General features: G+C 36.9%; 2 protein-coding genes across 9 annotated transcripts; one reads left to right on the forward strand and one right to left on the reverse strand.

Annotated features, from left to right (window-relative positions):
- Window positions 1–44185: 44185 nt before the first annotated feature.
- On the reverse strand, window positions 44186–69747 carry LOC114031853 (methyltransferase-like protein 4). Of its 6 annotated transcripts, none has more exons than XM_027847019.1 (10): window positions 69525–69747; window positions 63400–63480; window positions 61711–62115; window positions 60282–60344; window positions 56769–57138; window positions 55175–55244; window positions 51825–51999; window positions 50852–50958; window positions 50056–50147; window positions 44190–44758 (listed from the first exon to the last, which is right to left on the reverse strand). In XM_027847019.1, exons 1-10 carry the CDS (start codon window positions 69525–69527, stop codon window positions 44613–44615), a joined length of 1512 nt encoding a protein of 503 aa, XP_027702820.1. In that variant the 5' UTR covers window positions 69528–69747; the 3' UTR covers window positions 44190–44612. The 6 variants fall into 6 exon arrangements, with proteins under 6 accessions (XP_027702825.1, XP_027702820.1, XP_027702823.1 ...); XM_027847022.1 differs by having other exon boundaries at window positions 44191–44758; window positions 61711–62169; window positions 63400–63476; window positions 69608–69747; XM_027847021.1 differs by having other exon boundaries at window positions 44191–44758; window positions 61711–62169; window positions 69608–69747.
- Window positions 69748–69956: 209 nt separating this feature from the next.
- On the forward strand, window positions 69957–116573 carry LOC114031846 (kinetochore protein NDC80 homolog). Of its 3 annotated transcripts, XM_027847010.1 has the most exons (18): window positions 69957–70068; window positions 70277–70472; window positions 72675–72784; window positions 77474–77566; window positions 81891–82014; window positions 82115–82287; window positions 84392–84494; window positions 88714–88803; window positions 90616–90709; window positions 91426–91532; window positions 92493–92637; window positions 98751–98956; window positions 102047–102199; window positions 103004–103093; window positions 104559–104651; window positions 106157–106287; window positions 112296–112398; window positions 114678–116573. In XM_027847010.1, the coding sequence occupies exons 3-18, from the start codon at window positions 72684–72686 to the stop codon at window positions 114810–114812; spliced, it is 1941 nt and encodes a 646-aa protein (XP_027702811.1). In that variant the 5' UTR covers window positions 69957–70068; window positions 70277–70472; window positions 72675–72683; the 3' UTR covers window positions 114813–116573. The 3 variants fall into 3 exon arrangements, with proteins under 3 accessions (XP_027702811.1, XP_027702810.1, XP_027702812.1); XM_027847009.1 differs by lacking the exon at window positions 70277–70472; XM_027847011.1 differs by lacking the exons at window positions 69957–70068; window positions 70277–70472; window positions 72675–72784; window positions 81891–82014 and having other exon boundaries at window positions 77478–77566.
- The last annotated feature ends 18441 nt before the right edge of the window (window positions 116574–135014 follow it).

A 135014-nucleotide genomic window follows, 5' to 3' on the forward strand; every position in this document is an offset into this window, starting at 1 on the left:
AGGAGAAAAGCAGAAAACTCTAAAGGTTAAAAAAAAATCTGCAAACCTGGAAATGATACAGAGAGGCAGCATACCATTTGCAATGCAAGGTGCTTTGGAAATGGCATTGGGCTAGATGGGTAGAGCTCAAGATCTGAGTTTAATCCTAGATTTGTAACTAACTAGGAATCCTAATAAAGCTGCCCCCAGCCCCAATATTTTAACTTCTTTATGGGTCCCACTGAACAGCAAGCATGACCTTATTTAACTACACAATCTAACTTTAACCATGCCACAGGTCCCCAACTCAATACAGCCACTGCCCCCAAATCCAATTCACATATTTGAACAAGTATATTCTTGTACTCAACCACAATCACATCATCCATTTAGTCCAAGACAGGACCACAATACCTAACTATCCATCTTGACCAGACATGACCACAATAGCTAGCCCATTGGAGGGCAGCACAACGAGGATGTTTGACCACTGAACCATAGAAGGGACCCTTCCCCTATTACCTAATCCCTTGACAAACCTCTCCTACCTTTTTAATATTCATAATTTCTGTTATGTAATTGCATCTTTACCCTATAAAAATCCATCTTGCTTTCTCTGAAGTTGTGGTTCTTCTTGAAAACTAGCCCGCCTCTGAGGGGTGTAAATGCCGGTAACTTGGAGTAGAGGTGGTCTGACTCTGAATTCTTTGAGATGGTGCCGCCACAACACACCATGAAACCACAGCATCAGGATCTTGTATTTATCATTTGTAAAATGACAGCATTGAACCAAATTATTTCTAAGGTCCCTCTCAGTTCTAGCATGTTTTGGTTCTAGGTATGTAAGTATATTATGCTGAGATATATGTAATGGGAAAATGGCCCAAGAGATTCCAGTTCTCAGGAGCATTCTTGGCCTGATACAATACCCTACATAAAGACTAGGTGTGCTTGCCTCTTCTACAAGTTCATGATGTTGTGGAGTGAAGGAGTCTGGCTATCCACTTCAAAGTATGTGTTGGTATTCAGTAACTGTTTCCTGTCTGCTTTCTACATGGTAAAAAAAAAAAAAAAGGCCTTTTGGTTAGCTGCTAATCCAGAACTGACTTTTTATAAAAAAAAGCTTCAACCAACCAAATTGGATCTCTTTCTGTCTCTCTATCTCTGTCTCTCTGTCTCTGTCTCTCTCTCTCTGTCTGTCTCTGTCTTTCTGTGCCTCTCTCTGTGTGTCTCTGTCTCTCTCTGTCTCTGTGTGTGTCTCTGTCTCTGTCTCTCTGTCTCTCTCTTTCTGTCTCTCTCCGTGTCTCTGTCTCTCTCTCTCTGTCTCTCTCTCTCTCTCTCTCCGTCTGTCTGTCTCTCTCTGTCTCTGTCTGCCTCTCTCTCTCTCTCTCTCCCCTCGGCTGTGTTCAGGTAAAGACATTATTCTCTGAGTTACACTGCTAACTCTCTGTACTTTCTCCACCATGCGAGAACAGCCTTCTCACACTGGAAGTTCACTCTGTCTCTGTGGTTTCCTTACCCTGGAAGTTCACTCCATCCCAGTAGCCCCTTCTTCTGATTAGTAGATCTGTCCCAGAATCTGTGTTTGAAGAAAAGCGCCCAAACTTTAGCGCTGTCTTCATTCCACTCTGGGCCTCATTCTGACTCTCCAAATTTTCTTCACCACTCCCTCTTTTCCCATTTCCCTGTCCTCCCCCCCTCTATGGGGGAGAAAGGGCTCTGATCTTGCAAGCCTCAAAAGGTCAGGAAAGCCACCAAGAACCCAGGAACAGGAGTCCGCCACACCCACTGAAGAACATCACATCCCCAGGAGCTTGTCAGCATGACAGCTGAGAGAGTTTATCCTGCAACAAGAAAATAACTTGTCCAACAGCTATCCCAAAAGGAGCTTGGTGGAGTGAATGCTTTGTAGCAATTTTTTCCATTTGAGTCTACTCTTCCCAGGAAATAAGGTGGTATAGGATTCAGAGTGCTCTTGGTTCAGGGGAGATGTTTTTGTGCTTTGATTCTTGACTTTTCTTCTTAGTAAATATTCTTTTGTAAAATCTAATTGACGTTAATTGGTTAAATTATATTGGGTGTTAATTACTGGGTCAATAATATAGGGGAGATACTAACTGTCACTAAAGATTGATATTGGGGCAAATAAATATGATTGGAAGCTTGAACCCATAAAATTAGAAAGACACCCCTCAGTACCTCTAGGACTCAGAGGAGAAGACATAGCAAGGAGCAATTTGGGGACCCAACCTACTTAAGCACAAGTAAAATTTGTCATAAGGACTCCTAGAATTTCAATAGGGTACATATAAATGGTGCGTAAAAAAACAAAAAAATCAACAGTATCTAATGATTAACTAGCTTTGGTCATTCACTTACTAGACTCTGTGCTCTGCAATTTGTGTGCAAGAATTCTTGCCCCTGCCATTAGTCATTAAGATAAGAATTCAGTGCTCTACACGCTCATCCATTCAGGGTCATAGGATATTGTGCTTGAATTCCCATGACATAAAATTACGTGTATTCATAAAAAAATAGTATTAGAATGTTCCCTTTGTTGGGCCTCCAATCATACTCCCCTTCTTCCTCCCCCAGCTATGCCCTTGGCAGATCCTTATTTGTTTAACCCTCCCAATTTCCAATTTTATTAGAAAAAGGAAAAGCATAAGATTCCTAACTTCCAGTCCAAAATCTAGACACTGGATGGTGATGTCAGAAATTTTCCATTACCTCTTCATTTAATTATTCAGTGAGTACTTGACTTTATAGCACCTCAGCCAAAAAATATACCAAATAATTGAGGGGGATAGAGGTGAGTGGATAAATTGCCTTTGGCTCTTGTGAGAACTCATAGCAAAGTTATGCTTGACTTTTCTACCGAACTAAGCCTATATACCTCTGGCAAACATTTACTCATGAGATTTATATGGTGCTTTTTCTTCAAAATTCAGGATGTTTTCACTTCTACACATTCATCATCCAGTGTTTTTACTTAATTACTTGTTATTCAGCCTTTTGAGATAGAAGTGTCTCCTTTTTCATGGATTCCTTATGCACACACATACACACACACACACACACACACACACACACACACACACAAATCTGTCCTAGAGCAAGGAATTAACTGAACCATCTGCTTTTGACAAACATAGATCTCCAGAAAAGTACTCTGCTCAGAAGGATTTAAAGTGCCTAACTACAGAAAATATTAAATTAATTTTGTACCAAACCATTGCCCCATGTAAAGCTGAAGGGAATTTTATTGTGTAATTCATGTTACTCATTTTTGAGCCAGCTTCTCTCAGGGTCTATTTTACTCATGGATCACAAGTCAGGCACCTTTGGAAACTGCAGTAACTATTTTAGGCATCTAAACAATACCTCAGTGCCCCAGAAGTACTTTGCCTTGGTTGAAAGATAGGCAGAGCATGGCCTTCCTGTGAGGGCTTTACTGCATCTCTACTGCCGCAAGTAGACCCAGGAAGCCATCTGAATTTTCATGTAGAGAGGTGGCGGTCCTCATTGCCATACTTGCATAATTTTTCCCCAAGAACAGCGCATTAAACTTGTTACTAAACTTTCCATTTTTAAGGATTATGTCAAGACACGCTGGAGAATTGAAAGAGAAGATGAAAAGAGGCATTTTTTTTCTCCCTTGTGTCCAAAACAATCCAAAGCCAGCCTACTCAGAACACTTGGTAAGATCAGTTAAAGAGCCATAACTGGTTCCATTTGCTCAAAATAAAATTGCTTTGTAACCATAAAGCATTATATGAATGCAAGTTATTGTTATGAAAGTACGCTGAAAGACAAAAAGCAACTCTTTCCACTGCTCTGATCAAGACTTCCAAGCAAAATATGTGAGAGTAACGTTTCTTCTGGGGTCCCCTGTTGCTTCAGGTTCACCATGTCACCAATAACACTGGGAGTTTTATAATGAATTTTTCCTCTTTTCCTCCAACATCTCCTGCCCCACCCAGCTGCTCCTCATTTCTGAATTAAAAGAAGAAGGGAGTGAAAGTGGTAGAATATGATAAAGGGGGTAGCAAGGTTTGCCTGAAAGGAATGGAGTAAATAGAGACAAAATAGACAATTGGGCTGAGTTAGGCTAATGGATGGCCCTAAAGGTAAAATTGGCAAGCTTGGCTTTATGTGGAGATTGATGTAGAAAACTGTAAGATTTCATAAATTCATAAGCCCAAACTTCTATCTCATTCAATTTGGGAAATAGCTTTAACTAGAATTACTTATCTATTCCTCTTTAGCCTCCAGAACTGAAAATTATATCAATCCAGCTATAGAATGCTCTCAAAAAGAGGCCCCCTAACACATTGTGGCAGGCAAAGTTCCACTTGAGGGGACAATATTAATCAGTAAATTGAAAAACACTCAAAGACTAAGATTCACATTAAATTTATGCTTGTTCCCATTAGACCCTAATTATGTAAATGCATTCATAGAGTTCAGTAATATTATTACTTAAATACATACAATTGCATAAAAGAAACATTAAAGGAAGACTAAACTAAGAATATGAATATATGAAACTAAGAAAAAGACAGGAACCTTGTCTCTTATATGCAATTGCAGCAGATGGGAGTCATGGGAGGTTGTTCTAGTAACTAGCATACCTGCTAGTTGACATTCACATCCTTTTGTATCCCTCCAGATCAGTGCTGCCTGACTTTTCTTTTCTTCAACCCTAAATTGGATGATAATAAGACTTTTAAGCCCTGTGGTCTTTGAGTCCTCAAACTAAAGGCACTTGAATAAGAGAAAAAAAATAGGAGTAAGTATTTTCTCAAAATAAAATTCCCCTATCGCCTTCATGATCATCATGGGCCCAGCACAGCATCAGTGGAACAGACGAAACACTGGACTTGGAGGCCAACACAGAATAAATAAGTCTGAGTTCTAATCCAACCCTACTCCTTACTGGCTATGGGACTTAGAGCGATTCATTTAATCTCTCTATCTCAGACTCCGCAACTATAAAATGGAGACAACAAGAGCACATTTGAAAGGATCAAGTGAGAAAATACAAGAAAGATAGTTTGTGCACTTCAAAGCACTATAAACATAAAGAATTATTTTTGTTGCTCTAATGTTATTATTACCAAAACTCACATTCCTGTATATAATGTTGATTTGGAAAGCACCTTTCCTCAACACAATCTTTTGAAGTTGTTAGTGTAAATATCCATAGGATCCAGATTAGAGCTATAAGGGACCTTAGAGGTCCCTGAGACCAACTGCTCATTTTGGAGATGAGGAAACTGAGATACGGTTAATTTCCCCTGGTCACAAAGTGTCAGAGGCATGATTTGAACCCAGATCTTCTTGATTCCAGGTCTAGTACCCTTTCCACTATTCCACACTGACTTTCCTCATAGAGGCAGTTAAGTTAGATAGTGGATAGAGTCTTGTACTTGGAGTCAGAAGACTTGAGTTTCAACAGACACTAACTAGCTCTGTGAACATGAGCACTTAGCTTCTCTCAGTCTCAGTATCCTCATCTTTAAAATGGGGATAGTAATAACCCTTATCTCCCAGAGTTGTTGTGAGGATCAAATGAGATGGAAGGAAGGAAAGAAGGAGAGAGGGAGAGAAGGAGGGAAGGAAGGAAAGAAGCACTTATTAATTGCCCACTATGTGTCACTGTCACTGTGCTAAGCTCTTTACAAATATTATCTTATTTGGTCCTCACAACAACCCTGAGAAGTAGGTGTTATTATTATCCCCACTGTACAGATGATGTAATTGAGGCAAACAGAGGTTAAATGATTTGCCCAGGGTCACACAGCTAGTAAGTGTCTGAATCCACATTTGAACTCAGGTCTTCCTGACTGCAGGCCTGGCACTCTATCTACTGTGCCATAGAGCTGTCTAGTGTGCTCCCTTTTGTAAGGGGGTGAGGGAGAGACAATCTTTCTTGTCACTTAACTTAATAAAGACTGATGCAAGTTCACCATACTAGGCCTCTTCCCACAGAAGGAAGTAAAGGACAGATCAACAAAAACATTACAATGACTGATGAAGCCACAAGTACATCCCCTGATACTAATGGGATTCTACTCCTATGTCTGTCCTTCTCTGACTTATTGGTATATTTAAAAGTACTTGGGATCTGCTAACCCTTTTTCTATTTATAAAACACTCCGGTCTCTGTCTACTTACTACTCACCTCTGTCCATTCTGATTTGGCCTATCATTCTGGACACAGCCAATTTACTGAGTTGCAGTTACATACGCCCCTTAATTTCCCCTGAACCAGAACAAAAGTAAGACCGAAGGATGGCAATAAATCAGAATCTCATGCCTCTTTGCATCCTTTTTAGGGAATGAGTATTCTTTTGGCAGTTTGCATACTATTAATAAACAATACAGTTATATTAGAAATGGGTATGGTTACATTTCTGTTCTTTGAATTTCAGAACCAAACTAGTGCAGCGACTATAAGTACTAAACTTGAGTTTAAAAAATTATTTTACAAGGAGAGGATGAGAAAGGTGTGTCCAGACGTTAGTTCCTATGAAAAAGATCAAGAGGTTTCAGTAGACTGCAAGCTCAGTATGAGTCAACATGATGTAAGGTACTGAATAGGAACTTTAGGTCCTTTTCATATGAAACAGTTTAGTGCTGGAAAAGGCAGAAAAAAGTACTTTTGTATACAAGAAAATCAATTGGAAAAAGATGTAAGATATTGTCACTGTGGAATATGAACATTTTGATTCCTGAAAGGAGTGGGAAAATAATTTTTTAAATTGTTAGAATATGTATATGAAAAAGTATAGATTTCAAGTGAATTTTGAACAGTTTGGGAAAGAAAATGAACTGTGGCATAAAAATAAAGACAAATCACTTTGTGCAAGATATAAGATGATGCCTTTTTGATGGGAAGAGAAAAAACTTTAATTTAATGAAGTTGGAAAACTTGAGTACAAAAAAATTTTGAAGACACAAAATGAATAATTAAATGTGCACTCTCAGTTTATTTGCATATAAGTATTTTAATATCAAAGAGGGTCACATAAAAACATGAGAAATCATATCTATTTGGAGACTGAATTATTATTTTAAAAGGACTATCATTTTATTAGGAAGAATTTGGTGATTTGTTACTTGTTCAGTAAAAGGTGAGTCACTGAGAGATAGGAGGTTCTGAGTTAAGCTGTTGAAAAATATATAGGAAGTATAGGAGACAAAGACTGAGGTTGGTGTGGTCAAGAGATTGAAGAACCTGATGGAAAAGAAAATAGATAGCAAGAGGTCATAAAAGCAGCTCTTTTGGATCTGTGTGTTTGAACAAAACAGTCATAAGAGCGATCAGTTGAAAGAAGGCTCCAATTCTGTGATACTTGGATGGTGAAGAAAGGCTTAATCTCATTGGACAAGAGATTCCATTTGATATATTACTCTTATGGGTCCCCTAGATGAAACCTCTCAAAAACCACATTGCTATTTACTACTCCCTGTGGTTTAAAAAGGAATTGCAGTGAGGGGAAAAGTTTTACAGCTGATTTACTAATGCTAGATGTTAATTGGTCAATACTCTGAATTCTGGTGAGTGAAGAGCTGACTGTGATTGTTTTCCTTTCTTGAAGACTCAGTCTGAACTATTTGTCATGAGCGCCTGGTAAGTGAAAAATTGGCAGGGCTGGGCTGGGCTAACAGAAGCATTCATTCTTTTAAGGGTGAATTAAATAAATTGAAAGAACTTGTAAATGCAACATCAGTTCAAGTATAGAAGAGAAGAGGATATGTTAAGCCAGAGGATGATGAGTATAAGGGACAAGAAGCTAGCAGAAAATGATTTTGTTTGGTGAAGATGTTCCTGGATGAATCAATGGCATCAAAACCTAAAGAACAGAGCTATAGGTTATTCCAAGCACATTAGTTTTTCTCTTTCATATGCCTTGCTGCCAGGTTCCTGCAAGTGTGCCCACATATGACTACCTGCCTTTTGCCTTATTACTAAGTAAATGATTATGTCTAAGATCTAAAATTGTCATTATTCTGAATGAGTAGTTTGTGTAGATAGAAACTCACCAGTGGGGGCTCAAAACCTAAGGTGCTGACTAGAGAGAGTGTATTCTACCTTAATAGGCTCATCCCCTAGAACCCTGAAAGAATTTTAATGTAACTGCATGGTAGTAGTCTATTTCTAGAAACCTAGATCTGCTAGTGTGAAAACAAGTTAAAGTAAGTGAGCAAACCTGAGAGTGAGTAGAGTGAGAAGCACTGCTATTGAGAGGGTGGCCATCACACACACCTTACTGTCACATTATTTGGGCTACTCATCTGAGACTTTTTTCCTCAACCCCTACCTGTTACATTTTGGAAGCTTCATTTGGAAGCAATTTATTTTTCCCACTACACAGTCGTTACAATGACATGGCAAACAACATAGCTACTAACATCCTAGACTGCATTAAGAGAGTCAGAGTGTCCAGAGTAAGGGATCTAATAGTTCCATTATATTCTGACCTGGTCAGACTTATCTAAATACTATGTTCAGAGCTGGGCATTTTAAAAAAGACATAGACTAGCTATAGCATGTCCAGAAGAGAGCAACCAAGTAATGAGAGGACAGAAGACATGACACTCAAAGACTGATTGAAGGAACTAGGGATATTTAACCTAGTGAAGAGAAAACTTGTGGTGTGGAGGGGCAAACGTAACAGCTGTCTTTAAGTATTTGAGAAGACATCATGAAGTACAGGGATTAAACCAGTTATTTGTGAGCCCAGAAGACAGACTAGAAACAATAACTGGAGATCACAGAGAGGCAGATTTAGACTTGATATAAGGCAAGACTTCCTAACAATGAGTGTTGTCCAAAAGTTGAATGGACTGCCACCAGAGATAAAGAGTTTTTCCTCGTTGAAGGTATTCAGAGGTTGGACAATCTCTTTCTGGGGGTACTACAGAGACAATTCTTGTTCAGATATAGGCTGGACTAGATGACCTCTAAAGTCCCTTCCATCTCTATGTGATTCTGGGATATACTAATAGATAACCACCTGTGTAAAGAGTTAGAGCTCTGCAAGAAACACTCTTAACCTTTTCCTAGGACAAAAAGATAAATCATGGCAAAGGCTTCCCCTTTAGTTATTGTTTAAAATGTTTTCATTGCTTCCCCGATGAGAAGTAACAGGCTGAGTCCTAATTAAAGAGCTTAGTGTTTGCCACTCAACAAGCTACTCAACCATAATTTGGCCTGTGTTTCCATTGTTTGAGGCCCTCTCCACTTATATCTCCCCTTTCAGGTTCCCTTGATATTCTCAGGAAAGTAAGTACATTTGTTTAGCTGCATATTGACTGATCCTTAAAAGCCTCCACCCACTAAATTCTATATCGGTTTCTGCTACAAACATACCACAAGTGTTGTTTATAACCATTTTTCCTGTCCTGGGAACACCTTAACCAAAAAAAGCTTTTAAAGGTCTGGATTTAAAAATAAAAAAAGGACGTCTTTAAAAGAAAATAATGTGAAAGGAAATTATTTTTTTCTTAAATCTCTTTTGATAGGTTGGGAAAATAGAAGGGCTTTTACATTTTTCCACTCTAAATTTATATTATATTTTCTGAATTTTTAATAAGCTCTCTTTTTCAAAAAGAAAGAAAAATGTTTCAATGTATATGCTTGTGTGGTGTTGTTTGCAACTCCAGATTTATAATAAGAAAAAAAGAATCACATTTCTTCTCACCTACTCTCTTTGTCTGTCCATCTCATTGTGTCACACATACACACACACACACACACACACGCACACACACTTACTGCACAGCCCCAAAATAATCAGTTATAAAGATTTTTTTAATTAATCATCACACATATATTTGGACCCTACAGCACCAAATATCCAAATATTTGACATCAATCTACAAATGTCATGAATCATAATCAAAGAAAACCTCATGAAACAATTCAGCTTTACCAGTATTACCCAAAAAGTATCTTCCTTGATCGATTAGAAACGTTTTCCCTTGATGCAAAGAGAAATTTTTAAAAGCAAATTTGTCTGGAGCTTTCAGGATCCAAAAAGGATTCTACAAGTTAGAACAAGAGGCCAAAAACAATAAGTTGATAGCAATATTCCACAAATATCATACACTATGACCAGGTGAGATTTATATGAGGAATACAGGGTTAGTTCAATATTAGGAAAACTATCAGTGTAATTGACCATATCAATAATAAAAACAACAAAATCATATGATTGTATCAATAGATGCAGGAAAAAGGCTTTTGACAAAATACAACACTCATTCCTACTAAAAAAAATTAGAAAGCATAGGAATAAATGGAGTTTTCCTTAAAATTATATGTACTATTTATCTAAAACCATCAGCAAGCAATATTTAAAATGGAGATAAGCAAGAAGCCTTACCAATAAGATCAGGCTTGAAGTAAAGATATCCATTATCACCACTATTATTCAATATTATACTTGAAATGTTGGCTATAACAATAAGAGAAGAAAAAGAAATTGAAGGAATAAAATAGGCAATAAGGAAATAAAACTATCACTCTTTGCAGATGATATGATGGTATATTTGGAGAATCCTAGAGAATCAACTAAAAAACTAGTTGAAGTAATTAACAACTTTAGCAAAGTTAGAGGATATGAAGTAAACCTACATAAATCATCAGCATTTCCATATATTACCAACAAAGTTTAATAGCAGAGATAGAAAGAGAAATTTCATTTACTGTAGATAATATACAATATTTGGGAACATACATGCCAAGATAAACCCAAGAACTATATGAACACAGTTACAAAACACTTTTCACACAAATAACATCAGATCTGAATAACTGGAAAAAATATTAATTTCTCATAGGTGGACCAAACCAATATGAAAAAAATGTCAATTCTACCTAAATTAATTTATTTATTCATTACCATACAAATCAAACTTCCAAAAAAGTATTTTATAGAGTTAGAAAAAATAATAACAAAACTTATTTAAAAGAACAAAAGGTCAAGAATATCAAGGGAATTAATGGGAAAAAAAAGTGAAGGAAAACGGCCTAGCAGTACCAGATCTCACACTGTATTACAAAGCAGTAATCATCAAAATAATCTGGTATTGGCTAAGAAATAGAGTGGTGGACCAGCAGACTAGATTAGGTGAACAATACACAGCAGGTAACGACCAGAGTAATCCAGTATTTAATAAAGACAAAGATCCCGACTTTTAGGACAAGAACTCACCATTTAACAAAAACTGCTGGGAAAATTGGAAAGCAGTTTGGCCAAAACTAAATATATGAGATAATAACATAATATGCCAAGATCAGGTCAAAATGATTACATAATTAAGACATAAAGGGTGATAACATAAGCAAATTAAGTGAGGATGGAATAGTTTCCTGTCAGATCTATTGACAAGAGAAGAATTTATGACCAAACAAGAGATAGAGAACTTTATAGGATATAAAATAGATAATTTTTATTTCATTAAATTAAAAAGGTCTTGTATAAACAAAACCAATGCAGCCAAGATTAGAAGAAAAATAGCAAACTGGGGAGAACTTTTTTACAGCAAGATTCTCTGTTAAAGGCCTCATTTCTCAAATATATAGAGAATTAATTCAAATTTATAAGAATATGTCATTCCCCAGTGGATAAATGATGAAAAGATATAAACAGGCAGGTTGTTCATGATTATATACTGTTTTCCCCCAATTACATGTAAAAACAATTTTCAACATTTGTTGAATTCCAAATTCTATCCATCCCTCTCTCTTCTCATCCTCTCTCTGAGATGGTAAGCAATCTGATATGTTATACATATGCAATCATGTAAAACATTTCTATATCAGTCATTTTGTGCAAGAAGACTAGTAAAGAAAGAGAGACAGAGAGAAAAAGAGAGAGAGGAAGGAAAGAAGGATGGAAGGAAGGAAGGAAAGAAGGAAGGACAGAAGGAAGGAAGCAAGGAAGGAAGGAAGGAAGGAAGGAAGGAAGGACAGATATGGTAGTGGTATTGTTGTATCAAAGGATATGCATGGTTTTAATGCCCTTTGGGTATAGCTCCAAATTGCTCTCCAGAATGGTTGGATCAGTTCACAACTCCATCAACAATGCATTAGTATCCCAGTTTTCCCACGTTAAATACCTATTTTTCACTTGAAGGGAACCTTCATTCCATTCACAACTGTGAGACACGCTTGGATAAGATGCGAAGAAATTATAGCATCAGGGGGATAAATGAGAAGGAATTCACTACCTCCTCCCTTTGGCATAGGAACCTACTATGATAGTTTTGATTGTCAAGAACTATAGTCACCTTTCTTTGAAATAACTATATAGCAAATGTTCAGCATTTCTATATAAGAGTACCACACTGGACACAGTCAGTACCTGACTTGAAATGAGCAGAACCAGAAATGAGCAGCACAGTCAGTACTTGACTTATGAATACCCAAAACAAAACACAAAGGTGGAGAAGTCCAAGTCATTGGCGTACAGTGCAAGCTCCAAACCTACACAAGAGCCTTCTCTTAAGGAGACTGAAAATAGATGAAGTGAATTTTTACAAGTTATTGATGACTAGAAGCAATCTGACATATCAATTGCTCCTGCCAAAATGTGGAGGAATATTCCTGGTGTCTGTAACTAGAATTCATTTTTTCCCATAGAAAATATCTTATACCATTCCCAATTGATAAATGGTCAAAAGATATGAATAGGCAGTTTATATGAGGAAGGAATCAAAGCTATCTATAGGCATATGAAGAAGTGCTCTAAATCACTTTTGATTAGAGAAATGCAAATTAAAACAATTCTGAGGTACCACCTCATACCTATCAGATTTGCTAATATGACAAAAAAAAGAAAATTATAAATGTTGGAGAAGATGTGGGAAAATTGGGACACTAATGCACTGTTGGTGGAGTTGTGAACTGATCCAACCATTCCGGAGAGCAATTTGGAACTATGCCCAAAAGCCAACCAAACTGTACATACCCTTTGATCTAGCAACACCACTACTAGATCTGTATCCCAAAGAGAGCATTAAAAAGGGGAAAGGACCTATATGTGCAAAAATATTTATAGCAGCACTTTTCATAGTGACGAAATATTGGAAACTGAGGGGATGCCCATCAACTGGGGAATGGCTGAACAAGCTGTAGTATATGAATGTAATAGAACACTATTGTGCAATAAGAAATGATGAATAGGCAGATTTCAGAAAAACCTGGAAAGACTTGTACAAACTGATGCAGTGAAATGAGCAGAACCAAGAAAACATTGAACACAGTATTAGCAACATTGTGTGATGATCAACTATAAATGACTCAACTCTTCTCAGCAACACAATGGTCTAAGACAAATACAAAGGATTCACCAAAGAAAATGCTATCCACATTCAGACAAAAAACTGAAGGACTCTGAATATAGATTGAAGAATACTCTTTTCACTTACTTTATTCTTTTTTTGTGGTTTTTTTCCTTTTGATCACATTAGTCACAAATGTGACTAAAATGGAAATATGTTTTACATGACAACACATGTATAATCTATATCAAATTTCATACCATTTTGTGATGATAGGAGGGGAAGGAGAAAAATTTGGAACTCATATATACATATATATATAAACATATATGTACATATACACATATATATACATATAATTATACATTTATATTTATATACATATTGCATGTGTATGTATATACATACACACACACACACACACACACACATACACACACCTTCCAGTCTCCCTTTTAATTTGGTTGCTTGGTTTGTCCCAATGAATAACTGACTGATTTCACTTCTCCTTCCTTTGCCTCTCTTTCCTTACATATACCCTCATCCTCATACCCTAAGTTATCAAGCTATAAAATTTCTTCTTGGTTCCTGACTCCCCCTACACCAAAAAAGGTGTCAATCCCTTTGCTCCAAAGAATCAGGGCCTAGAGTTGAGTCCTGAACTGAACCTCACTTCTATAGAAGTAGAATCTTTCCCTTTAAAGCTTCTATGGCCTTTGAGTAATTGAAGAGGTATTAGAGGTCAAAAGAGACTCCACAAGACTGAAAAATAGGATAGATTTTTATCATTATGTTGAGTACATAAAACCATAGTTATTTATAGGAGACATTGTTTATAAATTGTTGGAATGTTATGTTTCCCTTAATTGATCCCCATAAATATATGTCTAAGTATTTATTGTTTATCAATTTAGTTTGCTGCATTGGTTGGTGTGCCTGGCCATTAATCCCTGAAAACCAGCTGTTCAGAAAGAGAAATATCCAAGTTTTAATCTCTTATTTTCTGTCTAAATATCCTTTATAAGCATTATGCCCTGTAGATATTTAATAATGTAACTTCACCACTTTAAAATAATCTTATTAGAATATGCACTTACCCTCAGGATTTATTTTAATTACAAATATGCCATGCATAAAATATTCAAAATTATTTCAAAATATTTATCATACACTGCCTCAACCTGCAATTCAATTCACAAGGCAAGTTTAATTGCAGCATATTTCTCTCCCCTTCTTTAGGCCTCAGATTTCAACATGACATTATTTCAGATGAATTTTCTGGAAAGAAGACCTCTGACTGGTTGCCCTCGCTTAGGTTCCACTTGAAAGGGCAGTACTAATCAGTGTGCTGGAAAATACCTAAGCACCAGGGCCCATTATCAAATCCATGCTTGGTCCCCTAAGGTTCTAATTATGAAAATAAATTCATATCTTTCATTGATAATATTAACATTCACAGTGCTTTCTCAGATGAAACACTAAAGCAATGATGCACATTGGCACAGGCCTGGAAATGAAGAATGTAAACATATTAGAATACAACACAGGCAGAGATGGAAGGGATGGGGAGAGGAAGGCTGGCATCAAATTTCAGAAACCCAGATTTGCCATTTCCTGTGTGTGACACTAGGTTAGTCATTGCCTTTGTGGCCGCTCTTTGAAGGCAAGGGCAGTTTCCATTTTGTCTTAGTATCCCCAGACCTTAGAAAAGTGCCTTGTACATAGTAGATACTAAATAAATGCTAGTTGAATCGTCACGTTCCAGAATAGAAGCACAATTCCAATAATAATAACTAACATTTACGATTTTGTTATTCAGCTGTTTTGGTCATATCTGACTGTGACCCCATTTGGGGTTTTTTTGGTAAAGAAACTAGAATTATTTGCCATTTCCTTCCCCACTTTATTTTACAGATGAGGAAACTGAGGCAAACATGGTTAAGTGACTTGCCCAGGGTCACACAGCTAGTAAGTGCTGAGGCCAGATTTAAACTCAGGGAGATGAGTGTTCCTGTCTCCAAGTCTAGCACTCTAACCACTGTACCACCTAGTTGCCCCCAACAAAATAAATAAAATTTATTTTGGGGACAACAAAATAAATTAAAAATACAATAATACAAAGATAATATTATATGTAGTTTTCTAAGTCAATATGTGGCCATATGGATTGTTATGTAAAGATCAGTTTTACTAATTGATTAGTTCTATTTGAGTTTGACACTAGTTTTCTAGAACACTGAGTGGTTACATGATTTGACCAAGGTCAAAAAGTCAGTATGTGTCAGAAGTTGACCTTGAACTCAGGCCTTCTTAGATCTGAGGCCATTTCTCCATCTAGTATTACAGCACCTCACTAAAAACTAAGAAAACATAGTTTTAAGAAATGACAAATATGAAGAATACTGAAAAGCATGGGAAGTGATGAAAAGTGAAGGAAAGCTAGAAAATAACATATGCAGCAGCTACAACAATGTAAACAGCAAGAACAAGAACAAAAAAGAAATCAGAACTGAATGCTGTATAATCACGATGATGAAGCTCAGTGGGGAAGAGGAGACACGAGAATGCACTTTCATCATTGGTGGCACAGTGGATAGTGCTGCACTTGGAGTCAGGAATTTCAGAATTTGAATTTTTGCCTCAGATACTTAATAACCAGGTGATTCTAGACAAGTCACTCCAACTGTCTGGGCTCAATTTCCTCTTCTGTAAACAAAGCAGTTAGAATTGATGCCCTCCAAGGTCTGTTTCAGCTCTAAATCTATGAGCCTATGACCCTTCTTTACAGAGGTGAAAGACCAGGATTGTAGGTACTGTCTAAGTTGGTTAATGTGCTGGTTAGTTTAGCTGAATTGTTCCATTCCCCCCTCTTCTTTATTCTTTGTTATAAAGGATGGTACTCTGGATCACGAATGGAAAAGGGAAATGTAGGGAAATGAAGATAATGTAAAAACAAAATGTATTAATAACATTTTAAAACTTTTTCTTGGGCCAGTTTTATTCCTCATTGTCTGCTCTGAGTCTCTGAGAGAGGACAAAAGTCTTTATCTGGTATATGGTACTGTGAACTCCAGATCTTGCCACCTCTGTTTGTCACACTTCTGGAAAAGAAAGTAGAATATGAGGAGTAGAAGGCGTCTTCTGTCGTCTCATGCCTGAAAAGCACTTATCCCCTTGAGAAGAAAGCTGGCCAGTGAGTAACTATACCATAAGGGCTCATGACCAGGGAAGGCTTCTTCCACCATTTTGAAGAGAACTGCTGAAAGTCTGAATTACCTTTGTAATGTTGCAATAAATCTAAACTACTATGAGCAGTGTTCATCCTCTTTCCAGACAGTCCTTGAACTCACTGATGCCTATAAATCTGGTCTGAAGGTTAGAGCCACTGCTAAGAAAATCTATTACACAAAATTGTTGGAGGTGAATGTATTTGATACCTTTCCAAAGGTTATCAGAGGTTTAGGTGTCCCAAGATATTTTTCCCTGTTTTTCTATAGGTATGTTTCTCCTGTGTTCTTTGTGTTCCCTGGGGACAGCTTATGTCATCTGATAATGGTAATGAATCTGTCCCAAAATCAGCTACAACTGTGTTCTTGACAATATGCTCTGTGCCAGTCCCTGTATGTAAGTATCACAGATTATACGTCCATTACAGGCTGGTCCTTCCAGATGGAGACAGGGGGTACAAAACAGAGAACAGCTGGACAGCTACTCAAACCCCTCAACTAGGAGGAATATAAATGAGAGTGAGAAGACCAGAAGGTCAATGGGGAAGATGAGATTCAGTCCTAGGCCAGGTCATTCAGAAGGGAGTTGGGGGGAATGGAGAGACATGATGAACTCCAGCTGCTAGAGAGCTGAATCCAAATCCTCTGTCTTTTATAGACTAAATTAATTTTCAGAATATATTAATAATATATTAATGGACGCATATTTGGGAGAAAGAAAAAATAAACAAAGCTGAGGTTAAACTGTATAAGGCATGAGATGAAAGCTATTGACACTGACTCTTTTTAAGTACTGGAAAACTAACTGAGAAGACCTGAAAAAATTGTGATTTGCTGAGGCAAAATCTTTGGTCAATGGGGCAGCTAGGTGGCGCAGTGGATAGAGCACCAGCCCTGAAGTCAGGAGGACCTGAGTTCAGATTGGTCCTCAGACCAAACACTTGACACTTACTTGCTGTGTGACCTTGGGCAAGTCACTTAACCCCAACTGCCTCACTAAAAAAAAAAAAAATCCTCGGTCAAACATCCATTGACTTAGGTGGCCAGGGGTCATCCCTCCAACACTAAGATTTTATGAATATGGAAAGTAATATTAATTATAGTCATTTATGTGAACTGCATGTCATTTTTGCCTAATTGCCATGAAATATAAATATATTATCATTAGTATATGTCAAGTTCCCTTGATTATTGCAAGTTTGTTATCAATAACAATTTTTAGGTTTAAAAGTACTTTTTATGCTTAGTTGTATTTTATTTCAAAGAAAAGAAAAGAAACCCTCAGTGCCTGGTATGAGAAAAGAAATTCTGTCCAGTGTATTTTGTCTCCCGTTGCAATCTTACATAGATAGCTTTGAGTGCAAGACTTGAAAGAATAATAAAGAACATTTCCCAGAGAACTACTCCTTAACCAGTTCAGCTGTTGGGCACTTTAGGATACCTTCAACAAACTCACATTTCCAACACCAGGGGACCAAAACGCCTTCCCAGAGATCCACTGATCTCACAACCTTCTAATATAAAATAAGGAAATCAGGGTAAGGAAAAAAAACTTAGGTTTTAGAAAAAGTTGATCAATCTATAAAAATAAAATGTTGGCAGCTGCTGAGATTGATTTTTTTGATCTTGGTCTGGTTTCTTAGTAACCAAGAAAACTAAACAAAACTGTAGAGTATGATTTTTTTCTAATTTTCTCACTTCACATCTCAGAAATCTTGTTTCATAACAATTAACAAGCATTTATGAAGGGCCACTTATTGGACGAGACACTGCACTAGATGCTGAGAATACAAAGACAAAAATAAAAAAGTCTCTGACTTCAAGAAGTTTACAGTCTATTAGCTATTCCTGCAATACAAAAATCCAAGACAGTTCTGAAGGACCTATGATGAAAAATACTATCCTCCTCCAGAGAAAGAACTGATGGAATCTGAATGCAGAATGAAGCATACTGCTTTTTTACTTTCTTTATTTTTCTTGGATTTTTTTGTCTGTATTTTCTTTTACAACATGACTAACATAGAAATATGTTTTATATGACTATTCATGTATAACCTTTATCAAATTGCTTGCCTCTTCAATGAAGGGTCAGGGGAAGGAGGGTGGGAGAGAATTCGGAACTCAAAATTGTAAAAATCAAAGGTGAAAAAAGTATTTTTACATGTAATTGGAAAAAAATAAAATTTAAAAAAAATTTTAAAGTTACAGTCTATCTGTGACCTGGGGCAAGCCACTTAACATCCCTAGGCCTCCATCTCCTCATCTGTTGTACCAAATTGTTTCTGAGTTCCCCTGGAGCTCAATAGCTATGATCCTATGGTGCTAAGCACATACAGAATTTATACAAAATGCACACCAGAGAGTTTGAGAAGTCACTAGTAGCCTTCTGATCCCATCTGATGGGATCAAAAAAAAAAGCTTCATGTGGAGAGTGGTTTTTTTTTTAATCCAAGTCTTGAAGGAAATAAGGGATTCTAAGAGGTGGAGATGAGGAAGGAACATGTTCTAGGTACAAGGGACGACCAAAGCAAAGGCAGTAGTGCCACATATGAGGAACAGCAAAACACCCAATCTGTGATTATAGAATAATGGAAGGGGAGAAAGGGGAGTAAGATACTGTATCTTTTAAACCCCTTGTTAAGGTGTTTAAATGCCCAAAATATGAGTTTATATTTTATTCTTTGTGGCAATAGGAAGCCACTGAGGTTCATCAAGTAGTGGAGTGACGAGTCAGATGCATACTTAAGGAAAATCACTGACAGCTGGGTAGAATTAAGGTGGAAGAGGAAAAGGCTTGAAGCAATGAGAGCAATGAGGAGACGTTGGCAATAGTCCAGGTGAGAGGTGAGAAAGGCCTAAACTAGGTAGATCCGTGCTTTGTGAGTGGTAGGAAGAGGGTACATTCCAGTGATGAGGTAGAGGTAGAAACATCCCCTTCCCTGAGCTCCTATTGTGTTTTCTTTCTGTACTACTCATTTTAGCACTTAATCAGGTACTGAACTAAAGTCTTCTCTGGAACAAGGTCACCTCTCATTCACAGTTATGTTTGCATAACTGCTTTATGTATGTATTCTTATCTCTCCAACCAGGTAATAAATCCTGGAAATCAGGGGCCAGGTCTTACAGGAGGAGAACGCAATAACTAAAGTGAATTTTCATTTTTCATACTATGAGCCTCTACTATATTTCATAGACATTATAGACTAAAAATGTATGACTACATACCTTAATTACAGTATCTAAATTATATATAGTATTCATAGTTTATGAAATACATATAACCACAAGGTGGCATTGATGGTCACTCACCTAATCTCCTTCCAGCTCTGCCGATCAGGGTCTGGGGAATTCCTACTCTCAAACTGATAATTTGCATGGGCCTTGTTGAGTAGAAGTACTGAGTACAAGCTCTCTAAAGTTACTAGGATGGCAGTAAATGTTCTGTCCTTTGGCTCTGCCTCTTTCTGCAAAGTGATGCCAGAAAGAAGGGTGTGAATTTACCCAATTAGAATTCTGCTCTGTAGACCCACCTACTAATAAACTCCACCTCCTTTCTACATTTCAGTCTTGTGACCTTGAGCCAATGGAACCAGGATTCCCCAGAAGTAGTCAAACATACTTGGATACTATATAAAGCACTTATTCTTATCATGATATCAATCAGTATATAAATAGTACATGCTAATAAGAGAAAGTGCATAATAACCATCTACCAAGAAGCTTCAAGTTCACCATTCTTCAGAAGTCTCCAAAAGTTCCACAGTTGCTTGAAACCTAGGAGTTTGAGTTTGAGTTTTAGTTCACAGTTGCACCCTTCCTCCCTCCAGAAGCAGACAAAAAGAGTGTCCCCTTAACATCAATGTGTGTTTCTCATAGGGTTGGTCTTTAGATGAAGACACACAAATTCTGAATAAACTCCGAACCTGAGACTTATGACTTGGGGAATGGAACTTGGGATCCTTGTTGACTCATATTGACTCAGGAAAAGACAGATATTCCTATGGCCAGTGTTGCTCTCAATTCTAGCCATCCTATTACTGGAAGTAAACTCTACATATTCATAACTAGTTCTGGCCCTAAGCAAGGAGATGCTTGCTACCACAATTGCCCTTTATCTCTCTAACCTGATCATGGCCCCCTTTCTGCCCCTATAGCTGTCTCATTATTCCTCAACCAAATCCCAACCATGGAGTAAGGGAGAAATGGTACCCCTAATGGCAACATTTCTGTTTATATTTCTGTAATAGAATTCTGACATGGGTACAGAACATCTGTGATATTTGCCATGTGGAAGAGGGGAGGGACCTTGCTCCTGGAAAAGTCATGATAATGTATAATGGAAGTGCCTTGGAGAGACCAGAGCAGCATAGACATTTTGGTTCCAGTCTGCTAACCACATGGTTAGGGGAAGCCTTTTTGATTGGTACAATTCTATAACCAGGACTAAAGCTACCTTCAAAAGGTCTTAATTGACCTTTGCCTTTTTCTCTTAGTATAGCAGTTCTCAAAGTGTGGTCTGAGCATCCCTGGAGGTCCCCAAGTCCCCTTGAGGCATCTTTGAGGTCAAAGCCATTTTCATAATAATATTAAAACATTATTGACCTGTTAAAATATTGCTCCTTTTCTAACTACATATCTCTGTATGCATCAACCAAAATAACATATCTCAACAAATTGAATGCAGATATGAGAATCCAGCTATTAACCTATTAAGTTAGACATTAAAGACATTTGCTAAAATATATTAAACTTTGTCACTCTCCTCACCAAATTTTTATTGTGAAAAATAGTCATATTTAATGAAAAAATATAGTATGTTAACGTGAAATGGGTTTATTGTGGTTATTTTTAAATGAATTACTAAATATTTTTATAATTTATCAGTTTTAATTTCTAATATGACAAATATCAATAGATATAACCAACATAAACAAAAGCTCTCTGGAGTCCTCAATAATTTTTAAGAGCATAAAAGAGTCCAGAGGCCAAAAAGTTTTGAGAGCCACTGTCTTAAAATGCTTTCTCTTGATCTGATTTCTTCACTGACACTGTCTGGTGAGAAGCAATGCTATACAAGGAGAAGCCTTGGACCTTCTTGTCTCTGAGGCCTTGAGGCTCCAAGAAAACAGGCTTTGGTTCTTTATCTGTCTCAGCATTTGTTCTTCCATTTTAGATGAAAGAGATTAATCTGGAGGCTCTGGCTTCATGAGTTTCAAAAGGTCAAAAGAGTAGTTTTGAGTGATTCCTGGATTCCAAAAGTGCGAGTTCTGTAGCCTGTAGTTACATAGCATCAATGCCTCAAAGAGCAAAAAGTTACTTTCAGGAGTAAATTTCAGGACAGCCCACCATTATCTGAGACAAGTATTCATCCAGCAGCAATGCCCATTGGATATGAATTTTGGTGCAACCAGTGCTATGTAGGAAGCAAACTAAGTTTGAATCCATGCTCTCCAGAGACCAGTCTGGGATAAGGAGAATATACCTCTGAGGTGCTGGGTAGGGGAAATGTTCGTACTTTAGTTCTTATTAGATTTCAAAGGAAATATACATTTGTAAAAGCTAATTGATATTAAGTGGTCAGATGGAACTGAAGCGCTAATCTAATCCCTCCTGGGGGATAACAATAGTAGGGGTTCAAGGAATCAGAGAGAGAAGAGATACTTAAAGATATTTGAGAAGAGACACTTCCAAATCCCTTAGAATACCTAGAACTCCGAGAGGAAGGTATAGCTGGCCTGCATTGAGTGCAGCAAGAGCAAACTCATTCCATTTCTAAAATAAAATATTTTTAAAGATATGGTTCAATACACAGTGTAGTATAATGAATAGATTTGAATTTATACTAGGTGTTCCTTGATTCAAACTCCAAATCTGCTGCTTTACTACCTAAACAGTAAGATGCTTACCTTTCTGAACCTCAATGTCCTCCTCTGTAAAAGAAAGGGTTGGGCTAGATTGCCTCTAAATGCCTTCCCAGTCAATCTATGATCCTATAAAGACAGCTTTAGTTACAGATGTATCCTTATATTTCTGTCTGAATCCTCCTCAGCATTAGACACATCTAAGACACTCAATAAGTACCTGTTAGAAGAATGAACAAATGAATGAATGAATGAATTTTATGAGAGTTAAAAGACCACCAAGCAAATTATTCCTATACTACTACATTATTCTTCTCAATCCTGTACTATTTACCATGCATAGATTTCTTTTTAAGTGTTGTTATAATTAAAGGAAAACAATCAAATGCAAATGAAGGCCTAAAGATAAACATAAAAGTGAATTGAAGAAAACAAGTCAGCCATTAACCAGAAGCGTTCATTAAAAATTAAGGGTGTGTGTGCTTGGTCTTCAAGAAATAGCTGCTTTCAGCTTGTGAATACTACAGAGATCCTGAAATGGATAAGTGGACCACAACGTGTTGCTGGGTCTAGTCTAGACCACATTGTTGTTCTACAGACTTAAATGAGTTAAACAGATATCCATACAACATAATTCTCCTGATTGTCATTAGCATCCATTTTAATTATGCAAAGTAATTTATTTCATTTACTTATGTAGACATTATCACCTTGAGGGACACTCTTAGGCTGCAGATTTGGGAGCACGTAAATGTGGTCATGTCTCCACATACAGCAAGTTTACTCAGCCAGATTTCCACTTGCACCAATGTTATTATAGCACTTACAGTAGGCAGCACAAAGAAGAACATAAATCACCCAGCCAATCTTGAGAAAATGGAACACAACCTCACATGCGACAGAAGGACCAACAGCTGGACTTCTGCTTACCGTGGCTTGTTACAGGTGACTTTCAAGTGAGAAAAAGAGGGTAGCTGTCTGCATCCATTATAACTGCCTTCAAAGCCCAAACCACTGGGAAATAATTTAGCCCTAGGAGGAATTTATTTTCTCAGCAGACATTTACCAAACACCTACTTGTGTAAGGCACTCTATTAGACCCTGAGAAGGACATAGAGGGTAGTTCAATCTGATCCCTGCTCTCAAGAAGCTTGCAGACTAGTATGAAAGATGAGACACAAATTCCTATGTCTTCCTTATGTCTTATCAAGGTTAAATGTGACAAGTGCATGAGAGATTCAAAAAAAACAGTGAGAGGTCAGGGGACACAAAGGTAATTTCTAACTTGGGGGGAGCGGGTGTTGTTCAATTGCTTTCAGTTGTTCAGTTTGGTTCAGACCCTTCATGACCCCATTTGGGGTTTTCTCGGTAAAGACACTGGAGTGGTTTGCCATTCCTTCGCCAGCTCACTTTACAGATGAGGAAATTGAGGCAAACAGGGTTAAGTGACTTGCCCAGAGTCACACAGTAAGTATCTGGAGCCAGATTTGAACTCAGGAAGATGAGACTTCCTGTCTCCAGGCCTGGCACTCTATCCACTGCACCATCTAGTTACCTTCCTTTCCTTTTCCCCACCTGAAAAAAATTCACCATGTTACTAGACAGTCTTCACTAGTAGAAGACGAAGTATCCATTTGGGAATAGAAAGGGAAACATGCTAAGCACAAAGAAAAGGTCTCCCAAGAAAAGGCAATCAAATATCCAGAGACAGAATTGACCAGGTTATGACCTTGTGAACTTTGAAAAGTCAGAACACCCAAAGGTCCTTTTGTCCACCAGTGTCCACAAAACTAGTAGCAGTGTCCTTGGAGCAGCAGTGGCTGATGGCAACACTTGTCTCTCTTTCTCTTTTTTTTTTTGATGAGGCAACCGGGGTTAAGTGACTTGCCCAGGGTCACACAGCTAGTAAGTGTTAAATGTCTGAGGCCGGATTTGAACTCAGGTCCTCCTGACTCCAAGGCCAGAGCTCTATCCGCTGCACTACCTAGCTGCTCCTAACACTTGTCTCATGAGCTGAAAGACACACCAAAGACAAATGAGACACACCAAAGCAAGAAACTTCAGAATCTCACGATGGTAGCAGACTTCAGAGCCCATCAGAGAGCTATCCTTAGAGAAACTTCCTGATGATTCCACAAAAAGAAAAAAGTACTTCCAGTAACCAGGAGCTATGTACTAAAAACCCTAGCCCTTCAGGGTTAGAGGAGTAGTAATAAGCTACCCTTTAATGACCCCAAACCATAAGTTTGAGTGCAAGAACAGAGTAGCAGCAGAGGGCATGTTGCATTTATCTTGCATATATTTTTCTGTATGGCAGCCCAACATGGAATAATTACCTCTGAAAACAGCTGCACAAAAAACCTGAAGCTTGGGAGAGTGCACCCTCCACTTGGGAAGCAGAGGCCCACTCTAGCATAAAGTTAAAAGTCAAGAAATAGACTGGAAAATGAGTAAACAACAGAAAATAATTCTGATCATAGAAAGTTACTATGGTGACAAGGAAGATCAAAACCACACTCAGAAGAAGACAACGAAGCCAAAATTCCTGCATCCAAAGCCTCCAAGAAAAATTGAATTGATCTCAGGCCATGGGAGAGCTCAAAAGGGATTTTAAAAATCAAATAAGAGAGGCAGAGGAAAAATTAGGAAGAGAAATGACAGTGATTCAAGAAAATCAAGAAAAAAGAGTCAACATCTTGGTAAAGGAGACACATACAAAAAAAAAAATACTGAAGAAAATAACACCTTAAGAAAACAGAATAGAGTGGCAGCTAGGTGGCGCAGTGGATAGAGCACCAGCCTTGGACTCAGGAGAGCCTGAGTTCAAATTCAACCTCAGATACATAACACTCACTAGCTGTGTGACTCTGGGCAAGTCACTTAACCCCAATTGCCTCACACACACACACACACACACACACACAAACCAAAAAAAAAAAAAAAAACCAGAATAGGCCAAATGGTAAAAGAGACACAAAAATCCAATTAAGAGAATAATGCCTTGAAAAACAAAATTGACCAAATGGAAAAAAATATACAAAAATTCACTGAAAAGAACTTCTTAAAAAGTAGAATGACCATTTGGGAAAGGAGATACAAAAACTCACTGAAGAAACTAATTCCTTAAAAGTTTGAACTGGGGAAGTGGAGGCTAATGACTTTATGAGATATCAAGAAACAATCAAACAAACTCAAAAGTATGAAAAAAGAGAAGAAAAGGTGAAATATCTCATTGGAAAAGCAACTGACCTAGAAAATAGATCGTGGAGAGATAATTTAAGAATTGTTGGACTACTTGAAAGTAATGATCAAAAAAAGAGCCTCGACATCACCTTTCAAGAAATTATCAAGGAAAACTGCCCTGATATTCTAGAACCAGAGGGGAAAACACAAATTGAAAGAATCCACTGATTACCTCCTGAAAGAGATCTCAAAATGAAAACTCCCAGGAATATTATAGCCAAATTCCAGACCTCCCAGATCAAGGAGAAAATACTCAAAGCAGCCAAAAAGAAACAATTCAAGTATAGTGGAGCCATAGTCAGGATAACACAAGATTTAGCAGCTTCTACATTAAAGGATCAGAGGGCTTGGAGTATGATATTCCAGAGGGCAAAAGAGCTAGGATTACAACCAAGAATCACCTACCCAGCAAAACTCAGTATAATTCTTCGGTATAATGGACATTCAATGAAATAGAGGACGTTCAAGCATTCCTGATGAAAAGACCAAAGCTGAAAAGAAAATTTGACTTTCAAATGCAAGATACAAAAGAAGCACAAAAAGGTAAACAGGAAAAAGAAATCATAAGGGATTCAACAAGGTTAAACTGTTTGTATTCCTACAAGGGAAAATGTTATTTACAACTCCTAAAAACTTTCTCATTATTAGGGCAGTTAGAAGGAGTATACATAGAAAGAAAGCAAAAGTGTGAGATAAATGTGATGGTATGATTATCTAAAAAAAAGAAAATTAAGGGATAAGAAAAAAGAATGCACTGGGAGAAGGGGAAAAAGAGAGATAGAATGGGATAAATTATCTGTCATAAAAGAAGTCTGAAAGAGATTTTACATTGGAGGAGAAAATGGGGGAAGCAGGGAGTAATGCACATGAACCTTACTCTCACCAGAATTGGCTCAAAGAGGGAATGATATGCACCCTGTTGGATGTAGAAATCTATCTTACCATACAGGAAAGTGAGAAAGGAAAGGGATAACAGAATGTGGTGCGGGTGAGGGGAGCTGATGACTTTAGGGGAGGTAAAAGTCAGAAGCGAAATACTTTTGACAGAGTAAAAGGAGAGAAAGAGTAGGATAAACAGGGCAAACATAGGATGGAGGGAAATATATAGTTGGTAATCACTGCTGTGAAAAAAATTTACAAGGAGTTTCTCTGATAAAGATTTCATTTCTCAAACATATAGAAAACTGAGTCAAATTTAAAGAAATTACAGCCATTCCTCAATTGATAAATGGTCAAAGTATATGAATGGGGAGTTTCCAGATAAAGTAATCAAAGCTATCTATAGTCATGAAAAAAATGCTCTAAATTACTATTGATGAGAGAAATACACATTAAAACATCTCTGAGCTACTACCTCATACCTGTTAGATTGGCTAATATGACAGAAAATGAAAATGACAAATGTTGGAGGGGGTGTGGGAAAATTAAAACACTAATGTACTTTGATGAAGTTGTATACTGATTCAACCATGCTAGAGAGTAATTTGGAACTATACCCAAAGGGCTATAAAACCATGCATACCCTTTGACTAAGCAATACCACTACTAGGTCTATATCCAAAAGAAATTAAAAAAAAAAGGAAAAGGACCTATGAGTATAAAAATATTTAAAGCAGCTCTTTTAATGGTGGCAAAGAATTGGAAATCGAGGGGATGCCCATCAATTGGGGAATGGCTGAACAAGCTGTTGTATGTGATTATGATGGAATACTATTGTGCTTTAAGAAATTATGAGCTTGGGGAATAGAGCACAGGTCCTGGATTCAGGAGGACCTGAGTTCAAATCCGGCCTCAGACACATAACATTTACTAGATGTGTGACCCTGGGCAAGTCACTTAACCCCATTGCCTAGCCAAAAGAAGAAATTATGAGCTTGATTTCAGAAAACCATGAAAAGATAGTTTTACATGAACTGATTCGAAGTGAAATGAGCAGAACTAGGAGAATATTGTACACAGCAATAGCAATATTGTATGATGATCTACTATGAATAACTTAGCTAGTCTCAGCAATGATCCAAGACAATTCTGTAGGACTTATGATGGAAAATGCTGTCCATCTCCAGAGAAAGAACTGGTGGAATCCAAATGCAGATCAACGATATTTTTTCTTTATTTTCTTTAGTTTTCCTGGAGGGGGGGGGCGGTGTGGAGGGTTGTCTGTGTTTCCTTTCACAGAATGACTTACATGGAAATGTGTTTTGCATGACTACATATGTATAACCTATGTCAAATTGCTTAACTTATCAATGAGGAGCGAGGGGAGGGAGAGAGACAATTTGGAACTCAAAATTTGAAAAAAATGTTAAAATTGCTTTTACATGTACTGGGGAAAAATAAAATATTAAGATTTTTACAAATAAAATAAAATGTTGCTAAGGTAACTCCCTGTAACTATATCTAGTTGGAGACTGAAATTTTCTATAACATTGGTGCTAGTTAGCTGATTTTACAGATGCCCTAACTGTATTCTGCATCTTGCCATCTTATTGATTCTTAAATAAGAAAGCTTCAGACTGCTCCTTAAGAGGAAATTAATTAGATTGCTTCTTTATTCACATGTCTAGCATCAAGGCAGGAAATACACGTCTCACAGCTGAGTCTCAAGATAAATATCTTGTACCAAGATTCTAAATGAAAATAAGTCTATTTTCACTGGGTTAGCATTTCATAAATGGTTAGACAATGAAGGTAATAAATACAGTACATTCTCTCTCATATTTGTGAACTGCATAATTTTTTTATTTTTCAATTAAATCTAAAATTTTAGTCGACAAAAATTCACCTTCTCTGTTTCCCACCTCCACCCCAACCAAGAAAAAAAGAAAAACACAGTCCCCTTTACCAACATGTATAGTCAAACAAAACAAATTATCCATTCCCAAAAAATCATGTCTCAATCTATACTCTGAGTCTATCACCTCTCTATCAGGAGGCAGGTAACATGTTACTTTGAGTTCACTGGAATGGTGCTTGGTCATTTCACTGATCAAAGTTTCCAAGTTTTTCCAAGTTGTTTATTTTTACAATACTGTTGTCATTGTATAGACTGTCCTGGTTCTTCTCACTTTACTCTTCATTATTTAATACAAGTCTTCCCAGGTTCCTCTGAAACCATCCCCTTCACTATTTTTTACAGCAAAATAGTAGTCCATCACATTTACATACCATTTACATATCACCATCATTTATATACCATTTCCAAAACAAAAAGAGAACCATTAGAAATATTTTCATAAATCCTTAGTTTGTTTTGCATAAGACCAAACCTCCTTTAATCTACCTTCGCTTTTATTCTCCCTCTCCCTTCTCCCCTTTCCCTCCTGTTTCCCTGTGGAATCAGATGTATTTCTATAACCAAATGTGTATGTGTGTGTATTTTTCTCTCCTTCTACCAGTTCGGGTGAGAATGAGGTTCGTGTAACTTGTTCCCCCTCTTCCTACTTGCTTATGTGGATGCCTACTTGTGTACCTCGATTCTTTGAGATAATTTTCCCATCCTTCCTCTCCCTTTTCCTCACCTAGAATATTCCTATTTCCCTCCATTTCCATTCCTCTTTCATGAACACCAAAACATAACAGAACCACTCCCAGACTCCCTGTCTAATAAGACTTTCTCTAGGACCTACCTCTGAGATGGTTAAGAAGGGACATGTGGGGCAGCTAGGTGGCGAAGTGGATAAAGCACCGGCCCTGGAGTCGGGAAGACCTGAATTCATATCCAGCCTCAGACACATTACCAGCTGTGTGACTCTGGGCAAGTCACTGCCCCAATCACCTCAAAAAAAAGGGGGGGGGGGGACATGTGAATCATTTCCCTATAATACAATGTAAACAGTTTACCTTATTTAGTCCCTTATGATTGTTCATGTATGTTTACCTTTACCTTTTTATGTTTCTCTTAATTCCTGTGTTTGAACTTCAAAGTTCCTATGCAACTCTGGTCTTTTCATCAGGAATGCTTAGAGTACTCTTTCCCTCCATTTTTCCTCTGTAGGAATAGGAAGAGGGATTCATCCTAAATCTGTAAGCTTCTGTTCTCAAGATATTAAGGCACCTGGGGCAGGGGGAGTTGGCAAGGATCCACAGAAACAACTAATGGGGTATGATAGATAATGAAAAAGAAAAAGACAAATTCTAATTTAATAAAGAAATTCTACAATTAAAAAAAGTCAAGGAGCAAAACTAATACAAAATGCAAATTGAATGAGTACCAGATGTAATGGAAGAAATACCAAAAGATAAAGTAAATTAGATTAAAAAAAGATTCCAATGCAATAAAAAGAATAGAGAAGAAATTAAAAAAAACAACTTGCATAAATGCAAAGCAACATAAAAAAAATTAAACACATAAATGGAAGTAGCATAAAAGTAGTGAATTGAGGATCCACAAATAATGTGGGGAAAAACTGAAGAACAAGCCCAGAATGTCATCGAGGAAAAAAATAGTTGCAATGAAGGATAAAAGTAATACACTTGGAATACAGATACTGAAATTCAAATATAAGAGTAATTGGGGTTCAGAAGATGTAGAAAAAGAAAAAAAGACAACATTAGAAGGAATAGTTGGATAATTTCCCAGATGAACAAGAATAGGGTTAAGATTAATGTAAAAAGAATTTACAGGACCCTGGCATGAAGACATCTAAAATTTGAATCTCCAAGACACATAATTAACCAGCTTCAAAATGTTAAAGACAAAAAAAAAAAATTCTCAAGGCTTCAAGAAAAAGATAAGAAAGTATATGTCATAAAGTTCCAGTAAGAATGTCCTAAGATTTTTCACTGATAACATGAAAAAGATATCAAAGTTGATTAAAAGTGTATTTATTTTAAAAGGATTGGCTCTAAAAATTACACACCTTCTAAACTTGAACATTTTATTTGAAGGCAGAGAATGACATTTAAAAACCAAAAAGGCATCAAATCATTTATTGATAAAAGCCCGCAGTTAAAAGATTCCAAAACTCATGGGAAAAATCCAGATCAGTTCCCAATAAAAGTCACCTGTTATCTGTGATTAAAAATATAAAGAAAAGTGTATGATCTTTTTGCAAAATAAATAGTTAGGACATTAGATTAAAATACATTATGTGGATGAATGGAAAAAGAGAAAGAATATGTTTAGGCCATAAATTTTAAAAGGCATGTAAAATCTGTTTTAAATAATTAAAAGGGGGCAGCTAGGTGGCACAGTGGATAGAGCACCGGCCCTGGAGTCAGGACGACCTGAGTTCAAATCCGGCCTCAGACACATAATACTCACTAGCTGTGTGACCCTGGGCAAGTTACTTAACCCCAATTGCCTTGCAAAAAAGAAATATATTTCCACAGGGGCAGCTAGGTGGTACAGTGGATAGAGCACTGGCCCTGAAGTCAGGAGGACCTGAGTTCAAATCCAGCCTCAAACCAAACACTTGACACTTACTAGCTGTGTGACCCTGGGCAAGTCGCTTAACCCCAATTGCCAAAAATAATAATAATAAAAAGATAAAAGAAGAAAGGAAAATAAGAAAAGTGAGGTTTTTATGTTTAACACAGTTGAAGGAGCGGCTAGGTGGCTCAGTGGATAGGGCACTGGCCCTGGATTCAGGAGGACCTGAACTCAAATCCAGCCTCAGACACATTAACACTTAACTAGCTGTCTGACCCTGGGCAAGTCACCTAACCCCATTGCCTAGCCAAAAAAAAAACCACATAGTTAACAGTTTAAAAGACAAAAATTTGGTTCATGAAATAGTTTCACTAGTAAAAAATAGTCATAGAAAAATAAGATTGATTTCAATTCCTTTAGTAACATTAAGAACAAAAAAATTCATGAAATGCTAGAAGAAATGTAATATCTAAAATTAAATGAGTGACCTGAGTTCTATTAAAAAAAATTTAAAGTTAAAGAATAGACTAAAAAAAAATCTGTCAACATATTGTGTACTGGAAACATTTAAAGTGAAAGGATATGTACATGTGAAAATCAATAGGTTGTTCTAAAATATATCATGAAACTGAAAGTTCAAAATATCAGGAATCACATGATTTACATAGAGAAAGTCAAATTTAAGCAGAAAACATCAAAAGAAGCAAACAAGAATAATTTCATGAAAGGAATATTCAATAGCAATATTTCATTTATATACAACAAATTATATTTTAGCTTAATTTATGAATGAAAGGTGAGTAGCATTCCTAGAAGAAATAAAATATACAATAGTAGGAGAATTTAATATTCCATTATCAGAATATTATTAAACTAGTAAAAAAAAAAGATCAGCAACAAATAAACTATTGCTATGAACTCCCATTTTAATATGCTACAACTGATCTATGAAGAAAACTAGAAAATGCACCTTTTTTTTTCAACTACGCATAAAAATCACAAAAAATTTAGGCCAATCTTATTAGTGACATAGAGGAGAAGGAAAGCAAGTGTGGTCCAGAACTATGATTTCATCAGTCTAAGGAACTCCTGGTGAGCAAACTATCTTTAACTATGTAGATTGGCAACTCATCTCTAATACAATCTCAGAGAGTTGTCTATGGAGCCAAAAGATAAAGTTACTTTCCCAGGGTCACAAACCAGTGTGGTTAGAGTCAAGACTTAAATCAGGTCTTTCTGACACCAAGGTCAGCCCTGTATCCACTCTACCACTTTTCTACTCAGCAATCACAATTAGAAGGGGAAATTAAATAAAAATTATTAAAATACAAAAATAAAAAGACAGATGTTATTTGAGGACGACATGACCTGTTTACCAAGGTAATCTATTGCTCTGCACACAAAAAAATTTAATTGAAATAATAAAGGAGTTCAGCAAGGTTGCAAGATTTAAGGGTAACTCACAAAAATCATTCACATTATTAGAGGCAAGGAGAAAATGTAATGCATAGTGCTGGACTTAGAATCAAGAAGATTTGAGTTCAAATATGGCATCAAACACTTACTACCTGTGTGACCCTGGGACAAGTCATTTCACTTTTGGCCTCAGTTTCCTTATCTATAAAATGGGGTTAATAATAGCACCTGCCTCACAGAATTGTTGTAACGATCAAAAGATATAATACATATAAAGCACTTTGCTAACCTTAAAGTACTACATAAATGCTAGCTATCGTTTTTATTGATGTTATTATTATTATTATTATTATTATTACATACTACCAATACATAAAACATAACTTGGCAAAAAAGAGAAAAATTCACCAAGGAAATAGAATAAAGATCCCATAAGTAGAAGCAAATGTGTACCAAAAGTTATTATTTGACAAACCCATGGAAAGAATAAGTGTACAAGGTGACCCATTATTTAATACATGTTGAGAACTCTAGTTAGAAACATGATGAAAAATAAATGGATAGCCTTAACTGACATTATAATAAATTCTAACTGGATCACAGAACTAAAGTTAAAAATAAACTCATAAAAATTAAGAGAGAATGGAATAATATGTTTATCTCAGTTTTGGAGGGTAGAAAGAAGAAATTAGGGGCGTAGGTGGCATAGTGGATAGAGCTCTGGCCTTGGAGTCAGGAGGACCTGAGTTCAAATCCAGCCTCAGACACTTGACACTTTGTAGCTGTGTGACTCTGGGCAAGTTACTTAACCCCAATTTTTTGCCTCACCAAAAAGCAAAAAAAAAAAAAACTGCTACCAACTAGGTAGATGCACATTAAAAAAAAGTAATAAAATCAAATGAATCAATTACTTAGCATTAGTAATTTAAATAATTACTATGTTCCAGGCACAATGCTAAGTGCTGGAAATAAAAAGAAAAGAAAAAGATCATTCCAACTCTTGAAGAGCTTGCAGTCTAATGGTACAAGACAATATGTTAATAATTACGTACAAACAAGATTTATACAGAAGAAATTTGAGATAATCAACAGAGAGAAGGCAATAGAATTAAGAAGGATCAGGAAAGGTTTCTCTTAAAAAATGTGGTTTTAGCTGAAACTTAAAAGAAGTCGGGAAAGCAAGATAAAAAGAAAAATACCAGTTTGGGGAAAATATTTGCAATGTATATGTTAAAAACTTAGTCTCAAAAATTCATAAAGTATCAATACAACAGCAACATCCTGTTCCCAATAGATGATGGGTCGAAGTATATGAACATATAACAAATGGATTCACTACTCAACAAAGCTGCTGGGAAAACTGGAAATCAAGGGTTTAGATCAACATCTCATACCACAAACCAAAATGAGCTCCAAATTAATACACAATCTAGACATAAAAAGTCATATGATAACCAAATTAGAGGAACAGGGAAGGAGATCTGTTTCACAACTATGAAGAGGGCCGGAAGCGAGTTCTTGTCCAAACACAGGATAGAGAGAATCACTGAAAAATTAAAGGAAAATAACAATTGTGGAGTTGCAGTGGGAGGAAAGAAACACCAATGCACTGTTGGTGAAGATGTGGATTAGCTCAGCCATTCTGGATCAGAGAAAACTGAGCCAGAAGACACTTTAGAAATTGTCTAAGTCTTATTTTACCAATGCAAAAACTGAGGTCTATTGAGATTAAGTGACTTGCCTAAGGTCATAGAGATAGAAAGTATATAGGTGACCTAGGATTTGAACCCAGATCCTCTGACTCCAATTTCAGTGCTGCCTCTACTATGCTACACTGAAGAGCAGAAACCAGGTCATAGGAGTTACAGTTGAAGAAACTAGAAAAGTTTAGACTGTGGATGAGAAGACCAAAAAGAAGAATAGGCATTGTAAAACATCTTAGGAGTTGTCATGTGGAAGAGAAAGTAGATTTGTCCTGTGTGTTTCTAGAGGATGGAATTAGGATCAACTGACGGGAATTATAGTAAGAGTGATCACCAATAGTCACCAGAGACTGCCTATGAGGTAATGAGTTATTTGGCCATAATGAAAAAAAGTGTAAAATGACTGTTAAGGGAGATGATGGAGGGGTGGGAATGGATTAGCAATAGACAGAATCAACCAAAACCACATGATTATATATAAAACATACAACTATTTTATATTATATATGTAATAGGAAAGAAATATATAATTTTAACATTTATATATTTTACATATACAAAATAATGTGTTTATTTTGTCAAAGGCCTTTATACATGTGTGTATATACATATTATTTTATGTTATGTAACACACATATATATTTAAACACACACAAAAAAACCTAGAAAGTATAGACATGGAAAGGTCATCATATGTGTGTGTGTGTGTGTGTGTGTGTGTGTGTGTGTGCATGCATTGGGGGAATATTAGAAGTTTTTCCAATAAATTCAGGAGTAAAGTAAGAATATTACCTTACATTACTATTATTTGACATAGTTAAATTAGTTAACTAATTAACATAGTTAATGCTAGCAGTAGCAGTAAGATAAGAAAAAGAAATAAAAAACACAAACATAGGCAAAGGAGTAATGAAATTATACCTATTTGTAGGTGACAGGATGGATTATTTAGAAAATCCCAAAGAATCAATAAAGAAACTGATTTGGAGAATGAATAGCAACAAGGTAAAACACTCTGAGGGAGAGACAAAAGCTGGTTTCTACCAAATAAATCAAAACACTGCCAAGGCCTTAACCATCCTCTACCCCCAAACCCTAATGGAAATAGTCCAAGATACTGAGCCCAAGAGCCTTGAGAATAGCCTTGTTTCCAGATTGGCCCCTGAAGCCATCATTGAATGGATCAATCTCTTTATACATGGACCACTATCCTCACCACAACCGACTAACCACTGAACTGCTAGCAATGGGCAGCCCCATAAGTCTGAGAGCCCTAGAAATAGCAACCCTCTCTCCCAGACTACTGGCCATGTATTTGAACCAACCATTAATGCCATTATCCAGGAAAGCAACCACTGTGAAGAAGGAGCCAGCCAACCTAGTCAAAGAAGCAAGGCACCCTGAGAGACAGACAAGAATCAATATGTGATAGGCAAGGCCATCACCTTGACCTCCACTTCTTTTCAAACCCTAATGGAAATAGCCCAGGATGTAGCAGTATCCCTCAGACCACCAGCCTTTCTTTCAGCCTGGGCCTCACAGCCATCATCCACAAAAACAATCCTTATGAAGATGTAACTCAGCAACTATTTCTGACAGTGCTGGAGCCCCTGCCTTATCAGAAGTCATAGCTACTGGAGAATCAGACAAGATAGATCTAGCCAACAGCACTGTAAAATACTCCAACATCAGAAACTGATCTGGTTTTATCAGTGGAAATAAAAATTAAAGGAGTTGTACTACCATCTGCCTTGCTGCTGAACGGGAAGGACTCTGGGGGCTTTCCATCTGAATTGCAGCTGAAACCCCCTATTATTATTCGTTGTCTCCCCCATTAGAATGTGAGCTTCTTGAGAGCAGGGACTGCCTCACTTTTCTTTTGGTAACCCAAGCACTTAGCATGGTGCTTTGCACATAATAAGCACTTAATAAACACTTTTTCATTCATTCATGTATTCATCAGGAAAGCAGCAGAAATACAAGGATAAATTATCAACATTTCTATACAGCAACAACAAAAAGCAGGAGAAATCTCATGCAAAATAACTAGAAAAAGCATAAAATATGCAATAGTCAATCTACCAAGACACTTTCAACACATATAAATACAATTTAAAAACACTCCTTGAAGCATGGAAGCACTTAGAAGAAGTTACTATGTCTCTGTAAAGTAAGCAGAGCCAAGAAAACAATAGACATAATGACTACTACAACAAACAAGGAAAAAACTAAAAATCAAAAACAATTAAAAATGAACATTTAAAAATTTTAAAGAATTAGTTTCCCTCAAGAAGAGATATGAAAAAACACCTCCCTGTGCTCCTCTGACAAGATGGGGGATTCACTGGACTGAACAATATAATTAATGTTGGATTTTTTTAATGGATTAGTCTTGATGAATTTTTTTTATTTTTCCTTTTTTAAAAAAAAATTCTATGTTAAAAAGCATAACTCTCTGGGAGGGAAAAAAGGAAGAATACAGGGGGAAATCTAGGCAATGTAAAAACAAAATATATCAATAAATATCTATTTTTTAAAATGCTCTTTAAAGAATGAGATAAAAAATTGGAAGAATGTTCACTGCTTGTGGCCTGATTGTATCAATACAATAAAAGTGATGATACTACCCAAATTAATTTACAGATTTAGTGTTCTGCCAATTAAACTAAGAAGAGGTTACTTTAGAGGGCTAGGAGGAAAAAATATCAGAATTCATTTGGAGGAACAAAGGATCTAAAATCGCAAGAGAGATAATGTAAAGAAAAGGAGGAATGAAGAGGGAATAGCTTTTCCAGTACTTAAGCCATATAATAAAGTAGTAATCATCTCCTAGCCAATACTAGATAGTTTTGATAATTACTACCTTTAATATCTGGTATTTCTAAACCGCCTATCTGGTACTAGCTAAGAAACAGAAAGGCAGATCAGTGGAACAGAGCAGACATACAATTTACAGCAGCAAATGACTATAGTGACCTTTTGTTTGACAAGTGTATAGAATTAAGCCTTGGACAAGAATTCATGATTTGGTAAAAAACCGTTGGAAAAGCTGGAAAGCAGTCTGGCAAAAACTGGGCATAGACCAATATCTTATACCATTTACCAAGATAAGGTCAAAAAGAATACATGACCTAGACATAAAGAGAGATTACAAGAAAACTTGAAGAACGTGGAACATATTACCTATCAGACTCATAGATAAGCAAACAATTTATGAATAAACAAGAGTTACATAGCAGTGTAAGGTGTAAAATGGATAATTACAATTATATTAAATTTAAAAGTTTTTATACAAATAAAACAAATGTAGTCAAGATCAGAAGGAAAGCAGAAAATTGGGGTGGAGGGGAGGCGAAATTTTAGAGATAGTTTCTTAGATAAATGTCTCATATCTCAAATATATAAAGAACTTTGTAAAATCTAAAATAATCTGAGTTATCTTCCAATTGATAAATGGTCAAAGGATATAAACAGGCAGTTTTCCAGTGACAAAATCAAAACAATTTATAGTCATATGCAAATATGCTCTAAATCATTATTGATTAGAAAAATGCAAATTAAAACAAACTTGAGATATTTTACAACTATCACATTGGCTAAAATGATTGAACAGGAAAGCAAAAAATGTTGGAGAGGATTAGAAAAATGGGGACATTAATTTACTATTGGTGGAACTGTGAACTAATCCAACCATTTCGGAAAACAATCTAGAATTAGGCCCAAAGAGTTATTATACTGCCTATATACCCTTTCACCCAGCAATACCACTGCTAGGTCTGTTTCCCAATATGATCAGAGAAAAAGGAGAAGAATATATATATATATTTTGAAATGTTTATATAGGCTCTCTTTGTGGTGGCAAAGAACTGAATGGCTGAACAAGTTGTGGCATATGATTGTGACGACATCCTACTGTTCTATAAGAAATAATGAGCTTGATGATCTTAGAAAACCATGGATAGACTTGCATGAAATAATGAAGAGTGAAATGAGCAGAACCAAGTGAACGTTGTAACAGCTAACTGTAACGTTGTAACAGCAATATTGTTTTAAGAACAACTTTGAGTGACTAAGTCATTTTGATTATTACAAATACCCAAATTAACTACAAGGGACCTATGAAGGAAGATACTAGAAATATGGTAAATACTGATAAGAAGTACTGATAAAAAAAAGTATAGAAGAATGGTTTTACATATGTGTGTGTGAATATATATATAAAACTTGTGTCTAGTGGTAGCCCTCTCCACAGTCAGGGTTGGGGGGAGGGAGGGGGCAAGGAAAAAAAAGGGGGGGACAAAGTTACATGATGATTTTACTACGTGTTTAAAAGGACTAGCAAGTTGTACTTAATAGATTTGCAATTTCATGTGCAATCATCTTTTTTTTCTATTCTACTATGCTATGGAACTGCTTGTTTTATCTCTTAAGTTCTGAATAAAATTTTAAAAAGTAATAATCATCAAAACTATTTGGCACTAATTTTAAAAAAGAAAAGCAGATCAGTGGAACAGACTGGCTAAGGAAAGATCAGAAACAATAGAACTTAATAACCCAATTTCATTTGACAAAAAGAATAGTTCACAAAATATATCTAATGGCGTTATAGTCAAAATAAAGTAAACTGAGGCACAAAGTTCCAAGCATGATCAATTTATTAGTAAAGTATAATTTTTACCAATAAATAGAATCTCAGCTTCCTCAGCAAAGCTAAGACCCCAAGTGAGGGGGACAGCTCTCTTTTATAGTCTTGGGGAGTATAAAACAAAGAATAGGACTTCAGAGGCAGAGAACAAGTTATGATTGGCTAAAAGAGCTCAACATCATGGATGGCGAAATCAGTATGATTGGTTATAGTATTGAGGTGTGGGGGACAATATGATTGGTTGGAAATTGGGTATGAGGGGCTAGCAACAACTCTCTCCTTCCCTCCTTTGACTAAAAAATGCTCATTATTTGAGTTCACCCACAAAGTTAGAGATAGTGAACCAGACTTCTTTGGATAACAAACCAAACATCCTTGACACAAAAAATAGAACAGTGATTAACAAGAGAAATGGATTTCTAAACCTAATTCATTATAGGCCAGCTGAATTCTGAACTAAGTTTAGACACAAAACAGTAACTTGGTCAGTTACAGGACAAAATCAATTAACTGTAAATAGGATTAATTTTAAAAATTCAGTCTGATCATTTCAATGGTAAAGATAATGTTACTTTTGGAACATGTTGGATTTGTAGATTGAGCACCCAGTAGGGCACATAGTAATCAATAATACTTGTTGGTTAATTGAGAAATAAAAATAACTTATAAAAGTCTCAGAACATGAAGTGAGAGTGAGGTTTGTGGTTCTTTTTAACCCTTCACACTTTTCTAACATCTTATTTTCATTTAGTTTTTAGTGGCTTTGGATGAAAGAATGGAGAAGGTAAAGAAATGTAAAAGCTAAAATAGCTGTCTAAGAATGATGAGTGGGTCAACAAGCACATATGTTGGGTATACAACTTATACCCAACTTAGTGGGTGACTTAGGGGATGGAATTCACCTTGGAATCAGTAAAACTTGGATTCAAGTTCCACCTCCGACACATACTGCCTTCTGTTTCCCAGGCAACTCTTTAAGTCTTGAAGTTACAGAGAAAATGCCAATCTGAAGTGGTAGAGAAAGCTACTCACTGGAGCCTCGCTTCACCAATGAAAATAATAGAGTAAATAGCTTTGTACAATAGGCAGGAAACATATTAAAAATATTGTCCTTGCCCTTCAGGTTTATAGCCTCACAGGAAAAAATGAGACTAAATAAGCAATTCACAGAAATATGTATTTATAACTAGAATTACTAAAACGTATTGAAGAGAGAAGGTAGGTCAGAAATTAGACTAGTAGACTGGTGGGTTGATAAATGGAAGGGTAATAATAATCATAAATAGCTAGCATTGATAAAAGTTTACAATAACAAGCTTATACTAGCCCTGGAATTTACACATTGGAAGTACCCTTTACCACTGAGGCCTCTCCTTCTGATTGGATGGCTTCTCCCAGAAACTCCATTAAGGAGGGTGCCCAAGCCAGCCACTTCTCATTCCTCTTCAGGTTACATGTCAGACTTTTTCTACCATGCCCCTTTCTACTTCCTTTTCTTCCCCCATTACAGGGTAAGCTCCTTGAGGGCAGGGACTGTCTTTCTGGTTGTATTTTTATTCCCAGTACTTGAACAGTGCCTGATATATAGTGAGCCCTAACTTACTGACTACCTATGTGGTAGATGCTATTATCCCCATTTTACAGATGAGGAAACTGAGTCTGAGAAAAGATAACTGATTTGCCAAAAGTCACATAGCTAGTAAGGGTCTGAGGTAGGATTTGATCTGAGATCCAAGGTTCTTATCTATTGCACTACCTAGCTGCCTCAATTGATGGGCCTGCCTTTAGTTATGACAGAACAAGATATGATATACCTATTACATTTAGTTCTTGACCCAGAGTGATCAGAAATCCTACCACAGGATCTTCTATCTAACAAACACTCAATAAATATCTGTGGAATGAATTAGTGTAGACCTGTAGGTCACCAAACTATTAAAGTACCACAGACCTTTGGAATACCTGCTCATTTTTCATACTACAATTGGCACTCTCTATCCAAACTAATTTTAGAATGCAGCTTTTGAATCTATGTACTGACTAATGCTAAAATTACATTATCAGTCACCCAAACTATCTCATGTAACATCTATATCTGCAGAGCAGTTTCCATGAAGACTATTTCAATGATAAGTTAATGAAACTGTCAAGTTGCCTCGGGGTTCAATCAGTTGGATAAAAATCTTCTGGATAGTTGTGGTATTGATACAAGTGACATGTATGAAAACTTTTAGCTGCATTGCTTTGAAAACGAGGTTTTTGCACAATAAGAGGTTAAAAAGGAAGACATTACTGAAACCTCACATTTTAAGCAGTTCTTTGTCAACGATGGAAAGGATCAGGTTGTCTCCACATAGGTGGTTTGTTAATCTAACAGTAATAATAATAAGAGCTAGCATTTACGTAGTACTTTAAGGGTTGCAAAGCTCTTTATAAATATTATCTCACTCTATACACACAATGCTGGGAGGTAGGTGCTTTTATTATATCCATTTTACAAATGAGTAAACCAAGGCAGGCAAATGTTAAATGACTTGCCCAGGGTTTACACAGCTAGGAAGTTTTTGAGACTATATTTTAACTTATGTCTTTCTGATCCAGGCCCAGAACTCTAATTCATTTTACTACCTAGTTGCCTTTTCAATAAAGAAATTTATTTTAAGGTTTGTTCATATAGGAGAGAATACTTCAGCTTTTCTAAAATTCAGGAGTTTTAAGCCTTCCTTAATTGACTCTGTAATCCTTTATAGATCTCATTAAAGTCTCAATGATCTAAACTGCCTTGATTTCACCTTTATAATTTTTAAATGAAGAATGTAAATGGGCTGGGAAATTATAATATTTAAATGAGCCATTACTCACTTCCTAGAGAAAATGAACAAAAAAGATAAGTGCAGACTTGATGAAGAGATCATCAGTCTACTAGTTGATATTTATACAGCACTATAAGGTTTATAAAGTGCTTTACACACCTAATCTCTTTTAGTTCTCGTAACAACCCTGAGGCAGATACTACAAGAGTAAACCCCTCCCCTTTACATTTAAGGAAACTGAGGCTCAGGGAAGTGATTTGACCATTGTCCACATTGCTAGTTGAGTGCCAGAGCTATGGAAAGAACCAGGCTCCTACAATAATAAGTAATAGAGCTGAAGGGAACAAATTGAAACTAATGAATAAGGTAACGGTGAACTAACAAAAAAAGAAGCTGGAGGTTACGGGAGAAGCTGAGAGTTTGTGAGGAGTGAAAGGAACCAGGGAGGACCTAGCAAAGACTCAGCAATGCTTCTAGTCAGATCAAGTAAAATAGGGGGCAGCTAGGTGGAGCAGTGGATAGAACACCGGCCCTGGAGTCAGGACGACCTGAGTTCAAATCCGGCCTCAGACCAGACACTTGACACTTACTAGCTATGTGACCCTGGGCAAGTCACTTAACCCCAATTGCGTTGCAAAAAAAAAAAAAAAGTAAAATAAGCAACATAAGAATTATACCTTAAGTTTATTCAGAAGTCTCTACAGTGACTTTTGTCACATTGTATTGACAGACACTGTGGTAGAAAGGATACTATAAAGTGAAAGTTAGAAAGTCATAAATCCAGAAGTTCTTGAAGAAATTCTCTATTATCCTCTGAGTTTTAGCAGGGAAAAGCAACCCAAATCTGCGATGATGGAGTTTGGGAGGGGGCAGTGGGTGGGTTCTAAAACCTGACTCAAGCTGGTTTTAGTATTTACTATTTGGGAATACTACACCAAACATCCTCCCTAATCCTGCCCTTGAAGGAACTGCTTCCCTTCTGTTTAGACCTGGAAAGGCAAAGATAAGGATCATGCCATTTGAGATGTTTTAGCAGCCTGGAAAAGTAACAGAGAGTACTGAATTTGAAGTTAGAGGAACTGGATTCAAATTCTGCCTCTTTCACAATCTAGGTGGCCTTGACCTTCCTGCTCTACTATGCTGCCTCTGTGGGGTAAAGATTAGCTACAGGGAAAAAAGGTCAAGTGAGATCTAAGATCACGTAAAATGAAGATGTTGAATCAGATGAGCGGTCTCTGCTTAAACTCTTTTGATCATATATACCCGTTGGTTAAAAAAAAACATTTGAACACACAGCCCCCAAAATATATATATATTTCTTGCTTTTAAGTTGTACACATGTACCACTATGCTAAAAATTAGGTACACTTACAAAAACAGTCATTTTAAAAGGATGCAATCATATTTAATCCTAGAGTTAATATGGAGTTACTACTGGAATTTACTGAGTAGGGAAGTGACATGGTCAGAACTGTAATTTAGGAAAATCACTTTTGCATCTGTGTGGACAATAGATTGCAGTAGGGGGAGACCTGAAGCAGGCCCAGTCAGTAAGTCAGTCAATAAATATTTTGGGACACCAAAGAGGTGTCCCAATGGACTCTTACAGGATGGATTCTTAGAGGATTAGAAGTCATTACATATGGGGGCTGGTTGAAGCAACTGAAGACATTTAGCCTTAAGAAGAGAAGAAATAAAGAGGAAATGCCATATGTCTTCAAGTGCTCTTAGCCTGATTTAAGAAAATTTTCCATAAGAGCTAAATCTATTCAAAAGTTGAATAGGCTGCCTTAGGAGTGGGGGGGGGGGGGGGGGTAGGGGGTCCTCTCACTGTATGAAGGTAATCAAAAGAGAGGCTCTTTTCTGCAGAAGACTTGTCATTCAGGTCTATGTTGGGCTCAATGACCTCCAAAGACCCTTTCCAATTCTGAATGTGGTCATTGTTCAGTTGTTTTTTAGTCATATCCGACTATTCATGACCCCATTTGGGGTTTTCTTGGCAAAGATACTGGAGTGGCTTGCCATTTCCTTCTCCAGCTTACTGTGTACAGATGAGGAAACTGAGGCAAACAGAGTTGAGTGACGTGTCTTACATAGACAGTAAGTGCCTGAGGCCAGATTTGAACTCTTCCTGACTCATCTAGGCCTGGCACTCTATCTACTGAGTCACCCAGCTGCCCTTCTAATTCTGAGATATTGTTTAATTCTGTAACACTGGACCCCCCACTGTTTTTAGTTAATAGATAGAACAGAGTACTAAAATCAACTTACATTTGTTTGTAAGGCACTTCACTTCATTTGATCCTCAAAACAACCCTGTGAGGTTGACAGGAAGGGCAGGTATGTTATTCGTCCCATTTTTATAGATGAGGAAACTGAGCAAAGTTCACAGATCTAAATCACAGATTTAGATTTTGAAGGAATCCAAGAGGCTACCCTTCATTTTATAAATCAGGAAACTAAGGTACCAAGATGTTAAGTGATTTGCCAGAGGGGACACATCTATTAAGTGTCTAAGGGCCGAATCTGAATACAGGTCTTCTGTCTCAACTCCAGTGTTCTTTCTATGCTTTGAAAAAAATACATGACATAGACTTTCTTTAAAAACATGTTTATTATTTTCTGAAAAGCAAATATTTCTTAAAATAAGTCCAAAGAAAGAAGCACTGACAAGCGATCCTGACATGCAATCTAACCCACAAAGAATATTACATAAACCTCAATGCATTTGGCAGTTCTTAAAACACTTTTCAGAGTATAATTGTATCCCAGAGATAAGTGTCCACAGTTTTGTTTTTTAACAGATCATGAGGTTATTAGTAACCCACTTTTTTCCTTCTTAATCTGTTATCTGCAGAGTTAAAAGTGGAAGTTAAACTCACCCTCAATGAATACAAAGGCTGGTCACTACAGTGGATTTTGTTATAAAACAACTGAGTCCTATTTAAATATCCGAGTGTACAACTGGTAGTAAAAGGCACAATGAAGTAGGCCACATTAAGGAATGGTGGAGGAGACAAGGAGAATGATTACTTTCGTCAGAAGATTATTCTCAGTTTCTAATCTGTGGAGTAATGAAATAATCAATATGCTGAAATTTAAGAACTTCATTTCCCCAGCTAGTCCATCCAGGCTGTAAGTTTCGAGCAAATAATTCCAAACATTCGGCATCTGGCATTATATAGTCTTTTAGAACTTCTGTTTAAAAAAAAAAAAAAGAGCCAAAGATGATTACAGGGGGAAAAAATCAATTTCCTTTCAGCTGTTAAAAAAAAGAAAATAAGAGAATGTTTCATTTTTTTAAAGGACAGTAAATTAATTTCTAGAATTTCATCAATAGGCTTTACTATTTATAGCTGGAAAGTCACTGGAAAACAGTGCCCTTGAGATTGGGGACAACACCATCAGAGCCTTCAATAATCCTGACTTATCGGCTTTCATTTGAGGGATGAGAAATGAAGATTTCAATGCCTACACAGGTGACTTTTAAATTTTTCAATATTGTCAAGAGGATGCCCATCAATTGGGGAATGACTGAGCAAGTTGTGGTATATGAATGTGATGGAATGCTATTGTGCTATAAGAAACGAAGAACAGGCTGACTTCAGAAAAACCTGGAAAGACTTGTACAGTCTGATGCTAACTGAAGTAAGCAGCCAAGAGAACCTTGTACACAATAACAGCCACATTGCACGATGACTAATATTGATAAACTTAACCCTTCCTGGCAATACAAGGATCTAATTCATCTCCAGAGGCCTTGTGATGGAAAATGCTATCTACACCCAAAGAAAGAACTATGGAAGCCGAATTGTTATTTTTTTTCTCTTCTGTTGAGTTTTGTTTCCTCTTTCTGATGGTTCTATTGGTTTTAATTTCTACTTACGACATCACTAATGTGAAAATATGTTTAATATGAATGTAAATGTATAGCCTATATCAGATTGTGTGCTGTCTTGGGGAGAGTGGTGGGGAGGAAGGGGGAGAAAAACTTTAAACTCAAAAGTATATGGAAGTGATTATTTATAAATCAAAATAAATAAATTTTAAAAAATTTTAAAAAATAAATTTTTCAATATTGTCAACCCAACATCTCCTGAATATAGGCCAATTTATTTTTTAATCAACAAATTTCATACAAGGGGGAAAAAGTGGGGAAAGCCTTTGAAGACAATCTATACAAGCAACTAAATGACACACAATACGAAGAAGAGAAGGAAGAGAAGTAATAGAAAGAAGAATGAAAGAAGAGAATAAGGTGGAAGAGAAGACATTTATAATTGTGCTTAACAATGTGCCAGGCACTGTGCAATACACTTTACAATTATGATCGTATTTGATCCTCACGGCAACCCTGGGAGGCAGGTGCTATCACTAACCCCCTTTTACAGAAACTGAGGCAAACAGAGGTCAAATGACTTGCCAAGGTTATACAGCTAAGTAAGTATTTAGGGCCAAATTTGAACTCAGGTCTTCCCAACTCCAGGTCCAGAACTCTGTCCACTGTGTCACCTAGCTGCCTACATGTGCATATGTACTTACATCCATGCACGTGCGCGCGCACACACACACACACGAAATTATGTTAAAGGATTATGCATCCCCTTGGTAACTCTGGGGATATCTGAGCCTTTAAAAACAACATAGCAATGATTTTTAAGTTGTATGTTTTTTCCAATTGCTATATCATGATGTATGAGTCAGAGTGTTTGGGGGATAGGGAGAGGGATATTGGTTGAGCACTGGCTATTAAATATTAAATCAAGGTTGAAGATACCTAGAGTATGATTTAACTGAGATTCAAGTTTCAGGACAATCTAGCAAGGGTTGGTTTGCAGAATTCTAGTCTCTTCATAAATAAACAATTAAATGCTGCTGTCCTCAGAAGAGATTTCCCCAGAGGCCTAGAAGACAATAACACTATCATTCTTTCATTTTCTTTCCCATGGATTCCTTGCCCTATCAGTCCCCAGTCACCTTTAATGTGGTCTAAGGTTATACTGAAAGAAGCAGGCCTTTTGGTTTTTTCTTTCGTACAAAGATAGAATAAAACCCAAAATCTTCTCAGAGTCAGTCGGTCTACACATTTACTAAACTGAGAATCCAATGGAGTGAAGAACCCTGCACCAGAAGTCAAGAGAGCAGGTGAGGAACCAAAAGTCTCAGGTCATCAAAAAGCTGAAAATCTACTTGAGAAAGGAGACCTGATCTTAGAAAGGAAAAATACTCACAATCAGAATCTATGAACCACTTAGTATTCACCCAGGCCCTCACCTGGACCACTAGGCAATATTGCATTTTGAACACATCTACAATTTTGTTTTGTTTTTTTCCTTTCCATTACAATAGGAAATAAGAAAAAAATAATAAGGAACAGTATTCAGATGCTATTATGCCATGTCTTTTACTTCATTAAGAATTTTGTGAAGAAATTAGGAAAAATTAATAGAAATATATAACTTTAGTTCAAATGTTCAAATTCTAAATTCATAGTTACAAAATGGCACCATTTGGGGGGAAAAAATCAAGATGCTTCTGGTTGGCTATACTTATAAAGTTAACAGATAATCCCCAAATAGCTAATCATCTTCCTTCATTTCTAGCTGGAAATGTACTTAGAGGCAGAGAAAAAAATGAAGGTCTTCTCTGTCCTCATCTCTGCTCACTCCATGATCTGCCTGTCTATCTCATCATCTTCCATACTCTTTATTCTGTTGGCTTGCTCTAAACTCAGGTGAAAAACAAACAAGACAAAAACAATGTAGAGAAAACACTAGACCTTAATTGACAAATGATAATAAATTATTTGCTACCATTATTTTAAAAGGCCAGAAGGCATTTAAACTATAAACAGGAAAGCATGAGAGAAGCCACTTGAAGGATTACTAGTCAGTCCCAATGATAGTTACTATGCAGCTCCCAAGGGTCTCAGTGACCTTTATCTTCTTCAGCCCTCTGGGTTAACTAAGTATCTTTACCAGTAGACTAAATTCTCTTGCTGGTTGGGGTAGCACACTCCAGAACAGAAAGAACTGATCTCATTTGAAAGAACAAACATTTCTAAATGTATAGAATAGATGCGTTCTAGACAAGCTGACTGAAAAGCTAAACTTCATATATAGAACCACGTTTTCCCAATTAATTCACATTTTAACAGATAACAAAGTCTACTCCCTCCTAAGTTCCACTATTGTATGCCATACTGCCAGCTCAAAAGACTAAACCATGATTTGGTTTTAAGTAACATAAAATCTAATACTATTATAAATCCTATCACATTTTGAATTAATACCTCATCTAATTTTTTTTAACATTTTCAGGAGGAAATGATCATCAAGCATATAGCATCATAAATAAGGGAGAATGTGAATAGTAAAAATATTTGTGATTCAAATTTTTTTAACAATGTAAACTTTTTACTGTAGATTAAAAAGGTTGCTAAGTTTTCTAAAATGCATTTATAATACCATTTTCATATTTCATATTCATGATATCTTTAAATCTATGAGAAGAAAACATTCCAATCTTGAGAATACAGTAAAAGTATTCCATGTGAAACAGAATATTCTGCCAATTCTCCTGTAGAAGAAAATGTATCTTTACCATTTCAAGGAAGATATCACGAATTAAACTAAAAGAAAAACCTGCTGTTAGTTGAATCAAAACCTGGAGTGAGAAAATTTCATTTTACGAATTTGCATAAAACAGTTTAGGTACATTTCAATGACATATTAAATCTGTGAGCACTAAACACGGAACACGTATCATCCAAAACCTTACAGTCATGATTCTATAGTTAAATGCTCTGCAGGAAACTGAATGTTGCTTTTTGATGACTTACTTTAATTTGCACCTTCACCAGAAGAATAAATCCTTAAAATCAGTACTTACACACTAACATGTGTACTTTTACGAGTAGCTCGAAATAAGTTAAGTAGCCATAAATACTAATGTTTTTGTCATTGTGACTACTTAAACAAAATATAATCTATATGAGTCATCCAGATATTGTTACAAAACTTTCAACTTTAGAAGGCTTTCAAAAATCAGTGTGGTTCTGCTGCCCTCTACTGGAAACACTGAAACACTGTATTACTTATATCCCTCGCCATCACAGAGATTTTTGATACTTTTTTTATATTACTAACCTGCATACCCTATTTTTAAGTCTCCTAAAACTTTTAGTTACAATCGCTCACTTTTTAAAACTAATAACTACTTTAGTGATTCAGAAATATCAGATTTTTTTAAAAAGCACAGCAGTTTTCATTTTGTAAAACTGTAACTGTAGGAAATATACCACAAAACTCCCAGCGTCCACTAAGGGAAAAAGTCCAAAGGAGGTAACTACTTATCAGATTTCTTTAGGTTGAATACAAAAATCTGTATCAAATTCTCCATACATTTTAAGTTATTCTTCATTTTAAGTCACATAGGTATGTGTTTGGGGAGGGGGGTTGGGGGAAGGGGAGGAACCTATATCACCTGAAAAAAGGAAGGCAATTAATTATACACAGAAAAAAATCTCAATGTTAGTTTGGAACAATCAGACAGATGTCACCTGTTTATATCTCAAAAGCAACCTGGTAATACATAAAGAACCCTCTATGCAAGGAACTAAATATTATGCAAACCCCTAGTAAGGTTTTCTCTCGAGTTGTTTTACAGCACAGATATCCTCAAAATTCGTTAAATATGTTTCCATGAAAAAAAAACTGTAAAGCACAATGTCGTGGATTGAATCCCATTCTCCCAAGTAATCTGAAGTATAAAATCAGAAATGCATTGCTATTTTTCTCTCAATGGCCTGAACAGAAAAATGTTGGTAAATTATAGTTTAGTGGTAAAGAGATTATCATAAACCCACAGCAGCATTATGACCACTAGGGACTACAGTCCATAGCAGCAATTCAGTTAAAGGCACCTCAAGAAAACTGTCGTCTCTCAAAATCAGTAAATAAAATAAGTAAAACCCAAAGCTTCTACAGAACATTTAGACAACTCTGGCCACCTCTCTAGTGGCTATTTTGAGTACATTTCAAATTCAGCCTTCAGAGACAAAGGCAAGACCTAAAGTCCCTTCAGACCCTATTTTATCAACTCTCCATCTGCAGACTTTTTAGTATTGGGTTTACTCATAGGATCATGGTATGGGAGAAACTGTGCTGGATTCTGAGTCAGAAAACTTGGGTTCAAATCCTGACTTTGCTTCTTAATACATGTTTGACACTGGGCAAGTCTTTAGAATTTAAAGGGGCCCTCAGACAACCCTGGTAGTAACTACCAGAACAGGACTATAAACCCAAGTTCCCTGAGGCCAAATGCAATGCTCCACTATACCATAACCTATCCTATTTTTAAATTTTTAAATATTTAAATACTTTAAATAAAGTATTTTTAAATACTTTTAAATCTTTGAACCATTTAAATGCCCACTTGTGATTTATGAATTTAAGGAAAGCCCAAACAGTATAACAAGAATAATATAAACATACCTGTAAGAGGTGGTTTGTGTGAATGAAGGGTACAGGGCACACTGACAATTAATTTGTGGTCTGGAATTGGAAGTACTTTCACCTCCGGGTTCCTATTTTTAAGAGAATTTAAAAATAAGTTACATCACCAAGTCTGATGATTATATGTACAAATTATAGGCATCATGTTTTTTTCATTTTTTTTTTGTGGGCTCCCCAATGACTCCCCTTGCTGCAGCAGCACTACTACCACCAAGGGCAGCCTTGATGGAGAAGAAAAATCATAAAAATTTAGCTTGAGGGGTGTGTTTAAAAGGATTCGGGAAGGGAACAGTTCACAATTAATCTTAGTACCTTTTACAAGAATCTTTCCCTGGTTCCCACACCCCTTAATTCTTGTGCCTTCCCTCACTTGATTATTTCTAATTTGTTCTTTCCAGAGCTTGTTTGTACACAATTGTTTGAGAAGAGACCATCTTTTGGCTTTCTTTGTATACCTAGCACATAGTAGGTGTCTAATAAATGTTTACTGACTGACTGAAATGAATTGATAATATTTTTACTCTGAAGAATAAATTTAAGGAAAATCTTCAATTAAATATTTAAGTATCAAGAATGTAGAACTTAAGGACAGTTAGACTCAGGAGAAAACAAATATGATAAGAGTACATGTGACAGAAAACTATAACAGAAAGTTATCTATTCTACTCATTCTCAATTTCCAGGTTTTCAAATATGTACAAATGAAGAGTGAGATTGACTTTTGCTTAATAAGAAACTTATACTATACCAACTTTGAAAAATACTTTTCTCATACCTTACTGGCAAAACAGTTTTTCCTTGAATTCTCCCCAGTACTAAACCTTCATAAGGCTTTTTGTGTGGAGAATCTAACGGGAATACAAATTCTCCAGACCTGGTGATCTGATATAAAAGAATAAAAAAGTCAAATAAATCCACAAATGTTTTCTGGTACTGGAAAGAAAAATGAGTATTTTCTAAATAGTTAGTCCAAAGGACCACAATCTGGCATACATAGTTTCTATTTTTTATGGCAATGAGTTTCTAGAAACTGAATCTTAAAGCAAAATATCTGAAAATTAATAATATTTTCCTCTTAGGAACAATTATAATTTCACTTCTGATTAAAAACTCATGATCAAATAAATTATAGAAATGACCAACAATACAAAAGCAAACTTGCGAACCTCCAAAAAAATTCAAAATGGCAAAATTGATTGAATATATTATAAAGCGTGCATTTAGCACATAAAAAATAAAATATATCATAATTTTACTGATCTAAAATTAATAAGTTAACTATAATTAAATAATTAGAAACCGCTTCACTTGCCTTAGAATATAGAAGGGATTAGGGAAATTATTTGGGTGCATTATTTTGACTTTTAAAATCAACATCTTAAGTCCTTCTTAAGGATTTTAATGAAGAGGGTTTCAAAAGCATGAACTTTTAAAAATCTAGCCATTTCTTCGTCTCTTTTCTCATCCTCCCTCCACCAGCAACTTCACTTACACCACCATCCTCCCTACCTCCACCCCCTACCACCACCTTCCCTAGCACCAAGGAAAGCCTTGAAATGAAAAGGGACTGGAAGGGGGAGAGGTACTATCACAATCCTCCCTCTACATCTGCCATCACCCAGAGACTGAGAAATGAATAGGTTTTAACGAGACAATGTTAAATGAGTTAAATGAGACAACAAATAACTGGTGATGATCGTCAAGATGCCACCTGAGTAAATAAATTATCAAGCAACTTTAGAACTTACTTTCACCCAGTGCCATTCAGTAAGTGTTTCCACAGACCAATAGGGATAAAGCTCATCTTTTACAAACTGTAGGTGCTTCTGTCGATTGGTGACCCAAGTGATCACAAGACAGTTTGGAGCAGCCAGTTTGGGGACAGGTATTTGTTTTATTTGCCAAGAAGATAAATAATTGTACCTACATATAATAAAAAGATACATATTTCTGCAAATAAAGGAAAATTTGGTAGGAAGTGAAAAACAAGAATTAAACAGGGAGCTCTGTATAGAATTATGCCTATCTAAAAGAAGGCTTCTAGGTGCTAAGTATGAATCAACAGTGACATCCAGTGGACACACACATTCCAGAGATAACAATTTTTATCCACTTTCCTTTTAATATAGACAGGCTTCGTTGCAAGCATCTCTTCTAAAACTACTGTAATAATTTTACTGAAACATATAAAAGGCACTTTTAAAAAATACTAATGCCCTTGTTCTTACAAGGATAAACTAGTTTAAAATATCTTGCAATTTTTACTCAGGGTAATGTCACAACTACACTCATTCTCAGCCTCCCAAGCTGGAAAAACTGGAACCATTTTTCACTCTTCCTTTTCATTCACTCCATTAAATCCAATCAGTCACAAAGTTCTATCTTGTCTTCCTTTGAAATATCTATCAATTTTGCTTTTCCTTTTGTAACTCTTGTTAGACTTTCAGTATGTACCATTACCACCCTAGGCCAAACTTTTATCACCTGAACTACTGCATTTGTCTCCTAGCTAGTTTTTCTGCCTCTCACTGGTCCTCCTTCCAATTAATCCCACATACCACTTTTATGGTTTTGGCCTTTCTTGTTCCAGAACTATCAATTACATTCTACTATACAATACTGAATCTAAACTCTTTCACTTGGCTTTCAAGGCCCTCAAAAAATTTGCGCCTATTCTGGGTAATATCCTCCTATATCCCCACACAAAACTACTTCAGCAAAATCGCTCTCATTCTGACCCTGGCCTCCATGCTATCACCAATTGTGGTTTTTCTCCATCTAGAAAACCCTTACCCCTCTTCTCTGCCTAAGCATATTCTACGCAGTTCAAGTCCTACTTCCTCCTCCATGAGGGGTTACCCCAATAAATCCTCTACATCAATCTCTCTTGTTTCTAATTCCTTTACCTCTTATGCACATTGGGCAAATTAAGGAAAGGGGATGAAAATAAGCATTTATGAAGTGCCTATTATGTTCTAGGTACTATGCTAAGTGCTTTATAAAATGTGACCTACTTTACTACATATTTTCCTATCTTCTAGTTGTCTGTACAGTTCAATTTAAGATTTTATTAAATATACTGTCTTATTCACCATTTTATATATGTATGTCTTTTCCTCATACCTAGCAAAAATCATACCTAGATTCTAAGATTCTTTCAAATAAGGCCCACACATTATAGTTCTTTTGTACTCCATAATGGCTAGGCCAATGCTAGTTTTATAATTGTTGTTGTTCAGTCATTTCAGTTGTGTCCAACTCTTCTTGACCCCATTTGCAGTTTTCTTGGAAAAGATACTGGAGTGGTTTGCCATTTCCATCTCCAGCTCATTTTGTAGCTGAGAACACTGAGACAGAAAGAGGATAAGTGATTTGCCCAGGATCACGTAGCTAGCAAATGTCTGAGGCCAAATTTAAACTCAACTCTTCCTGACTCCAAGCCCAGAGCTCTACCCACTGCACCACCTGGCTGCCCTTCCTCTCTCTATATCCATATGCAAATAAGTTGCTAAGTCTTGGTACTTATAACCACATTTGTTGTTGTTCACTCATTTTCAGTCATGTCCAACTCTCCCTGACCCCATTTGAGGTTTATCCTGGAGTGGTTTAAAATTTCCTTCTCCAGTTCATTTTACAGATGAGGAAACTGAGGCAAACAAGGTTAAATGACTCGCCCAGGGTCATACACCTAGTAAACGTCTGAGGCCAGATTTGAACTCAGGAAGATGAGTGTTCCTGACTCTAGGCCTAGTTTGCACCACCTACCTACCTCCACAACATCTCTCAAATCCATCCCCTTCTCTTCATTAATATAGCCACCACTCTACTTAAGGCCCTCAGTACCTCTCACCTGAACTTGTGCAATAGGTTCCTAACTGGTCTCCAAGCTTCCAGCTTTTGCTCTCCAATTCATCCTCCATATAGCTTCCAAACTGATATTCCTAAAACATAGGTCTGACCAAATCACTTCCCTGCTCAAAATACTCTAGTGGCTCCCTATTACCTTTAGACAATACAAAATACAGCTTCTTTCTTTGGCTTCTAAAACCACTCCCGGTCTGGGTCCAACCTACCATCTGAAACAATATATGGTCCTCCTTCTGATGTATTCTATATTCTAGGCAGACTGACTTACTTTTCCCTTATACATGGCATCCTATAGCCTACCTTTGTGCTTTTGCACAGGCTATCTCCCCCCACCCATCCACTCCCATGCTTGGAATGTACTCTTTCCTCACCTCCTTCTCTTTCATTCTTACTTTCCTTCAAGGTTCAGTGCACATGTCATTTTTTACACATTTCTCCCACCTGCAAATTCCCTACCTACTCCATGAAATTAATTTCAATTCCAATATTCTCTCATTATATATGTCTGTGAATCATGGAATACCATAATGTCATAGGATCATAAGATAGTATATTTAGAGCTTGCAAGGATCTTAGAGGTTATTTTATAGATAAGGAAACTGAAATCCAGAGAGACAATGACTTATTCATAAGCAGTAAAAAGAGATGGGAATCAAACCCTTCCAACTCTAAAAATAATGATCTTTCCACTGTAGTAGGGTGCACCTCCTTAATTCTCAAAAGAATTAAAATTATAAATAATCCAAAAGGCTATGGAAAATGCATTATGGACATAAACACATTATCAATGACAACTTGGAACTAAGAAGTGGCAAAGAAGGCATTTTGGAAGATGACTCTACCTGAAAAAGGAGGTAGGCTGATTATGTAAGGAAAATGAAACAAAAATGGAAAATCTGATTGGCAAACTAGTAACCCAGAGATACCAAAAAAAGAAAGGGCTCCAGCACACTGACTAGATCTTCTATGGAGGAACTATAAAAAATGCATAAATAAGAATCACATCCTATGAGCAGATATATGGAAGGATTCTGGTGTGTATCCTTTAAACGAGTATCCACTCTGATGAAATTACAAATTCAAAATACAAAAAAGTGACAAGTCTAAAAGCATAAATAAGAATAAAAGTTTGAAAAGATATTCACTACTATTAGTAAATAATAACTAACTTTTTTTAAAGCCTTGAAATGATCTTAACAGTAAATTTGATAAATAAATTTGTACAATATACCTTTTGCTTCTTTTAACGGATTTGTTCTGCCATGGTGGATCGATCACAATTACATCATATTTTTTCCCATCTGAAAGCAAAAGCACATCTTTAGGAGAAAAGCTCCTGTGTGGTAATCACAGATTATAAACATGAAAGCCAAATGTCATACTCAAGCTGACGCACATTCAACTAGACAGAAATATAACAGAAAAGGTATTATAGCACTTAATCTAATAAACTACAATAAGAACAATTTATCTAAAAAGCCAATGGTTACTTTACACAGTTATGCTCTCTGAGATGTTATACTACTTTCCGTTTTTTACTGAATTGAAAATAAGGGAGAGGAAGAAAAATACTCTTTTGCTAAGATTTTTTTTTTGCTGCTGATAACCCAGTGACTCAGACCAGTGTCTGCTTTCTTTGTGATTTCTAGATGGCCCATTAGTTTCAGCAGCAGTGTTATGGCATAGTCACTTCAATTTAAAATACATAGTAAACTGCCTTTGTAATTTAACTCTCAGACTTTGTAAGATTATTAAGCGCACATCAGACTGCCAATTGGCATTTTGAAAAGATCTTAATTATTTGGCTAAGTGCTAGTTGCTTTATAACTTAGAATTTTACCTCTAAAATGGCCAAATGAAAAAATAAATATGTATAAGACTCAGTTCCAGCTGGCTCCTAAACCCATCACTTTCAAACAATGCTGTTTAAAATCCAGACTCTTTGCTCTATGCAGAAACACCTCAAGAAATTCAAAGCAACTGCTTAATCACTAATTTACAAGTTACAGCAACACTGTAAAAATGAAAAAATTTGAAATAATTAAGAATTCTGATTAGCCATAATTCCAGAGAACCAATGATAAAATGCAACCCACTTCTTAATAGAGAGGTGATGGATTAAATGACATATACATTTTTTGATATGGCCAATATAAAAATGTGTTTTGCTCGTCTACGCATGTGTTTTTGTTTTGAGGGTTTTTTTTTTCCAGCAGGAGTGGGGAACATGAGAGGGGAAAAAAAATAAATGACAATGTTTTTATTTAAATAAAGAAAATAAGGGGCAGCTAGGTGGCGCAGTGGATACAGCACCTACCCTGGAGTCAAGAGGACCTGAGTTCAAAACCGGACTATTTGGCAAGTCACTTAACCCCAATGCTTCAAAAGAAAATACAAAAAAATTTAAAAGTTATATATAAAAGGTGATTATTAGCTTAGCAAATAATACTGAAAATATTTCTATCTCTTATAAAATAAAGTTTAGTAAAGTCACTTGTTTATAATCATTTATACTCAATACCAGCTTTTACGGGAGAAGTTTACTCTTTTAGAATCTTTGTAACGCTGTCCAAAATAACAGAAACTACCATCTGAAACTATCAAAATTTTCAAGTTTCTACCTATAGAACTTCAGAACAAGTTTAAAGGAAAAATTCAAAATGGGGAAAAATACTTGTGGTCCTACTTTTTCACAAATGTTGACGTTTATTCAATCTCATGCAAAGTAGACCACTTTATAAGCTATAATTCAACTTGTAAGCTATTGTATTCTATCACAAAATGGAGGAGATATCCCTTTCAGAAAAGACCATACATGTACTTACAATTCAGAAGTGGCCGCATACAAGAAAGATCAGACAAGAGGAAGCTGCTTTTTGGTGGCAATAGGTATTTCTGTCCCATCAGAATTATCATCTTTGTAAAATTTGAGCTGTTTTGAGTAATTCGTGAAAATACATCCTTTTCTGGAACAGACATATCTGCATCTATCAACTGTACTGTATCAAGTTCATTTTCATTCACCAAAGGCAACTGTTTAGCCATGTCACATAGTTCAGCCAAACCACAGCTATCAAATCCCACAGTAGTAGTCCTGTTACCATCGTCCAGTTTTTCTGAAAATGAGCAAAGAAAACCACTTTTCAGGCCTTCTTGAACTAACTGTGTGGTGCCATCCAAAATCAGCCCCCTGACCTGAAAGGGAATAATAAAAATATGTTAAGGAAGCAGATTTTTACAATGATGTTATTTCTACAACAGTTAAATTCCATCTATGTTTTTATATTGTAAATGTTTGTACTTACTAAATATTGGTAGAAATAAGAAGGATATGGGGAACTTTGTGTGCTTATTTTTTGGGGATAAAAACTAGAGTAATAAGATTTGGCAGCAGGTCATTCCCAGGTTCCACAGACAGGAGGAAGCTAGGACACGGGAGGGGAGCGAGGAGCTGCCTCCTGTATCCTCTCCCCTACCTCTCCCCCTAGGAACAAGTAAGAGGGGTGGGAGGACAAGGACTTGATCAGGATCTTTAGGTAGTGTGAGAGGTATAGGGAGCTGGGCCTGGAATCAGGAAGACTCATCTTCCTGAGTTCAAATCTGGCCTCAGACACATACTAGCTGGGTGACCCTGGGCAAGTCACTTCACCCTGTTTCCCTTAATTTCCTCATCTGTAAAATGAGCTGGAGAAGGAAATGGCAAATTAGCCCAGCATCTCTGCCAAGAAAACACCAAGAAAACCAACACGAAGTGACTTGAAATGACTAAAACAACAAGAAACAATGCAATACTTTTATTCTCAACAATATGGGAGTAATAATAACTTAATCCAGCCTTAAGCGATGATTAGTGAAACTGCTGTTTAAGGTTAAATCTTGTGGGACTATAATTGATATTATTCTTAGTCTGATTCCAGGTATGATCATCAGGAAATGTCATTAAGTCAATGAACCATAATGCCAGCAGCCCAATGGGAGTGACATCTATGAACTGCTACCAGTAAGTAGATATCTGCCCTGGGGAATACAGGGGGAAGACAGGGCACGGGACAGGACTTGGGAAGACTAAGGTAGGACCCTCTTGGCTCAGTTTCCACCTGGTTAATTCTGAGCCTGGCAGTGACATCCTGTCAATACAATGGCTGCCTACTCTTGCCTGTAATTAACACAGAGCTAGAGGAGCATCTTCTCCTTATTATAACTATATCCCTCTTTTTCCTTTTATGGAAAATTTCTATAATCATGGCATGTTTTGTAACTGTGGTATTCACATTTATTATTGAGAATCAGTTACTTAAATTCATTTGATACTCCTGTGCAATACTGTCTACAAGACAAAAATCAAAGAAATTATAACATCTAACTACATTATTTGTTATGATTATTCATTTAGCATTTTTTCCATATTTTATAAACAAAATCTTAAAAATAGGTTTGATGGGATGATGCACTGACTGTATTGCATTACCACCTCTTTCTGCTTTTTGGTCTCCACAGCAGAGTTTCTAGGCAACAGGGTAGGCTCTAAAACAAATGAGAAAATACTTTTAGCTTAGTTAAAGAGGTCTTCTCTTTCTTTAATTCCTTTGCCAGACCTCTCAAACAAGTGGTCTCTCCTCAATACTTCCACTTCATTACTACCACATGCGTCTCCAAATTCTTTATAATGTGGTTTCTGCTCTGAACACATACTGGAAGTGCTTTCCGCATAAAGGTCACTAACCGTTTTCATTATACAAATTCAATAGCCTTTTATACTCACCAAGATGTAGCGTTCAGAAAGCTGGCCTCAAAGCCAGGAAGAACCAGGGTCAAATGCTATCCCTAATGCATGGGAGGTGATCCTAGGCAAGTTACTAGGTTACTCTCTAAGACTAAATTGCAGAGGAAAATATTAACCTGCTTTGGTAGAGTTGTTTTGTTTTATTTTGTTTCTCACCTAGGAGTTCCCTATACCAATAAAACCACGTCCAGGACCTGTCCTCTATAGTTTAATATTTAATTATTTTCTAATTGCTTTATCTATTAGTGCTATCTTCTTATGCTCCCTGAAGACAAAGGCAAGGCTTTAAACATGTCTTTATCTTCTACAGTACCTAGCATAACTAAGGGCTTATAGTAAGTACTCAATAATTGGTTTTCTCTCTTCTCATTCTCCTTGATCATTTTATGGCCCTTGAGACTAGTGGCAACTTAAAAAGAAAAAAAAAAAAAACACTGTAGAAAAAGATAAGAAGAGGATACATAGCAAAAAGGTCATGGGATTGTTAAAACAAATTTTTAATAATTTATATTTATAGTTTTATGTAAACTTTTAAATTTTGTTTGAAGCCATTTGGAGTAATGAACAAAATGGTGAACTCAAGCTGGGAAGATATGAGTTCAAATCTTACCTATAACACCTATTACTTGTCTGACCATGGACAAGTCCCTTAGCTACTTGAAGCCTCAGATTTCTCACCTATCAAAAAAAGATTCTACCAGGGGAGGACTTTCCTCACAGGACTATGATGAGTAAATGAGATAACAAATGTAAAGCACTTTGCAAGCTTTTGCAAACTGTTACATAAATGTCATAAATGACATTATATATAATGTCAGTTATTATTTATCTATTTACTGTTTGTTTCTGGTGATGGTTACCAAGATAAGAATTTTTTCCTAAGATACACTGCAGTACTTCATTTAATTATCACTTACATAAAAAGGCCATAGAAAGAACAGAGGAGGACGAGGGAAAAGTTACCTTATCTGTCAGAGAGGACACATACTAAGTGTTCCCCTACGCATTCCCCAAATTCTACCATAGTCCACCTGCCTTCTACCTTCTACATATAAAGGAGAATAGAAAACAGGGAGAGGCACTTTGGTCAGGAAAGTAAATAGCGAGGAGGAAGGGAAATATTAAGCTCAAGTATAGATTCAAGCTATACTTGAAGAATAATTTCAAGTATAAGAGGCGTTAGAGGTCATTAGTTTAACCTTCTAACCCATGTAAGAATTCATTCTATAATATCGTTGAGAAATGGTCATCCAACCTCTGCTCAAATATTTCCTGATTTAGAAAATAAAGAACAGAGTTGTAATTCAACTAACATAGCTTCATTTCATTCATGCTATAGTAATAAATATTCACAAATACTAATATAATCTGAAATGAAGAGCATCATTTGAATGTTTTACAAAGTAGTTATTGAGTCACTCTACTAAATTTAGGCTGACAACTCAGAATCAGGTCAGGTCAGAATCCTTGACTCTGGGAGAATAAATGCTTCTTCTATTTGTTGGTCTATTTTGCATAAAGTTTCCTTTATGATTATTAAATATATGAAACTTACTTTTGCATGGTATTCCATAGAATCCAATTCACCTTGATTGAATGCAATAGATCTTTTGCCTTTCTAAAAAGAAAACAAAAACAAGAAAAAATTAAGCTAATGCATCAGTATGTCTTAGACTTGTAAAATGTATAAGCAATTTCTGTTGCCACATTCCCTTTTTTCAATTGTATATTTTAGTCCATCCTGGTAATAACTATGTACTTAGGCTAAATAAAGGCAAAGAATTTGGGCTAAAGTATGCTGTCCTCAAACAGAAAACCAATGAATAAAAATCAATAGCACAAATCAAAAACAGGTACCAATGTGTCACCAGCTGACATTTTATATGTATGTATATATGTATAGATGTATAGATAAAATATTTAAATATAATTAAGAAATTGTACCTAACAAAATGCAATAATCAATAAGTCTATTTCTTTTACCAATATCAGCACTAGAAGAAGCATAAAGCAGAGTAGGCATTGCACTATAACAAACACAAATCTTTCCTGTCAATTAGCATATGTAGTTTCATTATACTGAGCTTCCTTCTTTCCTCAGCCAATGAAATATCTAGACTTAATTTCATAGTAACACTATCAAGAAAAATTTGAGCTTCAGAACGACCCGATTTGTTAGTTTAACAGTTACATACAAATTATGTATATTAATAAAATCCAACATACTAATCCCACTTGGTATCACTAAAATATTCTAGTTATCAATCCTAATCTACCTCACCTTGCTGGAAATATAAATGAGATTTTATAATAAAGTCAAATAAACTATTTATGTTTATTATTGTATCTACTTTGCCTCATTAGTAAGATAGGCCCTGAAAGAACTTACTAAGAAAAATCTGTTTAGGAGCAGCTAGGTGACACAGTGGAAAGAGCACCTGCCCTAGAGTCAGGAGGACCTGAATTCAAATCCAGCCTCAGGCACTTAACACTTACTAGCTGTGTGACCCTGGGCAAGTCACTTAACCCCAATAGCCTAGCCAAAAAAAGAAAAAAAGAAAAATCTGTTTAGGGGCAGGTAGGTGGCACAGCACTGGCCATGGAGTCAGGAGGACCAGAGTTCAAATCCGGCCTCAGACACATAATATTCACTAGCTGTGTAACTGTGGGCAAGTCACTTAACCCCAATTGCCTCACCAAAAAAAAAAAAAAAAAGTTAGACTTCTAAGCCTTCGATATTTGAATTCATTAAGAAGGAAATCTTTTCTGAAAGTCTGCACTAAATCTTTGTTGCTTTTGAGTTAAACATAGTCATCTGATTTTACATCCAGGCCTCTTTACACAGTATTCCACTACTTCTCATCTTAGCTTCTTTTATTCTCCCTTGCTTATTTATTCTTGAGAGTGAAAAGAAATTATTTGAGCTGTTTGAATGGTAAATTATTCAATGTGTAAACAACACATTGTCTTAGAAGACTTTATACCTTCCTAACAGCCGAAACAGAACCTTGGTCTTTAGCACATTCTTGTTTCTCATGATTGATACTGCCATCCTTTGAAGTCTCCACTTTATTTTCTTGCTGGAATGCTGTGCAATCAGTTGTAGTCACATGGGGTTTAGTAACATAAAACAGTTCCGCTCGAAATGTATATTTTTGCAGTAACGCTTTATTCTTTTCTCTTTCATCAGTCTCTGGTTTTGCGGCAGTCTCAGAGGCCATCAATGTAGCAGAAAGTTCAATAGAAGATGTAGAAGTTACAGTAAGAGAATCACAGTGGGGAGATGAGAGGGACACAGCATTACTGGAAGCTGGTTCAAGCTGCTGGCAGAGTTGGTAATCAATGTTATTGATGAAAGCAAGATGATCCAGTAACCATCCAGATGACAGCTGGTGCACAACAGACATAGTCTCTTCTTATGAAAGGCTTTTAGAAATGAAGAACTAAAGTTCAAAAATAATTTTTCAGATCAAAATTATAAAGTTCCTGAATTTCAATAAAAATATAAAAATCATTTTATATGAGATAATTTAATATGATGGTATAGAAATTATATCTCTACCCAAAAGAAAATTTGAAATTAAACTATCACATGTGGCAGATTCTAAGGAAAACTTTCAAGTTAATGCTTACAAACTCTATCCCACTGATACCAAAGTTTCCTATCAACTCACTAATTCTAAGTTTTTCAGTCATATTCTATGTAGGGTTGTTTAAAACCTCCTTTTATAAGCCACATTCCACCCCATTTCTAGAGATCCATCTTCTTCATCTCTCCATCACTTCAGTCCCCATCCTAGATCCCAAAAGACAAACCCATTCTCAAACAAAAATATTAATAAGTTCCCTATTGTTATAGTACTTTAAGGTTTACAAAGTACTTTCTTTAACAAACTTGTGAAGCATATAGTAAAAGTATTACTATACTCACTTTATAGATGAGAAGGTTGCTATTCATCTAATCAATACAATGACCAACCACAATTCCAAAGGACTATGCTATTCACCTTCACACAGAAAGCTGATGGACTCAGAGTACAGATTGAAGCTAATTTTTTTTTTTTGCTTCATTCCTTTTTTTCTCTTTTTTGGACTTCACTAATGCAGGATATACATATTTGTAATTAGTATTGTTTTTCTTACTTTCTCTATGAGTGGGGGAGGGGAGAGGACCAGAGAGAATTCAGATCTGAAAGTAAAATTAAATTTAATTTTAAAAATTAAATAACTGTATTAAATTGAAGTTCATATAGGTTAATAACTTTCCCAAGGTCAAACAGCTAGTAAATATCAGAGCCAAAATTCAAACTCAAGTCTCATGATTCTAAGAATAGTGTTTCCCACTCCATCTTGCTACCTCTCATCCCACTGAAAAGTCCCCTAATCTTTGATTTTCAATGACCATGTGGTAAAGGTAAAGTAGAATGCAATTGTGAAGGCATATAAAGAAGCTTTAAAAAAAATGACACAAAGATTTCTTTTTCCCAGTTAATAACTTCCCTTCTTTGGAATTCTCCTTTTGATCTGTGAAAAGGAAGGGCTAGCCTTAGCAGATTGGGGGCAGGGATGGGAAGGTGGGGGTTGTGGAGAAGAGATAGTGGGGAATCTAACCCTAAAAGATGGAGGGCAACACAGGAATACAGGGAAGGAGCAATCGGAGCTCACCAACTCACCCAAATTTCAACTCCAAAATGGGTTGTGTTAGAGACTCTTCTAGCAGTATGTAGTAATTCTATCCATCTTTGGATCTCTGTCTAAGAAGAAATGTTAAGAATTAGTTTAATCTGAATTAACAAAATTATTTCTAGCAGACTCATATAGACACAAAGTACGGAGTTTTCCTCCACAATGGTTCAGTATTTAGCACCTTTTTTCCCCTTTAAAAAAAAAAGGCAGAGTTTCAGTGGTACAATGGCCATTATTCTGGTGACTAGAATTGGACTTACAGAGATTGATTTTATGGGAATTTTCTTTAAAAAAGGCAAAGTTGATTCTTTTCCATAAGTCAATGAACTTAACTTTGATTCCTTGAAAAATTCTAGGATTTATTAAAGGTATAGTTAATAGCAGTCTGGAACAGAGATTTTTAACCTAAGGTCTGTGTTTTAAGTATTTTAATAACTATTTCAATGTAATTGGTTTGCTTTGTAATATAATATATTTCATTTTATGCATTGAAAAACATTATTCTGAGAAGGGGTTCATAGGCTTCATTAGAGTGTTAAAGGAGACCATGACACCAAAAAAAAAAAAAAGTTAAAAGAATCCCTATTCCAGAAAAAGAAACACTTTTCTTTTTCATTCTTTTATAAGGAATGTCTCCTCGGTATGGAAGTGGGGAGGGACATATTCACAAATGAAAGTGAGTAAAAAACAAAAGCTATTAATTTTTTTTTAAGAAAAGTAAACAGTGATTATAGAAGGTTGGTATGGCTTTATGAAGATACCAGACTGATCTCCTAACAACCCCCCACTCACGACACACACACATGTTTTGAGAGGTTTTTTCAGTAGGAAAGAGAGAGTAGCACTGGATGAACAAACATGAATAGGCTGTAATATGCACCACAGGTCTCATTACCCTGGTTTTCTCCCAAAAAAATGCAAAACAAAAAACTCCCCCTCTTCTTCTGAACATCCCTATTTACATCTCTCTCTACCCCTAATTTTTTTTATCACCACCACCACCACCACCTTTCTAGTCTCCTAGGTTCTTAAACTCCTCATTATCCTTGACTCCATTCAAATGAAACCTCTGTCTTCAAAACTACCAATGATCTCTTAACTGTCAAATTTGATGGCCCTTTCTCAAGATCTAGGTGGACCATGATAACTGTCCAAGCATATGAAGTATATGTCCAAGTATATGAACTGGAAAAGGAATAATTCTCATTGACTCCAGAAGGTAGAAATAGGAATGATGGGTTAAAGTTGTGGAGAAGGAGATTCAGACTCAATATGAAGGAAAACAAGAATTTGAGCTATCCAAAAATGGAATGAGCTGCTTTAGGAGACATTTCCTGGCTAGAGGTCTTCAAGCAATGGAGACTGGATGAACACTTGTGAAGGATGTCACAGGGGATTCTCAGTTATTTATGGGTTAGACCAGATGGCCTCTGGGATCTCTTCCAACTCTAAGATTCTATCATCCTGAAGGACTATTTTTTAGACTCGTGACATTTCTACCCTGAAATGGACCTTTACTAAATTTGACTGTACATATCTTGCATCTACATAGTTTTTTTTTTTGTTTTGTTTTGTTTTTTTTTAACATGCTATCTTCCTCATCAGAATGGGAGTAACACCTTCAGGCTGAGGATGAAATTTTTGCTAGGTGGCATAGTGGACAGAGCACTGGGCCTGGAGTCAGGAAGACCTGAGCTCAAATACAGTCTCGGATACTTACTAGTTGTGTTATCCTGGGCCAGTCACTTTGTCTCAGTTTTCTCAACTGTAAAATGAGGATAATAATAGCACCTACTCCACAGGGTTGCTGAAAGAAGCAAATGAGATATTTTTAAGTGTCTGGCATATAGTAGGCTCTATATAAATGCTTCTTCTCCTCCCTTCTCTTCTTTTCCTTTCCCTTCTTCTATCTTCAACACTTAGCATAATGCCTAGCACGTTATAAGCACTTTCTGAATGCTTGTTGAACTTCACACAATATACCTAGATAAGCTCCAAATGGATAAATAACCCAGATTAAAAATGGTTATATCATAAAAAATTAGAAGGGCAAGGAAGAAATTACATTTCAGATCTATGGGTAGGGGAAGGACTAAACAATGGATAGAGAGGTTCATAAAAGATAAAAAGGATAATTTTGATAATATTAAAATTTAAGAGTTTTTGTACAAACAAAGCCAATGAAATTAAAACTAGAAAAGAAAGAAATACTGGGGGGAAAAACTTCATAGTAAATTTCTCTGATAAAAGTCTCATTTCTAAGATATATAAGGAACTAATTCAAATTTATAAGAATCATTTCCCAATTAAGAAATGGTTAAAAGATATAAACAAGCAGTTCTCAAGAGTAGAAATTCCATCTATAGCCATGGAAAGAATGCTCCAAATCACTAATAAGTTAGAGAAATGCATAATAAACAACTCTAAGATTCCACCTCACACTGACTAGATTATCAAAAATGACAGAAAAGGAAAATGACAAATATTGGAGAGGCTGCTAGAAAGCAGGTACGTTGATTCACTCTAGGTGGACCTATGAATTGGTTCAGCCATTCTGAAAGCAACTTATAAATATGCTCAAAAAATTATTAAACTGTGCATACCTTCTGACCTAGCAATAACACTATAATCCCCAAAGAGAGCAAAGAAAGAGGAAAAAGTCCTATACATGCAAAAATGTGTATAGTAATTATTTTTGTAGTGGAAAAAAAACTACAAACAAAGAGAGTGCCAGTCAATCATGGAATGGCCAAAAAAAATGATGATATGAATGTAATGAAATATTATTGTGCCATAAGAAGTGATGAAGGGGACAATTTCAGAGAAATCTGGGAAACCTTGTATGAACTGATGCAGAATAAATCACGCAGAACAAAGAGCAATTTCCACAATAACATAATTGTAAAAAAGGAACAATTTTGAAAGACTTAAGAACTTTGGTTGTGATAATTATCAAACATGATTACAGAGGGGCATGATAAAGAATGCCACCCACCCCCTGATAGAAAGATAATAAGGCCCAAGGTATAGATCTGAGGCAAGGTAGATTTTTTTGGTTTGTTTGTTTTTAAATATTTATTTTGCTCAACTATGCATATTTGTTACAAGGGCTTTGTCTTTCTTTGGAGGGAAGGAGAGAAAAGGACGAGCTGGGAGGGAGAAAAAAATGTTAATTTAAAAAATAAAATAAGTGCTTGTTGACTGACAGTTGATCCCTTATATATACTATCTAGGAACTGCACTTGCTAGATGTGCTCTTTTCAAGATCCTTTTGTAAACCTTTTATGACCCAAATTTAGGAACCAATGTCCTCAAGCAACATGCTATTTTTTTCTTTCCCTAAAAATACTTCCTAAACTTTGGGGTAGGTGCCAACAACCAAATCATTTGATTCCTACTTAAAAAGTCACCTAATCTTCCTCATTTTATATATGAGGAAAAGGACTTCCCAGGGAAGGCAGACAGCTTGCTCTGGATCACATTGCTAACTAATAAGAAGGCTAAGACTAGAACTCAGTTCTCCTGCAGTATGGCATAGAGAGAGCATCCTTCCATTTGGAGTCCACTGCAAGTATCTACCTGTGTGATCTTAGGTGAGTGACTTCGCCTTTTCTGGTGAGGCCCAGAGAGGACTTCACCTTGAGGCCAAACCCCAATAGACAATGAATATCTATCTAAATTCTTTCCTCAATAATTAACAAACTATCCCCTAGTCATATTCTCCCCATCCCAGAGATCCTGAACCTCTAGTGATCATTACTCAAACCCCATTCCCACACTCCCACTATCTGATCTCTTATTCTCATTACCCTCAACATACCTCTTCCCCAATATACCACTCTAAAACTACCAACCTTTACCACTGAACCCTCTGGAACACTTGCTCTATAGGCAACAAACTTGCTTTCATCTTAAATCTTTTGTCAATTTCCTCCATCCTCCAGCTCTCACTGAAATCAGGCTCTCTCCTGATGACAGCCTCCTTGGCTTCCCTTTTCAACACTGGATGTACCTTCTTCACTCATTCCCCCTTGGCTCACTGGTCTAGGTTGGAGTATTGGAATTCTCCTTGCTCCCCACTGCTTTCAGGCTTTCCCTCTAACCCCATCGATCAGTAACCTCAGCTCCTTGGAGGTTCATTCAGTCTTATTTACCACCCAATCAAACTCTGATAGCGATTATCAACAGACTGCCAGGCCACTTCCCTTCTTTCCTCAATGAGTTCAGTGCTTGGCTCACAGCCTTCCTCTCTTCCCCAACACCTGACCTCACACTAGAGGACTTCAACATATAGATACTGCCTCAAGTAGCATAAAATACAATAATTCCTCAGTCTGCTAATTTCACATGGTCTACTACTCCACCCCAACTCAGCCACACACAAAGATGATGATACCCTTGATCTTGCATCACCTACAAATTCATAAAAGCTCCATTTCCATGTTCATGAACTCTGAAATTCCTTTATCTGATCACTCTATTGTCATTCCACCTTTTCTTCTTCTTTGCAATCCCAAATCTTATTCTTCATCCACCTCATGACCTCCAATCTCTCAAGTCCTCAATTCTCTCCCAGGCTATCACTAGCTACACTGTCCTTTTCCCACTGCCATCTAGACATCAAGGTGGTACAATGGATAGTGTGTTGGGCCTGGAGTCAGGAGTTTCAAATCTGATCTCAGACACTTACTAGTTCTGTGGCCCCCAGCAAGTTATTCAACCTCTATCTGCTTCAGTTTCCTCTGTAAAATGGGGATAATGGCACCTACCTCCCAGGGTTATTATGAGAATCAAATGAGATTTTTGTAAAGCAATAAATAGAATGCCCAGCAGATAGTAGGTGATTAACAGATGTTTTTGCTCCCTTCTCTTCTCTTTCTCTTCCTCTTCTCTGATACTGCCACCACCCTGATTCAGGGCTTTTATCAGGTCAAGCCTGGTCTATTGCAAAAGCCTGCTGGTTGGTCTGTCTGCAAATATTCCCTTCACATTCCAGTCCCTCCTCCACTCAGCTGTCTGTGATCTTCCTAATACACACGTCTGATTATGGCATACCACCACCACACAACCCCTTCCCCAAAAAACTCTAGTGGAGTCTTATCACCTCCCGAATCAAATAGAAAATTTTTTGGCATTCAAAGCCCTGCATAACCTGCCCCTTCCTACCTCTCCAGTCTTCTTACACCTTACTTACCCTCACTTTAGTCTGCAGTCCACTAATACTGGCCTCCCTGCTGTTCTTCACATAAAACACTTCCTCTCCTGACCCGTGGCATTTTGGCTGTTCCTGATGCAGGGAATGCTCTCCCTCCTCATCTCTGCCTCCTGGCTTCCCTGACTTCCTCCAAATCCCAGCTAAAATACCTCCTTTCCTGATTCCCCTTAATGCTAGTACCTTCCATCTGTTGATTATTTCAAATTTTCTCCTTATGTATCTAGTTTGTTCATAGCTGTTTGCATAGTCTTCCCTATTAGATTGTGAGCTCCTTGAGGGCAGGAAGTCTCCTACTTTATGTTGTGTCCCCAGGGCTTGGCATAACGTCCAGCACATAGTAGGCGCTTAATAAATGTTTATCGAATGACTGACTCACTGATCCTTCCTCATCCGTAAAAAAAGGTTGGACTGCAATCTCTCTAAACTCACTCCTAGCTCTAAATATAGGCTCCCATAATCCCAAATCAAGGTTCTTTGCATTTGCATCACCCCTGCCTTTCTTTCCCTGCTAGGAGACACCTCGGGTGAAACATGCTAATATCTCGAGTGGTCCTGAATTTGAGCGGGTGCGCTGGGGAAGACACTGGTGCAAGTGTGCTCTAAGGGTCCTGTGGCCTCTGAAACTCCCGGCGTCGTATGGCGACCTGCCTCTGGCCCAATCTTCTTTCTCCTTCAGAGAGTAAATCGCCTGTCACCCACCCCACCCTGGCCTCCGTAATGGACTCCCACTCCCGGTGTAGACAGACAGACAGACAGACAGACACACAGACAGACACAGACACACAGACACACAGACACACACACACACACACACACACACACACACACACACAAATTGGCGCCACCTATCACAGTTCCAAGCCCCTAAACCTCAAGTCAACATGAGCGCGGCCATACCATCGGACCACCCGTTCTCTCCTCCCTCCAGAAAAGGCGATAATCCTCCTCTAAATTCTCTCAGGAAATCTGCATCACCGTACAATGGAGTCGGAGAAAAGAATCAAACACCCCCTTCACAGCAAAGACGAGAGATTTCTTTCTCTTCCTTTAATCATGGGCGCAGCCATGTTGCTGTACGGAAAGGCTATTTCCGGGGCCTTTTCCGGCTCTCCGCACGCATTTCATGGATCCTGCTTAATTGGGCGTGGCAGAGGAGCTCGTCTGCGGGGGCGCGACCGGGACTAGGCGAGCGCGCCCTTTGGCCCTTGAGCGTAGAGTGGGTGGAGAACGCACGCACGTAGAGCGCGCACGTCGTGACGTGATGACGAAAGATGCCGCGGTTATTTTAAAAATTCGAAGCGGGTAGGCGGTGGCCGCGCTGGAGGCGGGGTGTTGCAGTGGTCCTGGCTTTGGGCGGCTCTAGGACCCTTCCCGGCCCCTGCCCTCCTCGTTCCGAGCCCCGGTGTCTGTCTTACTCTTAAGGTGCAAGAAGACTGGAAAGGTAGGAAGGCTTTTAAAAGCCAAGCAGATTTTATATTTGATCCTGGGGGTAATAGGGAGCCACTGAGATTTATTGAGAAGGGGAGCAATAGAGTCAGAACTGTGCTTTAGGAAAGTCACTTAGACAGCTGGGGGAGGGGGGATGGATTGCAGGGGGCATGGATGCTTTTTTGGCCCAGATGGAAGGGAAAGACCATTGCATTCTGCAGCCAGAGGTGTTCTGTCTCCGGGTCCAAGTTCTGATCTGCCACTTACTACCCGTTGGAGCTTCACCTGCCTGAGTCTCAGCTTCCTATTCTGCACCGTGCATGATGAGTCTTGACGACGTGATCACCACTGTCTCTTCGAGCTCTGCTGCAAGGCTTTCTGGCTCTCACCAAACGCCTCAAAGTAGAACACAGGACAGTAAGTGAGAAAAGGGAGTTAGCTTAGTCGAAAATTTGTTACCTAGTTAACCAGGGAAATGGAACAAAGTCTTTTCAGAACTGGAGACTAGAAAAAGTCTTTTTGCTTTATTCAGCTAATACTAAATTAAATACTAATGCTAAATACAACTAACGCTAAAAGTATTTTTGCTTTATTCAACTAATATTTAAGTGAACATTATTAATACTAATCAATTGTCAAATATCTTATTAAGTACCTACTATTAATACCCTAGGTACACAAAGGCAAAATTGAAACTGTCACTACTCCCTGAGTTTATTGTTTAAGTGAGGGAGACAGTGAGAACTTATATAAGTAGATACAAAATGCAAGTTAATTTTGTGGGAAAGGCACTAGCAACTGGAGGGGATCAGGAAGGGTTTCATGTAGATGGTGGCACTTTGGAAGGGAGGGGGTCTTAGAGTTAAGGTGAGAGTGGAGTGCATTCCAAGCATAGGGGCACAGCCAATGCAAAGGCACTGCGATAGGAGATGGAGTATTATGTGTAAGGAGGAACACGAAGGCCAGTTTAGCATAACTAGTGTGTAAGAGAATGGGAGTAATGTGTAAAGGGAGTAAAGATAAATTGAAGGCATGCTGTGAAGGGCTTTAAATACCAAATAGGAATCTATATTTTGTACTGGAGGCAGTGCATTTTATTTATTGAGTAGCAGAGTGACATAGTCTGTACTTTAGGAAAATCATTCTGGCTACTGTTTAAAGGCCACTTGGAAAGAGGACAGACTTGAGACAGGGAGACCAATTAGGAGGTTATTGCATGAGACTCTGTGAGAAGTGATGAAGGTGGCAAAGGAAGTTCAGTGGTCAGCTGGGACTAGACCTTGGGACGCAGAATTATGTGGTGGATAGAGTACTGGACTTGTCATATGCTCATTCAGCAATCATTTCTTAAATCTTTCTAGATCCTAGGCACTGGGGATACAGAGACAAATGAGAGTGCCAGGGAGCTTACATTCTATTGGGATAAACACCATGTTAATAAAAATGATAGCTGGTTTTTATATAACACCTTAAGGGTTGCAAAATTCTTTACAAATACCTCATTCCAACAACCCTATTGTTATCCCCATTTTGCAGATGAGGAATCTGAAGCAAAGGGTGAGGATCACTTAGCTAATAAGTAACTGGATCCAAATCTGAACTCAGGTCTTCCTGACGCCATGTCCAGCCTTCTAACCATTGTACCATCCAGCTGCCATTTAAAAAAAAAAATTAGGTAAATTGAGAGAAGGGAGCACTTATATCTAGGGAATCCTGTGAGATTTAAGGTGAGCTTCAGAAAGAAGAGCTGTCCCCTCATTCAGGGTCTTAGCTTTGCTCAGGAAGCTGAGATCCTATTTATTGGTAAATTTGTGCTTTATTAATAAATTGATTATGCTTGGAAGTTTGTGCCTCAGTCTATCTTAATTTTAACTGTTACAGTAGGTTTCTTAATTCCTACTAGACTGTACTAAGCAAGGAGCCAATGAAATAATGTGTGTAAACTCTGTAAATTTTCAAGTGCTATATAGCTGTCAGTTAATGTTATTCTTCAAAGGCAGGATTTTGCCTTATCCATCTTTGTATCATCCTCACCGCTCAGCACAATTCTAGGGACATGGTGTTTCTTATGAAGCTGATAATTGGGGTAGCTAGGTGGCACAGCCTTTGAGGATCTGTAGACCCTAGGTAAAGAACTGTTGACATAGAGTATGTGGGGAAACATAGTATGACTAAAGGTGCCATACTGGAAAGAGCTTTGAATGCCTGGCTAAGGAATTTAGACCAAAAAAGCATCTGAAATCTCTTCCTAAAGAAGGCAAAAAGTCAGCAGTATCGGGAACAGATTGAAGTGGGACACGCTTATCAGCAGTTAGAAGGTTGTTGCAGTAACTCAAATCCAGAACAATAAGCACCAGAACTAAAGTGGTAGCACTGAGGGATCAAGGGTGAGACATTACAGAAGTCGAACGAACAGCGCTTAATATCTTAAAAGAGTCCTTGATAAAGGGAAGTAGGAAAGAAAAATTAGATGGAGGTTTTATGCATGAGAGTCTAGGTAAATAAAAGTCTCATTGACAGAAGCAGTGACCTTTCTATTTTTTTTAAGAAGGTTAGTAATTGCTTCCATACTTATTACTTTGCCCCCTTGCCCCAATAACATTAATTTCATTTACTCAGCTCACAGGGATGAAGCGCAGTTCTGTTTCCACTGGTGCTGCTGGCCGCCAGTCTTTGCAGGCCTTGAGATCACAGGACTTCAATAAACAAGGCCTTTATACCCCACAAACGTAAGTATTACTGACATTGATCCTTGTCTGTGTTAGTGTTGGAGGAAAAGAAATCTGTACAGTTGGAAGATTCTGAAAGTGAAGATTATATTGTGATGAGTGGCAGGGACACAGGATTAGAAGGCCTGCTAAGATGCAATTTATCAGAAAATTATGTACCATGTCACTTAGATTATTATAAGGTAGACCTGGAATTTGCTGTCATAGAAAAACTACCTATGTCCTCCTAAGTGTTATGCCTGTAATTCCTAAAGCTGCCACCAGGTGAGTGAGGATGTCTTGAATTTTGATTAGTAGTCCACTCTGCAAGCTTGGTTAGTAGTATCTCAGTTATTTATCACACCATTCTTTATTGCTTTTCTATAAAAATATGATCACCGGAGTTAGAAAACTTGGCTTGTGACAATATTACATTCAATTATTAGATAACCTTTTTCATATGGTCTGCAATAAATTGGCATGCTTTCATTTAGCACACTTTTCATATCAACATATTTGACAATCAGACCAGGATGAAAAGCAATGACAATAGTTCTAATAGTCATTCACCATGGAATTTATCTCAACCGCTTACTACCTGGGTAACCTTCAGTAATTTACTTACTTATTTATTTCTTCATCTTTAAAATAGGAATGACAGGGGACTTTGGTCAACATGGTAGAGTAAAAGGTAGCAGATCAGCCCAGTTTCCATATAAGTACCACAGAAAGTACAAAAGTATGCCAAACGAAATAATGATTAGAAATAGTCATCCAACCACAGTTCACAAAAGAGGACATGAAGAAGCCTAAGAAGGAGAACCCAGACAAAAGAACTAGAATGAGGCAAGCACAGCACTAGGAAAGTCTTGCAGAGTAAGTTATTTAAATATCCCAATTCCCACAGCCTCAAGGAATCCTCTTAGTGCTGCTCTTGCCTCATTCCACTTATTTTGCCTGGGATCCTCTTCTGAGGCTTCTGAGTGTCCCCTTTGGTCCCTTGGGCCTGGTTGACCCCAGGACAATCAAGCATGCCTAGCCAGAAGACAGGAGCACTCTAGTGGGGAAGGGGTGTGGGGAGGGGTGGTAAATAAAATAGCTAGCAAAACTCCTAGGAAAAAGGCAGGGGTTCGTGTGCATTCTAAAAGTTTTCAGCTCCAGAACAAAACCAACCCTGACAAACTCAAAGAGCTTAGTGCTCCGGATATAGTGCTCTGTATCCAAAGGATATTGTAAACCTGGGACCCACCAGTACTTTATGCAAAGCAGGTCCCTTTGGAGGGTTGAGCCACTGACAGAACCTCAGACTATATGAATCAAAGCTAAACAGAGCCTACGTTGCATCCTAGCATGGAGCCAGTTGCAGCCTAGCCCTGACAAAATCCCTCACTTGGGGTGGGGGAGGGAGGGAGATAGCAACAAAACTTGAAATATGAGTAAACAGATGTCTAAGACACAAGCCTACAAGGCAGTCACTGCATAGTACTGATTGGCAGAGCTACAGATAGTTTGCCCCTAAGGTCTATTAGAATTCCTAGAAGAGATGAAAGAAGATAAAAAAGGACCTTATAATCTTATAAATGAAATGAGAGCTCTAGAGTGGTGGTGTCAAACTCAAATAGAAACAGATTTCTGTGGCTGCATATTGACTTAGAAAATCACTTATTAACATCTGTGTTCTGTTACATTTTTATTTTGCTAAACATTTCCCAGTTACTTTTTAATCTGGTTTCCTGAAGGCCTCTTCGTTGGCTTGCAGGTTTGACACCTCTGCTCTAGAAGATAGAATTAGAAGGAGAAGAAACAGTTTAGTAGAGGAGGCACAAATTCTTACCCGAGTAAAAGACTCCCTGAGAATGAGCTAAAATAAATAAAGGAATGGATAAATAAATAAAATACGTGATTCAGTTAAAAAGTAAGAATTATTGAAATCAAAAGACAAAAAATAGAAGAAAGTGTAAGGTATCTCTGATCAAAAACAACTGATCTAGAAAACCAGTCAAGGAGTAGCAATCTAAGAATAATCAGATGTATCAGAAAAAAATGTTCGATATCATATTCTAACAAATCATAAAAGAAAATTGCTCAGAGGGGCAGCTAGGTGGTGAAGTGGCTAGAGCACTGGCCCCCAAATCAGGAGGACCTGAGTTCAAATCCGGCCTTAGACACATAACACTCACTGGCTGTGTGACTCTGGGCAAGTCACTTAACCCCATTTGCCTCATATAAAAAAAAAAAAAACAATTTGCTCAGAGCTATTAAAATCGGAAGGCAAAATGAAAATAGAATTCATGCTGGAAAAAAACTTCGGGAATATCATGGGAACCATAATCAAAATCCAAAACTTCCAAGTTAAAGAAAAATATTGTCTGCAGACAGCTTTGAAATACCAAGGAACTATGGTCAGGTTCATATACTACTTGGCAGCTACCATTTTAAAGGACAGGAGAGCTTGAAATAAAGTATTCCAAAAGGCAAAAGATACAGTCTTACAGCCAAAAATAACTTATTCTGCAAGACTAGGGGGGCAAAGGAGGAATTGGGTGAACCTTGAAATACAGAACTTGAAGCATTCCTGATTTTTAAAAAGCCAAGAGTTAAATAGAATATTTAAAATGCAAATACAAGAGCCAAGAGAAAACTAGAAAGGCAAATAATTGGATCAGTTGGAAAGGACTATATGTTGAAGCATTCACGTTCTAATATGCAGGAAAGGGACAAGTGTCCCCTCAAAATCCTGATGTCTTCAAGGGTCAGAGTGTTCGATAAAACAAGGGGCCTTGTGGTTTTATTCAGTTTGGGTGATCTTAAATAAAATAAGAGGAATAGGAAATACACTCAGGAGATGGAACTTGCTATTTCATATAATTCGGGTGTATGAAAGAAGACAGTGGAGGAAGTGGGTATAACAGGCAGCTAGGTGGCTCAGTGGACAGAGTACTGAACCTGTAGTCTAGAAGACCTGAGTTCAAATCCAGCCTCAGACACTTAACAGCTATGTGACCCAGGGCAAGTTATTTAACCTCAGTTTGCCTCATTTTCCTCAACTGTAAAGTGGGGGTTAAAAAGAGCCCTTATATCCCAGGGCTGTTGTGAGGATCAAATGAGATCATATTTGTAGTGTTTAGCACAGTGCCTGGCACATATAGCCTCTATGTAAATGTTTATTCCCTTCCCTGTACCCTAATATAAACCTTGCTTTCACCTAAATTGTGCAAAAGAGTATTGAACAAACACAAAATCTGGTGTGGAAAAAACATCAAATTCAGAAGGAAATTAGGCAGAAACTGTGGAGGAGGAGGAGAGGTGGGTGAGAGGAGAAATGGAGATATCATTACGTTCAGGATGAAAAAAGAAAAATGAGGATAATACTTCCATTGTCCAATTATAACTGTAAAGTGCTGTCTGAATATATGATTTAGTATAAAATGCTTTTTCAGCTTATTCAGCTTCAATCCTTTAAGGATCCATAGTTTCATAAGTATAGGTGTTCCTTTCATCATAGTTTTCCACAGTAGTCTTCACAAGTTGCCATAACTGCAAAAATTGCTGTAAACTCACCAGGAGGCCAAAATTCTGGTATGAGGTTTTTTTTCAAACTTAGCTAGGCTATCTCTCAAAGCACTAGCACTGTATATCAGGGGCCATCTCCAGTCACCCTGATCTATGTCTTTTCACTAGACCCAGAGGGCTCTAGAGAAGAAAGTGAGTCTGGTGACCTTGCACAGCTCTCCCTCATTTAAATCCAATTCACTTGCAAGTTATAGCATCACCTCCCTAATGTCATGGTCCGTCTTCAAGAACAAAGGGCAAACAACAACAACAGCACAGTGTGTCTCTTGGCTGTATTCAAGCTTTTCTAATTTACCGAAGTTTGCAGAGCCTTCAAGAATCCACTATGGCTTCCATGCAGCATTAGAATAGGAAAGGGGAAGGGAATAAAAATTTGTATAGCCCCTACTATGTGCTAGGCACTATACTAAGCCCTTGACAAAAAGTATTTCATTTGATCCTCACAACAACCCTGCAGGATAGGTGCTGTTATCCTCATTTTACATTTGAGGGAACTGAGGCAAACAGAAGTTAAGTGACTTGCCCTAGGGTCACATGGCTAGTGAGTGTCGGAGGCCAGATTTGAACTCTTGTCTTCCTGACTCCAGGCCTAGTTCTTATGTACTGCACCACTTAGCTACCTCTAAAATAGCACTGATCTAAGCAATAGAAATATTGATTAAACACACTCACATATATGTGTTTACATACACACACACACGCACACGCATATATATGTGTGTATAAACTTAAAATCCTTCTCCAAATTCTTTCTTTTCACAAGTATTTTATATACAAACACTTAAGGATAAATGGTACTTCACACTAAGCTTCACTTGTTATTGATTGTTTTAATTCAGTCTTAAGTTTTACTTTCTGTTTTCCCCATTTAGAATTTCTATACTTCTGGCTATTTTAGAGTTTGCTGTTGCAAAAAACTTCTTAACAAAACTTTGGTCATTTTAAAACTAATACAGGTTCCTCCAAAAGACAAAACTTGAAATTATATCAGAAATGAAAAAGTGGCTAATGTAATTTCTTTTTGACAGTCTGTTGTGTGTTCTTAAGTAAAAACAGTTGCATCATAATAAATAGTGAAATTGCATTTATTTCTAGAGAATTTTGTTTTATAGAGTTATAATTTCTTTTTTCTTAAAGGAAAGAAAGACCAACCTTTGGGAAGTTAAATACAAGTAGACTTACACCTGGCACATCCACTTCTGAAAGGAAAATCAGCTTCTTTGGTAAAAGGTGATATTAATATTGGCTTTTTTCTTTACAATCCAGCAAAAAAATATTTATTGAATATGTTCCACATGCCAGGCACTGTATTGTGGTTTTGAGGATCCAAAAGCAGTATAAGACACAGCCTCTGTAGACAGTTAAGCTGGAACCTACAGTATAAGTCTAAAAAGGTGGATTGCAGCGAGACTATGGAGGCCTTTAAATCTCAAACTGAAAAGGCAGTTCAGAGATCATGAAAGTTGACTATGAGAGTGACCTGCAATTTAGGAATATTAATGTGACAGCTATGTAGAATTTGGGTTAGAAAGGAGAGAGATATGGGGCAGCTAGGTGCCACAGTGGATAGAGCACTGGCCCTGGAGTCAGGAGGACCTGAGTTCAAAAATGGCCTCAGACACTTGACATTTACTAGCTGTGTGACCCTGGGCAAGTCACTTAACCCGTTGCCTACCAAAAAGAAAAAGAAAGGAGAGAGACTGAAAGCAGGGAGCCTAAATAGCATTAAGCTGTTGTGCCAGTCTAGGACTGAAATGATATATTCCTAAACTAGGGAAGAAACTTGTGTAAGTAAAGAGGGGTAGAGGTGAGAGGTATTGAAAAGGTAGAATCTACAATAAATGGCACATTAGACATGAATGTTGAGAGAAGGAAAAGTCCAAGGTTGCAACTTTGGGTAACTAGAAAGATGGTGGGTGATACCCATCAACAGAACCAAAAAGAAGGAGGAGAAATGGGATGCGGGGAATATATAATTAGTTATGCTTTGGACATGTTGGGTTTGAGATAACCTGCACAACATGCAGACAGAGATATCAGCAAGCAGTAACACAGGGCTGGAGTTCAGGAGAGAAATTAAAACTGGATATACAGCTTTACCGGTTGTCTATGTAGAGAGTAATTAAAACCATGGTAGCTAATGAAATCACCAAGAGAGTGTAGAAGCAAAAGAGGCCCTAAAACAGAAACTTGGGAGAAACTCTTAACAGATAAGAAGAGAACCAAGAGAATAGCATCATGAAAAATACGGGGAAAAGATAAGAGTATTCAGGATAGGGGTTGGCAAGCCAGAAATGCTGAAGTCTCTAAGAGTATTGGAACTAAGAAAAAGCCATTAGATTTATCATTAAAAGAGATTGCTGGTAAACTTGAAGACAATAGAAACTTGATTTCAAAGAGCTAAAGAGTAGAAAGTGAAGAAATAAGGAAATGAGTGTCAACAGCCTTTTGGCTGCAGAAATGAGGAAAGGTAGAGAACAGCTTAAAAGTGTGGTAAGGTCGCAAAGTTTTGGTTTTTGTTTTCTTGATAGATGATACTTGAGCATATTTATACAAAGCAAAGGTAGAGGCAGTGGATAAGGAGAAATTGAAAATGACCAAAATAGAGAGAATGATCAGAGACCGTAGTTAATAGCTAACATTTGTATAGCTCTTTAAGGTTTGCAAAACCCTTTAACATATACTAACTCAAAACAACCCTGAAGAGGGTGATATTATTCCATTTTACAGATAAGGAAACTGAGGCTAAGAGATTAAATTACTTAATTTAATAATTAAGTGACTAATTAATTAAGTGATTTGCCCAGAGAAACATAGATGGTAAGTATCTAAAGCAGAATTTGAACCAAGGCTTTTCAGGCTGCACATTGAGCACTTTATCTATTATACTACCTAGCTGCCTATCTAGTATGTCAGTAAGTGCATGAAAGATAGTAGCGTCTAAACAAAGTTATAATGGTTTTTCATAAAAGGACATTTAATTTTTTTTTTTTATTGTGAGGGGGTGATCGTATGTTTCAAAAAATTATTTGAAATAAGAAATACGTTTTGCCTTCCATGAAATTTTTGAATTGGATCCTAGATAAGAGAGATCTGTTATTGGTTTTCTAGAGAGCTAATTCATTTTTTAGTTCTTTGGGAATTGAGAATTTAAATTACTGGCTTATTAATTCATTTAAAGTATTGGTATATATTACTGAAAGAAATGTATTATTTGTAGCACACAGAAAAAAACTTGAATATTCATTGATACTTAGAAGAGATCAAATAGAGGAAAGAGCACAAAAGGGAATTTATACTGTAGTGAAAATAACGACAGACTGAATAAGATCTGGGTTCTAGTTCAAGTTTTATTACTCATAATATAACTTTAGATAAGTCATTAACCTCTCAATTTCCACATCAGTAAAATCTGGATGCTAAACTGCATCTTTCTAAGGTCCTTCCAAAATTCTAAAACACTTTGATTCTATAATATCTGAAAGGTAGGTGGCAGCAAGTGAAAATGAGGGATAAAATTACTTTCAACTAAAAATTAGCTTCAAAAAACAATTCAACAGACATTTGTTAAGTGACTGTAAAGCACTGAGCTAAGTGCTAGGGATACAAAGTCAAAAACAAAGCAGTCCAAGGGTGAACCAACATCAACAAAGATAAGTAAATATTAGGCAATTTCAGAATTGAGATGGCACTCACAGCTGGAGGAAGGGGGAGAAGGGTGTATCAGAAAAGACTTTGTATAGGATGTGGCGCCTGAGCTGAGTCTTGAAATAAACTATGAGTCCTTGGAAACAGAGGTAAGGAGGGAGTTCGTTGGCCATTGTGGGCAGCCAGTTCAAAGTTATGGAGAGTCTCAGTTTTTGACTGTCTCAGTTTCCTCATCTGTAAAATATGGATAATAATAGCATCTAACTCTCAGGGTTGTTGTGAGAATAAAAAGAGATAATATTTGTAACATGCTTTGCAAACCTTAAAGTGCTATATAAACTCTAGCTATTATTAATAATGATAATAGTAATAATTATGATGGTCATAATGACATTTGATTTAAAGTCAGGAAACCCAAGTTCAAATCCCATCATAGATGCTTACTGAAAGTCACTTAACCTTTCTCAGCCTCAGTTTCTTCATATTTAAAAATGAGGATCATAATAGTACCTACCGTACAGGATTGTTAGAAAAATAAAATTAGATACAATATGAGTAAAGTGTTTTGTAAACCATAAAACACCATAAAAATGTTAGCTAATATTATATTTAAGAGGTTCAACAATAGGGAGTTTGTCTTCTTTTTAAAATCTCTGGCCAATTAAGAAAGTAGAGTTTGCTAGAATGGCTAAAAAGTAATCTTCAGCCATTCTACTGCAAAATGCTTCGTCAAAAAAACAAACATTTTCAGAGATTAGGAGGGGGAAAAAGGATTTAAGAGGAGTAATATAATAATTTTAGTGCCAACCCAACTCTTTTGATTTGAGAAAAAAAACTGTCGTGGAGTTTTATGCAGAAAATAAACAAAATGTGAGCAATTACAAAAGATAAAAGAGATCATTTTGTTTAAATTAAATTTAAAAACTTGTGTACAAACAGAAAGGATCTAGGATAAGAAGGGAAGTAGTTGACTGGGGAAAAAAATCTTTTTGTCAAAATATCTCATGAGGGTTTGATATCCAAGATATATAGAACCAAAAATCATTCTCCAATAGAGTAGTTGAAGAATGTAAACAAGTAATTCTAAAAATAAAAGCAGACTATTAACCCTGTGAAAGAATACTCCAAGTCAATAAAAATAAGAGAAAAGCATATCAAAACAACCCTCAAGTTTCACCTCATACTCAGTAAATTGGCAAAAATTACAAAACAGGAAAATAGTCAATATGGAAGGTTGTGGACAGATTAACATACATTTGTATGTATGTGTGTATGTATGTATGTATGTACATTGTTGGTGGGGTTGTGAATTAGTCCAACCATTCTTTAATAATGAATTTGGAATTTTAAAAATAAAGTGACTAAAATGTTCATATACTTGGACTTAGCTATTCTACTGCTAAGTGGTCATTGACAAAAAAGAAAGGCTCTACAGACAACAAAATATTTATAGTAGCACTTTTTGTGGTAGCAGAGAACTGGAAACAAAGTAGATATCTATTGTTTGGAAATGGCTAAAGCGATTTTGCTATATCATTTCCTACAGCACAGTAATATCCCATTATAATCAATGAGCATGGTGAGTATGGGAAAGCATGGCAGGTCTCATACTAACTGCTGCAAAATGAAGTTAGCAGAACCAAGAAAACAATCGGTATTATGGCTGCAACAGCACAAACAAAAAATAACTACCACCAAGGAATTGAAACAGTGCTGTGAAATTATAAATATAAGAAAACACCTCTCTTCCCATTCCTTTTCTAAAGAATAAAGTAAAATTGTACTTTTTCCTTTTTGAAATAGTTTTAAAGGTCAAAGTAAACTTCTAATAATCTAGATTTGGCTAAGGTAGTATACATGTAGAGGAAAAGAAAAGACTATTTTCACTACTTTTATTTATTTCCAGAACTAGTGGACCTGGATCCCGGAACAGTCTGCTTGGTATATTTGGAGGTGTTGAAAAAATCAAAGACCCTAGACCACTTAATGACAAAGCATTCATTCAACAGTATATTCGACAACTCTGTGAGGTATTCCGCCAATTGATGTTTTAAGTTCCAGCTGTTAGCTTAGGAGATTTTCAGTCAGCAAATAGTTGATCCTATTAAAAAATAATAATAATTCTTATAGTTTCTTACAGAAAATGGCTATGCCTTCAGTGTAAACATGAAATCTCTACAAAGTCCATCTGTTAAAGACTTCCTAAAGATCTTCACTTTTATTTTTGACTTCTTATCGCCTTCTTATGAGCTTCCTGATAGTAAGTTTGAAGAGGAGATTCCAAGAATCTTGAAAGATCTCGGGTTTGTATGTTAAATTTTTCATGGGCCTAAAAATATAAGAGTGAGAAATAGAGCATACGTTTGCACCCAAAGAGTATAAAAGCTTAAGAATATGAAAATAAATCGGGCTGCAAAACATCATTACATAGTTAGTCTATGGGAATGTTGAAAAGAAAATTTTTACCAAAGTAAATTATGAATGAGGCGTAGTAGATGGGAGGGGGCTTTTATCTGAGACTACGGTTAACATCCTGGATCTTTATAACCATGGGCAAATTGTTTAATCTCTCCATATCCAGGGCAACTGGAATAAAAACATAACTATCTCAGCAGAGAGAGTTCTCGTACTGGGAGTCCCTTACATTGATGAAATTACAACAATTATCTTGTATTCAGCTTACCCTCATGGTTTTGGGCAGTATAATGCCATACTATTATAATTTTTTGGTCAAAAGGAGGTTGCAGAGCTGACCATGATGCTTCCATAATTTGCCAAGATTCTTCTCCCCTCTTAACCTCCACCTTATAAAGTTCCTCTCTTCCTTTCTGATACAACTCAAACAAAATCCTCCTCATGAAGCTTTTCCTAATACCCACAAGCTACTAGCATCCTCTACCTAAAACTACATTGTATATATTGGTATAGTATTTACTCTGCTCTGCTAATCTATTCAAATTAGTTTTTGACAATAAAGAGGATTTGAGTAAAGAACAAATAATTAATTCGAGAAACAAGGAAGCTTGTGGCTGATTAGTCATTCAGTCCAAATTATGGTAGTTCTAGTGTACTGAACCCACCTCCTCCCACCTTTATCCCAGTGATTCTGTAACTCCTCTCCCCATGGGCTCACTGCCAAATTACTAATTAACATTTCAAACTGGATGTACCAGAGACATCTTAAACTCTCCATGTCCAAAGCAGAGCTTATTATGATACTCCTGATCTTCTTGTCACCCATTTTTGGGATTCATCTCCTCAAATCTCAGTCTCCCTCACCTCATATACCGAAACAATAAGTTGCCAGATTTTGTTTCTACATCTCTCACATTTGACTTCTCTCTACTCACACAGGTACCACCTTAGTTGAAGCCCTCATCTCCTCTTGCCTAAACTATCGCGATGGCCTCTCAAATTAATCTCCCTTTCTTTTTTTAGAATTTTTTTTTTTAAGGCAGTTGGGGTTAAGTGACTTGCCCAGGGTCACACAGCAAGTAAGTGTCAAGTGTTTGGTCTGAGGTCCAATCTGAACTCAGGTCCTCCTGACTTTAGGGCCAGTGCTCTATCAACTGCGCCACCTAGCTGCCCCTTAATCTCCCTTTCTTAATTTTCTCACCTGTCTAGGCCATCATACACACTTCTACCAGAGTGGTTTTCCTTAAGTGAAGTTCTTACTATGTTATTTCTTCACTCATCCAAATCTAAATATAAAATCCTCTGTAGAGGGCAGCTAGATGGTACAGTGGATAGAGCACCAGCCCTGGAGTCAGGAGGACCTGAGTTCAAATTTGACCTCTAACACTTTCTAGCTAGCTGTGTGACCCTGGGCAAGTCACTTAACCCCTATTGCCTCCAAAATAAAAAAAAATAAATAAAATCCTCTGTATAACTTACCATATGCAACCTTGCCCCTATACATTATACAGCGTTTTATGATTAAGCTAAAATGGCAATCTCTCTGTTCCTAACATATATCTTTTCTCTCTGTGCCTCTGCACTGCCCAGCCCCCATTTCTAAAACACTCCTCGTCTACCTCCACCTCATAGATTCCTCTCTTCCTTTTTGACACAGTTCAAACACAATCTTTTATATGAAGCTTTTCCTAAAACCCACAACTGCTAGCACCTTCCCTCTAAAACTCTCTTGTGTTTAACTACTTTGTATATATTTATATTTTATTTATTGTATTTTTATACTGTATATATTTTCATGCAACCTTGTCTCACCTATGAGAAAGCAAGCTACTTGTAAGTAAAGATTGTTAATTCTTTATGTTTATATCCTCAGTACCTAGCACATAGTAGGCACTTAACAAATACTTGTTCATTAATTGATTTTTTTATGAGATGCTTATTTTATCCACTCTTATGTTTAATATATTAACTATATTATTGTTGCTTTTATAGGTATCCGTTTACTTTACCAAAAAGCTCCATGTATACAGTGGGAGCACCTCACACATGGCCTCATGTTGTGGCAGGTTTGAACTGGCTTATAGACTGTGTTAAGGTATTGTCTGATTTGAATAAAGTAAGATTAAAACATTTGCTTTTAAAAATATAGGGATGTTTTGCACCCCAAAATAAATAAAGCAGGGGCAGCTAGGTGGCGCAGTGGATAGAGCACCGGTCCTGAAGTCAGGAGGACCTGAGTTCAAATCTGGCCTCGGACCAAATCCTTGACTCTTACTAGCTGTGTGACCCTGGGCAAGTCACTTAACCCCAATTGCCTAAAAATAAATAAGTAAAGCAGAAATTCACAACTGTAGTTTCACAATGCCTCAGCATGAAGTATTTTTAATTACCTCAAGGGGCATCACAAAATTTTCATTCCAAATTAAAATAAAAAAGTCTTTCATTTAAAAGTGAATTAAGGGGCAGCTAGGTGGTAAAGTGGATAAAGTAACAGCCCTGGAGTCAGGAGGACCTGAGTTCAAATCTGACCTCAGACACTTGACACTTCCTAGCTGTGTGACCCTGGGCAAGTCACTTAACCCCACTGCTTAGGCCCCCAAAAAAGTAAATTAAAACTAAATAGAAAAGGCACATCTCATTTAGTTGAGATGACTAATTTTTTTTCCTATAAAGTCTTCTATTCCAAAATTCTCTTGTCAAAAAACATAATTTAAACTTTATCTACGAGAAGTGAATTATTTTACTGTAACAGTAACTAATATTTTCCACCTAGATGTATAGGTACCATAATTTGAAGTTACACAAATGAGTAATTTATTTTAATAGTAAATAGTTTTGTAAAATTGTAAAAAAAAAAAAAAAAAAGGAAAATATAAGTTTTTTAAACATCAAAATATTTTTAAAACTTGCTATTTCTCTCATTTTCATGTTTAAAAGGTTATACTTAACTAAATTTTTCTGAGTTATTGTGACATAAACTTTATGTTAGGGAGGAAAAGAAATTCCTTTACATCAGTACTTTAATAGACATGTCGTTTCATTCAGAGGGAACTCCTTATATAGATCCATATCTCAATCTCTCTGTGTTTCATGATTTCCTGAAAAAATCGTCTTCTGGTGGCCAGTCTTATGGCGATTAATCTCTTAGCACTTCAGCAGCTAGGCAACAGAGTGGACAAGGAGCTGGACTTGGAGTCTTCAAAAGACCTAAGTTCATATCCTGTCTCACCTAGCTCTGTGACCATAGGCAAATCAAAACTTCTCTCAGCCTCAGTTTCTTCATGTGTAAAATAGATATGATATTACCACGTACTTCACAGGGTTGTTGTGGAGATTTAATGAAATAGCATGTGAAGTGCTTTGCAAACCTTACCTTATTTGTGGTTACTAACCACAAATTCTGATCCTCAGGGAACATACAGAGTCTGTTCATAGGCTGGAAGCCTTGAGTGTTTCCCCTTTCCCACCTCCCACCCTCCCCGCCTCTGCCCTATCCCATCCCTGGCTATTATGAAGTAGGACCTCAGTGGAGGACCACAATTAGTGCCCTGAAAATGAAATGTCCAAGGATAAAAATAAGTTACAGTTATAAGCCCTAAATGAAAATTTGCTGTAATTTTCCACTCAAAATTATATATATTATGTTATCAAACTGATTAATATCTCCAAAAGTTGTCAAGATTTTTATATTGTAATTCAATCTGGTTTTTAGTTCTCAACTAGATAGTTCGATTAAATTGTATCTTGAGTCAAGTGACAAGGTCATCCATCTAAAGAAAATTTTTTTTTAAACTTTTTTTTTTTTCAATTTTTAGGGTCACACAGCTAGTAAGTGTCAAGTGTTTGGTCTGAGGCCGGATTTGAACTGAGGTCCTCCTGACTTCAGACCCGGTGCTCTATCCACTGCCACCTGGCTGCCCCTAAACAAAATTTTTGTAAGCTCAGTCCCACTACTTTGTACAGAAATATAGCATTGCATTAAAATATATTATCATTGAAAAAATTATTTGGAGAAGTGGCTCAGGTTCTGATTTTAGAGTTATAATTTCAAAAAGAGTTCTAGATTACTGACTTTGCCTAAATTATCAAGTGTTATCAATTATCTAAATTATAAAGTTAACATTACAACATGATCAACCACGTACTTACAAAGCACCCTCTCTGTGCCAGGCACTCTGCTACATGCTAAGTACACAAGTAAGATAAATAAAACAAAGGAAAGACAGTGTCCTGTACGAGGAAAAGAAAGAAGGCCAGTTTGTCAGGATCACAGAGGAAGAGGAGTAATGTACAATGAAAATAGAAAGATGAGTTAGGGCCAGTTTCTGTAGTGCTCTGAAAGCTGACCAAAGAACTGTATATTTTATCCTAGAGTCACCCTAGGAACTTAGTTGATTAACAGAGTCACATCTTCAGATCTGCCCTTAATGAAAATTACAGGAAGACCAGTTAGGAGGCCATTGAAATAGTCTAGACAAGAGGTGGGAAGGGCCTGAACTAAGGTGGTAGCCATGTAAGAAGGGGTCAAGTGTGAGCAACGTTATAGAGGTAGAAACAGATTTGGCAGTTCATTGGATATATGAAATGAAGGAGCAAAGGAGTTGCAAATAATGCTAAATTTATGAATTTGGGAGACTAGAAGAATGGTGGTACCTTCAACAGAAACAGGAAATTTTGGAAGAGGAGTGAGTTTGGGGGGTGGATAATGCCTCATTTTAGACTTGTTAAATTTGAGATATCTCTGGGACATCCAGTTTGAACTGTCCAGTGGTGATTGAAGCTTCGAAGAGACTGAGGCTAGATATATAGATCTGTGAGTCATCAGCATAGAGATGAAAATTAGCCCATGGGAGCTAATTAGGTCACCAGTAATAATAACAGCTAACATTTATACATCACTAACTACGTACCAGGGACTGTGCTAAGTGCTTTACAATTATTATCTTATTTGATGCTCACAACTCTAGAAGTTAGCTGCTATTATTATCCCCATTTTATAGATGAGAAAACAGACAAACAGAGGTTAAGTGACTTCCCCAGGGTCACACAGCTAGTGAGTGTCTGACACCATATTTTAACTCAGGTCTACTTACTCTAGCCCCTGTGCTCTATCCATCACACCTTCTAGCTGCCCCAAGAGAGAAAATATAAACAGAGAAGAACAGAAACCTAAGACAGAGTCTTGGGGAACACCTATAATTAGGAGACATGATAAAAATGATGAATTAAACAAGGAGATGGATACTGTGAAAATAGGTTTAGTAGGAATGTATATGTATACCCTATATCAGATTGCATGCCGTCTTGGGGAGGGAGAGGGAGAAAAATTTAAAACTCAAAAGCTTATGGAAGTGATGATTGATAAATCAAAATTAATTAATTAATAAAAAAATTTTAAAAATAAAGAAAAAGGGATGGAAAAGAAATGCTTGGTAGCTTAATAAAAATCTTAAATTAAGAAAGTTATCTTGTAGATAAAAGATTGTACTGAATCAAGAGATCCAGATTATAATCCAGAAGCTACTATGATTAATATTTTCCTAGAACTATGTTATCCTTTCAATTGCTTTTGACTTCCATTAGTGTTAATACATTCCATTTATTGCTTAAAGATGTTCAAGTTTGATAATGTAGGAGAAAATTCTGTTATCAACATAAAATATTAATATGCACTGATACCTATCCTAGACAGGTATCAGGTAAAACTTAACTTTTTAAAACAAAGTTCAAAAGGATTTCCTACAAAATGCTAATCACTTGGGGCACTAAAAGTAAATGAGAAGAAATATGGGAATATATTCTCTTCTATTTAATTATGTTGTTAAGAACATGAAAAATTTGCAAATACTAGCCACCTTTAGGTCATTAGCTGGTTGTTATTTCCTAAAATGTTGGGAAGGAGATAGTAAGCTAAAATTTTTAATTGTGCTTTGATGCATGAGTAATAAACAATTATTCAGTGAAAGTTGCAAATATACATTATGTTTTAAGGAATCTTTCCATACCTGGGAGTTTCTGTTTGTTAATCATGGTATTTAGTGAATTATCCCTTGTTAGTAATATTTCTTTAATTACACTGGATTCCTTGTTAAGATAGTAATTCTTATAATTATGTGTAACTAATTAAAATATTGCAAATAAAGCCAGGGTTATGAATTTAGTCCTCTTCTCATAGTGTACTCTGAAAAGAGCGATGTTAGAATAAATGTATTTTTAGATATGATACTTTGTTTCAGAAAAAAATTTAAAGAGATACATCAGTTAGTAGGGAATGTGTTTGAGAGCAGCTAAATATTTTACCATGTGCTATTTAGCTCATTTTTGCCTGCAAACAAAGTTCACCTTCATTTGACGATGGACAACCCTGGGGAGGAGAGAGTGAAGATGGAATAATGCATAATAAGGTACCCTAACCTCACAGAATTTTTTTTATTTTTGAGTTGGCATGATGTTAATGAACTGAATGTGTCATCACATAAAAATTAATGTAAATATGGGATTTGTGTTCTTTCTGAAGTTCTGATGTATGTACATTAAATTAAGATGTAATTAAACTAAAAAAAAAAGATGTAATTAAAGAATCTAACACAGTGCCTGGCACGTAGTGCATGCTACATAAATGTTAGGTTTTGTTATTATTAAATAAGAACCTAAACTCAAAATAGTTAAACAACTTACCAAACATGGCCACAAAGTTAAGTAATGTTCCACAGATTTGCTCAAATTCAAGACTCAAAGAGTCTCATGGCTCTTGTTCCATTGTTCTTTCCCATATACCACAAAAAGCTTACATGATGGTTTAGGTACTAGAAAATATTTTTATTATCTTTACATATTTTAAAGTGACAAGACCCAGTACTAGCTTTGCTATTTTAATGTGGCCCTAATCAACACTATCATAACAGACTGTTTCCTACATTTTGCACATCAAATTCAGTGAATCTACTTTAATGGTCACAATATAGCTGTAATGAGGCCAGGCTCACTAGTTACCTTAATTAAAGGGAAGTATTGTTCTGTATCTATTTCTAATTCTAACTGGGCATCTTATATGGCAATGGTCACCAGGGGAGTATAGCACAGTTTAACTCACCATTACTATGGATCCAAAAAACAAAACAAAAGAGTTTCCTTAGTTTTGCGTATAAAAGATAAAGCATGTGTTCCAATAGCATGTTAAAAAGATACTTAATCAGGGCAGCTAGGCGGCACTTACTAGCGTTATGACCCTGGGCAAGTCATTTAACCCCAATTGCCTTAAAAAAAAATACTTAATCTAGTATTGATTCCTGCAAGATATCACTGACTTGTCCTAAAGAGCTCAGACTTCCTGCTTTTGAATCCATACTAAACTCAATGAATGAATGCAGCAATTAACTGTGTGCAAAATACTGTGCTAAACACTGAGGATACAAAAAGAAAAGTAGATAGCCCCTGCTTTTAGCAGCTCACATTCTAATAAGGGAAACACATGGAAAATTTTATGTACAAGTCAGATGGAAAAGTCCCATGCCCCTTAGGATTCAGTAGCAAAGCAAATATTTTGGGGGGGTTTTTTGGGTTAAGTAGTGGAGTTAAGTGACTTGCCCAGGGTCACACAGCTAGTAAGTGTCAAGTGTGTGAAGACAGATTTGAACTCAGGTCCTTCTGACTTCAGCCAGTGCTCCATCCACCGCGCTACTTTGCTGCCCCCTAGCAAAGCAAATGTTAATGCCTCTTCTTTAATATCAGTATTCCCAGGGCTCTTACATTCCAAGTCCTGGGCTAACCCTATCAAGTCTGAAGAGAGATGGTGATCAAAGTATGCTGCTCTTAGCCCAGTACCTAGCACATAGTAGGTGCTTAGCAAATGCTTCTTCCCCTCCCTTCTCATGGCCTACCTGCCCTGTGTGTCCATTTTAACACAATTACCCTTCAGCATTTCATACTTCTTAATGACCTTCCATTTCTTTGACCATTATTCCAAGGACTAAATCAAAGGAACATATTCTTGCTTTTGGTATCGTTTTATACTAAGAAATCAAAGCACATAAGTATGAGTAAATCTATAAAATGGATGAAATACATGAATTTTCTTTATGTATTCTTAAGTTCCAATTAGTGTATTTGCTATTTTATTTTATTAATTTAAATTGATACTTTTTTCACAAAGGAAAATAGTAAAATAGCTAGCTAAGAAATTGTGACTTAAAAAAATCTACTTCCCTCTTTTCCAGTTGTTTTTGGACTATACCGTAAAATGCTATGAAAATTTCATGACTGGTGCTGATTCTTTTGAAGATTTAGATACAGAGTTACACTCAAAGCTAAGTAAGTATTCTTCATTTCTAATATGTTAAATTTTGCTGCCTTGTACTAAATACTGAAATAATAAAACTTTTTAAATTATAAATATACCATCATAATACATCTTATTTGTGTAGAGATTTCACTTTTTAAAAGTACCTTATCCATTGATCTTCATGCTTTCCCTTGGGGGACAGATGGTATCCTCATGCCCTGAGTTATAATTAAGTAAGTTGCCCAAAGTCTTTCACATATTCTCTGGCAAATAAAAACATAAGTTCCCTGACTTAGTCTGTTTTTCTCCCATAAAAGTCTGTTTTTACTCCCATAAAACTCAGTCCACAATGTTTATTATAAAGGTTCGGTGACTTTCTTTTACTTGCTATCATTACTTATGTTGAAAAACCAGTTTATGTAGAGGGCAAATATAAATCTGAATGCCAGAAGTTTCCTTCAGCAAGCAGGTAAACTCTTGAAAAATGATGAAACCATTTCACAGTGACTTGCTCTTGGGAGAGATACTTTCCTGGCCATTGGGCTGGTTATGCCAACTGCTTCACGTGGGGAAGAAAGCAAGCTAGATCATTTTGAAAAGTATTTACTGAAAGGATGGGGAGTAGGGAGCAGTTAATGTCCTAGTAGATATACTATAAGGACAATTTAATACGAAATGTAATAATGATTTTTGAATAAATAATGGTTCATATTAACTACATTTGGGGGGCTTTATTTCCTTTCAGAGGACTTATTTAATATAGATGATGCCAAGCTGGAATCTTTAGCTTCAGAAAACAAAAGACTAACTGAAGAAATTGCAAGGCTGGAACGAGAGAAAGAAAATGAACCGGTTGGTAAACATGTCTGTCTCTAGTGAGATTGTACACTTGGGAATTTGAGCCAAAAAACTCTTTTAGTCTCTCAATTCCTTTTCACCTGATTTGGTGCTTTGTCTTTTTCATAAAGAGATGTGTTTATAAGAAATTTTATTTGTAAAGTTTTCATTACCATAAGGTTGAACCTCTTGTGAAGCAAGTTGTTTCATTTTCTCTGGAATCTGTTTATCCCTTGTGTGATGTAGCTTAAACTAGTGAGATCTGTCACCTGATGCAAGATTCATGTACATTTACATAAGGCCAAAAATAAGTCTCACGTCTCAGTTTGGAGGTCCTTGATGGTTGTTGGGAAAAGAAGTAATAAAAGAATTTATTTTTTGTTTAATATCACACTTTGTATACTGGATACTTTATATAAATTAAAAGCATTACATAATTACAATTTGATACCTTAATCTAGATAGTTGTAATGTGTGTATTTAACTTTCTAGTCAAGACATTTTTCAGGTTAAAATTAGGCTATGGACTTCACAAAAATAATATAGTTCTCAAGTGCCAAGGAAATTAGTACTTTCAAATGATTTCTCCCTGACTTTTAAGTTCCTCATCTTATTATTTACTTATTAAGAAATCCTTCTCCTAAATAACTCTATAACATCACAACATTTGCTTATTTCTAGCAATAGATTTAAGCATGATTACTTTGATATTGGCATAATATATACTGTTGGATATAGAGACAGGAAGACCCAAGTTGAATTCATCTTCCTTTTCTTTGTGCCTCAGGTAGTAGGCTCTAGTAGGCATCTCCTGAGTCTTAAATAAGTTGTGATCTGCCTTAGTGATTGAAGTTCCCACACTGGGGTCCTCTACCCCGACAAAAATCAGTGCTTTTGAGTATTCGTATTTGAAATCATTTTGGACTAAGATAAACTCTCTTCTGTTCACACATTTAATATTCTTTTTTCCTAAAGAATCGTCTGATATCTCTAAGAAAAGTGAAGGCATCTTTAAAAGCAGATGTTCAGAAGTACCAGGCATATATGAACAATTTGGAGTCTCATTCCGTCATTCTTGACCAGAAATTAAGTGGTCTCAATGAAGAAGCTCCTGCTGGAGGTAAGGTCACAAATTAGACGCCACAGGTAACCAAATTAGTGAATACTCAAGTATTCACTCTTTCAGTGACAAGACTCCAGTCCAGGAATGTAGCTTTCTTTTGGCCAACATATTTTTCCTTCTATCTGGCTGATTTCCTGCTGACTATCCACCTCTCTTATACTGCAGTAACTGGTGTTTCAGGTTCTGCTACCACTGCTTCCCAACCATTTCAGGTCCCTGAGCACAGGGCAGAACAAGACAAAGAACAGCACTTGTAATGGCCCTTGGCAGGTGGGTGGACACCTGTATCCTGGTGCCTGAAAGTGTGTATTCTTATTCTTGTCCTGTTGTCACAGGCAGCAGACTGGAAAGGAAGTGGAAAGTGAGATGCAGAGACAACATACTTATCTCCTGCTCCTTCAGTTCCAGAAGTAAGGCAGAGGAGAGAAGCCAAAGGGTACAAATACTTGCTGAGGGTTGAGGAACAAAAAGCCATGCTGGGCTGTCACTCCATTGTTGCTGATTCTTACTTTCCAGCTGTGTTCTTTTAGGCCCCTTTGTAGTGGGTTAAGGATAGACTGTTCCTTTTAAGAAATGGCTAGAAGGGCAGCTAGGTGGCGCAGCGGATAGAGCACCAGCCCTGGAGTCAGGAGGGAGTTCAAATCTGGCCTCTGACACGTAACACTAGCTGTGTGACTCTGGGCAAGTCACTTAACCCCAGTGACCTCACAAAAAAAAAAAAAGAAGAAGAAGAAGAAGAAATGACTGGAATGGTATTTATGCATATAAGAATGACCTCTCTGGAGTATTTGTTATTCACTGAATCTGAAAAGCTGCTAATCACTCTTGATATGACATACTAGCTCACTTGGTAATTTTGTTTTCTTAAGTCAGTATGAAGCTTATTGTAAAAATATCTATACTTTTTTGGCATGCATATTTTAATCATATCCCTTATTGGTATCTCAAAAATAATACCATTCTTCCTATTATTTTGGTGAGCATTTATTTGCAGAGAGGAGCCATGTAGCTTAGATAGACTTTGAGGGTCATTTGCGCTACTGAAGTAGTCTATGTTTTGAGATCCACTCATATTTTAATTGAGGGCAGCTGGGTGGTGCAGTGGATAGGTTGCCAGGCCTAGAGGCAGGAATACCTGAGTTCAAATGCAGCCTCAGACACTGTGACCCTCAGCAAGTCACTTAACCTGTTTGCCTTGAGTTCTCTCATCTATAAAAATGAGCTGGAGAAGAAAATAGCAAACCACTCCAATATCTTTGCCAAGAAAAACCCAAAAGGAGTCCCAAAGAATTGGATATAACTGAAAACAACTAAACAACATCAATAGTATTTTAATTCTATAGCTCTGTCTTCAAGGTTTTTTAAAAAAATATTTCATCATTTTAAATACTTCCCAGAAATACTTACTCAAGGCTATCAGTGACAAAGAATAAATAAAAATGTTTTGTATTTCACAGCAGGAATCAAGATACAGCCAACGTTACTAAGTGATGAGACATGTAATTTATACATAAAGTGCTATACCAATAAATGATTTCTTTAAATTAGTATAGAACCCAACTTATTTAATATCTTGTTGGTTCTTCTCTGCTATAAATATGAGGTTCAGTGTTTGATTTTTACTCAGAATACATGGAGGCCAACATCATGGTATACTGTTAGCAGTTTTAGGTCATACATGTCAGTGTTAGGGAATTGACTTGATAAAATATCTCAAAATGAATTCTGGAGTGGCAAAACCAACACAAGGACAGGGTGAAACAATTTCCAGCCCAAGACAATTTAGAGTGTCTCACTGGGGTGAGAGTGGAGCGCAGTCCAGCACAGGCCGTGCCCCATAGGCAAGCTTTGGGGCTACTGAATCCATAGCAGCAGCTTCCAGAGCTCTCAGCCCACAGATGGTGAGGGGGTCAGAGAACTGTTCAAAAAGACCCTTTTCTGGCACTGGGTGTGGGACTCTGTGGCATTTCCCATGTGTGGTTCCAGGTCGTAGTCCCAGGGTGAAGAATAGTGCTAGCATCCTAGAGCTGGCAGCCACAGGGGAACAGGGACCCAGGTCACAGTTACAGGGCCGAAAAGAGTATTTATGGTTGCTCACAGACCATTGCACAGGCCAGGAGAATAGTAAACACACCTCTCCTTAGATCATACTACTTTGGAAGAACTGAAAACTTATAAAACCCCAGAACTAGCTCTGAAAACAGCAGCAAAAAAACCTGAAGCTTTCATCAGTGCCCTCTCCACCCCAGGAGCAGAACCCAACTTACATATATATAAAGTCAAAAGTCAAAAAATAAGCAAGAAAAATGAGCAAACAACAAAATAAGATCTTGACCATAGAAAGTTATTATGGTGACAGGGAAGCTCAAAACACAAACTCAGAGGACAACAAAATGAAAGGAGCTACATGCTAAGCCTCAAAGAAAAATGTGAATTCGTCTCAGGACCACAAAGAACTCCTAGAAGAACTCAAAAAATATTTAAAAGCCCAAATGAAAGAGGTAGAGGAAAAAATGAGGGAATAAAATGAGAGTGATGCCAGAAGAGTCAACAGCTTGGTAAAAGAAGTACAAAAAAATTACTAAAGAAAATAACACCTTAAAAATCAAAATAGGCCAAATGGTAAAAGAGACATAAAAATTCACTTAAGAGGAAAAACTCCTTTAAAAAGCCAAAAAAAAAAGATGTACAAAAATTAAATGAAAAAAAGAACTCCTTAGGACAGCTAGATGGCACAGTGGATAAAGCCCCAGCCTTGGAGTCAGGAGGACCTGAGTTCAAATCCAACCTCAGACACTTGACACTTAGTAGCTGTGTGACCCTGGGCAAGTCAACCCCAATTGCCTCACCAAAAAAAAAAAAAAACTCCTTGAAAATTAGAATTAGCCAAATGGAAAAGGAGGTACAAAAGCTCAATGAAGAAAATAATTCCTTGAAAATTAGAATTGGGAGGGGCAGCGAGGTGGCACAGTGGATAGAGCTCTGGCCTTGGAGTCAGGAGGACCTGAGTTCAAATCCAGCCTCAGACACTTGACACATAATAGCTGTGTGACCCTGGGCAAATCACTTCCAATTGCCTCACCAAAAAGCGAAAAAATATACATATATATATAATTGGTCAAGTGAAAAGCTAATGACTCCGTGAGACATCAAGAAACAATTGAACAAAATCAAAAGAATGACAAAATAGAAGAAAATGTGAACTATTTCACTGGAAAAACAACTGACCTAGGAAATAGAACAAGGAGAGATAATTTAAGAATTATTGGACTACCTGAAAACCATGATCAAAAGAAGAGCCTATACATCATATTTCAAGAAATTATCAAGGAAAACTACCCTGATATCCTAAAACCATAGGGTAAAGTAGAAATTGAAAGAATCCACCAATCATCTCCTGAAATATCCCTAAATGAAAACTCCCAGGATTAGTATAGCCAAATTCCAGAGCTCTCGTGTCAAGGAGAATATCTGATGTCAGATTTGAACTCATGTCTTCCTGACTGCAGGCCCACTGCTCTATCCATTGTGCCACCTGATAGTTCAATTTGATTGAAACATAGAATTTATGGAGGGTATTGATATATGAAATACAACTAGAAATATAGGTTGGAACCAGACTGTGGGGGGAAAAAAGAGACAGACAGATACCTTGACTAGAGTGGTGGTAGTGGTGGTGTTGCTGTGGGGGTGGGGGTGGGGTGTAAAGAAGGGAACAAACACAAGATGTTTATAGGTAACATTGACTAACCTTGGCAAGTGACTGGATATAAGGGCTGAAGGGTAGAGAAGAGTCAAAATGACTGAAGTCTCAAGCCTGGGTGATTGGGAAGAGGGGTAAATTTAGAAGGGAAGGTGGAGAATTCAGTTGAGAGAGGAGAAAGTTCTTTTTACCCTGTCTCTAGTCAGATCACACATAATGTTGTAGTCTGTTCTAGGTGCCACGTTTTGGGAAGGAAATTGATAAACTAAAGGATTTCTAAAGCAGGAGTTATAAACCTAACAGCTATAAACTTTAATATCATCTAATTTGTTTCCTTTGTAATCCTCTTTATTTTATACATTTAAAAGCGTTATTCTGAGAAGGAATCCAGAGACTTCACTGGACTGCTAAAGGAGTCCATGACACATTGTAAAGGGCTTGAAGATCGTACTGTATAAGGACCCATTCAAGAAAGGAGGAATCTTGAGCTTGGGGTGGGAAAAAAAAGAACACTTAGGAAGGAGATGGTTGCCATCTTCACATATTTGGAGGCCTATGTTGTGGAAGAGGGATTAGGATTTTCAACTTGGCCCCACAGGGCAAAACTAGGAGTAAGGTTTAAAAGTGTCAACAGAGGTATATTTAAACTTGATACAAGAAAAACTTCCTAACAATTAGAATTATCCAAAAGTCAAATGTTCGGACTCTGGAGACATGAGTTCTCCCTCATTAATGGTTTTCAAGTGAAGCCCAAATGACCACTTGTTTGGAATATTGTAGAAAGAATTATTGGTCAGGTACTGATTGAGCCATGTGGTCTCTGAGGCTCCTTCTGACTGAAATTGTTTTGAGTTAGACCTGTTAAATCTGAAGTGCTTATAGGACATCCAGATGGACATGCCAGTAAGCTATTAGAGATGCAGGAAGAGGGTTCAGTATAGAGACTAGGGCTGAAAATATCTGTTTGGGGAATCACACAGTTAATGATTGGACCCATAGGAACGTATGATATCCCCAAGGGATAGAGAGTAGAGGAACAAGAGGTGGATCAAAGAAAGCTCGAAGGGACACAAACTTAAGAGACAGGAGATTAGATGATAAACCAGCAGAGGAGAGTAAGAAGAAGAAGCAGTCAGACAAGTAGGCCTAGAACTAAGGAACGAGCATGGAAGCTAAATAGAAGAGAGTATCCAGGAACAAGCAAGGATAAGGGGTCATGAAGAGGATCATGCAGAAAGATAAAGACTGGAAAACTCAGTCATATTTAGCAATTTACAGCTCTTTAATATTTTAATAACAGCAATTTCAGTAGAGAAGGGAAGTCCGATTACAAGGAGCTTAGAAGTAAATGAGAGATAGGTCACTTATGACTTGTCTTATCTAAGTCTTGTGTAACTGACTCCTAGTCAGTTGACACATTAAGAGTCTAAACAGTGTAGCTGCCTAAGGAATCAATGAAAATTCAATGAAATGAGAAATAATTCTCTGATTTAAATGTGAAAAGAGTATACAGGCTATCCATTTGACTTATTACAGAGGGTTATGGTACTGTAGATCATAAGCCCCATCAGGGCAGAGACTGTTTCATTCTTATTTTTGTATCCCCAGTGCCTTGACCATAGGATAGACACTTTAAAGTTTGCAAATCAATGTACATGTCTTATTTCATTAGCTCCCAACCCCATGTCTGAGATGGGATCCCATTTTTCCAGCTGAAGACCTAATGTTTACAGGGCTTCACACACATGGCCATGATTACAGCTAGAAAGTGCTAAAGGCAAGATTCAAAACCATGCCCCTCCTGACTCCAAGCCCAATATTCTTTCCATTAAGCTGCACTTCTTTGCATACAGAATACCTTTTAGACATTAGAATGCTTATGTATAATGTTAGGGAGATGCACTAGACCTATGATTCCGCTGCTATTGGGAACTCCTGGATGAGGAAACTCTACAAGTATAAGTTGGCACCTTCGATGCATCTTAGTCTTAGAGAGTTACCCAGGGCACTAAGAAGTTAAGTGACATGCTCAGGGTCTCACAACCAGTATGTAGGAGAGGCATATTTTGAACCCAGGTTTTCCTGAATCTGAAGCCAGCTCTCAATCTACCATGCCACATGACCTTTCAAGTATAATTAATTAGGTATGAACCAATTATTTTTATTCTGAAAGTGAGTAGAAAGATATGGTTCAATATGTACGTAAGTATTTGCTTGATACCCAGGTTTTCATCACTTTCTGACTCATAAAATGAAGTCATTTTCTTCTGCTCTTTTCATTGGTGAGGGGCAAATACAGCTTGAAATTGTAGATATCTCTAAATGGAGAATTGTGCCAGTTGGAGTAAGTAGTGACATTATTAATTGGTGAATCCAGGAAAGTTAACCAATATTTTCCTTAATACAGAACTGGAATTAGAAGCAGTAAAGCAAGAGAATGCCCGGCTGCAAAGTATTATTGATATCCAAAAGTATTCAACTGCTGACATCGAGAGAATACATCACGAAAGAAATGAATTCCAGCAAACCATCAAAAAATTAACCGCAGAACTAGAGACAGAACAAAAGCAGTTATGGAATGAAGAATTAAAATATGCTAGAAGCAAAGAGGCGGTATGTCACACTATTGCTAATTGGCAGCTAATTAGAAGGGCCTTGAGAGGGTAAATTGCTCTTTCCAGGCTCTCCAGTGGAAAGGGGTTGCCCTACTAAAATAAGTTTGTTATACAGGTAGAGCTCTTTAGCATGGAAATACATGAAATTACATTTTGCCCTGAACTATCGTCTAATATTTCACTTTTCCATTGATAAAACTCAAACTTCTGAGTAGCCAAAAGCCCAGAACTAAACCAAAAATGGAGAGCTCCACACTTGTTAAGGATAAAAGCTTCTTTTTTCAGACAGTAGGCTCTCTAACTTCACTTATTATACAACACTAGAAAACCTCATTTTCCAGCACTGTTAAAGTACTGAATTTTTTTTTGTATTTGTGTTTTTTATATGCTTAAACTTTTAGTTTTTTTTTTAATGACAAACTAAGTCCCTGCTTTAGGAAATAGGATGGAGAGAGAGAATAATAATTCTTTTCTTGATAGCTAAAGATAATCATTATGATCATTATTAATACTTGGCTTGTCACATAGTAATGTCTCAAGGAGGCTGTCTAGGTATATAAAGCTATTTACGCTCATCCTCGGTGGCTATCAGACAGTTCTGACACCTACTTCTTTGTATTTTCCACGAGTATAAATATGTTCCTGTACAATATAGGAAGGTGTCTTTGTGTAGGTGTGGATGAATCTTTGTGGCCATCTCTATCTATAGATATTTCCTTTCTGGTTTTGCATCTGTAGTTTCATTTTTCCCCAAAATGTTTCTATTATTTACCTCCTTAAAAGTAACAGAAGACAGAACTGAAAGTTGCCAAAGGAATCCTAATAACCAAGGATTATGTATAAACTTAAGTTAGTTGTACTTTGTGCACAGACCCTGAAACAGACAGGAGCCTTGATGTGTTGATTTTAGGGTCTGTGATAGACTCAGGAATCTGAAAAAATAAAGATTCACATTAAGAGATTGGAAGGCACCCTTCCTTACCCAAACAATCTCTTCTACATACTGTTTAACATTATTTATTCCACTAGTTGATTTTATTTAGGTAACAACTATTTTTTTAAATGCAGATCCCCCTAGGAGCAGTAAGGAGCTAATAATAATTGGACTGGGAATAAGGACACCTGGGTTCTTGTTTTGGCTTCAAATTAGCCATGTGATTTTTTTCAAGTTAACCTCTCTGGGCCTGAATTTTCTCATTTATAAAAAGTAAAGAGTTAGATTGGATGACTTCTAAAGTCCTTGCTAGCATGCAAATTCTATTATTCTATCAACCTAGGATTATTTACATTTTAGCTATTAGACTTTTGATTGGCAGAAGGCAATTTTGGCATATGCAGGGGAAGGTAAAGTTTTGGGCAGTCACAGACTAACATGAAAACTGTGAAGGGAATAAAGGAAGATTATAAAAAGGGGAGCAGTACTGGGTCCAAACCACATGTGTCCCAGTTTGCTGCTTTTCTAGGGCCCATCCTTGAGAGGGGCACTAAGGAGTCAAAGGCATGTTCTTTGTAATAGTTGTTTATTTTTGTTGTTGTTGTTGTTTATTTTTATAAGCTAAGAAATGACAGCAGATTACTGAGGCTACCACAAAGGAAGTCATAGGACAAACAACTAGAACAGTACAGAAGTCTAAACTTATGTAAAAGTTATAAAAACCTTCATATCCCTGAGAGTGTCACTGTTATAAAACAGTATACTAGTCACTTTTTTGGTTTTTAAATAAATTGTTATTGATGGCTTCTTTTTCTTATGTCACCATAGTTATCCCCAGTATCCTTTCTCCTCTTCCAGGAGAGCCATCCCATGTAACAAATAGGATTTTTTTTAAAGTAGGAAAAAAAAGTCAGCACAACCGATCAATACATTGGGAAAAAGTCAAAAAATATATGCAAGGTGTAACACCTATGGACTTCCAACCTCCACGAAGGGAATGGGTTGGAGGATGTTTTCATATATTTTCATCTGAGTTATACTTGATCTTTATAATTTTGTTTTGTTCACTCTTAATTTTCTGGTGTGTGGTTCTTCCATTTATAATTTTGTAGTTACTGTGTGTATTGTTTTCTTGGCTTAGCTTACTTCACTTTGCATCAGCCCATACAAGTTTTTTCATGTTCCCCTGTATCCATATCAATAGGTCATTTCTTACAGAACAGTATTATTCCATTACTTTCACATACTATTATTTGTTTAGCCATTCCCAATTGATGGGCATCTACTTTGTTTCAAATTCTTTACTATCACAAAACTATTTACTTTTATGATGTACTATGTTCCTAGAATCTAGTCCAAGGGTGGGTCTTGACATGTTGCTTTTATCTGCTTTAACATGTTCAGTGTTCTAAATAATGGGTAAAGTTAACAAGAAGTGAAATATAAGTTCATTAGACAGTGATGATTAAGCAAAATAGCTACAGCAAATTATTACTTTTGTTAAGGCAGGTAAGTGTAGGATTAAATTTTTTGTCAAAAACAGCTTAAAATTTTGGTACATAAAAAGTTATCAGGAAAATGCACTTAGAGAAGGTAAAAATTACAATTTTTCATTGATACATTTGAGATGCTAATGAATCATCTAAAAACAGTTCTCTAGCATGGTTTTCCTTTTAGGATCATTCATTATTACATAAATACTTGTATATTATAGGCATTCAATGAAGTTTCTATTATATGACAGCAAACTAAAATAATAAGAGTACTGAAGAAGGCAAAGACATTATTTGTTCACTAATAATTGTAGTGAAAGTATCCATGAATGGGTTTAAATGATTGTAGATTCTTGCCGTGGGTATTTTTGTAGCTGGTGGCACTTTTATTTACTTATTTGAGTTAAAAGGCTCGTAACAGAGTGGCAGTTACAAGCCAGTTAAGAGATTGGTGATTTTAGGGGCAGCTAGGTGGCACAGTTGATAGAGCACTGTGCCTGGAGTCAGGAGGATCTGAGTTCAAATCTGACCTCCAACACTTGACACTTACTAGCTGTTTGACCCTGGGCAAGTCACTTAACCCCATTGTCTTGCAAGAAAAAAAGAAAAGAGAATGCTGATTTTGATGCTGTTTTGTGTTACATTGTTGCTTTGCTTCTAGATTGAAGCACAACTGGCAGAATACCACAAACTTGCTAGAAAAGTAAAACTCATTCCAAAGAGTGCAGAGAATTCCAAAGGTCATGACTTTGAAATTAAATTTAATCCTGAAGCCGGGACAAACTATCATGTCAAATACAGAACACAAATCTATGTGAGTATTGATATTTGTATGGATCATGTAAGATTTTTAAATTTTATATACTAACTTTTAACACTTTTTTTTAATTGAGATTCGTAATGACCCTTTTTTAAAAAATGAAGAATTTTACTTTATCTGTGAATGTCAGAGAAAGTTTTTCCCCTGGTTATACCTTAATCTTCAAATGGTATCTAAAGAATGTTTTCCTATCTACCCCAATGATTATTAATGGATTTTGGTTAGTTCATTTATGAGAATATTCATTCTTTATTCAACAGATACTACACTTGGCATAGACTAGTTCTGGTACAGAAATGTTTATTTGGATAAAGGCAATAACTATTCAAATAAAAATTCTACTTAGTTTTGATTTTTAATGGCTTTTTTATTTCTGTTTGGTTTAAGGGTGTTTGTACTCTCAGTTCACACACTCTCACACTATTAGCATAAATTTACCTTTATTTCTTCTGCAGAAGAAAAAGTAGAGAAATGCAATAGGTCACTCTTCATCCCAAGCATATAAATTTGGATGACTTTTTAGCATACATAGCAAATCCTTTCAAATAAACTTATGTTTGAAAAAATAAGTGATAAAATTAAAAACTTCTCAATTTTAAATTAATCTGATTAGCTTAAGAGGGTATTGTAATATGCTACGTTTCTGGAGTTTAACATATTGAGCAGTTAACAGCTTTTCCATAGACACAATGTCACTTAAAAGTAATGACACTGATTGCCACAGACACCAAAAATGAAATTTCCTGATGCCTTTGTAATCATACTTGATAAAGACGCCATTTTTCACATGTTTTATAGATACCACTTAAGGAATTCTTAAACCAATATGAAGAAGGAATAAGCAAAGTTCTACATAAAAAAATGGGTTCAGAAGAGACCCTTGAACAAGTAAGTTAAGAAGATAAGACTTCAGAAATAATAGCAATAATTCATATCTGTATTGCACTTTAAGCCTTACAAATTACTTTACTTACTACAAACCTGTGAGGTTGGGATGTCAGTTGCTGGAAATAGAAAAGGCTTCAAATGAATGATTAAACAAGTTAGTTAATTCTGAAAGTAATTTTTTTTAACCATGTCCCTAATGACATTGGTAAAGGGTGAGAAAATGTTCTCCACCAATGCATATCATCACCTCTTACATAAATTATCATTTTAGAGCAGTAGTGTCAAACTCAAAAGAAAAATAGCATAGAAAACTGCAAGTTACTATTATCTGTGTGTTACTGTATTTTTATGTCTTTTGTTAAATGTTTCCCAATTATATTTTAATCTGTTTCAAGCAGTACTCAGGAGTGTTAACCAGTTATAATGTGGCCTGAGTCTGATATAGTGACTTACCTAGAGGAAGAACTTGAACCCAGGTCTCCCTGGCTCTCAATCCACACTTCCTCTTACACTGAAAGCAACAGGCCATTTTATTTGGCATATTTAAAGAAGGACCTAAGCAGGAAGACCATGTGGCTTAACAGGAGACACCAAGAAACATGACACAGGAGGAATAAGTGAAGGATATGAGTGTAGCTACCCGGGGAGACCCTCTCACTGGGGTTGGGATTTACACCTCCAGAATCGGACAGGCCACCAACAACTGCTCCCGCCTCACTTTACACACACAGACTAGAACTAACAGATACAAATCAAAACTAGAAAGAGATACAGCCTGGGCTATTGCCAGGGAACCTCTAGCAAAACTGGCTTCAGGTCATATATGGCAAGAAGAGCGAGTCTATGGTGATATAGACCTCCTGAGTCCATTCCTGAGAGTAGCCTGGGCACTATTGCAGCTCTGAGATCAGAGCAGCTCAGGTGTGTCAGGAGGAGGGACGCTATGCTGTTCTAGTAGGTCCAATTTCCCACCCCTGACATCACAGGCAGGGAAGTATCAGAGAGTTAGCAAACTAGAAGTTTTTACCCCAGAATAGAAAATTACATGTTGGTGGGGCAGGGGAAAAAGGTGATCCAAAGGATGGGAGAAAACATGGCTATAGAACAGTCAGAAAATCACAGAATTTGAGAGAGCAGCCATCTAGTCTAACTCGTCCACAAAAAGGAATCCCCACTGTGACACTTCTTGAAGCAGCCTGTTGTACTTTCAGGTAATATGAGTAGAGAGAAGGGGTCAGATGCAAAGAGATGTTGTGGTAGTGGAAATGGCAAGATTTGATCACTGATTAGGTATACGAGGTGAGGGAGAGTGAAGAATTGAGGGCAAACCTGGGAGACTGAAGGATGGTGGTACCTTTGACAGAAATTGTCTGGTTAACTGGTTAATCATTTAAAAAAATTTTAATTGTTAGCATCTTGTGGTGGTAGTTCTGATAATTTTTAAACCCAAGATTTATTCTTCAAGGTGAACACAATGGTGACAGAAGTAAAGAGGAGTACAAAAATGTTAAACGACGAAGTCCAAAAGCTGAAGGATCTTAAACAACAAAAAATTAAGGTAAGAACAAATGTCCCATTCTGTTTAGAGAGACTTTGTTCAAAACAGAGGCAGCATAGAGCAGTGGATAGAGTTGGCCTTTGAGGCAGGCAGACCTCTTCCACATACTCGCTATGCAACCCTGAGCAAGGCACTTAACTTCTCAGTGCTTTGGACAATTCCCTAAAATTCTGCATGGGTACAGGGAATTTCCTCATCTGGGAATTCCCCATATCATTGAAATCACAAGCTCAGTCCCTGTCACTCAAAATTAGGTTATAGTTGGCTGGCTAGATATATGTTAGTACCTGAAAAGTAAATTAGAAAATAAAAACATAGTAAACTTATGTTACTTTTCTGTCTTTCTATTTCTATAGATAGAGATATCAACATAGATTCACATGTAGGTATACATGTATAAGTATATATACACATATCTACATATGTAGATCTATGTATATGGATCTTTGATCTCATCAATGCAAGTCTTCATTTCAGAAATGCAAATCCCAAGACATCCATACTTGCACATCCATTGCAGTGCTACCTTTGTTAATCCTTTGTTAATCGTTTCCATTAGTTTTCCATATGAAATTGGAGACTTTTTCTTGAGTAGAGGCCACTAGTGCATTGATTATATATTTTTCTTTCTGCAAGTCTTATATTTCACCGGTGGGAGCCAGGCTTAGAATCTGCAATATCACTAGTCTAGGGAGTAAACATTAATACATAGCTTCTTCTTTACCTTAATTAATAGAAATAGATGTTAAAACTAAGCTTGTTATCCCAGTTGTTGCTATGCCAATACTATTATGTTTTCATATTCTGATTTCTAATATTAATTTGAAATAATATCTACCTAACTCAGCCAGGAATTTCAGTACCCAAGGTGAGAGTACAATATGACATACTAGAAAATATAGTCATGAAAGACAGTGTATTGTAAGGTCAGATGCAGGAATAGCCATGGACATGACACTTTGAAAATTGAATAGATTAAATAAAGGTCAAGGGGCTTGTGACTTACCCAGGGGGTCCCATAACTAATAAGTATTAAATTCAAATTCTGGAATTTCTGAGTTCAAGTGTAGTATACTTTGCAAACTGCTTCCCATATCTGATATTTTTACATTTAAGACCCTATAATTTTTATTTAAATAATTTCTATGTGGAATAGGACTCCATCATCTGCAAATGAAAATTAAACATCTAACTTCTAGATCAAGTATCACACAATTTCCTAGTATTAGAAACTGGACTTACCACTGAATAAATATTAGACAGTCCTGCTATAATGAAATACCAGGATCAGATGTCTAGTCTTCTAGAATGTAGAATTCCCAGCAGAAAGTTTGATTTCCTATATGTGCAACATTATCAAAAGCATAACAATATATAACCGGGGCAGGCACGAGGGAAATATTTTTATTTCTGTAAGTCTTTAATTCTTTAAAAGAATTACTTGGAATAGATATGTAAAATGCCTGTCAATTTAAAACACTGTAATTATGACTTTGTCCTTGAAGGAAGCTGAAGAGAAAGACAGAAAATGTACCACTGAGGTGGAGTCCCTGGATAAACATAAACATTTACTTGAAAGTGGAGTTAATGAGGGCCTCAGCGAAGCCTTGAGTGAATTGGATGACGTTCAACAGCAGTAAGTTCACCTTTTATTCAAATGAGTTTTTTGAGACAAGGATTCAAATTTGCATGAAGCTTTTAACCTTTTTAAATTGATAAATAGCATGGATATGAAGGGGGGGCAGGAAACTTGTAACAAGCAAAGTATTGAAAATGTAATATTAAACCCATTTATTTAGCATTTGGGCTGGCTTTCCTACTTACTACTATCAGGATATTTGTCAAGAAAAAATATCTAATTATTTCTTAGATAACTCATGGTATCTAAGCATAATGTGAGAATTTTCATTTAATTAAAACAATTTAAATTATTAATGAGTAAAAATTTAGTTACACCAGCCATTTCTGTTAAACTGGTGGAGTAATGACATATGCAAGAAGAAAAACCCTCAGCAATACTGAAAGAAAAACTGACAAAATGGATAAGCAAAAAAGACTCTAATATAATGAATAAAGAGCAAGAAGCAGTCTCTAGAAGGAAAGAACTACACTGCTGGGAGACAATTGGGCATTTACCACAAAGTCTTCTAATGTATTTTAGAATCACAATAAGAGATAATAAAACACCTCAAAGCAAAACATCATATGTCCAATGCACTGGAGATGCAAAGACAGAAATGAAACATTCTGTGTCATCATGGAGCTTAGAGTCTGCCGGTGGAGACAAGATCATACATACATACATACGTACAAAATGCAAGGTAATTTCAAGAGGGAAGGCATTAGCAGTTAGTTAGGAGAATCAGGAAAGACTTAATGTAAAAGGTAGTTTTTGAGCTAATTTTTCCAGTAAACAAGGGAGTGTAGATAACAAGGTGGAGGTAAGACATTCCAAGTATAAATGTTATTCAGTTTTGTCTGGGGCCTCACTGCATCAAAATTATCTTTTTAATTTTCCACTAATTACTTCCCTATCTCACTCCCTACAAAACCTTCTCTCCTCAAGCCTCCCACCTCTTCTTTCTCTCTCTCCAATGGAGGCCCCACCTCCTACTTTACTGAGAAAATTGAGGTCATTCGGTGTGAACTCCCTCTTCTGCTGTTCTCTTCATCTGGAGTCATCTGGCAACTTTCAGTTGTCTTCTTTTTCCATCAAGGAAATAGAAATTATTTAGGGGAAATTGAAACTACAGAAGCTGAAACAGTGTGTGAAGTATCTATGGAGTACAGTATGGTCACCAAAAAAAGATTCATCTACAACCTAGACACAGACGCCTTACTATATTGTACAAGAACATGTTTATATAACTGTAAAACAGATAGTCCTAGGTTTCAGAACTGCTCAGAAGCCTGGGGCAGACCACCAAATATAAGGGCAGATAATCTTACATACCTCAACAGCCTTCTTAAGACATCACTATCATAAGCAAAGTATTAGTGATGACCATAATGACTGTCCATCCATCAAGAAGTATATAACATTGGGGGTAGCTAGGTGGCACAGTGGATAGAGCACCAGCCCTGGATTCAGGAGTACCTGAGTTCAAATCCGGCCTCAGACACATAACACTTACTAGCTGTGTGACCCTGGGCAAGTCACTTAACCCCATTGCCTAGCAAAAAAAAAAAAGTATATAACATTAAAAGTTTGTTATTGGGGCAGCTAGGTGGCGCTGTGGATAGAGCTCTGGCCTTGGAGTCAGGAAGACCTGAATTCAAATCCAACTTCAGACACTTGGTACTTACTAGCTGTGTGAACCTGGGCAAGTGACTTAACCCTGATTGCCTTACCAAAAAAAAAAAAGGTTTGTCATAAAAAGCAATTAAAAGTTTAATCATATAAAAAGGTTATCTACAAAAACTCAGTCTACCAGGGATACCCCAACAATGCTGCTGAGAAGATGAGACTTTCTAGTATTGTATATAAAATGAAGTCAAATAGGCTTGTTGTCTGAAAAAGGGAATATAGAGCATGGACTTAATTTTTGGTGGAGTTGAAACTTTTGGGGAGCCAAGGAGGAGGCATTTCTGGATTTTTGACTCTTCAGAACTGATGAAGTCCCCAAGCAAGAAGTGTAGAGAATTAAGTGTACTAACAATTAAATGGCATGATATGGATGATAAGATAGCAAAGAAAACTGAGATGAGAAAGAGGCATAAGACAGGTAGGTGGAGAACTCCAGGAGAAAGTCATGTAATGAAAACCCTGAGAAGCAAGGAAAAAGTGGTCAGTAGCTCTTCAAAGGTACCAAGGAGAAAGAGAGCTAAGAGCTAAGCTAAGCCATCAGACTTGGCATATGAGAGATTCTATGATAACTTTGGAGAGAACTATTTCAGTGGAGTGATGAGGTTAGAAGCTACATTACAAAGGTTTGAAAGTGAGAAGAAGCCATTGAGGTAGCTTTGTAGATAACATTCTCTAGCACTTTGGCTAAAAAAGGGAGAAGAGATAGAGGATTATAGCTTGGAGGATGGTCTGATATCGAGGGGTTTTTTTGGTTTGTTTACTTTTTAAGAATAGGGAAGACATGCATATTTGAAGGAATTAGGAACTAGTAAATACGAAAGGGGGGAGGAATAGATAGAGGGAAAGATAACTGAGGTGACAATCTGCTGGAGAAAATGGAGGGGATAGAATCATGGGTACATTTAATGGGACTGGTCTAGGCAAGTAGAGCCATCTCTTTATCAGAGATTTCTAATCTTCCCTGTAGATTACCTAGTTTCACTTTGCATGCATCTTCTGCATAACTCTTGTTAGAATACAAGATCCTTGAGGGCAGGGACTGTTTTATGCTTTTGTCTTTCTCTGCCCCAGTTTATCACAATGCCTCGCATATAGCAAATGTTTAAGAAGTATATATACTTGTTGATTTACTGAAGTAAAAGAAAAGAAAAGAGGAATAGAGTCCTGGAGGTTGGAGATGCCAAAAACAAAGTTCTAACACTTAATGGCCTCTATTCTCAGTTAAAGAAATAAATAAATAAGATCCTCAGCTGAGAGGCTACAGGGATGAGAATGGGTGGTATGGGAAGGTTGGAGAAGTTTTGGAAGGAAGGAAACAAGCATTTATTAAGCACCTGCTGTGCTTTACAAATGTTATCTCATTTGATGTTCATAATAACCCCAGGAAATAGGTGGTGTTATTATCCTCATTTTACATTTGAGGAGACTGAGGCTGAGAGAAGTTAAGTCACTTGTCCAGGGTTACACAGCTAGTAAATGTCTGAAGTCACATTTGAACTCAAATCTTCCTGAACTTAAGGAAGATTGAAAAGATCACCTTGGTACAGCAAAGGAAAATTCTTGAAGACAAACATGAGAATTGACCAAATAGAAGAGAAACTGGAAATAATCCCTGTGAAATGTGCTGAAATATGTGTGCTCAAATAAATGTGTGTGTGAAATAAATGTGCTGAAAAATATAGCAGGAATATAAGTACACCTGAATTCAAATCCTACCTAAGACATTTTCTAGCTATATGACCATAAACAAGTAACTTAATTGCCATCTGCCTCAGTTTCTTCATCTGTAAAATGGGAATATTAATAACACCTAAGTCCAAGGATTGTTGTGACAGTCAAATGAGATAGTATTGGGGGGGGTTGTTTTTTTCAGGCATTTGGGATTTATTGACTTACCCAGGGTCACACAGCTACTGTCTGAGATCGGACTTGAACTCAGGTCCACCTGACTTCAGGGTCACTTAGCTACTCCATAAGGTAGCTCTTGTAAAGAGCTTTGCAAACCCTTAAAGGACTGCATAAATGAGAAAAAATATAAATTCTTATAGCACAATCGTAGCTGTGTAAGCCAAAAAAATTTTATCTAAAACCAAGAAGTAGCATTATTTATAATGCAGAAGAACTAGAAACTTTCTCAGTAAGATAAAGAGAAGGAAGGATTGCCACTATCATCATTACTTTTTAACATACTACTATAGATGAATTTAGCAATAAATCAAGAAAAGAAATTAACAGGATAGACATTAAATGCAAAGGAGGCAAAATTAATTTGGGAGGTACAAAAGGTCAAGACTATATAGAGAAAAATAGAAAAGGAATACAAATGAAATATCTTTTCTGTTACTAGATCTTATAAAACAGCAATTATAAAATTGTTTATTACTAGATAAAAAGAAAAGTTTATCAGTGAAACAGAGATGAACAAGACTTAGAAAGAAATAGATATGCTGTCAACTCTTTGATAATGGTAAAGGACTTTTTTGTTCAGCAAAAACTGCCAGAAAACCTGGATAGCAATCTGGCAAATATTAAGTTCAGAATATAATTTTCACATCACATACCCCAACTCCAAATAGATGAATGTTCATATAAAAAGTCATACTGTTAAAAAGTTAAGAGAAATGGTATCATCATGTCATTTGATTTTACTTAACTCTTTGCTTCAAGGGAAGGCTCACTATGGGATTTGGAGGTAAAATATGGAAATCACTGTGATATTAAAATAAAAGTTATTGATAAAACTCTTTTAGCTATATTAAAGCCAAAAATTGTTAGAAAGAAAATGGCTCATTAATTTCTCAGTTATAGCTAGGGGATGCATCTATCACCAACAAATGATTTAGTAAAATTAGCTACTTTGATTACATAAAATTAAAAAGCTTTGCACAAGTAAACCAACAAAACCAGTTTTGTGTGTGTGTGTGTGTGTGTGTGTGTGTGTATCCACAGAATATACACACATATACATACATATCCCTTTAATAGAATCAAAAGTGAATATTTGTGTGGTTTTATTATATGATATGGCTAAATTTATTTCTGTAGAAAGAATCTAATAAATTATAATGGAAGCCAATATGAAAATATAATTTTTAAAAGGGCATTTGAAGGTATCACTCTACCTTTTCTCTATACTGATATGAGTTCCTCCCTTTTTTTTTCAAGTAACAAATATTTTTTATGAATCTGTCCCACTGCTGTCTTCTGTTAAGCAAATTAAAATATAAAAACAAACCTGAAAAAAAAAATCCCTCAATTCATTATCTACATAGTCTGGCAAAAAAAATTCCCAAATTTTTAACGTGTACCAAATCAAGTCCTTTTAATGGTTACTGCTTTTTAATACAGTTTAAGATATGGTACTGATAAACCTCCTTCCTCCTCACTCTTTTTTCCCCATTTTTTCCCTCTTTTGGGAGTAAAATGCAGTAAGAGGGAAACTGAAGCACCTATCTTTAAGCAAGATCAGCTTATTAATAGTGCCACATACTGTTAATAAAGTGGGTCAGACTGGCCCCCTCAGGCAGTCCAGCGACCCTCATGAGAAGGAAAACGGCATTTGTAGGAAAGGAGTGGTTAGAAAGTAGTTGGGGAGGCTTCTGATTGGCTGAAGCTGGGGAAAGTGGGTTGGCCTTCAGGTGTGGCTATTCATGCCCTACGCTGACCTAAAGGAACGTTCTTCACTTTATGGGACTCACCCAACTCCAGACTAGCATTAGAATTGCCTAAATCAGGACCACCAGGTTAGTTGTCCCCTTGGGGAAGATCAAACCTTCCCTAATTACCCAAGGGCTAGTGAGGATAGAAGACTTGTCTTTGGGGGAGGGGCTCCAGTTTAAGCTGATCAGTTGTTTACAGAAGTCCCAAATTAAACTGATTAGCAAATGATGTCCTAGGACCTAGTTCCAGGAGCTTCTAGCTACACTACCTTTCAACCACCCCTTTAAGCCAATTCAGACTGAGAGAGGCCGCGTATTTGAGCTGGGTAAGTTGAGGCAGATGCCAGCCATTATAAAAATCAATACAGCATAAAATCAATTACATTGTAAAATCAGTACAGTAGAATTCAAAGGAAATATTAATTGCTATGTTTTTACACCTTGAGATTCATGACCTTTTGTTCTTCCACTTTAATTTTTAAATTATTTTTCTAGCTCTGTAAAATATTCTTTTGGGATTTTAATTGGCACAAAATAACTAAAAATTGACACAGAATAACTTTATTTAGGGAGCATCATTTTTATTTTGTTGATTCAAACTATCCATTTAAGTCCTTACATCCTCCAAGGAACTGGTGAAAATTCTTAGATGAATTAAGCAAAAATTTTACTCCACAGATACCAGCTGGTGTTACAAAGGACAACTGAAGAAAGACGAAAAGTGAGCAATAACTTGCAGCATCTCCTAGAAATGGTTGCAACCCATGTTGGATCTGTTGAAGTAAGTAAAAATTTGTTAGAAACACTGAGATCTTTCTTAATTTTAAATTCCTTCAGCTAAAGCTCTATTTTCCTATTTTAAAAACACTTAAAACTAATTTTTAATCTTCTGCAAAAATTTTGTTCTACACTAATTAGATTAGATTCTGTGCATGTCTGTGGCTTTAAATGTAATCATAAACATTACAGACATTTTCAAAATAATCTCTCTGCACGATGATAGGCATCAAAAACAACATCCAGCAGTAGCAGATCACTGGGTTTTAGTATATAAAGATAATTTAACTTTTAGGGGTTTTACTAATTAATGCTGAATTAAATGCATGAATTTCAAATCTTTTGAGATCATCCATATATCCTAAGTTTATTGAGAAAGAACAAACTAAGGATAAAAATAGTTAACTACGAACTATGTCTTCATTCAGAAACATTATTTCCAATTAAACCCATTTTCCTTTAAAAAAAAAAAAGCTAGGTTACTAGACTAGTAGGTCCCAAGAAAACTGTAAATATACTTTACTTAGATTTTAATGCAGCCTTTGGCAAACTCCCTAATACTATTCTTTTTTTTTTCTTTTTTGGGGGGGGAGGGGCCTAGGCAATGGGGTTAAGTGACTTGCCCAGAGTCACACAGCTAATAAGTGTCAAGTGTCTGAGGCCACCTTATACTATTTTTTTTTAAGGCAATTGGGGTTAAGTGACTTGCCCAGGGTCACACACCTAGTAGGTGTCAAGTGTTTGGTCCAAAGGCGGATTTGAACTCAGGTCCTCCTGACTTCAGGGCCAGTGCTCTATCCACTGCGCCACCTAGCTGTCCCCACCTTATACTATTCTTAAGGATAAAATATAGAACTATCTCCTAAGCAGTCATACAGTTAAGTAGGTTCAAAAGGGTTTGAATGTCTGGAATCAGTGAACTGTCACTGATGGTTCATTATCAGCTTATAAGGAAGGGCTTTAGTGACAAAGTCTAGTAAGATTGTAATAAAGCCTCATTTGTGAACTTACTGTTTTTACTGAAATACAGAAATAGGCATAAGCATGGCTAGATAAGAGTTCATCTGAAAATATCTGGAAGTTTTAGCGAACTAAAAATTTACTCTGCGGCAAAAGTGTAATAAGGAGCCAAAAAAAAAATTATGATCTTAAATTGCTTTAAAACAGGCATGGAATATGGGATTGGGGAAGAAATAATTCCTCTATTCTCTGTCTCAATCAAACCAAAGCTAGAGTATGATGTTTAGTTCCTGGCACATAACTTCTTATGAACAACATTGTTCAAGTGGAGGACATCTAGAGAATTGTATCATTTGAAGAAATAGAAGACATTTCATCTGGGAAAGGAAAAAAAAATGAGGAATATGTCCACCATTCAAGTATTTAAAGGGCTATTACCTGAAAGAGGGATCTGACTATTCTGCTTTACCCATAGAAAGCAGAATTATGCATTAAAATTCCTAGAAGTTGGGCTGCCTTGGAGGTAGTAGAGATTCTCCATCCCCACCCCATTAGCAGTCTTCAAGCCATGGTCCAATGAACTCTTGGGTAGGTGGTTGTAGTGTGTTTTCTTGTTCAGATACAAGTTAGACTAGGTAGCCTTAAACCACCAATGCTGTGGTTTTGTGAAATCAACATGAGTGGTCCAAGGTTGACCAACCAGTATACATAGACATATTTTGTAAAAGTTACCAATGCAAAATAAATTTCTAAAGCCTATTAGGAAATATTTTTTTCATTGACCTATATGGAATCTAACTAGAGTTAATCTAAGACTTTGTTTCTTCAAGGAAGATTTTTGTCTTCTAAAGTAAAACATATTTCTCTAAACTGTATATAGCCCCTAATGTCTCTTCCTTCTTGGCCCAGGCTGCATAGCACACTGTGCCTCTATATATGATTTTACACACCAGGCTCCATTTCTCCTTCTGTCCTGGAGAACATGTTTTAACTGATTGTTCTACAAGACAAAATGTGTATCAGTAAGACTCCTACAACTTGTGTATCTTCAAGGATGAAACAAAAAAGGAAAAACTGATTTCCTTCTAGAGCCTTTATTTTGTAGAGAAACCCAGGCCAGCCATCCTTCATTCCCCTCCCAACTGGGCTTTTGACTTCACCTTCCCCTGTCTTTTCACCTCCCTTTTGGGTATTGTCTTCCCCCATTATAACTGAAGATATTAGTAAAAGTTTCACTGCATCTTTTTTAGGGATATAATTTGCTTTTCTTTTGTTCGTTTATTGTTTTAGATTATTGACAATTTTAATTTTTTTTTCTTCTAGAAGCATCTTGAGGATCAGATTGTTAAAGTAGACAAAGAGTGTGAAGAATTCATTGCTGAAGATTTCTTGGAAAATATTAAAGAAGCTGTAGATAAGTACAAAAAAAAAGCTTCTGTTATCTCTTCCACTGAATGAAGAAGAAATGCTAATTATCATGTTACATATGAATACTTCACTTCTTAAGATGTCAGCACCAAGTCTTTTTTTGTTTTTATGAAAAAAAGTATTCATGGCTACTTAAATATTTGTTTAAGTGTCTGCTGCCAATTGTCAGTCTGCAGCAAGAGTGGGAAGCTGATGAGAATTTTTACTCTTTGCATTTGTACTCACCAACCTGTATCTTCCAGTCATTCTTGAATTTATTTTCTAAGTGTTAACCTGCCAGTATATGATATTTATTCAACTATGCTTATTCTTGATGGATCTCCAAAAAACTATTGAAGGATAAAGCTTATATTTGTATTTGTAATAAAAATTATTCAAATGAAAAACCATACACTATGATGGCCTTCAGAAATTCAACAGGAGGAAGAAGGGCAAAAGGTAATTATCAAGAGAGTTTTTCTTCTTCACCTATGATACTATACTCAATTTTGAATTATTACATTATTATCGACAAATATGCCCATTGTGTGCATAGCATTAGGCACTACAAATGCCAATGGGACTTAAGCCATTAAGAATCATAATTCTAAGGATCTTAAAACCTTTAGTGGAAGACTTATGATTCTAAGAACTAACTGCTCTTCCTCCAAATGAGTATGGTTCATATCCTAAAACATGTATGATCTAATTTATAAATTGGACAATAATGCAATTGTGCTTAAGTGTTTGTTTCTCTCATCACCTGTGAATCTGAATTCTCCAGTGGCCTCTTTGAACTCATGATGGCAATATTCTCTTAGGACATTTATCCTTAGTGTCTAGGTTAATAGATCTCAATAATTGCCTGTTACATGAAGAGCTCTGTCTCATTGTAGTGAGTAGGTAACTCTAATTGGGACTGTGATAATAATCAAAGGTTGTCATGTACATTCTATTGATGTAATGCTTGTAACATTCATATACTCAATTTGGCCAATGGGGAAATTCCATTCAGTCATTTATCCATCACTCCCCTCTTATAAACAGCCCTATCCCCCATCAACCAGGAATCCTACATTACCTGCATTAGGATTCTTCAGGGTCAGGTTGTTCTGTTTCAACAAATGGTGAAAACTGCAATGTTTTGAAGGATCGATTAAGAATTGTCACAGCCTCCTTGAGCACTATGTACACTCAGCTTTATAGCAGCTTCTTGAAGTTGTTCAGCCAGTGATCTCCAGTCTGTGTAATTTCTGGCCTGGATAGCTTCACCTCAGAACACAGACCATCAGGCCAAATTTGAGAGCACCCACCTTACAGTCCTCAATGAAGAGTATCTTTCTAATGCCAACTTGTTTTACTGTAAGCCCATGTGGCTGTGTGTTTGCATGTGTATATATATGTGTATATATTTGCGTGTATATGTGCTGGGGAAAAGGGGGAAAGTGTTCCTAAATAAATGTTTTTGGTATTTGAAGGTGAGCTGACTTATTACTTTTAATATCACAAGCCTAATTAAGTCAACAAGATACTCAACACTATAATGAAATAGAATGAATAGGTGAAAAGGCATTATTAAGCATTTATTGTATGCCAAGCACTGAGGAAGTGCTCCCTGCCCTCAAGGAGCTTACATTCTAATAGGAAAAACAAAATCTAGGGGTGATGGGGAAGACAGGTGGCCGGGGAGGAGGGAAATGGTCGTAAGGCAACTGATCAATTGTCCTATTTTTTAGAAATGGTGAAGTTGTTGTGGTGTATGATTGTCATGGAATACTGTTGTGCTATAAGAAATGACAAGAAGGATGCTTTCAGAAAAACCTGGAAAAACTTGCATGAACTGATACAGAGTGAAGTGAGCAGAACAAGAAGATCGTACACAGTAACAGCAATATTGTACAATGATCAACTATGAATAACAGCTATACTCGGCAATACGGTGATCCAAGACAGTTCCAAAGGACTGATGAAAAATGCTATCCACCTCCAGAGAAAGAACTGATGCAGTCTGAATGGAGATGGAAACATACTATTTTTCACTTTCTTTACTTTCTTTTTGTGGTTTTTTTTGTCTGTGTTTTCTTTCACAATATGACTAATAGAAATGTTTTGCATGATTGCAAGTGTATAACGTATATCAAATTGTTCAGTCTTAGAGAAGGGGAGGGAGGGAGGGAGAGAATTTGGGACTCAAAATTTTAAAAAACTAATGTTAAAAATTATTTTTACATGTAATTGGGAAAAAAAATTTCAAAATTAAAAAAAAAAGCCCCCCAAAAAAAGAAATGGTGAGGTTGATATTAAGTAATACGGTGGATAAAGCACTGGGCTTGGAGTCAGGAAAATCCAAGTTCAAATCCAGCCTCTGACACTGTGTAACCCTGGACAAGTCATTTAACTCCTATTTGCCTCAATTCTTCATCTGTCAAATGGGGGCACACCAGAGAAGAAAATGAAAAAACACTCTAATAATCTTTACTAATAAAACCCCATGGACTTTTGTCCATGGGGTCACATAGTCAAACACGACTGAGCAACAAGGTTGATATTACTATTCTCAGAACTAGCTACAGTTAGGAAAGGAAGGGAGAATGGGTGAGTGGTAGGTAACATGGTATGGAGGTGTCTGGGAAGTGAGTCTGAGCAACATAAAGTGAATACTTGCCAATCAGAAGCTTAGGATCTAAGGGGTGGGAGTTTGAGAAGCCATTTGCTATGAGTTCCCCCTTTACCACTTCATTTTAAAACACTCTGAATCATCCCCCACTGAAACATGAAATATCTATTATCAAGGGAGGCAAAGCCAAGATGGTGGAGTAGCAGGAAGAAATACAGTGAGTGCCCAGCCAAAACAAATATCCAGAAAATGCACCAAACTGAATCCTGAGGGGAAGCCCAAGAAAGAACCAGTGAGTCATTTTTCCAGCCCAGGTCCACGTATGGAGACAGATCTATGGACACTGGAGAAGGGACCTGGTCAGGAGATGGCCACAAGGAGCACTCCAGCACAAAGAAAAGGCTATGCACCTGGGTGAGAGGAAGTCCTCCACCCATACTGGGGTACCATGATGGGAATAGGTGCTACCTGGCAAGCTTTGTCACACCCTATCCAGTTGTGGGTCACATTACTCAGAGCAGAATAAAGAGCAGACCTGTTTCCAGGAGCAGTGTCCTAAATTAGTGGGAGGCCATAAGCCCTGAATTTGAACCAATAGAAGAACAAGTTTTCAGCAGCTGTGTGATGAGGACCCCCAGGAGTAGAGCAGGATCTCAGGGCCAGCTTCTAGCACAGTCCAAAACCTTCAGAGGAATAAGCAAAGCAGGAATACCAGACTAAAAGGGAGCCTACAATTCTGCCACTCTAAAGAAGTACAGCTTCCCAAATGGTTAATAGCAGTAGTCTAGAAGCAGTCAACCGACCATTGCTCACATTCAAACTGAGGTCAAGAACTTTTAGAGCACAGAACAGGATGGGGGGGAGGGGGCAGTCATCAGACTTTTCCCTGTATCAGACCACTATGAGCTACTCCTGAGATCACACAATGTTCAACACCCAAGAAAGCAATGGAAAGTCCCACTCTAAAAAGCTAATATGCACTTGACGCTCACTAGCTGTGTGACCCTGGGCAAGTCACTTAACCTCAGTTGCCTAAAAAAATACAAATTAAAAAGCTAATATGATGGCAGAGATCCTCAAGACACAAACCTAGAAGAAAGAATGACCTGAAAACATTCGCAGGCAAAACCTCAAAGAAATTTAATTTGGAACAAATTCAACTACAATTCGGAAGAAATGGAATAAGTGTAAAAAAAAAGAATTTTTAAATATTTTTGTCAAAGAAATAAGAGCACTACAGGAAAAAAAATGGAAAATAAATGAGAGCTATAGAAGAAAAACTTAGAAAGGGAATTAGTACCTTGGCACTGGAAGTATAAAACCTCACCCAAGCAAAAAGACCTCCCTGAAACTTAGAATGGACTAAGTAGAAGCAAATGACTCCTTGAAACACTAAGAAATATTAAAGCAAGATGGAAAAAAGAGAAGAAAATTTAAGATATAGCAAAAACAACTGACCTAGAAAATATATCAAGGAGAAAAAAATTTAAGAATTAATAAACTATTTGAATATCATGACCAAAAAAAAAAAAGCTTAGTTATCATATTTCAAGAAATCTTAAAAGAAAACTACCCAGATCCCTCACAACCAGAAGACAAAGTGGAAATAGCATCTGCCGGTCAACTGAAAGAAACCTTAAAATGAAAACTCCCAGGAACATCAGAGCTAAAATCTAGAGCTTCCAGGTCAAAGAAAAAATACTGCAAAGCAGCCAAAAAGAAATATTTCAAATACAAAGGAGCAACAATCAAATCACATATGATTTGGCAGCTACCACTATGAATGAGTGGAGAGTTTGGAATATGATGTTCCAAAAAGCAACAGATCTAGGCTTATAACCAGAATAAATTACCCAGAAAAGCTGAATAATAGTACTAGAGGAGGGAAATGGACCTTTTTTTTCTTTTTAGGCTATACATTTACATTCATATTAAACATATTTTCACATTAGTGATGTTGTAAGTAAAAATTAAAACCAATGGGAGGAACCATCAGAAAGAGGAAACAAAACTCAACAGAAGAGAAAAAAAAATAGCAATTCGACTTCCATAGTTCTTTCTTTGGGTGTGGATAACATTTTCCATCACAAGGCCTCTGGAGATGTCTTAGATCCTTGTGCTGCTGAGAAGGGTTAAGTCTATCAATATTAGTCATTACACAATGTGGCTGTTATTGTCTACAACTTTCTCTTGGTTCTGCTCACTTCACTCAGCATCAGACTATACAAGTCTTTCCAGATTTTTCTGAAGTCAGCCTGTTCATCATTTCTTATAGCACAATAGTATTCCATCACATTCATATACCACAACTTGGGAAATGGACCTTTAATGAAATAGAATACCTCCAAGAATTCCTTATGAAAAAACCAGAGCTGTACAGAATGTTCAAACACAGGAGGTAAGATAAATATTAAAAGGTAAACACAAACAATGATAAACAACTGAGGGAGGATAAACAGCTTACATTCTAACATGAGGATATGATACATGTGTCCTCTTTGAACCTATCATCACCAGGGGTCATAGAGGAAGTTTAATTAGAGGACCTAAGGGTGTGTTTTGAGATCTTGCTTCCTACACCAATTGTGTTGAGATAGTCCGCTGTACATAGGGTTCCTAGTGACCTTTATTTTCTACATGTAACTGGGACTCGCAGTCCCCCACCCCACCCCACCCCAGCGTAGGTTTGGCTGTCAATAGGTTAAGTCCTTTTCAGTGTACTGAATTCAGGTGCTCAGAATAACCTGTAAAACAATGGGAATCAGTTTGATTCAATGCTTTATTGCAAGCAATAGGGAAGAGGGGGAAGGGGAAAGAGGAAAAAGGGACCTATCATACTACTCAGGTATACAGACTAACATAGAGTATAACTCACATAAGGGTAATGCTGTGTTGGACAACACAGAGACACAGGTCCATTCAGCAGAAAGGGAGTGCTCCAGTAGGAGTGGGCTACAGCAGGAAGGGGTACTCTTGCTTGAGGGTAAAGTGAGCTCCGGCAGGAAAGGATGCTTCTGTTGGAGGGGAGGGTATGCTCTAAAGTGCTTTTCTGAGGGTGAGGTTCTTCTACTATGATTTTGGATGACCTCCTTGGAACTGGCCAAATTGTGTATCAAGGGTTAGGGCAAAATATTATTGAGGTGGTGGGGATAATCAGGGAAAAAATGACAATTATTTTGGGGGTTTCAGGGGAGAAAACCAAGCCTGTATTAGATAAAATATTATTGGAGAGACACAGCTGTGCCAAACCTCAAAAATATTATTGTTAGTATTTTTCCATGAGTATGTTGTATAAGCTTACAGCCTCCCTTAAGGGGAGACTGTCATGGTGGCTTCAAATCCATCAGGCCTAATGTTATAACAATGGTTTTCATGCACAGATTCTATAAGTTATAGCTTCTCTTAAGGGGAAACTGTCATAGTGGTCTCAAGATCACTGGGCCCGATCTTATAACAGTGATTCTGTTATATTTTGATGATTTTAAAATAATTGTCTCACATAATTAGGGTCTGCAAATTCATATAAACAAGGAGGAAGGGGTAAGGGGAGTGGATAATACTTGAACCTCACTCACATCTGACCTCATCAAAAGAGAAGAGAATACATACACCCACATACACACACACACACACACACACACACACACACACACACGAGTTGGATACAGAAATAAATTTCATTAAGAAGGTAACAACCGGGAAAAGGGAAAAGGGAAAGGAGAAATAAGAAGACGGGTAAGTAAAGAAAAAGATTAGTCTCAAGCAAAGCAAGCTCCAACTAAGATTGTACAAAAATATTATAACAGCTTTTTGTGGTAGCAAAGAATTGGAAACTGATGGGGCTCCCATAACTGGGGAATGACTGAATAAGTTATAGTATACAAGTGTGATGTGAGAAATGATGAAGAAGATTGTTTCAAAGAAACCTGGGAACACTTGTATTAACGGATTCAGAGTAAAGTGAGCAGAACCAGGAGAACATTTTATACAGTAACCACAACATTATAAATACATATAACTTCGAAAGACTTTAAAGAATTCTGATCAGCATAATGACTAACCACAGTTCTAGAGGACTCATTTTAAAATATGCTATCTACTTCCTGAAAGAGAAATGAAGGATTCAATGCAGAATGAGACATTTTTTTGAACATGGCCTATATGGGAATTTGTTTTGTTTGACTATACATGTTTGTAATGAAAGTTTTGTTTTTATTTCTCAATTGAATAGAAAGAAGGCAGATTTTTTGCTGAATTAAAAAATAAAATTTAATTTTTACAAGTATTTGTAGATAAGATGGAGATATATGACATAGCTGATAGCATGGTAAAGTGTATTCAGAATTGGTAGAATGACTGAACCAAAGTTCTGTGATTGGTCAATGCTACCTTGGAGGAAGGCTTCTGATCTAATACCCAAGGATCTGTCCTTAACCCTATGTTGTTCAACATTTTTAGCAGGGACTTACTTTAATAAATCCGGGAATGGCTTATTTATCAAATCTGTAGATGACCAAAATTTGGAGGAATAGCTATTATTATTTTGGATGATAGAGTATATTCAAAAAGATCCCGATGGATAAGAATGATGGATCAAACTGAATTGGCTAAAATTTAATAAGGATAAATGTGAAGTTCTACACATGAGTTCAAATAATCAGCTTTATAAACAGGATAAGGAAGATATGGCTAGACAACAATTTATATGAAAAAGATGTAGAGATCTTAAGGGACTGGGATTAGAGCTCAATCTGAGTCAACAGTGTGACATGGTATGTAAAAAAGTCAATATAATCTTTGATATTTTGATAGATCAGTGGGCTCACTGGTGTGGGTACTCTTTCCACCAGTAAAGATTTCAATCTAGCCACACTTCAGCTTGTGCGATTCTTGTCTATGTCTACATAAATTCTCCATCGAAGACTCAAAGGTTGTACTCAAGGCCTGCCTCTGCTCCATTTATCATTTCACAGCTAAAACACTAGAGCAACCCAGGCAATAGGTGAATTATTACTCTTGCTACATGACCAGACTCCTTCCTTTTCTAATCACAGAATCAAATATGATCCCTTGTTTGATGACGTCTTTTATTCTATTTTCACACATCGATCTTTAGTGGCAATATGCTAGTGCCTTCCCTCTGGGATTATCACCAATTCACCCCTTTTATATCTTGTTTCTTATACAGTTGTTTACATGTTTTATTCCCCATTAGACTGTGAACTCCTTGAGAGAAGAGAGAAGAAGAGGAGAGAAGAAGAGAGAAGTTTTTGCCTTCCTTTGTATCTCCAGCACTTAGCATAGTGCCTGGAACAAAGTAGCCACTTAATAAATGTTTGTTTACCTTTTGAATAACATGAGTTTTTAAAAATAGATTTTCACTCATATATGTTGTTTTTACATTGCCCACATTTTCCCTTATGTTCCTTCCTTACTTTCTAGTAAGTCACCCCACAAATAATTTTTTAAGAGGAAAATTAAAAAAGTAACCAGCAAAAACAGTCAATATACTGAAAAAATAATTGACGTTATATACAATGACCCATACCTGTGAACACTTACTTCTGCAATGGAATGGAGGGAAGCTGCTTCTTATATCACCTCTTCAGGGCCAAGTTTGTTCTTTATAATTTCATGACATTCTGTTTTGAGTGCTTTGTGGTAGGTGTTTATATTTTTATTGTTGTAAACAATTTCTGCATTATTTCTTTGTCCTGCTTAGTTCATTTTGCATCAGTTCATAAAGACCTTTTCATGCTTCTCTATGTTCATCATTTATGTTGTTTCCTTCAACATCATCATATTCCATTTTATCCACGTACCACAATTGGTTTAGCCATTCCCTAGTCAATGAGGATCTACTTTGTTTCCGGTTCTTTTCTACCACAAACAGTGCTGCTATAAATATTTCAGTATGTATATGGAGCCTTTCTTTGTGTCAGTGATTTCCTTAGAGTATATGCCTAGCAGTGGAATCTCTGGGTCAAAAAGCGTAGGCATTTGAGTCACTTTATTTGCATATTAACAAATTGCTTTCCAGAATGGTTGGGCCAATTCATAGCTCAACTAGCACTGACTTAGTGTGCCTGGCTTTCTACAACCACTCCAACATTGACTCTTCCCATCTCTTGTCACCTTTATCGATTTGCTGTAAGGTAGGACTTAGGACTGTTTTAGTAAATATTTCTCTTATTATTAGTGGTCTGGAGCATTCTTTCATGTGACTGTTAATACTTTGCAATTCTACTTTTGAAAATTGTTTATTTATAGCCTTTGATCAACAAGCAGTTTTTATACTTCTATAGTTTTCATATTCCCTAATTCACAGCCATATGGTATCATCCAAAGAACACTAGTATTAAAAAGATGGTCTTGTGTGATAATAAACATCATGGAATCATTGAAAGTACAATGTAAGTTCTCAAATGATTTTGATTCAAAAATCCTACTCTGATACTTCATAGAATCATAGAATTTTAGGATTGGAAGTGTCCTTAGTTGCTATCTAATCCAACTCAATACCCTAAAAGCAATTCCTCTTCAACCTACCCAAAAAGTGGTTTTATCCAGCCTTTGCTGGAAGACCTCTATTGAGGGGGAATTCGTTTTGAAGCAGTCCATTCCATTTCTGAATAACTCTATTAGAAAGTTTTTCCTGACATTAATCCTAAATTTCCCTTTCCAGATTCCCTTTATTGCTTCTCATTTTTCCCCATGAAGCCAGGCACAAGAAGTCTACTCCCATCTTCATGATAGCTCTTCAAATATTTGAAGATATATATTACATTCCTTGTGCTACAACTTGGTTTGGCAGTGACCCTTTTTGTGCTAAAGTCATTAGTTCTAAACTGGCATAACAGTGAACTGGCCAATGAACCTAGCATGCTCATAGTAGTACTGATGAAATTCCCCATGTGGAAGAGAATAGAGAACCTGCCTGTGAAAGTCATGATAATGTGTAAAGGAAATACCTTGGAAAAACTTTGAAGCATGCATAAACATCCTATAACTGGTTCTGGTCAGCAACACTTGTGGTGGACAGCAACTTCTCTGAGTATAGGTGTAGATCTAGAACTGGGGAGGTCTTCAAAAAGCTTTGGTTGGCCTTAACATCTTAGTCTTCCATTTGGACTTCTCTTCATTTAACTCCTTTGCTGGAAGTGACTAGTGAAAAACAATGTTGTAAGAAGAGAGGTCTCTGGCCCTCTTCCAAGGGAGGCTACCATATTGTCTCATGAGTGCAGATATTGGTTCTCTTTCATTTCAGGTGAAGCTGGAGACTATAACCTATGAGTTTTAAAAAGTCAAGAAAATAAGTAATCTGGGAGTCAAATATAAGCCAGGTTTTGCTGCCAACTCAGTAGTGACCTTAAGGATGTCAGCCCAGACATATCTGAGTAAAGGACTCATCCCTGAGACAAGAACTCATCAAGCAGCAATGCTATATTTGAATGTAAACTTGATAAGACAAGTGCTATGTAGAAACTGAGTAAAGTCTGAGCCCACTCTCCTTGGGGATCAAGGCATTACAGGGTAGTGTGCTGCAAGGTATTGGAAGAAATGTTTGTACTTTTGTGCTTGCTATATATTTGAAGTAAATATCCTTTTGTAAAAGCTAATTGATGTTAATTGATTAAATGGAACTGGGGCACCAGTCACTGGTGGAAGGCAACACACCCAGTGGAGGGAAACCCACATGGAATGGGAGGTCAGGAACATTAGAGAAGATACCCCCCCCAACTACTCAGTGGTACCCCAGAGCCCTGATCAGATGTCACATGCCTCCTTCTAGGAGAATAAGGTCAGAGCATACTTGCTACAATGGAAATATTGGGAACAGATTGTATCTGCTTGTCTCAGACCAACCTATCTAAATACAAAGCAGTTGATTAGTGATTTACATTTTTGACCACAGCAATCCATGAATCATAGGATTATAGATTTACAACTGGAAAGGACCTTAGAGAATATCTAATACAATGTCCTCATTTGGCATATGATGAAACTGAGGCTGAGAGGTGGAGTGATTTGCTCAAGAATCACACAGGTAGTGTCAAAGTTGAGCTTTGACTCCTATCTTTCCTTTGACTCCAAATCCATTGCTCTTTCTAATGTATTACACTTCCTCAATAAAACTGGATTACCTTTGGGAATATAAATTTAGATTGCATAAACAGAGGCAGAATGTTCCAAGCAAAGAAGGTGATAGATAGGTGTGCTGTGTTCTGCCCTTATTAGACTTCGTCTGGAGTATTCTGTTCATCTCTGGGTGTCATATCTTAGGGAAATATTAACAAGCTGATCTATGTACAGAAGAGCACAACTAGGATGATGCAATGATGCAAAATCATGCTATATAAGCATAGGTTGAAAGCACTTGGGATGTCTTATCTGGAGAAGAGAAGACTTGGAAGCTGGGTTGAGGTGGGAGGGTCAGGTTATGATAATTTATGTCAAATATTTGAAGGGGTATCATATGGGAGAATTAAATATGCCTTGTTTGGCCTTAGAAGTCAGAACTAGGAAGCAATCAGTAGAAATTGCAGAAATGTTTCAGCAATTAGAATTGTCCTAAAGAGGAATGGAATACCTTGGGACCAAATACTGGAGGTATTCAGGCTAAGGCTGCATGACCACTTGTCAGAAATGTTGTAGAAAAATTTCAGTTAAGGTGTTTTTGAGCTGGGGGCAGCGAGGTGGTGCAGTGCATAGAGTGCAGGGTCTGGAGTCAGGAAGACCCATCTTCCTGAGTTCAAATCTGGCCTCAGACACTTACCAGCTAAGTGATCCTGGGCAAGTCACTTAACCCTCAGTTTCCTCATCTATAAAATGAGCTGGAGAAGGAAATGGCAAACCACTCCAGTATCTCTGCCAAGAAAACCCCAAATGGGGTCACAAAAAGTCAGATACAACTGAACAACAACCAACAACAACAACAACAAAAATATTGAGTCACAACCATGGAGAACACACCACAAAGGTATAGTGTCTAACTCCTGGTACTGGAAGTCCTTTCTTCCTTCATGTAGTCCTTGTGCAGTTCCTATGGTTGTCCTTGATACATCTTTCTATTCTTAGTTGCCCTGGCTTCATTTGTGCAAGAACTTTTTAATTTTATGTAACCAAAATTGTCCATTTATCTTCTGTAATCTTCTCTACCTCTTGTTTGGTCATGAACTCTTCTGTTGTCCATAAATCTAAAAGGTATTTTCTTCCCTGACCTTTATTTTGTTTATGATCTACATCATGTATCCATTTGGAGCTTATATTGGTATCTGCTAGGAAGTGCTGGTTATAGGCTATATTCTAAAGCTTAGTAATGAAAAGCAAGAGAGAGATGAGATAGATGGTATCTCAAGAGAAAAGGAGAGTTAAGCCAAAGAGTTTGGGACAACCTTCAGGAGGGAAAAAAGTTCTTTCCCTCTTTTTCCTCCCCAATAAGCATCCTTTTGTAGCTGTAGCTTTTGTTTTGACTATGGTTATCCCCTTTCTAACTCTATACTTCCTCTCAGAACTTCACTCTTCCCTATCCCTGGTCCATCCTATGCCTATTTACTTTAAATAGTATTTAATTTTTTCCCCAAATTCAAGTAAGGACAATTTTTAACATATATTTTTTAATAAAATTTTGAGTTCCAAATTTTCTCCCTCTCCCACTCCCCTCCTTCCTTCTGAAAATGGTACGCAATTTGATATGGGTTATATATGTGCAATCATGTAAAACATTTCCATATTAATCATGTTGTGAAAGAAGAAACAGAACAAAAGGGAAAAAAAACAAAAAAATAAAGTGAAAATAGTATGCTTTGATCTATACCTATTTACTGTACAATATTTCTACCATTATACATTCTTTTCTAACCTTTTTTTTTCTTCTTTGCCTAGTTGCAGGTAAGAGGTTCATGACATCTCCACTCCCTGCAACTCCACCTCCCTATTGGATCAGGTATCTTCTGTCACGTCCCAGTTAAAGGAAATAACTTTTTTCTTCCTAGAGTTTTTCTTTCTTTTTTTAGTCAGTCAAGAACAAGAAGCCTTCATTAAGTACTCTTAAGCACTCTTCTAGGCCCTGGGGGTACAAAGGCAAAAATGAAGAGCATCCCTACTCTCGAGGAACTTTCATCTATACCCCAATATTACCTTTACTCATGAACTCACTTCCCCCTGTTCTTTCTCCTACCTTCCTGCTCGTTCTTAGTCTCCTTTTCTGGATCTTTTTCCAGGCTGTGCCCCCTAACTTTCAGAGTCCCTGAAAGCTCTGTCCTAGGTCTTCTTCTCTTCAGCCTCAATGTAGTCTCATCAGCTCCTGTGGGTTTAATTATCTACACAAAGGATTCCTAGTTCTACATATTTAGCCCCTTAACCTCTCTCTCCTGAGATCCAGCATCTCATCACCTAATAGCCCCTTGAACATCTCTGAACTTCACAGATTGAAATCTTTCCCTGATGACCCCTAAGTAACCAGGTCTTTAGGATCCTAAATTCCTCACTGTCCCTCACCCCTCACCCCACATATCCATTCTGTTGCCAAATCCTGTCCTTTCTAGCCTTACAGCCTTTCTAGGTTTCTCTGCACTTCCACAGCCACCACCCTGGTGCAGACACTCACCACTTCATGCCTGGACTGATGTAATAGACTTCTGGTTGGCCTCCTTGCTTCCAGTCTCTCCCTCCTACAATCCATTCTCCACTCAGATGCCAAAGTGACTTTCCTAAAGAATATTTCTCCTACTCAATAAACTCCAGTGGCTCCCTATTACCTCTAGGATCAATAATAAAATCCTCTTTGGGGTTGTTAAAGCCCTTCACAGCCTGGCCCCTTGCTACCTTTCCACTCTTCTTATACTTTACTCTCCTCCATGTATTTTATGATCCAGTCACGTGAATTGATTTTCTTGCTGTCCCATGAGTCTCCTGACTCTGTGCCTTTTCTCTGGCTGTCCCCCATGCCTCTAATGCTCACCCCCCTCACTTCTGCCTTCTGGCTTCCCTGATTTCCTTTAATACTCAACTCAAACCCCACGTTTTGCAGAAGGCCTATTCCAGTTCTCTTTAATGCCGATGCCTTCCCTCTGAGCCTTCCCCTTCCATTTAAAGTATTTCTGTTAGTATGGACCTTAGTATTAATGCATATTGTCTTCCCTCATGAAATGTGAATTCCTTGAAGTCTGGGCCTGTGTTTTTTTTTTGCCTTCTTTTGCACTAAGTACAGTGTAGGGTACCTAGAAAGTACTTACTAAATGCCTATTAACTGACTATTGAGTAACACCATCAAGTGCAAATAATAACCAAGGGTGAATTCAAAAGTGTGAAATAAATCTATAAAAATCTCTGATATTTAACAGAATGCTAATGCCCAGAATGTGCTAAGACATCTTAGTCACTTCCTTAGTATAATTCCAACTAGCTTTCCACAAAGGTTGGACTAATTCAAAGCTCCACTAACATTGTACTGACGTGACCCTGTCTTTTCACATTTCCTCTAACAATGCATTCAGTCTTTTTATTAAATGTTCCCATGTGCTGACTTTACCATTCCTTTTATTCTGTAAATGCTAATCCTAATGAGAGACAGCATGTAGTCTCATTTCCTGTGTTGCCTAGCAGTGGTTGACATCAAACAGTGAGACTAAGAGGTTTTGCCGTGCACAGCACAGCTGCAGAAAAGAAGAAATGTTGTTAAAGGATATTTTTTCTCAATAGCATTTCATTCTGGAAAGAAAATTAAATAAAGACTTAAGCATTTAAAAAATTAAGTATTAGTAGTACTTGTAACTAGATTCACATACAATATAAATATTTTCAAAATGGCTTGTGAATGTATCTGGAAAGGAGTCACAGGTCCTACAATTTAAGGAAATATATGATATAATTTAAAATATCATATGTTTTAAAAAATTAATTAAAAACTTAACCTTTCTACTATAAAGTAGGAATAGCAGCATGGGATAATTTCTTCCAAAGACTGTACCCCTCAATCCTAATTCCCCAATCTATCCATGACAATTCAACACATATACATGGTTTAGATATATATGTAAGCTTTAGCATAGTTTGAAGCAATCTGGGTAAAAGCTTTAGCTGTACATTATAAAAACTTGATTTCATGATTCTCTTCGCAAAGGCTTAAATCACTAAGCAATCTTTTCCAGGTACTTCCTGTTGTTAATCTCTTTTAGTCTGACTCTTCTCTGGAGGTTATAATTCTTGGCAGTTATAGTTTTTTTTCTTTTTTCTTTCGTTTTTTTTTTTTTTTTTTTTTTTTGGTGAGGCAATTGGGGTTAAATGACTTGCCCAGGGTCACACAGCTATGGTTAAAGTTCTTTTGCAAATTGTCTACACTTCTACTTTGAGATTAAAGTATTGCCTTTAGGCTCACTTTTGAACTCCAAGGAGTAAGCTCTTTCTTCTTTTGGTCCAAAGTACACTCCTACTTAACTGGTAAAAAAAAAAAAATTGATGCTGACTTTAAGGCCACCTCCCTGACTAGCTCAATTGGTCTCCACCTAGTTGCCCTCCTAACCATCCTAAGTTTTCTCTTCTCTTTTGGCTTGTACTCTCTTCAAAGTTAACAATGATCTTTTCATTGCTAAATCTAATGGCCCTTTCTCTATCTCATCCTTTTTGACTTCTCTGCAGCCTTTGACACTATTGATCACCCTCTTTTCCTTAATACTTTTTTCTCCCCAGGTTTTCATGACTCTACTTTTTCCTGGTTCTCCTCATACCTGTCTGACTGCTCCTTTTCAGACTCCTTTTCTGAATCTTCATCTAGTTCATGTCCATTAACCATGGAAGTTCCTCAAGTTTCTGTCCTGGTCCTTCTGATTTTACTTGGTGATCTCATCAGCTCCCATGAATTCAACTATTATTTTTATCATGTGATTCTCAGATTTATTTGTCCAGCCCTACTCTCTCACCTAATATCTACTTTTACATCTCCAACTACCTATTCAACATCTCAAACTGAATGACATCTTAAATTCAAGAGGTCCAAAATTTAACTCGTTATGTTTTTCCCCAAACCCTTCCCTCTTCCTAACCTCCCTGTTATTGTGAAGGCTGCCTATTCTCCCAGTCATCTAGACTCCCAACCTATGTATCATTCACAATTCCTCATTCTCTCTCACCCTCCATATTCAAGCAGTTGCCAAGTTCTGTCTTTTCTACTTTCATAAGATCTCTCGTATGTATCCCTTTCTCTCCTCTAACACTATCACCCTCATGCTATCCTTCACCAAGTCATGCCCAGACTACTGTAATAACCTAGTCATCTCTCTCTCTATTCAAGTCCACCCTCCATTCAACTGTCAAATTGACCTTTCTAAAGAATAAATTGGACCATTATTCCCTTATTCCAACAAGTCCCAGGATCAAATATAAAATCTTCTATTTGGCTTTTAAAGCACTCTAGGCCCCTTTCTACCTTGCCAGTCTTATACCTTGCACCCCACCTCTATACTCTGTAATCTAATGACACCAGTCTCCTTGCTAGGCCTTATACATGATACTCCCTCTCTCAATTCCTCCTCATCTCTCCTCCCTCCCTCTTCCCCTCTCTACCTGCCCAGCCCTAGCATCCCTGGCTTCCTTCAAGTCTTGGCTGAAGTTCCACGTTCTACAAGAAGCCTTTCCCAGTCCTCCCTAATCTTAGTGTCTTCCCGCTGAGGTTATCTCCATTCTACCTTGGGTATATCCTGTTTGTACATTGCTGTCTGCGTGTTGTCTCTTCCCTTGGGCTGTGAGCTCCTTGAAAGCAAGAGCTTTTTTTTTTTTGGCCTTTCTTTGCATCTCCAACACTTAGCACAGTGACTATAAAATGGTAGGTGCTTAATAAATGCTAGTTGACTGACTGAATCCCTGATTTCAAATTATTCCTTAACCCTGTATTCTGGATCAAAATATTAGAGCTTTTCCCATAATTTCTCTATCCTCTTCCCTCCAGTTTGACACAGTCTCCTTAGAGGCTGTTGCTAAACTCTATACTTGTGATTTGCCATCTTGGACCTTTTAATTACTCTTTTTTTTTTGTCTCTTTCCGGTGTTAGACTATACTGGTTGGCTCTTTTCCTACCTCTTCATTTCATATCTGCTGCTCTTTAAATTTCCTTCTGTTCCAGGCTCAGTACTCTGTCTTATTCTTCTCTTTTCTTTCCAAATTCTCAATCCTCATCCTTCTCAACTTCTCTGTAACATTTGACACTGTTGATCATCCTTTTCTTCCTGGATATACTCTTTCTCTGGATTTCCATGACACTGTTGTCTTGGTTCTTCTGCCTGTCCACTGGTCACTAAGGATTTATTAAGCATTTACTCTGTGCCAGGCTTTATGCTAAATACTAGGGACATAAAACTTCTCAGTCTTCTCAGTTTTTGTGATTATCATCATCCATATGCCCTCTAACTCTTGGTGTATTCCCAAGGCTCTGTCCTGGGTCCTCTTCTTTCTACACTCTTAATGTGGTGAATTCATTAATTCCTACAGGTTTATTTATCATTTCCCTTCAGACGATTCTGAGATCTATCTGACCAAATACCATCTTTCTCTTGAGTTCCATTCAGGTACCACCAACTATCTATTAGATATTTTGAATTAGGTATATTATATACATCTCAAATTCCAACTCCAAAACAGAGCTCATCAGATAATAGAAAGGACCTCAGGGGATAATCAGGTCAGAACCCTCATTTAACAGACTCAGAATAAGAGGTTAAGTTACTTGTCTAGAATCATACAGATAGTAAGTAGCTGAGATAGGATTTTTTTCTTCTATGTCTTTTTTTCAGTCAGAGAAAAGGTGCCTTCTCATTCTCCTACCCCAACCTTCCCACTCACCCCCAAATTGAGAAAGAAAAAAAAAAGTTATAAACATGTATAGTCAAGCAAAACAAATTTCTGCATTGACTATGTCAAAAGAAATTGTCTTATTCTGTACTCTGAGTCCTTCACCTCTCTATCAATAGATGGGTATCATATTTCATTAACAAACCTCTAAATTCAGAGTCATTAATTACTCTAATAAGAGTTCTTAATTCTTTCAAAGTTGTTTATCTTTACTATATTGTTTTATTGTATAATTCATTCTATAAATTCTTTTCCTGGCTCTGTTCCTTTGCATCTGTTTATAGAAGTCTTCCCAGGTTTCTCTGAAACCATCTGCCTCATCATTTCTTACAGTACTATAGTATCCCATCTCATTTGTAAACCATAACTTGTTTAGACATTCCTTAATTGATGGGCATCCCCTCAGATTCCCATTCTTTGCAACTTCAAAAAAAAAAACTATACATTTTTGGTATATCCTTAGAATTTGTTTTGCTTAGGACAAATTCCTCTCTTAATCTCCCTTCCCTCTAATTCTCCCTTCTCCCTTCTCCCCTTTCTCCTATTTTTCTGTTGAGTGAAATGTATTTCTGAACCAAACTTGGTAGGGGTATTTTCCCCTCCTTTGACCACTTCAAATGAAAGTGAAGTTTAAGTGTCAGCCCCTCCCTTACTCCTTTCTCCTTGTTTGTATGGACAAGGGTTAGCTAGGTGAAGAAATAGATACAGCACTGTATCTGGAGTCGGGAAGACTTGAGTTCAAATTTGACTTCAAATACTTACAAGTTATGTGACCCTAGACAAGTCATTTAACCTATTTGCCTCAGTTTCCTCATCTGCAAAAGGGGGATCATAAAAGCACCGGCTTCCCAGTGTTGTCGTGAGGACCAAATGCAATAATAATTGGAAAAGTGCTTAGCACATTGTAACTGCTATATAAATGTTAGCTATTACTATTATTTCTATTTGCCTACTTTATTTATGTGAGATAAATTTCTTTAACTTTCTTTTGCCTTCTCTCACTATCCCCAATATATTCCTTTTCCCCTATCTTTCCATTCTTCTCTTAAGACAATCATGGTATAATAGAACCACTCCAAGATCTTCTATCTAATTAGACTCCCTCTGTGACCCCTAATGAAAGAAATTATTATTAATAACCAATGATTTGGGGAGATCCAGAGTTTCCCCCTTTTTCTAAAGTCTTGATTTCTAAGACTCACCCAGGTGGAGTAGCTATTGTATTTCTCAGGCTTGGGTGGGGCATAAATTCTTTTAATAGATTGCCCAAGGCTGGGGTGGGGGGGCTTAGAAATGGATGACAACCAAAGTTTAGGTCCAGCCCCTCATTGTAATATTCATTCTCTCACTAATTGTTAACCAATTAGGGTTGATTCCCAACCTGGGGAATACCTATTCTTTGAAGGGTATATAAAATGTGAGCCCCAAGGCACCATTATTATCTTTGGTCTAAAAGAGACAGCCAAATGACCATCATTTTATTAATCAATGTGCTGGTCTTATTAACAAAATTATTAAATTACCCAAAAACCATGTCTCTTGAACTTTTTAATCACCACGCTGATAATGATAGAATTAGAGCAGAGATAGAGAACCTGTGGCCTTGAGGCCACAAGTTCCCCACCCCTGATTTAGAGACTCCATACTACTCTTTCTATATTTAAATGTAAATAGTTCTGCATTATTTAGTCCTTTATCATTCATTCATTCAATATATATTAAGCCACCCTGAATACCCCCAATATATCCCACCTCAGATCTAGATCCCAGAAAGGAAAAACCCTGGACTTTCCCACAAGGCCAAATCTCTGTCATTCAGTTAAGGCTATAATCCCATCAACTGGCCTTTCATTGTGGCTACACCCAATCTCCCTTAACTCTGTTACCCTTACTCCCTTAATACTCCCTTAATTCTGTTACCCTTAACCTAGCCTAGCCCTCCATTGTTTTACCTCCCTATGGCCCCTGGTCGTTTCCCACCCTTAATCCTAACTAGGCTCCATCCTCCCTTGGCCTTTAATTAGGTCCAGGTCCCAAATGTTCTGTTCACCTCAGTTTACTGGCCACTTCCATTCAGATTTTCCTTAGACCTCTCCTCCAATCACCCCAAGCTACTTGACCACTCCTCCCACAATCTTTCTGTATATAAGGTCCACCTTGTCTCCATTAAGGTGCTCAGATTCTTAAAATCTAGCCAATAGCTTACTAATGTTCAGACTCCTTAAGAGTCTACTCAATATAACAGATTCTAATAAACCTTGTCTTTGGCTGAAAAAAAAAACCCCCCACCTCAACTCAAGTCTCTCCTATTTGATCTCCCCCAACTGCTAGTGGCCTTCCCTCTCAAAAAAATTGCCTTTTAATTTAATTTGTTTATGCATATTCATAAATATCTACGTGGCATCTTCCCCAATACCATGTAAGCTTTTTGCTCAGGACTGTTTCATTTCTGTCTTTGTTTACCCTACACAGGGAAAGGAGGCCAGATCTGTAATTTAATTCATAGAAAGAATTTCCAGGTAAGAAAAAGGCTTCTACCAATACAAGTCAGCATTTTGAAGACATCTTGGAGACAAGTTGCTAAGAGTATTGAGAGATTATTAATCAAAGTCTTCTTGGCTTTGAGGCTGGCTCTTTACCTACTATGCCAAATTGCCTCTAGCACAGAATAGGCACTTAATAAGTGATTGTTAATCATCGGAATTTCTATATATTACCAACAAAGCCCAACAGTAAGAGACAGAAAGAGAAATTCCATTTAAAGTTACTTTAGACTTTATAAAATATTTAG

This window comes from Vombatus ursinus, unplaced genomic scaffold (assembly GCF_900497805.2).
Source record: "Vombatus ursinus unplaced genomic scaffold, bare-nosed wombat genome assembly UNPS02015255.1, whole genome shotgun sequence".
Classification (NCBI taxonomy): Eukaryota; Metazoa; Chordata; class Mammalia; order Diprotodontia; family Vombatidae; genus Vombatus; species Vombatus ursinus.

Coding starts and splice junctions, on each gene's coding strand:
- LOC114031846 (XM_027847010.1), top strand. CDS start 72,684: ATGAAGCGCAGTTCTGTTTCCACTGGTGCTGCTGGCCGCCAGTCTTTG. Junction 72,785..77,473: donor GGCCTTTATACCCCACAAAC/GTAAGTATTACT, acceptor TTTTTCTTAAAG/GAAAGAAAGACCAACCTTTG. Junction 84,495..88,713: donor GGCTTATAGACTGTGTTAAG/GTATTGTCTGAT, acceptor TGTGCTATTTAG/CTCATTTTTGCCTGCAAACA.
- LOC114031853 (XM_027847019.1), bottom strand. Junction 60,345..61,710: donor CTGTTTCGGCTGTTAGGAAG/GTATAAAGTCTT, acceptor TTTTCTTTTTAG/AAAGGCAAAAGATCTATTGC. Junction 50,959..51,824: donor CTGAATGGCACTGGGTGAAA/GTAAGTTCTAAA, acceptor CTTTTATATCAG/ATCACCAGGTCTGGAGAATT.